This window comes from Sceloporus occidentalis, unplaced genomic scaffold (genome assembly GCF_023333645.1).
Source record: "Sceloporus occidentalis isolate IW3139 unplaced genomic scaffold, rSceOcc1.0.p SCAF_417, whole genome shotgun sequence".
In the NCBI taxonomy this organism is placed as follows: domain Eukaryota; kingdom Metazoa; phylum Chordata; class Lepidosauria; order Squamata; family Phrynosomatidae; genus Sceloporus; species Sceloporus occidentalis.
This window is the reverse complement of record NW_028317397.1, coordinates 85017-226914: the sequence shown is the minus strand read 5'-3', so window position 1 is coordinate 226914 and position 141898 is coordinate 85017. Positions and strand designations below refer to the sequence as shown.

Sequence of the window (141898 nt, the reverse complement as noted above, 5' to 3'; positions counted from 1 at the left end):
TGGCGCTTTTGGGGCAAGGGCCAAATGCTGCCAGCTCAGTCCTTGTGAACTCCCTGCAGCTAAGCAGCGGTTGTATTCTGCCCAGTACCAACCAATGGTGTGTCTACAAAGGATGGCACGCCAGCGCCATGGAGGCCCTTTGGGCAGCGCCAGATTCAGGGCTCCTGGGAAGGTCTCAGGGAAAGGAGGCCTGTTTAGGGGCATGGGGTGGGGCAAAGGTTGCCCCATAAGGATGGGAGGGGTAGTTGAAAGGAGAGGTGGGAATAGCCACTCAAACCTCTTCCTCAAGTGCAGAGAGACCCCAATGAGAGAAATCCTGGACTGATCCTGAGGATCTTCACCCTCTGGGCTTTATTCTGAGGCTGCAACGCCAGTCCGCTTGAGGCGGGAATTGCTCCACGTTCACACGCTGCTCCCTGTTTTGGGACGGAGAGCACCAAGGGCTCCTGCAGTCCCTGTAATCCGACCCATTCCTGCGCAGTGCAGAGCCCCCCAAACCCCTTTGGCTGCACTCCAGCTCCGGGGAGAGGAGACCCTTAGAAGCCGTGCTTTAATTGTCAGACTGAGTCAGTTAACATCCACGGCTTTGGACTCAAGCTGCCCTGCATTATTTTGAACTGGTTTCATGGGAGGCTCTCCTGAGTCCCTGCCAGACAGGGCAGCCTGCAAGACATGCAGGAGTCCCGCTGGTGACGGACGTCTACTCTTGGAAGCGTGACAGGCGGTGGCCGAAGCGATCCCTGGCCCAGCTGGCATGAGGCTGGCCTTGGGCCTCCCTTGGCGCGGGGGAGAGCTGGCCTGCCCCAGGGACCAAGAGGGGTCCAGGAGGGTCCCTCCTGGCCCAAGGCCCCAGTCCTTCAAAGGACGCCTCCAGTCCCCAATGGCCAGTCCAAGGCCACCCGCCTTCCCCCAAATCTTCTGCCTCTTTTGTGGCCCTCAGCCATCTGGCCCTGGCACCGGTTCCGTCCTGGGGCAGCGCAGGCTCTTCTGGCCCGGATGCAGCTGAGGGCCACTTCTTTACTCCAAGCCCCTGACCACTGGCTCCTCGGCTTCAGACGCTCTGCAGCACCTTTGCAGCCGCAGGGGATGATGGCCAAGGCCTGGCACATGGGACGCATGCCTTCATTGCATCCCACCTGGACTACTGTAACAAGCTTCACGCGGGGCTGAAAAAATCGGAATAGAGAAAAATTGGCCTAGGACTAACAGCTTCAATTTTTCCCTCCTGTATGGTTTTTAACACCTTGCCTGATGAAGAAGCCAGTGGAGCTTCAAAAGCTTGCAACATGTAATTGTGCATTTTGGTTGGCCCAATAAAGGTATTGTTTGGTGGATTTTTGATAGTCTACAGGCCCAAACAGACAACCCAAAAATGCCGGATTGGGGCCGCTGTGGAGCCGCATGCCACGGTGCCACAGCAACACCACACCATGCCCCCAACCCAGCATTTTCCCAGGGCAAAAAGAAGCAGCAGAAAGCTGCTCCCTTTTGTGCCAGGAAGAAGGTGCCTTTGCCGCTGCGGCAGAGGTTTTTCAGAGCTCTGGCGGTGTGACACATCTAAATGGCACGCTGCCGGAGCTCCAAAAGACTGCTGCCATGTGGGCAGTGGGGCGCCTTCACTGCATGTTCCCAGCGTCTTGAGGGGGTGCATCATGCGCGTGCCATGCCCCAAGCCACCGGGATGATACTGCATTTTGCTGGTCTGTTTCCCCCTAAGTTTAGTCATCTTGGCTTCCAGAAAAAGTTCTGGCTTGATCTGTTCTAGGACCCATTCATTTGTCTTTTTAGCCATCCATGGTATCCTCAGCACCCTCCTCCACATTTCCAATGAACTTATTTTCTTGCATCTGTCCATGGTGATGGAAAAAGTGTTTTTCATTTGTATATCTGTAGTCTTTATGGCAGTGATGGCAAACCCTTTAGAGACCCAGTGCCTAAACTGCAACCCACAACCTACTTATTCATCACAAAGTGCCATGTCCCTTTGGCTTTCTAATCATGAACTCTGGCGAACTCTGTGCACATGCGCCCACAGAGAGGGCTCTGAGTGCCATCTCTGGCACGCGTGGCATAGGTTCGCCATCACTGCTTTTTGGTCTCATCTAGTTCTTTCATGGCTGCCCTTCACATTCCTAGAATTCAGCCACCTAGCCCTCTTAGTCTGGAAAATCATTCTGCAAAGGGATCTTGCTGCACCTTTGGGACTCGGTGAAAGAAAGAAGTGGGTAGCATGAGCTTTCTGCACTCTGCATTGGGCAAACAGGCCGATAAATGGACATAGACATTAGGAATGGGAATACACAAAAACCAGTGGCAGAACTCTTCAGCCTCCCTGGGCATCCCATCTCAGGCCTCAGGACAGCGGTCATTGAACAAAGAAAAACTACAAAGGAAGATTGGAAAGAGAAACAGCAGAACTGGAGTATATTCACTTTTCCATGCTATTTAGCCCCATATCCTCTGGGGGGCGCCCTTGCCCCATTGATCACATCCCTCTCTGTTCCCTCTACACTGCTTTCCAATAGTCATTCCTAGGGTTAGCTACTCTCCTTTTCTTGCTGCCTTTGTCCCCCAAGGACCATTGTGAAAACTGTACTTGGTGCATCACCTCCATACCCACAAAGCTTTGAATCTGAACTGACATTCTCACACGTACAAACGACTTCTATGGGTTATTCACTCCAAAACATGCCTCTGAGGAAGGAGGCTCAACCTAGGGCTGCATCCACACTGGAGAAATAACCCGGTATTATTATTATTATTATTATTATTATTATTATTATTATTATTATTATTATTATCCTTTATTTATAAAGCGCTGTAAATTTACACAGCGCTGTACATACAACCTTTTTAATTGGACGGATCCCTGCCCTCGGGCTTACAATCTAAAAAGACACGACTCAGAGGGAGCGGTGGTGGGGAAGGGGCCTCTCTAGTAGGATAATACATATAAATACATAGCAATACAGGAAATGATTCAATAAAACAGGCAACAAAGAAACATCAAATAGCAAGTGACAGTTATGCAATGCCTGGGAATGCTGCCCTGAACAGGATGGTCTTCAACTCCGTTTTGAAGCTGGTTAAAGACGTGATGGCTCTTGTTCGCGGGGGAAGAAGGTTCCAGGAGTGAGGGGCAGCGAGTGAAAAGGGGCGAATCCGAGATGGGGCAGAGGAAATCCTGGGCTGGGACAGCAGACCTAGACTACCAGAACGGAGGGCCCTGGTGGGAAGGTGAGGAGAAAGAAGGTCTGATAAGTAAGGAGGGGCAGCCCATGGAGGGCTTTAAACATTGACAGCAGGAGCTTATACTGAATGCAGAAAGGGAGGGGGAGCCAGTGAAGGGATGCCAAGACAGGAGAGATGTGGTCAGAGCGGTGGGTGGAAGTGATAATGCGTGCAGCTGAATGCTGGACAGAGATTAAAGGACGGAGGTGAGAAAGAGGAAGCCCAGCCAGGAGGACGTTACAGTAATCCAGTCGTGAGATCACTAGGGCATGGACCAGGATCTTGGCAGTAGAGACAGAGAGATATGGTTGGATTTTGGCAATATTGTATAAGAAGAATCTACAAGCCTTGGCTGTGGTCTGGATCTGAGGGATCCACGACAGAGAAGAGTCAAAGATAAAACCAAGACTAAGGGCTTGCTGGACTGGTTGAATAGAAATGTTGTCCACAGAGACAGAAAAGGAGTGTTGAAGGTGGGCTTAGGAGGAAAGACAAGAAGCTCCGTCTTGGACATGTTGAGCTTCAAACGCCGATGGCGCATCCACTGCGAGACGGCTGTGAGGCAAGACGAAACTTGCTGTTCAAGCCTTGGAGAAAGGTCAGGGGCGGAAAGATACAGCTGGGTGTCATCGGCGTACAGATGGTAGGAAAAACCAAAAGAGCTAATGAGTTTTCCTAAGGACAGTGTGTAGAGAGAAAACAGAAGGGGACCCAGAACAGAGCCCTGGGGAACTCCAACAGAGAAGGGAACAGGAGAAGAAGTCTGACCACCTGCAACTACTGCAAAAGATCTGCCAGACAAGTAAGATCTAAACCAGTCGAGAACAGAGTCTGAGAACCCAAGGTCAGAGAGTATGTCAATTAGGAGACAGTGATCAACGATGTCAAAGGCTGCAGACAGATCAAGAAGGATGAGAACAGAGTAAAGGCCATTAGCCTTGGCCTGTAAAAGGTCATTCGAGATCTTGGTGAGAGCTGTCTCTGTGGAATGCCTTGGGCGGAAACCAGACTGAAAGGGATCAAGGATGCTTTAACTGCCTTGGGTCAAGGCTATGGAATTCTGGGAGTTGGAGTTTGTTGTGGGCCCAGGGTGCTCCGCTCCAGACCCCACAACATACTCCAACTCCCAGAATTCCATAGCCTTCAGCCAGGATGCTGAAAAGCGGTGCCAAACCGGGTTATTTCTCCAGTGTGGATGCAGCCTAGGAAAGCTCCTGCTGCCAACTTCTCTCTTTCAGTTGGTCTCAAAGGGGCTACAAGATGGACATCTGAGGGTCTGGAGCTGACCCCAGCTGGACACAGGGACTGCCCAGACCCACTGCCTTCCTCTCTCCCTACTGTACTTTTAAGCTGCCTAATGGTAAAAGCTCTCTGGGCGCTGTACAAAACACACACACATATATACACACATACCTAGCGTAAATCATAAACCATAACTCAAGGCAGCAGCTAATAAAACGGGGGAGTTTATCACATGGGAAGCAACCTGTGCAGAAACAGGATTTAAGTAGACACGCAAAAGCACAATTGATTTTCAGATGCATTGGGGTTAATGCAACATTAAACCGGCTAGAGAGTCGAGAAAACGCTATTCCTTTTTACTTTCGGTATTTTCTGGAAGTGAAATGAATCGCATTTTGTCCACTTTCTAGCCATGTTAATCTCACGTTAATGCACTTTAACAGTGCCGTCGTCTGAAAATCAATTGCGCTTTTGTGTGTCTTTCCTACTTTCTGACTGGGTTAATGTTGGGTTAACCCAGACGTTGTCTGATAACCCGCTTTTGTGGTTTTCCCCCCACTTTAAATCCCAGTTTTGCAAAGGATCCCTCCTGTGTGATAAACTACTGAGAGAAAACCTGAAGCAAGACTAAAAACCCTTTAGGAAGCCAGCCAAGGGGTGCTTGGATTGGAGTGCACTGAAAGCAAGCCCACTCTGGACAGTGCTGCACATGGGTTGATGTTGCAGGATAGCCCTGGGTAGCCCCACCTGCGTAGGCCTCTGCCCACTGCCCACTGCTGCCTACCCCCCCCCCCCACAGGAGCCACTGTCCAAATGGGGCCAGTCTAGGCTGGAGGACCAGAGTCTCCTCAAGAAACGCCACTGGGTTTCAGAGACCTACACTCAACAAAGCCATTTCCACGTTGGGGCCATGAGGCCCTTGCAGAGGATTGGGGCTGGAATGTGCCCTCTGGAACCCCCTGGATGGTCCCTGCTATCCATCCTGAATGCATCCTCAGAGGCCCTCTCCCTGGCTGGCTGTCAGGACTTCCCCCTCGCCTTGGCAAGAGCTTGGAGCCAGGCCGGGGTGAGGCACGGGGGGCATGGTGGGGAAGCCCTCAGGGCACACTCGGCATTTGCCTTGGGAAGGGGTCTCCCAGCCTCACCTATGGTCCGGCTCCCTGGTTCTGTAGGGAATGGTGCCCCCATCAAGGTGGGCTTCTTTCCCCCAGATGCGTCGCAGGTGGCAAGCGGATGCTGCAACCCTTTAGCCAGGTCCACAGAGGCCAAGGATCAGAGGGAAGCGCCAGAGCGGGAACCAAGGCTGAGCTTGACTGGACTAGCCTGATCATAGAGGGCCCTGCCTCCCCAGGAGGCTCCCCAGGCAACCTTCCTTTCCCCGCCTTCCCCACAGCAAGGAGGGAACTGTGGCCTTTTTGGGGGGGCGTCCCCTCTCTGCTAGGGAGAGGGACCAGGACCCCCACCCCTTGACCAAGGCCTGTGCCCATTGCCCAGAGAATAATAATAATAATAATAATAAGTTTATTTATATCCTGCTTTTCCAATTTTGATCAAAGCAGCGTACAAGTTTAAGTAAAAATACATCAAGATAAAAACAATTCAAACAGTATCTAAAAGGCCCACTGTGCCCCCATTGGTAAGACCCTTCCCATTTCAGGTGGGTTTATTCCTCTCATGGTGGTGGTCTTGTTGTAGAGGAAATGCCAGTGTTGCGCCTGGGCAGAGGGGCTTTTTCAGGGGTGGAAATCCTTACAAGGGCAGGCTCTTTTGGCTGGCATGGCGGTGGGCGGGGGCTCCCTGCAATTGGAGGCCCTTCTTTTTCTCTCCCAAAGGAGAGGGCAGGGACTGGCTGGAGGGCCCAGGTCTTGCGGTGCAACCACTTCTTGGGACCCCCACTTTTGAATACATTGAAGTTTATCACATGGGTCCTCAAACGGGCACATTGAGTTCCAAAACGGGGCGCACATGGAACGGGATGGGGCTAGGAATGCATTTTACAGCACAAGGGAACGCTGCCGCTGCCGCCGGGCATTCCTATATCATTTCCTATATTGCTATGTATTTTATATGTATTATCCTACTAGAGAGGCCCCTTCCCCACCACCTTTCCCTTCTCCCTTTGTGTCGTGTCTTTTTAGATTGTAAGCCTGAGGGCAGGGAACTGTCCAATTAAAAAGATTGTATGTACAGCGCTGTGTAAATTTACAGCGCTTTATAAATAAAGGTTAATAATAATAATAATAATAATAATAATTCCAATCGCGTCCTACATCCGTTCCAGAGGGCACAATTTCTGAGGGGCCCTTTCCATTGACATACTGGCCCTGGTCACCACCCTTGCGGGCCCCTTGCCTTTGCTTGTGCCACCTTCATGCGGTGGGGACCCACATGCCACAGGGATGCCAGGGTCAGTGGGGCGACCAACAATCTAAAACAGCGAAGCAGCACCATAAAGGATATAAATTGAAATCAGTAAAGAACAGTGGGGCGACCATATTTGCGGATTTGATTATTCACGGATTTGATGACGATGTTCTCTCTAGGAATATCTAGGTCCTCCAGTGCCTTGGAGGACCTAGAGATTATTCCTAGAGAGAATACTCTACTAGGCCTTTGTAGCTCCTCCAGTGCAACTCTATGATCAATTTCTGTTAGATGTTGACCACAGAGTTGCCCTGGAGGACCTAGAGATTCCTAGAGAGGCGTCCTCTCAGGGAAAAACATGGTGTTTTTCTTATTTGCAGTTTTTCACATTCATGGGGGTCTTGTGCCCCCAACCCTAGTGAATATGGAGGGACAAGTGTATAACAATCCTAGGTAAAGGTAAAGGTATTCCCTGTTGAGAAGGTTGTCCAGTTGTGACCCTGGTGGGCCAATGAGGAAGGACCGCACAGGATTTTGGAAAAACCTAAGGGTCTTACAGGAGAGGTCCATGCCCTCATGCCTGCATTGGGGGTGGGAAAGGGCCCCCCCCATATTCCTTCTCTGGGGCAGAAGACCATGTGCTGCCGCCTGACCCCTTGGGAAAAGCCTCCAGGAGAGGGGTTCCATGCCCAGTGGGCGAGGGGCGCCTCCTACTGCTGCATTTGCCAAATCTGGGCAGGAAAGAGAGGGAACCCAGTTGGCAACCCAGAGAGGCTGGCAGGGAGGTGGAGGCGGATGCTGTCTGGGGGAGGCGTTGCCATGGCAATGGGGATGTCAGAGCAGGGATGCCCAAAAGGAACCAAAGTGTGTGTGTGTGTGTGTGCGTGTGTGTATGTGTGTGTGTTGGGGGTCTGGCAGGGCAGGCAGGGACCAGTGGGCATTGATCCACAGAATCATAGAATGGTGCATTGTGCATGGTGCATGATCCATGGTGCATTAGCCTCTCTGGGGAAGGGACCCAGGGCCCAGATTGGATTGATGTCCAGCCAAGTGTGGCTTTGGGCTTTCTGGAAGCAGGAACTCCTCTCTCCCAAGGGGCTTCTGACCTCCCAGCTGTGAGTCCTCCCCCGCCTCCTGGTGCCATCTCTGTTTTGGTTGGAATGCAGGCTTGGCAGGGATGCCACTCTCTGCCAGAGGAGGAAAGGGCCTCCGAGGTGCATGTGTGTCAGAAGACTACATCCTGGTGTGCCACATCCCCCCCCCCCCAAGGAAGGGCAGGAGAGGAGAGGATGGAGGGCCCACTGTGTGGCCTGAACCCCCAGAAGAGGTGACCTCAGCTTCTCCGCTGGGCCACTTGGGTCTGTGCGGATCTATGATTCTGTGATTATATCCATGATTCTGTGATTGATGACATGATAGCCCTGTTTAAGTATCTGAAGGGATGTCATGTTGAGGAGGGAGCAAGCTTGCTTTCTGCTGCTCCAGAGAATAGGACACAATGGAGCAATGGAGGCAAGCTAAAGTAAAAGAGATTCCAGCTTAACATTAGGAGGAACTTCCTGTCAGTAAGAGCTGTTTGACAGTGGAACACATTCCCTTGGAGGTTTATTGGGATATAGCAACTTCACCTGCTGAGACCTTCCTCCCAGCCCCTGCTGCATTCCCTCTTTACCCAAAGAGAGCCCCCTTTGCCTTTTGTCCCGGAGAGGAAGGGCCTTTGCCATTGCCTGCTCTCCCTGGAGGACATGGCTTCCTTGCAGGCTGAGAAGAAACTCTTCCAGGAGGTATATAACCTACCCTTTTCTACCTTGTTTTTCTTGCAACATGAAGCTAGACCTGTGTGTTATGTCATACCACATTATTTTGTAAGTAAACTTGTTTTATTATTCACTTTAACCAAGTGCATTTGTGTTTTGACTGGGGACACGTGGGGCTGGGAGATAAAGTGGACCTACTTTCCCTGCTCACCCGGTTTCCGCTGTGTTTGCTCTGCTACGGAGATTAAACAAACTCTCCCACTTTCCTGAGTTTCTAGCCATTCTCAATAAAGTGATATTTCCAACTGTTTTGGTGGAGCCTCCTTCTTTGGAGGTCTTTAAACAGAGGCTGGATGGCCATCTATCACAGGGATGCTTTCATTGGGATTGCCTGCCTGGCAGCATGGGGTTGGATCGGATGGCCCTTTTTGGGGTCTCCTCCAATTCTATGGTTCTGTGATTCTATAATTCTAAGCTGAGCTGGTGGCGCCGATTGCGGGGGAACAGAGCAGAGGGAAAGGCACCGGTCAGAGGCCTTGGACCTGGACCCTGGACCCTGGGCAGGCGAGGCCCAAAAGGGACCCTCTGTGGGGCAAGGCGGCTGTGCGGAGTGGAGCGGACGGAGGAAGTGCCTCCTAATCCCACCTGATGCAGAGTCCTCAAGCCCAGGGCCAGGACGTTACATCAACAAGAACAGATTAACCCTTTTATTAGAGAACAGATCAATCCTTTTTTTAGAAATTAGTGATCTAATAAAGGCACAACAAATATCAGAGCCAAAGAAGGCTATTCCAAAGACAAGTGGTATAATACCTTAAACACCCCCCCACCACATGCATCCACCTCCTTCGTGGTGTGATGCTGGCCTCCTTTGTGGTCTTGCTCCAGGTGGGTCACAGGGCCCATGTGCGGGAGCCCACCCTATCTCCTCCCCACATGCCTGGCATTTTGGTGCACTGGTCCCTTGCAATGGAACTGGCACACATGGAGCCCAAGGAGGCTGCTATTTGGAGTGCCAGACATGCAAAGGTGGACTTGGCCCAGAGTGGCACCGGGTCCTGTCTAGGCTGGGGGTGGGAGAGGGATGTGGGGTCTCTCTCTCTGGCCCCTCTTGTCAGTCCAGTCCCTTTCTGCCCCTTCCCAGTTACCTTTCTCTTGCCTGGGCATCCTCTCACCCTCCCAGCCACCCCCAAAAGCAGGAGAGGAGGTGGAGGGGGGCTTTGCAGAAGGGCTGGCTCCATCAGGACAGCTTTCCCCATGCTGTTGCCTTCACAGGAGGCCTCTTCTCCAGCCAGGGACCCCTCCTCATCCCTGGTTGCCAGTGCTGCCCATTTGTTTGGTGCTGAGGAGGAGGAGGAGGAGGAAGGCCTGCCCCCTTTCTTTCTCTCCCTCTTTGCCAGTTTGGCCTGTGCCCAGCAAAGCAGGGGTGCCCACCTTGGCCCCCTCCCAAGTGATATTAATGCCGATTGGGGAAGCAATCCCAGGAGCAGCGCAATGGTGCCAACCGTGCTTCTCCGCTGGCACAAGAGGCTCACTCAGGTGAAAAGGCCCGTGGGGTGAGCAGCAGGGGCAGCCTCTATGAGGGCCGTACCACAGAAATCTCCCGCTCCTGAACTGTGCCACGCGGCCCTTGTGTGGAATGGCAAAGCTGTGCAAGTGAACCAAGGTACCAAAAGTGCAACTGAGTGCACTAGTGAATTCACAATCTCTCTCTCTCACCAGCTTCCAGAAGCTTCTCTGCTGTCTTTTTGGGGGAAGGACTGACAGTGTCCATCTCAAGGGCCTCAAGGGTCACTTCACTCGCCGCCAAAATGCCCGAGGATCAGGACAAACCCAGACAGTCTTTGGGTACAGTCTTTGGGGAGCGTTATTACATCTGGGTGAGCAGAATTAGCATCAAGGTAATAAGCTGATACAATTATAACAATCAAAATTGCAATAATCAGGATAATCAAAGAATGAGTCAGCGGCATCTTCATTTCTGGATATACATCCCTGTGTGACACTAATCAAAATAAGAGCATCAACACTGGTGGATAGATTCAGAATAATCAAAGGTAACGCTGACCTCAACTTGGAGGGGTTTTGTTTTCCAAGTGGGAAAGACAGAATCATAGAATCACAGAATCCTAGAGTTGGAAGAAAACCCCAAAAGGGCCCTGATCCAGTCCAGCCCCCTTCTGCCATGCAGGGACTCTCCATCAAAGCATCCCCATTGACAGATGGCCATCCAGATACAGACACACAGGTTCACTGTCCCCCAAGTTCCTCCCCCCCCAGCCCAGTGGGTCCATCGTCCGCTGGGGCAGCTCTGAGGGGGGCAATGGGATGAGGGACTAGCAGGGGCACCTTCCAGTCTTTGGGCACGTTTCAGAAGGGGACTTCCAATGGCTGAGCTCACACCTGGAGGCATCTCTGGGGCAAGTGACCTACAGTGATGTTCAGTTTGAGGTGCAGGGGGGTCCCCCCAAGGCCTTTTGAATGCCGAGGCTTTTTTCCTGCCCCGGCAGAGGAGAGCAGGAGCACCCAAAGCTCTGGGGGTGGCTGGGGGGAGTCCACACTCTTGCTTGGTCCTTTGGCTGGGGCTTTACTCGCTGGCTGGGCTCTGTTGCCTCTGGCCCTGAGCGCTATGGGTCAGAGGCAGGAGAGGGTCAGGCCCTACTGGGCTCCCTCCCCTGGGGCCCTTTCCCACTCAGCCCCTCAGAGACAAAGCCCCCTGACTGGCCCAAGGAAGCCTGCCTCACAGGGATCTTCTTGAGATACAATGGGCAAGAGCTGGCAGAGAGGGTGGGCTTCACATGATGGAGGGGCTGGACTCAGCCGGGCTGCAGGCTGTCCACACAACTGGAAGACTTTGCTGGGCCTGGCACTGGGGGGCTGTGCCTGAGAGCCCTGCCGGAATATCTTTTGAAGAGGTGTTACAGACTGAGCATGCAAGAAACTTGTTTTCTGCTGCTCCAGAGACAGAGGCAGGGTGAGGTGCCCCCCCCCAGGAGTGGGCCCTTGAGCAGCCCTTCCTGTGAGGGAAGGCCTTAGGAGGGTCTCTGCCCCACACCAGCCCCAGACTTCCAGGCTAGAAGGGATGGATGGATGGAGGGATGGATGGGTGGGTGGGTGGGGGTCCATAGGGGGGCTTAGAGCCCCAGGAGGCAGAGATCAGGGACGTAGCTAGGATTTTAGGAAGGGGGGGGGGGTCCAGACTAAGTGCCACCATTATAATGGGGCTTGGGTGCGGCGGTGCAGCAGCACACACCATTTTTCTAATGGAAAGGGGGGTCCAGACCCCAAGAACCCCCCCCCCCCTTGGCTACATCCCTGCAGAGATGGGGGACTGGAATTGGGAAGGTCAGGCCCTTGCCAAAAGGGAGACTCCAGTTTGCTCTGAATCACTGTTGGGCCACCTAATTCCCTCCTCACTTGCCAGGAAGAGGGGAGAAAGGAGCCCGCTTGGCCTTACAGGGAAACGACCCCCCCACAGAAAGAGAGGAAGGTTGGCATGGGCTCAGAGGGGTCAGGGAGGGAATTCCTTCCCATTGGGGCCCTAAGGAGGCTCCAAGGAGGAAAGCATGGGGTCAGGGTCCCTCTGCCTCTAAAGATTTGGGGCTCGGTGGCTCAGATGCCCCCCCCCAATAGTCTGGCCATGCCAATCCCTCAGCCAGGGCAATACAACCACAGGCGGGGGGGCAAATAGATGGATGTAGCGGGTGTGTGTGTGTGAGGAGCTCGGGAGAGGGAGGGGGTGGTCTGGTGGGCTTCAGGGTGAGAGTCCAGCCCTCCTGCCCATGGGCAACACCAATGCAGGGCTGGTGGTCCGAGGCTGCAGCCATCCTGGCAGTGGAAAGGTAGGGCAGCCACTCCCCTGGAGGTCTAGATCCCATGGTCTCCCTCCCCTGCCTGGGCCCCGGAGCTGCTGGATGCCAGTCAGAGGCATCATTCTCTCTCTTGGGCTCACTTTCCTCCCCATTGAATTTGGGCCATGCCACTTGTGGAGCCATTTTCATAGAATCATAGAGTTGGAAGAGACCCAAGGGCCATCCAGTCCAACCCCCTTCTTCTGCCATGGGGGAACTCTCAGTCAAAGCATCCCCATTGACAGATGGCCATACAGCCTCTGTTTAAGGACCTCTAAGGAAGGAGACTCCACTAAAGTCTCCGAGGAAGGAGTGTGTTCCACTGTTGAACAGCTTTTACTCTCAGGAATTTCCGCCTACTGTTGAGCTGGAATCTCTTTTCCTGGAGCTTACATTCATTGCTCTGGGTCCTGTTCTCTGGAGCAGCAGAAAACAAACTTGCTCCCTCCTCAATGTGACTTCCCTTCAGGTATTTAAACAAGGCTATCATATCACCTCTTAACCTTCTCTTCTCCAGGCTAAACATCCCCAGCTCCCTCAGCCTCTCCTCATAGGGCTTCACGGTTTCCAGGACCTTCACCATTTTAATCGCCCTCCTTTGGACACATGGCTCCAGTTTCTCAACGTCCTTTTTGAATTGTGGTGCCCAGATCTGGACAATTTTATCGATAGATTGGCTCCCTGATGTGGATGGATGGCCTCCCCCCCACCGCCACCATTTGCCCCTCCCCATTGGGTCTCCTTCTCTTCCTCCCTTCCCCCCTTTGATGGAAGACCCTCAGAGGCACCTGGATCGATGCCCCATCAGTGCCCATCAAATATTCATTCCTTATTAATGGACTCTAAGCCCCCTCCTCTCCTGCTCAAGAAGACTCCCAAGGAAAGCCAACAGGAATGGGCCCAAGGGGTGGTGGGCCCCTCTGGAGCCCCATGGATGGCGGGTGGACTGGGGAGGGCCCCATCCCATCCTGGTGAGCAGCTGGTGCGCTACTGGGAGTGCTGGGCGCAGGGCCTGCAACCCTGCCGGCCCGCAGGTCGCAGTCCAGCCAGAGGCATGGCACTTGGCATAACTGACACCTGGTGTGGATCATTCCTCCCAACAAAATGATTTCCAGAAACAATCATAACATGAAATGAAAAATGATGCACGGATGTTTTGGTTGGAATATTGCATCAATGCTTGTATTGGTGAGATTGGGAAAAGCTGTACTGATTATCTCTATGGGGATCATTTGGTCAGTGGAACTGGAAAGCGGTCCTGTTTCCTCCATCTCTACTGAAGGTGAAGAGTTTCATTATCATCATCCTGCTGACAATTTGTGCCAAATTTCAACGCTTCAGCTTTTGAACATGTGGGACATTTCATTTCCGACCCAGTCAAGGTAGAACAGGTGCCTTTGGGGGGGATTCCTGTGCCTGTGGGGGTATTCCAGAGGGACAGATCTCTGCCCCCCCCCCCCCAACATGCATTTATCCTGATGCCTCTGATCAGAGAAGCATCTGCCCTCCAGAGGGATCTCTCTCTCTGCCTCTTGGGTCCTTCTCTCATTTATGAAGAGGGCTGTTATTGACCTGTGGATAATTTGCATTTGGGAACAACCCAGCTTGACCTATATTTTAAACAGGGGAGGGCAGCAAGAGAGGGAGGCTTGTGCCAAAAGCATATGCAGGAAAGCCACAAGTCACCAGCAGAGTGCAACCACAACCACAGGCAGAAGGCTGGGCCCAGCTCTGTCCTGCGACAACAACAACGTGACGGGCATTGCCACTCCATTTCCCACTCATGGGGAATGAGGTCCTGTGACTGAGTTTGCTTTTGTGGGGACAGAATGGCACATGTGAAGCCATTGCCAGAGGAAGTGCATGGCACATGTGGTCTTGGTTGCGTATTTAGTGCAGTAGCATCACTAGAGTTGTTACCATCCTAAATGGTAATGCATGTGGTCACCCCCAGGTGGCCTGGCTGGCATCCCCCCTGCCCACCATCCCCAGCAGGTCAGTGGTCCAGCGGGAGTCAATTGGGCCACTGCAGTGGAATACAGAGGCTGCCCTCCTTGCCGCCAATGATGGGAGGTGGACCAGGACTCCCAGAGGGACTGTCTGTCTTCTGCCATTTTAATCTACTTGACATATTGGAAAGTCCAAAGGGAATCAAGGTGCCATTTGGCAAAGGGTGGGGGCTCCAGGGGTTCATCTGTTCATCTGCCTGGGACTGATCCCATGGGAAGATATAGACATGTGTGCTTAGTTCTTGGGAGCCCACAGCAAGGTCTGGAATGTTGGCAGGTAACTCAATGAAGGCAATGGAAGGTCCGGTCGCATAGAACCATAGAGCTGGAAGAGACCCCAAAGAGAGCCATCCAATCCAACCCCATTCTGCCATGCAGGAACTCACAGTCAAAGCATCCCTGACAGATGCCACATGGGACAGACCCACGGAGGCCACGAGGTCCTGAGCCACTCCCAACAGGGCAATCTCATCATGGATGTTGAACACCACACACAAGGATCATAAGTTGTGGGGGGACCAGTAGCACCCCAAGGCTCCCTGGCCAGTTCAGGAAGGGATATGGTTGAGGAGATGGAGGTCAAGAGCAGGTTCTCTCAATCATGGCAATAATCTTTGAGGACTCTTGGGGAACAGGAGAAGACCCAGCAGACTGAAGGAGGGCGAACGTTGTCCCCATCTTCAAAAAGGGGGAAAAGAGGATCCCAACAATTATCGTCCAGTTAGTCTGAGATCAATCCCAGGAAAGATTCTGGAGCAGATCATTAAACAAAGAGTCTGTGAACATCTAGAAGGCAATGCCATAATCACAAAAAGTCAACAGAGATTACAAACTGGGAATATGAGTCCTTTGCAGAGGGAGGGAAGGCCGGGAGAAAAGGCCAAAATGGGTGAATGTGCCTCTGCAGGCGTGAAGCCATTCCACTCTCCTCCTCTGCGAGTGCATCTACACTGTACAAATACTGCAATTTTTGACACCACTTCAAGTGGAATGCTGGGATGTGTAGTTTTACAAGTTCTTTAGCCATCACTGCCTCACAATGCTACAGATCCCAGGGAATCTGTAGGATGGAGCCATGGCGGTTAAAGTGGTCTCAAACTGCATTTTTTGTGTGCAGATGCCCCCCTTGTTTGACCTCTCCAGCCTCGTCTCTAAGAGCCAGAAAGGCCCCCCCCTCAAGACTTGCGCTTCCTTGGATCAGGGCCCCCTTTGCACCAGAGAGCCTAGGAGGAGGAGTGGGATTCCCTCCCAAAAACCGGGACCACCATTTTCATGCATCAGATGGCAAAAGGTTAAACGGTTGCACTAACTCCTCCTTAATTATTCCAAATAGAGATAATTATGTGAGTCATTTACATGAAATTAACTCCAAAGATGTGCCAGTATTCCCATTAATTGCCGAATATCTCCCTTTCCCCTAATTAATGACTGCGACTCCCAGGATATCATAACTTAATCTAGCAATAGAGAGCTCTTCATTTCAAAAAAACCTAGTGTCACTGCGGCGCTTGTGCCTTGAGAAGGGAGGAAGCGCACCCCTAGGCAAGGAACATGGCTCCTGAGACCGAAGAGGGTCTCCTCTGAGCAAGAACCACTTCGGCCCAGATAGAGAAGCAGTGGCAAAGCGGAGCCCTTCCTTCCACTCGATGCCCCTGACTCCCAAACCCTAGAACCATGGAGTTGGAAGAGAACCCAAGAAGGGCCATCCAGTCCAACCCCTTCTTCTGCCATGCAGGAACTCTCAATCAAAGCACCCCCATTTTGACAGATGGCCATCCAGCCCCTGGGGGCCTCTTCCCCAAACAGCCCTCCTGGACAGAGGTGGACTTTTGGAGGCCCTGCCTCTGGCCCCAGTTCCAGTGGGAATCCTGCTGCTGGGACCCTGGACCAAGTCACAGGCTGCAGACCTCTCTGAGCTCTGCAAAGCTTTGCACATGAAACATAAACAAAACATCGGTCAAAATACATGGGCCCAGAGGAGGCCAGGGACTGAGCCCACGCCTGACTTCCCCTGCTGCAGGAGCCCTTTGGCTTTTGCATCCGATCTGGAATGAGGAGTCCAGTGGAAGGTTCCAGAAACAGGGCTGCACCTGCAGGCGGACATTGCCTGGGGATGCACATCCCACGTATTTTTTGTGCAGCATTCCAGTCAACTCATTAACTGTAGATCCATGGCATAACCCCATGAGCATAAGTTATGCACCACCTCCTACATGCCAGGATCCTCCAGGAACTTGCTCACCCTGTTAAAAATGCAGAAGTCCAACGGCAGAAAAGGGGGGCGGGAATCCTGGCAGAAGCAAGGCCAAGCCTTTTGTCAGCCTAGGGCCTCCGTACAAAGTTACTGTATGATGGGAGTTGGAGGAGGGCAGGGGGTTAGGAAAAGCTGTCTTGGACCAGTGTGTGTGTGTGTGTGTTGTGTGCGGAGGTGATCCCCCAGTGTTTGTGTGGTGTTGTGTTTCCACCTTGAAATGGAGCCAAATGGAGTTTGGTCTCATCAGCATCCGGATGGGGATAGAATCCAAGAATCCTAGAGTTGGAAGGGACCCCAAGAAGAGCCATCCAGGCCAACCCCTGCCATGCAGGAACTCTCCGTCAAGGCATCCCCACGGACAGATGGCCATCCAGCTGAGATGAGAGCAAAGCAAAGCAAAGCAAAGGCTCCATCGTTGGAGTAGGTGGCCTTCCTAGTCCCTTTCCTGGAAGGAGGCCTCCAAGAGACCCCTCTCTGGCCATCCATCCATGCCCCAGGGCAAACTGGGCAGACTCCATCCACCTACCGCCCAGCCTCCCTCTTCTATACAGTGCAGCCCAGTCGGACTCCTCAAAACTGCTTCCTCTCTCCCTGACAAGGCAAATGCCCAGACTGGGGAATGGAGGGGCTGGTCCCCTTTGGCAAGGGGCTGTGGCCCCTTTTGGCCTCCCTCCCCAATTATCAGGGGATCTCCTTGCAGGCCAAGAGCCCTGAGATCTCTGTCTCCTTGGATGTCTCTTGGGTGAAGGTGCAAAGGAGGGGCAATGGTTCAAGGCCTCAAGCCGCCTTCATGTCTCTCAGCACCAGAACCCCTTTCTGGTCTTGGCAGCTAAGCAGGGTCCCGCCTGGTTAGTCCTTGAATGGGAGACTGGCAACAAATGCCAGGGGCCCTGGGCTCCACTGCCCTGGAAGGAACTGGCAAAAGCCCCCCTGAGGATTCCTTGCCTCAGGGCCATTCACACACAGTTGTTGTTTTAGCGTGACAACTGTGGGAATGCCCTCCTTACACACCCCAGGTTTGTCATTGGAACCACATCTGTGCGCATCTCTGCCAGTTCTGTTGCTCACAAGTGTCAGCCCTTGAATACAGATGGAGTCAACGAGGTTCAAGGCATTCAGGGGCTTATCCTGGGTCTGTTTGCATCGGTTCTTCACACAGCTGAGAGTCCAAATCTTTTAGGAAAACTCAGGAAAAACCCAACATCAATCATCCCACGTTGGGTGGGTTTTTTTTGGCAAACCCCCCCCCCCCCCAACTGAATCAGATGAAGATGTGGACAACAAAGATTTAAACCAGCTTCTACCTGGATTGTTTTCTCTAATCCTTAAGAAAACCCTCTGAAATCCATGGGGTCCCCACCGTGAGCCAAGAGGCGGCTGGAAGGCACAGAGACCCCCCAAAGCCTCCTCTTCTCCAGGGGAAAGTGCAGCTGCTCCCTGAGTCCTTTGGCCCTTCTCTGGACCCTCTATTCTTCTGGGCATCCTTCTGGCCTAGAAAGGGAGGCAGCCGGACTGGGGCTCTGGCTCCAGAGTGGGCTCTTTCTCTGGGGGCAGAGAGGCATGGAGGCTGTCCCCACAAGCCAAGCCCCGAGGAGGGAGAGTCCTTCAGCTCTCTGGCCCCCAAAATGGTGGGGATGGTCTAGCATGGTCAGGAAAGGGCCCAAAAGACCCAGAACTGGGGGAGAGAGGAGCACGGAGGGTGGGGGGAATTCTTGTCTTCCTTTCCTCCTTGAAAGGAGGGCCACAAAGAGGCCTGGCACAAGGAGAGGCTGGTGAGCCCCAGAAGCACCCCTGAGGTCTGTTGTTTTCCTACACACGGGACACAAAAGAAGCGGGAAGCACCCCTCCAACCCTGTTCTGCCATGCAGGAACTCTCAATCCAAGCCCTCCCTGGGACAGCCCCCCTGCTTAGAAACAGCCTCCAATGAGGAGGAGGAGCCTCTTCCTCTTCCTCCCTCCATTGGGGGCAGTGATTTCCACTGTTGCCCCTCCTCCCTCCCCAGGGGAAAGGCTGCTCTCCCTCCAAAGCAGGGGCTCTGCTCCGCATCCAAAGGACCTTTGCATGGGAGCCCCCCCCCCCCGTTTCAGCCCCAAAGCAAAGCAGAGCCCAACCCTCTTGGGGCCAGAGGGGAGGTCTGGGGGGGCTCTCATTTGGAGGGCCTGCGGGGGAGGGGGGCTGCAGTTGTGTGGAGAGGCAAGGACCCACAAGGCCCAGACAGAAGCATCCCCCCAGAGGTCTAGGCATGGAAAGAGGGGAGGGTTGAGGTGGGGGGGTGTTTGTGGGGGGGAGGCCATAGGCCAGCACTCCCCTGCCGCCTCCGCAGAGAGAAGCCTGGTCTGAGGGGGGAGTGAAGGGGGGGCCCTGGTGTCCTCCAAAGAGTCACGGGGGGGGGGCAGGAACTGGAGGAGGGAGGTTGGCCATTGAGACTGGGCTGCCATTGGAAGACAGCGCCCCTTTCCTGCGGGAGGGAGGGGGCCCACTGAAAAGGAGCCCCTCCCCTCCCGAAAGGCCCCGGGAGCTTTCCTTTTCCTCCCTCTTGGGGGGGGGGGGCAGGGAGGGGGCGCCGCCTGGCGGCCAAAGGCGGCAATGAGACCTTGGCCCAGCCCCTCCGCTACTGGGGGGGGGGGGCAGCCCGACCCCTTTCCCTGCCGGCGGAGCAGGGGGCGGGGAGTGTCCGGGGCCTTGCGGGGATGGGATTCCTCCGGGGGGGGGGCAGAGGAGACCCTTCGCCTGGCCCTCTGGGAGACAAGGCCTCCGATGGGAGGGGAGTGCGGGGGGGGCAAAGCTTTCCCAAGAAGGCGCCCCTGGGAGAGGGTCAGAGCTGTCCGGGGGGAAGGGGTTTCCGTGGCAGGGAGTCCGGGGGGGCAGCGGCGCCAGGGAAAGGAAGGGCCTCAGGCCCCAGTGCCCCCGCCCCAAAGGATAGAACATGGGGGGGGGGTTCGTGGTGCGGAAAAAAGCCCGGGAGGGGCCCTTTGAGGGACCCCTTCCCCTCGGGGCCCCTCCGTCTCAGCAGGTTCTGGTCGGGGGCTTCTCCGAGGGAGGGAGGAGGGAACGCCCCCCCCCGAAGCCGAGCCCGCTGCCTCTCCCCGGAGCCTAGGCCCAGGGCAAGGCGAAGGCCAAGGGCAGGCCTCCCGCTTCAGCACCAGGGAGAGCGCCCTCCGGCCGAGAGGAGCCCGCGTTGGCCTGCCAGCCTCCTGCCGGCCCTGGCTCTGCTGCTGCTGGCTCCAGCGGGGCCTTAGCTCCCTGTGAGCTGCCCGAGGGGCCTCCTCCGGGGAAGGGGCGGCCGGCCCCGGGCCCTGCCTTGAGGAGCCTCCGGGAGCCCGCCAGCAGACAGCCTCCTTTCCGTGGGCCTGGAAGCAGAGCGAGCCCCCGCGGAGGAGCCGGGCGCCTGTCCTTCTGTCCGGGGCCTTTGGGCACGCGCTCGGGGGGCGGCGCGCTCCCGGGGAGGGCGTGGCTGGGGCGGGGCCTACTCTCTCCCCTCCCCCTTCCCTCCCTCCCTCCCCCTCCGCCTGGTTCGCTCCGGTTCTGCGCTTCTGGTCCGGGCGGGGCTTCTGCGCCTCCGCCTCCGCCGTTGGAGCCAGCGAGCGAGCCAGCGAGCGAGCGAGCCAGCGCCGGCGCCAGGGACTGCGGAGGAGAGCGAGGAGGGGAGGCCGAGGAGGGGCCCTCCGGGAGCGGCGTTTCCCCGGCGATGGGCGGAGGAGGAGGAGGAGGACGCCGTCGGGGCGCCTGGGTCCTGGGCCGGGCGGCGGGGGCAGGGAGCGGCCCCGGGGAGCTCCCGCAGCAGCCCCGCCGGAGACGGAGGCCCAGGCAGCGCTGAGCAGCCCAAGCAGCAGCAGCAGCAGGATCGGGAGCCCAGGATCGGGCCCCGCTCGGCGGCAGAAGCGAAGAAGGAGAGGAGGGGGCGCCGCGTCAGGAGGAGCGCGCCGGCGTCGGGAGGCGGCGCTCGAGCTCCGCCGAGGACCTCCGGAGCCGGGGAGCCGAGGCTGAGGGCGGCCAGCCTCCCTCCCTCCTCCCTTTTCCCGGGAACCGGCGGCGGCGGGGGCGGCAAGGTGACCCTGGGCGGGCGCCTCCCTCCCTCCTTCCTTCCTTCCTTCGATGGGGGGCGGCGGGGCGGCGGCGGCGCGAGAGGGAGCCGCTGATCCGGAGAGCCCCCGGCCGGAGCCCCGCCGCCGCCGCCTCCTGCTGCTGCTCCTGGGCCGCCCTTCGCCCCTCCTAGGATGCGGCCAGGGCCCCTCCGCTGGGCCCGGATCCTGCCTCGCCATCGCCGCCTTCGGGGGCCGCTGCGGGGGCCGACGCCGACACCGCCGCTGCTGCTGAGGAAGAGGAGGAGGATCCGCCGGGCCTCTTCGCCGGCCTCTTGCCCGCCGCCCCCGCCGAGAAGGACGAGGAGGAGGAGGAGGAGGCAGGAGCCCCGGGCGGCCGGATTCCCCGGGCGGCGGCAGGTAGGAAGGAAGCCCCTCCCGCCCGCGCCCTCCGCATTGCAGCCCCGGCCCAGCCCCCCCCCCCGAGGGAAAAAGGGCTTTGGGGGGGCTTTGGGGATGGGCGGGGCCTCTCCCCCTCCCTCGCCCTCCCCTCCTGCATCCCCGGGGGGCGGGGGGTCTCCGAGGAGCTGTCCCTCCTTTCCGGGGGGGGGGCAGGGGCCTTGTCCTGGAGAGGGAGGGGGCCGAGGGAAGGAGGGGCAAGGCCAGCAAGGGGCTCTCTTGCATGGGGGGGGGGGTCCCCTGTGAGTCTGGGAGGGGGCTCCCCCGCGCCGCCCGCCCCACTCTCCCTCTTCTGAGGGGGGCTCTTCCTCCACGATGCCGTCCAAGTGGGGGGAGGGGGAGGGGAGGGCAGGGTGGGGGAGGGGCCCTGGGAAAGGGGGAGTGGTCTTTCCTGGCCCCTCCCCTCCCCGCTCAGTCTCCGCCCTCTCCCCCCCGAAGGCGGGGGGGTTGGGAAGGGCCCTCAGGCAGGAAAGCCCAGGCCCAGTGCCCCCCCCGCCCTCAAGATGGCCCTTGGGGGAGGGGGGCATGGCGCCTTTCTCTCAGGCGGAGGCAGCTCCCTTCCCATCGCGGGCGGGGGGGGCTCTTTGGCGCCCTGCGGCCGGGCCTCCCTCCCCCTCCCCTCCTCTTGGCTGCCCTTCAGCCCCAAACGGAGGCGGCTCCGGAGCGGAACAGGCGCCGAACGGGGGGGGCGCTCCATCACTCCCCCCTTTTGTCTCCTCCCCCCCGCTGCTTCTGCTTCTGCTCTACTCCCGCGTCCCTTTGTGGCTGGGGGGGGGGTTCTTTTGCACGGAGCAGGAGATGAGCCTGTGGGCCGTGAGTGGGCTCGTGCGAATGTGTGTCCGGGTGTAGACGCGAGTCAGCGGGGGAGAGAGGGCGGGGCCCCTTCCTCCCAGGGGTCTCTCTCTGGGGGTCGGGGGGGGGTCTGGCCCTTGCCTGCGGTGGCAGAGGGACAGCGGACTGGCACTTCTGGAGGCAGGCTCTTAAGGACAGCCCCCCCTAAATACATGGGGAGAGTGTTTGGGGGGGGGCTCGTGTGCAGACCCCTGACCCCTGCCCTTCCTCGCTTTCTCCTGCAGAGGGTCCAATGGGGCCAGAGTCCCCTGGGGCTGCCCTTCTCCTCGGTCTGCAGGTGCCCCCTCCCCTCCCTGGGCCGAGGGCCAGCCTGGACAAACGTGGGTCTCTCTGGGGAAGGTGCCCTCGACCAGGGAGCCCTGGCAGGGAAGGCCTGGCGCTCTTGCCTAGGAGCCCTTGGGCCCTGCATCCCCTTCAGGGGCCTTGCTCTCAGGAGGCCCAGCGACCCAAGTGCCAAAGAAGGGAAAGAAGACCAGTCCTAGGCCCACAGAGATGGAAGGGACCCCCAAAGGCCGTCCAGTCCAACCTGTCATGCCATGCAGGAATGCACCACCCGAGGCCTCCCTGGGAGAGAGGGCCCTCTTCAAAAACAGCCTCCAAAGAAGGGGACTCCGTCTCCCTCCATGGAGGCAGCAGCGCCTTCCGCTCTTACTGTCAGAGGAGGTTCTTCCTACTGTTTTAGGTGGGAGATACAAAGAGAAAAGGAGGAAAAATAACCATGTTGGTTGTGTCTTTTGGTAAGACTGACCAATGGCCCATTTGTACATTTCATCCATGCACCGTTCTTTCAAACATTGGAAGCATTGTGAAGTCAAAGGTTTTCATGGCCGGCGTCCGTAGTGTTTTGTGGGTCTTTCGGGGGGCTCTGTGAATGCCATGGTCTAGAAGAGTTTCTTCCTGATGTTGCGCCAGCAGCTGTAGCCCTGAAGACCCAGGAGCTTTCCAAAACCGGGTTTTGGCCTAGAGTGGCCTGGCGCAATGATGATGACGCCTTCCTCCCAGGATGCAGCTTTGGTGGGGCAACTCCAAGACACATGCGCCAAGGATTACATCTCTCAATGGGTTGGTCATTGAGAAAGTGGCAACCTATGAACCTGGAAGAGCAGTTCCTGATGTAAAAGACATAGAGATCATCTGTAGCTGTGTGAGTTGCAAATGTTTAAACTGGTGGCCATTGATCGGCCAGAGCGTGATGCCCTCTTGGCCTGGCGTTGGTGGGTTGGGGGCTTCCCAGGGGTTAGCAGGGCAGCGGGCAAGAGCTAACAGCCCAAGTTCCCCATTGTTCCCCAATGCCTGAGTTTCTGGAAACCCCATTTCTTGCTGCCTGCCCCCTTCACATCTCCTAGACCCGACCCCCGCTCCCTAAATGGGGCTCCTTTGGGGGGTTGTCCAGTTTTGGACACAGGAGGAACCCCCCCCCCCAGCGTAGCCCTTGGCCAGGGTTTCCTGACTGTCCAAAGTTTAAACCTTGATCTTAACCGAACTGTCATGCTTTGAAAAAATGCACTGAAATAATCCAAAGGCTCCCATTCCCATTTGCATGTATTTAAAAACCTGATTGTCAAATTACAAATGAGTTGCACATTTGTCATTTCCAAACTGGATCCGTAGGATGGCTGAGACTCATTTTTAGAGCAGTGGCTTCCATTTGCAATTATTATTAGAAGCATAGAATCTGAAAGTTGGGAGAGACCCCCCTCCCTCCCCCCCCCCCCATTCAGGAATGACAAACGTCACAGGCTCCTCTTCATGCGCTGCCTTGGATCCCATTCTGAGATAAAGTTGGGATTGCATGTTCAGCCATGGAGCCCAATGGATGGCCTTGGGCAAGTCACACTCTCTCAGCCTTGGGAAGGCAATGGACCCCCCCCCCCCCCGAACAAATCTTGCCAAGTAAACCCCATGATAGGTTCGCTTTAGGATAGCCGTAAGTCAGAAACAACTTGGAGTTACACAGCACATACATCCAATAAATAAATACATCCTGGACAGAAGTGACCAGTGGGGAGTCCAGTGGGGCTCTGTCCTGGGCCCAGGGCTGTTCAACATCTTTATCAATGACTTGGATGAAGGAATAGAAAGCATGCTTATTGAATTTCCAAATGACACCAAATTAGGTGGAACTTCAGGTGGAAAAATGATGTGCACAGATACAGGATTATGGGGGACACCTGGCTGAACAAGAGACTTATCCGTGTGAAAGGGATCTAGGAGTCCAAGTAGACCAGAAGTTGAACATGAGTCAACAGTGCGATGCAGCAGCTAACAAGGCCAATGCAATACTAGGCTGCATCAATAAAAGTATAGTGTCTAGATCAAGAGAGGTAATAGGGCCGCTCTAGTCTGCTTTGTTCAGGCCCCACCTGGAATAATCCTGTGTCCACTTCTGGGCAACAAACTGAAGCATATCCAGAGGAGGGAGACTAAAATGGTGAAGGGTCTAGAAACATGAAGCCCTTTGAGGAACGACTGAGGGAACTGGGGATGTTTAGCCTGAAGGAGAGACGGTTAAGAGGTAATATAATATAATATAATAGTAATGGAGCAGTTCTGCCTTTATGTTGTATGTCTAGGAACCTCTAGGTCCTCCATTTGTAGGCCTTTGTAGCTCCTCCAGTGCAACTCTATGGCCAGTGTCCAGCAGTTGCTTGTTCCTTGCCCTTGTCCTGCTGTTGTGTGAAGAAGACCTTACTCTGTTCTCTCCTGAATCTCCCCATCTCTTGATTCTGCCCCAGAAGGTGGCCTCCACTTGGGTCTTGGTAAAGGGAGTCTCCCATGCTCTGCTTCCACCAGAAAAGCCATGGTTTTAGAGAGCATCCTCCTATAGCAGTGATGGCGAACCTATGGCATGTGTGCCAGAGGTGGCACTCAGAGCCCTCAATGTGGGCACATGTGCCATTGCTCCAGCACAGAGTTTGCCAGAGTTTGTTACTGGAAAGCCAGAGGGACACTGCACTTTGCAATAAATAAATGGGTTTTGGGTTGCAATTTGGGCACTCGGCCTCTAAAAGGTTGACCATCACTGTCCTATAGGGTCAGGTTCATGTGTGTGTGTAGGTGTCTGTGTGTGTTCCTCAGTCATCAGCTTGTGGGGAGCTTGCTTCCCTTGCTTCCCCCCAACTACTCTCTCATATCTACAAGAGTGGGCAACTCTTGGGGACCCCCACAGGACCTTGTGGGGCACGGCTTGACTAGTTTTACCCCCATCAGGTAATGGGAGGGCAACGTTGCCATGTTTTGGTTCCCCTGGGCCATATACGGAGCCATACATACGGAGTGAGAAATGCCAGATGTCAAGTTCTGGGCAACACAATTCAAAAAGGATGTTCAGAAACTGGAGCCATGTGTCCAGAGGAGGGCACATAAAATGGTGAAGGGTCTGGAAGCCATGAAGCCTTATGAGGAGAGACTTAGGGAGCTGGGGATGCTTAGCCTGGAGAAGAGACGGTTAAGAGGGGATATGATAACCCTGTTTAAATACTTGAAGGGATGTCATAATGTGGATGGAGCAGGCTTGTTTTCTGCTGCTCCAGAGAACAGGACCCAATGGAGCAATGGATGCAAGATGCCTTGATTGCATCCCATTTGGACTACTGTGACACTCTGTTTGGAAACTTCCGCTGGTCCAGAATGCTGACCGGAGCCAGTTATTGGGAACATATAACTCCCTTGCTGACCTCAACATTAGGAAGAACCTCCTGAGAGTAAGAGCTGTTCAACAGTGGAAGATACTCTCTTCCCCTTCTTTGGAGGCCTTTAAACAGAGGCTGGATGGCCATCTGTCAATGGGGGTGCTTTGATTGAGAGTTCCTGCATGGCAGAAGAAGGGGGTTGGACTGGATCAGGGCCCTTCTTGGGGTCTCTTCCAACTTTATGATTCCATGACCCCCAGAAGACCTTGTGGGGCACAGCCTTGAAAGGAGCTTGACTGTTTTTGCCCCCATCAAGTAATGGGAGGGCAATGTTGCCATGTTTTGGTTCGCCTCCTGGGCCATATATATGGACTGAGAAATGCCAGATGTCCAAGGTGGGTTCAGGAAAGGGATAATAAGCACTGAGGATCATATTGCAACCATACAGTGGACAACCAAGTGCATCAAAGAATTTCAGATGAAAATCAGCCTGTGCTTTAGAGGTTTTAGCAAAGCCTTTGATTGTGTAGATAAAAGAAAACTATACATCACTCTTAAAGAAACAGGTGCAAAACAAGGTGATTGTCCTGATGCATAACCTGCGCTCTTGACCAGAGGCCGCTGGTAGGACAGAATATGGAGAAATGAAATGGTTTCCGTTGACAAGGCGGTCAGTCAAGGCTGTATTTTATCACCTGGTTTGTTGTAACTTGTACGCTGAACGTATCGTACGTAAAACAGGATTAAACTCGGATGAACAAGGCATGAAAACTGGAGCAAGGAACCCACTACTGCAGATGTACAGATGGCTCCATGCTGCCAGCAGAAAAAGCAAAGACTTGGAATGGGGAAAGTCAAGGACGAAAGCGCAAAGGCAGGTTTAGGGCTGAACATTCAGAAAACACAAAAATGATGACCACAGATGATTTACGTCACTTTTCAGCAGACAGTGAAGACACGGAATCAGTTCAACATTTTCCATACCTTGATAATTTAATCAGAACAGAGATGGCACTCAAGAATCAGAAGAAGGCTTGGACTTGGAAGGGCAGCTATGAAGGAACTAGACAAGATCCTGAAGTGTAAAGATATGCTAATATTAGGATTCTTCATACCATCGTGGTTCCCATTTCTCTGTAGGATTGTGAGAGCCAGACAGTGAGGAACGTCGATAGGAAGAGGATCGACCCGTTTGAAGTGTGGGGTTGGAGGAGAGTGCTGGCGACCCCACAGACCACTAGAAGGACCAGTTAATGGGGCCCAAGAACAAACCAGGCCTGGCTTCAAGATGAAGCCAAGATGAACCCTGGGGCCGCAGGGGTTAAATGCCTGTATTGCAGCCACAAGGTTGTGAGTTTGATCCCAGGTAGGGCTCCAAGGCTGACTTAGCCTTCGGTCCTTTCATGGGTCGGTAAAATGAGTCCCCAGCCTGTTGGGGGCAATTGGCTAACAATGAGTGCTTAGCGCTATGAATCAGTATAGCACTATGAATCAGTATAGCACTATGAATCAGTATAGCACTATGAAGCAGTATTGCACTATGAAGCAGTATAGCACTATGAAGCAGTATAGCACTATGAATCAGTATAGCACTATGAAGCAGTATAGCACTATGAAGCAGTATAGCACTATGAAGCAGTATAGCACTATGAAGCAGTACACCTGGCTGAACGAGAGACTTTTTCGCGTGAAAGGGATCTGGGAGTCCAAGTAGATCACAAGTTGAACATGAGTCAACAGTGCGATGCAGCAGCTAAAAAGACCAATGCAATTCTAGGCTGTATCAATAGAAGTATAGAGAAGTAATAGTGCCCCTCTATTCTTCTTTAGTCAGGCTCCACCTGGAATGATCCTGTGTCCAGTTCTGGGCAAAACAATTCAAAAAGGACATTGAGAAACTGGAGCCATGTGTCCAGAGGAGGCAGAGCAAAATGGTGAAGGGCCTGGAAACCATGAAGCAGGGAGCTGGGGATGTTTAGCCTGGAGAAGAGAAGGTTAAGAGGTGATATGAATGCCCTGTTTAAATATTTTAAGGGGTGTCACATCGAGGAGGGAACAAGCTTGTTTTCTGCTGCTCCAGAGAACAGGACCAGGAACAATGGATCCAAGCTGCAGGAAAAGAGATTCCATCTCTACATTAGGAGGAACTTCCTGAGAGTAAGGGCTGTTCAACAGTGGAACAAACTCCTTCCTTGGAGAATTTGGTAGAGTCCCCATCTTTGGAGGTCCTTAAACAGAGGCTGAATGGCCATCTGTCAATGGAGGTGCTTTGATTGAGAGTTCCTGCATGGCAGAAGAAGGTTATACTGGATGGCCCTTCTGGTCTCTTCAACTCTATGATTCTATGCAAGGCCTGAGCAGAGCGGTAGATGATCGAGGGACTTGGAGGTATCTCATTCTTAGGTCCCCATGGGTGAAGATTGAGGACAGTGAAGGACAACAACAACCTAGTCACTCTGTCTCCTGGGTCTAAAATGGGTCCCTGCCATGGGATGAAGTTGCCCTCCCTCCCCCCACAGCCTTAAGGTTCATTTGGGGGTGATTCCCCCAGAGGGATTATACAGGGAGTTGCTGTGAGGGGTCACCCCACTTTGTGGGTTCTGTCTGATGAGAACTTGGGTGATCCTCTGTACGCTCTCTCTCTCTCTCTCCCCCTCCCTTTGCCATGCCCTTGGTCAGTCTTGTCAATGGTCAGGGCTGGTGAAGCTTCCCCGCAGCTTCAGCCGGAGCCAGTGGTCAGCCAGCTGGCCTTGGGCAATAGGCCCTTGGTCTCCTTGGCTGAGGTTTGGGTCCAGGACACCCCCCCCCCCGCCATGGATACCAAAAACCGTGGGTTCTCAGGTCCTATTTAATACACTGGTATAGTATAATGGTGCCCCTTACAGAGAAAGGCAAAATCAAGGTTTGCTTTTTGGATTTTTTAAAAACACACACACATTTTGAATCTGTGGATTAAAAAATCCATGGATACTGAGTGCTGGCTGTGCCTCCTTTGGCCTCCTTTGTACCAAGCGGGCATGGCGCCGGCCACTTTCTAGCCCCACTGTCAGAGAGGCTGAACTGAGGGGCAGCTGGACGCATCCCCGGCCCCATCTTGTGTCTTCCAGGGATCCCGGGGCAGTTTCCGTCTGGAGGTGGCAGAGAGGCCCCCACCAGCCCCCCAGGTCTCCCCCTCCGTCTGCCTTGTCCTTCCTCTTCCTCCTCCTTGAGGCCTGGCTCCTTGGCTCCGGCCGCCCCTTTGGCCCTGGCATCCAGCCTCCCGTCCTGCAGAGGCTCAGACCGGTCAGGGAGCCTCTAGGCATGTCTCCTCCGGCTGCGATGGACGGGAAGCAATGCTGAAGCGCAAGCTTTGTCCTCGCTGGTTTCCGGCTTCTGATGTATTTAATAATAAATAATACGTTTTATTTAAAGAATGTTTTATTGATGGTCTTAATGTTTTTAGCGATAGGCTCCTCAAAATCCATTTTTCATCCCTCAGGCAATCTTCATGCGTAATCTCGGCTCATTCTTTCTTGTGGAGAGGATGGAGGGGAAGCACCCCAGCAGCAGGCGCAGCGGGGCCCGAGTGGCAGGATCCGGCACTCTGCACATGCTCAGGGGGCAGTGGGGCTGGCTGTGGGCCAGGGTCAAGCCAGTCTGTCCCCCCCATGGGCAGCGGAAACAGATCAGCCCAAGGCAAGGTTGGGCTTGCCCAGCATCAGCGCAAGTGGGGCGGCTTGTTGGAAGAGGACCCATAGGCCCCTCTGAGAGCCCTGGGAAGGGTGTTTCCCTATATACCATGCGCCCTTCCCTTATGTGGGGGGATCCGTTCCAGACCCCCCCCTCGCATAAGGGGAAAACCACGTATGCTCGCACTCCATTGTTTTCAATGGGGCCCATGTGTGCCGCGCAGCATGACATGCGCATCACAGGCACACGTGCCATTCATTAAACCGAAGTGCGACTATGAGGCTGTACTTTTTGCCCTGGATTCTGGAAGACACAAAAAGTAGCTGTGAAAAGCAGCTTCTTCTGAGAGTCCTGGAAGGGATGTCATAGGCATGGCTGTGTGAATGGGTGCATACCAAAATGGTGCCATGGGGTTGGGGTCATGGCGTCGAGCGTGCAGATGCTATGCTGAGACTCTGTCTACAGGCCGCGCTTTTCACTGGTCTGTACAGGGCCTACGTTGGGCGTGATCACAGTCTTTAATGGATCACTTTGTCTGACTTTGTCCCAGAGAAGCTGAGAAACAAACGCATATGTCTCATTCACATCCTTCAAAGCCATTTGAGGAGAAGTGCCAAAGAGCCAAGGGTCAATGGTGTGTCCAAGGGTTCAGAAAGGCCAGAAGTGTCAGCGCAGCGGAGAGGGTCGAGGGGGGTTGGGGGTCCTGTTAGGTCCTCTTGGGATGGACCAAGCTCTGGCCTTTCGCCACTCCACTTGGAGGAGGGGAGGATGGTTCCTTTTCCAATGAGAGTTAAAGTACCGGGCGTCTAGTGACCCATGGATAGGCCGACCCGTTTTCTGGATTTAGTTTTTGGACTAACATTTCTAGCCATATACAGAGTGCAAGTCTGGTGTTTTGTGTAGAACAAAGGATGTATGTCCTCCCCTATAATCTATGACCCCTCCCCAAGTCTTCTGGTCTTTTTAGGGGGGCATCCCCTGGTCGGGGGGGGGGAGACGTGGCCTTCTTGGTGGCTGCAGCCCTTGTTTGGACAGGCCTTTGGCCTTGGAGGACCAGAGGGTTGCAATTCGCTGTGCTGCATTTACTTTCCATTTAACACTTATTTAGTTTCAGTTGGTGGTCTCTTGCTTTTTAAGCGTTCATCTTATTTCTTATGGAGTTTATCGCCTGCCTTTCTTCCACCGAGGGACCCAGGGCAGCTGGCAAAAGTGTATGCTGTGTCTCTCTGCGTCTGTGCGCCTTCAGGCCACCCCTGGACCTGTGGCGACTGTCCCCATGGGCTTTTGCACAGGCAGCTTCTTTGGCCAGGGGTCCTCAGAGGGCTTTTGCTGGTTCCTTCCACAGCATTGCAAAAGTTACAATTAAACAACAATGCTGTTAAAAACAGCTTAAAATACAGTAGTTGGATACAAACAAGATAAAAAACCTTGCCACAGCATGTGGGCACAATTCCACCGAAACATTTAAAAACCAATCCAATGCCTGCTGAAGTAGGAATTGATTTAATTCTTTATATGTGTTTGCTGCCTTTTCCCCAGAAGGGACCCAAGGCACCCCAGCCGAGGGAAAAAACACACTTCAGAAATAAAAAGCATGAAATCACATACAAAAGGTGCAAAGGTTGAAAGCATGATTAAAACATAGCTGCTCCTGGTGATAGGTTAAAGAGCCGGCCTGAATGAAAGGGCTTTTGCTGCCAGGGAGCCGGGAGGGGCCAGCCCAGCCTCCCAGGGAAGGAAGGGCCTTGTCCCAGAGGAAGGAGGCCCTGGCTGAAGGCTCTCCTGTGTCCACAGCAGGAGGAATGCGCCCAGAGGAAGCCCTCTCCTGGGGCACATAGGGGTCTTGCAGGTTCATACGGGGAGATATGGTTTCTCAAACAGTCTGGACCCAAGGCGTGGAGGGCTTTATAGGTCACTTGGAATTGGGTCCTTGCATGTCCTTCCATTCCTCTTTCCTTGGGCAGCTCTGGGGGACTCTCACCCCAGAAGGTTGAACTGCATGGGCCTTTTTAGCTGTTGCATCACACCGTTGACTCATGTTCAGCTAGTGCTCTACTTGGATCCTAGATCCCTTTCACATGTATAACTCTTCTTAAGCCAGGTGTCCCCCATAATCCTATATCTGTGCATTTCATTTTCCATCCTAAGTGCAGTACAGTACCTTACATTTTTCTGTGTTGAATTTGATTTTGTTAGCTTTGGCCCAGCTTTCTAATCTATTCAGGTCAATTTGACCCGGTCTTCTGGGCTATCAGCTAAGCCTCCTAATTTGGTGTCATCTGCAAATTTGATAAGTATGCCCCCATTTCTGTCATCCAGGTCATTGATAAAGATGTTGAATAGCCCTGGGCCCAGGACAGAGTCCCACTGGACACCCCAGTGGTCACTTCTCTCCAGGATGAAAAGGAGCCATTGCTGAGCACCCTTTGGGTTTGGCCGGTCAAACAATTCCAAATCAATGCAACAGTTGCCTTGTCTACCCACATTTTACAAGCTTGTTTGCAAGAATGTCATGGGGAACCTTGTCAAAGGCCTTTCTGAAATCCAGATATACTATTTCCACAGCATTCCCTTCATCTACCAAGCTAGTAATTTTATCAAAGAAGGATATAAGGTTTGTCTGGCATGACTTCTTTCTCTGAAACCCATGTTGACTTTCTGTGATGATGGCATTGTTTACAGACTCTCTGTTTAATGCTCTGCTATAATCTTTCCAGGTACAGCCAGCCGTTCTTATACACGGATTTTTTATCCATGGATTCAAGCATCCAGGGTTTGAAAATGTTCAAAAAAGTATAAATTTCAAATATCAAACCTTGATTTTCCATTTTTCTTTATAAGGGACACCATTTTGTATCTCATTATATTTAATGGGACTTGAGCATCCACGGATTTTGTTATCTATGGGGGATCCTGGAACCAGGCCCCAGCGTAGAACAAGGGCCCACTGTATTGGTGTCAGACTAACCGGGGCGATAATTGTTGGGATCTGAAGACAAAGGCTTTCATGGCCGGCATCCATGGTTTTTTGTGGGCTTTCCAGGCTCTGCGAATGCCATGTTCTAGAAGAGTTTATTCCTGACGTTTTGCCAGCCTCTGTGGCTGGCATCTTCAGAGAATGCTTGCCTGGAAAGGACTTGGGTATATATACACTTTTGGTTGAGAGGCAGTGAATTCCCTGTTAATCTGTGTCTAGTTCTGTTGTTGAAATGGGGGTCTATTTAATTACTGGTCCATTATCTGCTGGGAAAACCCCTGACTCTGGGTGGTCTTCATTTGCATTTTGCTGGGTCTTAATTTTGCTGTTTTTCAGGACTGGGAGCCAAACTTTTCTCACTTTCAGGGTTTCTTCTTTCCTGTTGAAGTTGTCCAGGTAATTGTGGATTTCGATGGCTTCCTTGTGTATCCTGAACTGATAGTTGTTGGCATGGTCCAGAATTTCAATGCTTTCAAACAGCATTTTATGCTACGGCTGATGTTTCTAGCTGACCCAGTCTGCAGTGTCTCCTCTGTTCCTTGATTTGTGTTTGAACACTGCATTTTGTGGTCCCTATGAAGACTTGCCCACAGCTGCACCACATGCGGTCAATCCCTGCGGCCGCAGAGGGTTTCTCCTGGCATAAAATGCTCTTTGAAAACACTGAAATGCCACCATTCTCTTCCATGCCAGCCTTCTCTGAAGATGCCAGCCACAGATGCTAGTGAAACATCAGGAATAACCTCTTCTAGAACATGGCCACAGAGCCAGAAAAACCCACAAAGAACTATGAATGCCAGCCGTGAAAGATCCCAACAATTATTGCCCACTTAGTCTGACTTTTAGAGTAGATCATGAAACAGGGAGTCTGTGAACATCTAGAAGGTAATGCCATAATGCCATGCCTCCAAGCCTTGAAGGAAATCTGTGTGTGTGTATGTGAGAGGGGGGCTTTGTGTGTCTCTCCCTGAGCCTTTTGGGGGCACCTTGGGGCTACTTGGCCAGTTCTGACTTGCAGAAAGAGCATGGAAAGTCTTTCCTGCTGGTGTTGGGATGGCAGCGGCTTGTTGGACCAAAGATCCAGGAGCTTCTGGGGAGAAGTGGGGTGAGGGACCCTCAGGGCCCTTGCATTGGATGGTGCTGATGGTGGTGGAGGAGTCTCCTTCTCTGGAGGCGGTTCTTAAGAAGAGGCTGGACAGCCATCTGTCCCAGGGAGGAGGGCTTGGATGGGGTATTCCTGCATGGCAGAGGAAGGGCCCTGGATACACCGGTTTACAAATCAAATCCAAGGTGTATCGTTTTCACTCAATCCCGAATTAACTCTAGAACAGTTCTAGATTAACCCACAATTGTTCCCACTGCGATTCGAATCTGATTTGAATCATAACATTTAACCCGGATCAGAAGCCTATAAACCGGAGTAAAAAAATACTAGGGTCTACCCTAGCATTATCCCTTGATCCGAGATAGGAATCGCTGTATTTAAATGGGGACGTTTCGGCGTCTGATTCGGGTTCCACAGGATGGGAGGAGCAGTGCTCAAGGGGCTGGCCTGGGGGTGTCACCCTCTTTGGTTTCTTTCTGCATTGCCGGCACCATTTCCTTCCATTCGCATAATAGCCTTTCCTCCGGTGGATTGCAGACTCCCCTCTGCTCCTCTTTCATAGACCGATGTGGGAGGAGAGCCATTGAACGCCATTTTAAACTGTTCTTTCTTTTTCACCTCTGCCTGAGCAGCAGATGGGCTTTGGAGGACAGCCCAGAGATCAATGGGGCGGCCAAAGCGAATTTGGGGAACCGAGGCTCTTTCCAGAGGAACTATGGGGTGGCTCCCAAGACAGCCCTGGGAGCAATCTTCCCCAAAGATTCTCTCCCCATGGGACAGGCAAAGCGAATCTGGGGAACCGAGGCTCTTTCCAGAGGAACTATGGGATGGCTCCCAAGACAGCCCTGGGAGCAATCTTCCCCAAAGATTCTCTCCCCATGGGACAGGCAAAGCGAATTTGGGGAACAGAGGCTCTTTCCAGAGGAACTATGGGATGGCTCCCAAGACAGCCCTGGGAGCAATCTCCCCCAAAGATTCTCTCCCCATGGGACAGACAAAGCGAATTTGGGGAACAGAGGCTCTTTCCAGAGGAACTAAGGGATGGCTCCCAAGACAGCCCTGGGAGCAATCTTCCCCAAAGATTCTCTCCCCATGGGACAGGCAAAGCGAATTTGGGGAACGGAGGCTCTTTCCAGAGGAACTAAGGGATGGCTCCCAAGACAGCCCTGGGAGCAATCTCCCCCAAAGATTCTCTCCCCATGGGACAGGCAAAGCGAATTTGGGGAACCAAGGCTCTTTCCAGAGGAACTATGGGATGGCTCCCAAGACAGCCCTGGGAGCAATCTCCCCAAAGATTCTCTCCCCATGGGACAGGCAAAATGAATTTGGGGAACAGAGGCTCTTTCCAGAGGAACTAAGGGATGGCTCCCAAGACAGCCCTGGGAGCAATCTTCCCCAAAGATTCTCTCCCCATGGGACAGGCAAAATGAATTTGGGGAACCGAGGCTCTTTCCAGAGGAACTATGGGATGGCTCCCAAGACAGCCCTGGGAGCAATCTCCCCCAAAGATTCTCTCCCCATGGGACAGGCAAAGCGAATTTGGGGAACCAAGGCTCTTTCCAGAGGAACTATGGGATGGCTCCCAAGACAGCCCTGGGAGCAATCTTCCCCAAAGATTCTCTCCCCATGGGACAGGCAAAGCGAATTTGGGGAACAGAGGCTCTTTCCAGAGGAACTATGGGATGGCTCCCAAGACAGCCCTGGGAGCAATCTTCCCCAAAGATTCTCTCCCCATGGGACAGGCAAAGCGAATTTGGGGAACCGAGGCTCTTTCTAGAGGAACTATGGGATGGCTCCCAAGACAGCCCTGGGAGCAATCTTCCCCAAAGATTCTCTCCCCATGGGACAGGCAAAGCGAATTTGGGGAACAGAGGCTCTTTCCAGAGGAACTATGGGATGGCTCCCAAGACAGCCCTGGGAGCAATCTTCCCCAAAGATTCTCTCCCCATGGGACAGGCAAAGCGAATTTGGGGAACCGAGGCTCTTTCCAGAGGAACTATGGGATGGTTGTGTTTGTTGTGTTTGTGAGACATTTATCCTCCTCTGCCAGAGAGTGCTGGTGCCATAATAAACTACCATTCCCAGGATTCCCTAGCACTGGGTTATGGCAGCAGTTAATATGGGGAGACACAGAAGAGGACGAATAAGTGCCTCCTGATTGGCTCTTTAAAAAAAAAACAACCCCAAAATTTATAACGAATTAAAAACGGCCAGGTAGTGGGGACGCAGGTACAGGCGACATCGGTGTATGTTACTCCGAATTAATGTGACGTCGTGATGACGTTGCTTTGATTGACAGCCAAAACAAGTGAATGTGAACGAAAAAATTCACAAAATTGATGTAAATATACACCGATTCAATCAAGAATGGGAATGAATCCGGGTCAATTACAGCGAATCAAAATACAATGTTACGTAAATGGGAACACTACAAATAAAGCAATTTGAAAAGCGAGATAACACTCGCTTTATTTTGAGTCGCTTTAAAATGAACCGCTGTATTCAAAATCGTTTCAAATCGCAAGTGGGACCACCCCCTATTTCCCCTTATTTACCTTTTCCCTCTTTACATTCAGGATTGGGCAGAGAGGGGGTCAGAGAGCCCTCTTGTGTATTGCCCCCCCTTTCTTTTTATTTCTGCCTTTGTTTTCTGAATGTATATTATTATTCTTTCCATGGAGCTGCCCGTTTCAGCCAGATCGGGGTCTGCGACAACCGCATGCCTTGGCCCCAATCCGGCCTTTCCAGAGCGCAAAAAGGAACAGCAAAAAGTGGTTCCCTTTTGCACCCTGGAAACAGCGCCATAGCCGTGTTTACGTGGCTTGGCAGCATTCCTTTGGCACTGGTTGCATGAATGCAGTGACGGAGAAGTGCCATGATGCCACACGCTGTGCGGAGCGCTGCACGGTGTCATGGCGCCCAGGGGGGCAGAGTCAGGGCACGCGTCATGTGGACGCAATGCCCGAACTCCACCCCCAGACGGGCCAGTGACTGGGCAGGCGGTGGGGGTCTCCTTCTCCGGACATCTACTGCTGGAAAAGGCTTCTCTATCTGGGGATCCTGCACTGACCGGGAAGCTGGACCCATGACCCTTCCAACTCTGTGGTTCTGTGGTGCCTCATAGCTTAGTTTGTCTGTTGGGGGGAAATTGCAAAACGGATCTTTGGGAGAAAGGAGGGCAAAGGAGTGCCCCCACCCCACTGAAAGACCTGGGGGTCTCCAGCTCTCCCCCATCAGTCAGCCTTGGACTCCAAGGCACTGCAGCTGGTGGTTTGGGTTGGGCCCTGGGATGGGGGGCATCCCAAAGGACCCCCCTCTTTCCACTCAGATGTGGGTCAAGCGTGGGCTGTTTAGTCAGAGCAGAGCAGGATGCCAGGGATACACAGAGAGGAGAGGGGCTTTCCCTTTGGCTTCCCGATTCTGGGACCCCCTTCAGCTGGAAGCCTCACAAGTCCTGGGATCCAGGCAAGAGCCCTCATCTCCACTTGTAAAAGGCCTTTTCCCTGTCTTTCACCTCTGAAGGGCTGCCTTCATGTTTGTAGACGGTGGCCTGAGCTTGCTTTGTTTGTTTTTCTGCTTCAGAGGGTAGGACCCCCAAAGCAACGGATTCAAGCAACAAGAAAGGAGATTCAAACGAAATGCTAGGAAGAGCATTCCAGCAGGAGCTAGGATTCAAAGACAAAGCCATCTTAGTCTGGAAAATCAGTTTGCAAAGGGATCTTGTAGCACCGTAGTCTCAAAGACCCTATGAAAGCCCTTTGCATAGTGGCAGGAGCTGTTCAGTGAGGGATAGACTTCCTTGGGAATTGGATACCCACCTCCCAGGAATGCTTTAGCTGTGGGTTCATGCCTTGGCCTTTGGTGTCCCCTGAGACTCATGGGGTTCTCCTTGGGGAGGGCAGTGGATGATGGCCCTTGAGGTTCCTTCCTATGGTTCTGTCGGCTGCATGGAGCCCTGCCCCAGTTGGCAGAGGATTTGTGCCGTGGCTTGAGACTGTTTGTGTATGTGAGAAAGGGGTGGAGGGTGGCATGGTAATGGAGGCCCCCCAGAACCCGGGCCTTGCAATTCCTCTGGCTGGCTGCCCCCCAAGAGCCGAGGGCTTAATCCTCGGGGGGGGATCTACTGTCTGGGCGGCTGTGGTCCAGGATGCATTTTGGGATCTCTGGATGCATTTTGGAAGAAGCCTTCAAGTGGACGTTCAGATGGGCCAGGAGGTCCTCCTTGACCTCTGTCTGCAAGGCCTCCCTGAGCAAACAGCGTCAGTTCATACAGGAAGGTGGGTTTGGAGAACTGCCTGGGTCCAAGGCGTCCCCTCCGTCTCTCCGTTCTTCCTGGGACCCCGTTTTCTGCTCAGGAAATGGCAATGCCCAGGGACACATCTCCTTTCTTAAGGGAGGGAGCCTGTATTTAGCTTTGTTCTGTGCTATGATTCTCCTTTTGGGGCTTTCCAGATCGTCCATCACCTGGATGTGGTCCATCCAGCCCCACAATCTCCCCGATGGGCTCCCAGCCCCAAAGGCCAAGGAGAGCCCCTCCACAGTGTGCCCCAGAGCCTCTCTTGCTTGGAGGGGAGGTCTGGGCCCCCAAGGGGTTTGCTGGGCTCCCCGGGACCATGAGTCTTTCTTCAGCCGATGGGCCTTTGCTATTTGGAGAGCGAGCCAGAACCTCTGGGCCAAGAGGCCATCAGTGGGGTGCCCCCCAACCCCCATGAAAAGAGGGTGCAAAAGGCCAGGCAGCCCTGAGGCCTGTTGTGTAAGTGTGTGTGTGTGTGTGTGTGTGTGTGTGTGTGTGTGTACATTGCCTTTGAGGCTCATCAAAAGGACTCTCTGGTTGCAAACCAGCTCCTCTTCTTCCTTCTCCTCCTCCTCCTCCTCCATTTGTGTGTTTGTGGTTGTCTTTCCTTTCTCCCTGGCTAAAAAGGGCGTCCTGCTCCAAAGCTCTCTCTGTCTCCCTCTTTGAACAAAGGACAAGAGCAGAGAAAGTCCTTCGGGGGGGGGGGGGGGGGCTGGGATTAATTACGATAAGTCTAATTATAGTGAGATTCAATCGGAGCAGGTTTTCAGTGGTAATTAAGTACGAGGGGCCAGCCTCTCTCTCTCATAGACTCATAGAATCCTAGAGTTGGAAGAGGCCACAAGGGCCCTGATCCAGTCCAACCCCCTTCTGCCATGCAGGAAATCCAAATCAAAGCTTCCCTGACAGATGGCCATACAGCCTCTGCTTAAAGACCTCCAAGGAAGGAGACTACACCACAATCTCCGAGGAATGAGTGTGTCCCACTGTCAAACAGCCCTTACTCTCAGGAAGTCCCTCCTAATGTTGAGCTGGAATCTCTTTTCCTGCAGCTTGTCTCTCTCTTTGTCTGAAGGGGGTTCAGTCTGGCTCAGATCTCTCTGTGGCTGCTGGGGTTTGGGGTTCAGGCCGTGAGGAGGGGGCCCTTGATGCCTCTGCCTCCCCGCCCCTCAGAGGCAAGGCTGCCCACCCTTTCCTTGTGGGGGGCCATAGGGACACCCCGAGGGCAGGAGCCCTCACTGGTGGTGTGGGACTGGGCTGGGCTGGGGCTTGATGGGGCCACATCAGGCCTGATGTGGAAGAAGGAGCGGAGGGAAGACACCTGTGGCTTTTTCCTCTGGACCTGATCCACCGCCCAGGGTGCCCCAAATGGGTTACAGATGCCCTTCCTCCTCCCCTCCCCTCCACACCCCTTGCCCCCGTCCCTTAAAGGGGGGCAGTTGTTGTCCCGCTCCTCACTTTCCCATCTGCTTCTCCTTGCAGAGCCTCCCTCCGCCTGGCTGCCTTCCCTCCCTTGGCTCCTCTGGGATCCTGACTGCCCCATTGCCAAGGGGGCACCCCAAGAGTGTCTCTGTCTCTGGCATCTCCCATTCGGCTCTTAAAGAGAGGCTGGGTGGCCCTGTCCAAGGGAGGCATCCCTAGGGTTGGGGTCACCCGGTGCGGTCACTCAGGCAGTCCCAATCTCCCCATTGACCTCCTCCTCTTCCTATTTCCCACCATACAGAATCCTTAGTAATGCTTTGTTTTGCACTCATGTGCCTCATGAACCGTCATTCCCATATACCACTAATAATAGTTGTGACATGAACTGCCCTCGAGTCGATCTGGGCCCATGGCGGCCCTCTCCAAGGCCCTCTGTCCTCCATTAATTGTAATTCTGCTCAGCTCCTGCAAACGCAGACTCAAAGTGACTTCTCTAACAGAGTCCATCATCCAGCTTTCTACTCTGCCTTTCCTAGCATTACTGTGTTTTCCAGTGATTCATGCCTTCTCTTGATGTGTCCAAAGTACAACAACCGGAGTTTTGTCGTCTTGGCTTCCAGGGAGATTTCTTATTAAATAATAGTAAGAAAAGCGTTGTGAAGTCGAAGGCTTTCATGGCCGGCATCCATAGTCTTTTGTGGGTTTTCAGGGGGCTCAGTAGCCATGTTCTAGAAGAGCTTATTCCTGATGTTTTGCCAGCAGCATCTCTGGCTTTGGCATCTTCAGAGAGTTTTTATAAGGGAAGATGCCAGCGACAGATGCTGCTGGCGAAACGTCAGGAATAAGCTCTTCTAGAACATGGCCAGAGAGCCCCCCGAAAACCACAAAAAACTACTAAAAGCTTTATTGATATCCCGCTTCTCTGTTACAAAGACAACCGGAGCAGCTTATCAAGGAGGATGAAGAAGAGCAGCATGGACAGACTTCTGGGACAGAGCAGGGGAGCCTGAGAGTCCCACCCGAGGGAACAGTCGCTGCTAAGCCTCGGAGGAGGCGTGTGGTCGTAGTGGGGGACTCCTTGCTGAGGGGTACAGAAGCAGTGATTTGTAGGCCTGACAAGATGTCTCGAGAGGTGTGTTGTCTTCCAGGTGCAAAGATCCGTGATGTGACAGAGAGGCTGACAAGACTGGTCAAGCCTACTGACCAATACCCCTTCCTTTTGGTCCACGTGGGAACTAATGATACTGCAAGACACAGCATTCAGAACATCAAAAGGGATTACGAGGCGCTTGGTAGGAAGCTGAAAGGAATGGATGTACAGGTTGTCATCTCGTCTCTTCTGCCAGTTGAAGGGCATGGTCCAGGAAGGGAGAGGAAAATAGCGGATGTGAACAACTGGCTCCGCAGATGGTGCCGCCGAGAAGGATTTGGATTCTTCGATCATGGGCTGCAGTTCCATGAGGAGGGACTTCTTGCAACGGACGGGTTGCATCTCACGCCAGTTGGAAGAAATGTTTTTGCCAACAGTCTCAAGAACTTGATCAGGAGAGCTTTAAACTGAGTTCCGAGGGGAAGGGAGACAATATTAAGGAAGGCGAAAGGGATGGCGAAAATAGTCAAACTGACATAGAGGAAACAAGGCAAACAGTGCAAGGACCCAGCAGTGGGAGGCAAAAAAACTTGCACACGCAGCAAGTAAAAGGGAACCATGGTCTGCGATGTCTCTACACTAATGCACAGAGCATGGGAAATAAGCAAGATGAACTCGAACTCCTAGTACAACAAAGCAAATATGATATAATAGGCATCACTGAAACCTGGTGGGATGAGTCTCATGATTGGAATGTGGAAATAGAGGGGTATAACCTTATTAAGAGAAATAGGCCAAACAGGAAAGGAGGAGGAATAGCACTATATGTCAGAGATATTTACACCAGTGAAGAGATCCTGGACATCAATCATGGAAGCCAGGTGGAGAGCCTCTGGATAAGAATCAAAGGGGAGGGAAACAACAAGGGTGTTATGGTGGGAGTCTACTACAGACCCCCAAGTCAGACTGAGGAATTGGATGATATCTTTCTAGAACAGATGACCACACAGTCAGATAAGAGAGATGTAGTAGTGATGGGCGACTTCAACTATCCTGATATTTGCTGGAAGTCAAACTCAGCCAAATCCTCAAGGTCTAGCAAATTCCTCACTTGCCTGGAAGACAATTTCATGGTCCAAAAGGTGGAAGAGGCAACAAGGGGGTCAGCTATTTTAGATCTGATCCTAACCAACAAGGATGACTTGGTTAATGGGGTGCAAGTGGTGGGATCATTAGGTGGAAGTGACCATGTTCTCCTGGAGTTTGTAATACAGTGGAAAGGAGAAGCCAGGCAGAGTCAGACACGCATCCTAGACTTTAGGAGAGCGGATTTCAGTAAACTTAGAGAAGTATTGAGGGCGATTCCATGGTCAGAAATACTAAAAGATAAAGGTGTTCAGGACGGATGGGACTTTCTCAAAAGGGAGATACTGAAGGCACAATTTCAAACAGTTCCAGTGAGAAAGAAAAACGGGAGGTGTCTCAAGAAACCAGGATGGATGACGAAGGAACTTTCAACGGAGATGAGTTTGAAACGGAAGATGTATAAGAAATGGAAAAAGGGGGGAATCACGAAAAAGGAATTCAAAGAAATAGCAGGCATTTGTGGGGTAAAGTCAGAAAAGCTAAAGCGCAGAATGAACTCAGGCTTGCTAGAGAGGTTAAGAACAATAAAAAGGGCTTTTATGGATATGTCCGCAGCAAGAGGAAGAAGAAGGAAACAATAGGGCCACTGCGTGGAGAAGATGGCAAAATGCTAACAGGAGATAGAGAAAAGGCAGAATTACTCAAGACCTTCTTTGCCTCAGTCTTCTCAGAAAAGGCAAAGGGGCTCAACCTGAGGATAATGGAGCAGAGGACAGAATAAGTAAAGAGATAGTAGAGGAACACCTTGTTAATCTAAATGAATTTAAGTCTCCGGGACCAGATGAACTCCATCCAAGGGTATTAAAAGAACTGGCAAAAGTAATATCGGAGCCATTGGCAATCATATTTGAAAACTCCTGGAGAACAGGAGAGATCCCAGCCGACTGGAGGAGGGCAAACGTTGTCCCCATCTTCAAAAAGGGGAAAAAAGAGGATCCCAACAATTATCGTCCAGTTAGTCTGACATCAGTTCTAGGAAAGATTCTGGAGCAGATCATTAAACAGAGAGTCTGTGAACATCTAGAAGGCAATGCCATAACCACAAAAAGTCAACATGGGTTTCAGAGAAAGAAGTCATGCCAGACAAACCTTATCTCTTCCTTTGATAAAATTACCAGCTTGTTAGATGAAGGGAATGCTGTGGATATAGTATATCTTGATTTCACTAAGGCCTTTGACAAGGTTTCCCATGACATTCTTGCAAACAAGCTTGTAAAATGTGGGCTAGACAAAGGAACTGTTACATGGATCTGTAATTGGTTGACCGGCCGAACCCAAAGGATGGTCAGCCATGGCTCCTTTTCATCCTGGAGAGAAGTGACCAGTGGGATGTCCAGTGGGGCTCTGTCCTGGGCCCAGTGCTATTCAACATCTTTATCAATGACCTGGATGACAGAATTGGGAGCATACTTATCAAATTTGCAGATGACACCAAATTAGGGGGAATAGCTAATACCCCAGAGGACAGGATCAAGATTCAAAATGACCTGAATAGACTAGAAAGCTGGGCCACAGCTAACAAAATGAAATTCAACACAGAGAAATGTAAGGTATTGCACTTAGGGCGGAAAAATAAAATGCACAAATATAGGATGGGTGACACCTGGCTGAATGAAACTACGTGTGAAAGGGATCTGGGAGTCCAAGTAGACCACAAGTTGAACATGAGTGAACAGTGTGATGCGGCAGCTAAAAAGGCCAATGCTATTTTAGGCTGCATCAATAGAAGTATAGTGTCTAGATCAAGGGAAGTAATAGTGCCACTGTATTCTGCTCTGGTCAGGCCCCACCTGGAATATTGTGTCCAGTTCTGGGCGCCACAATTCAGAAAGGACATTGAGAAACTGGAGCGTGTCCAAAGGAGGGCGACAAAAATGGTGAAGGGTCTGGAAACCATGAAGCCCTATGAGGAACGACTCAGGGAGCTGGGGATGTTTAGCCTGGAGAAAAGAAGGTTAAGAGGTGATATGATAGCCCTGTTTAAATATTTGAAGGGATGTCATATCGAGGAGGGAGCAAGCTTGTTTTCTGCTGCTCCAGAGACTAGGACCCGGAACAATGGATGGAAGCTACAGGAAAAGAGATTCCACCTGAACATTAGGAGGAACTTCCTGACAGTAAGGGCTGTTCGGCAGTGGAATGCACTCCTTCCTCGGAGGGTGATAGAGTCTCCTTCCTTGGAGGTCTTTAAACAGAGGCTGGATGGCCATCTGTCAGGGATGCTTTGATTTGGATTTCCTGCATGGCAGAATGGGGTTGGACTGGATCAGGGCCCTTGCGGTCTCTTCCAACTCTGTCATTCTATGATTCTATGATTCTATGAGCTTACAGTTTAATCTCCTTAATCTTCTTCTGATTTCCTGGCTGCAGTCTCCATGGCTATCAATGCTTGATCCCAGAGATGGGAATTCTTTGACTATTTCTATTTCTTCGTTGTCAATTCAAATTTGTGTAGACCTTCCATGATCATTATTTTTGTTTTCTTTATGTTCAACATTAACCCTGACTTTGCACTTTTTTTATCTTCCTTAGTAGTTTTTCAAAGTCTGTGATGATTTCTGCAAGTATTACGGTATCATCTGCGTATCTTAGATGGTTGACGTTCCTTCCTTCTGTTTCCACTCCTCCTTCTTCTGAGTCCAAGCCTGCTTTTCTTATAATAGGTTCTGCATATAAGTTGAACAGATAAGGTGAGAGGATACAGCATTATCTGAGCCCTTCCCAATTGGGAACCGTTCTGTTTCTCCGTATTCTCTCCTGACAGTGGCCTCTTCCAACTCTATGATTCTATGATTCTATGATTCTTGTCCTGAGTGCAGATTCCTCATTAGGATTATCAGATGTGTTGGCACTCCCATCTTGTCTCTAAGGGTGCTCCATAGCCTTTCATGATCTATGCAGACAAAGGCCTTGCTATAGTCTTTAAGCACATGCTGATTTTCTTTAGGAATTCCTTGGTGCGCTCCATTATCCATCACATGTTTGCAATGTGGACCCTAGTGCCTCTTCCTTTCCTGAACCCCTCTTGAACCTCTGGGATTTCTCTCTCTATGGATGGATGGAGTCTATGTTGCAGAATTTTGAGCATAGTTCTGCTTGCATGGGATAATAATGTTATGGTCCTATAGTTGCTGTAGCCCTTTGTGTCTCCTTTTGTTGTGCATGGAGATGTATATTGATCGTTTCCAGTCTGTCGGCCATCGTTTTGTCTTCCATGTCCCTTGACATATCTTGGCTAGCACTATAGCTGGCTCTGTCATGCAGCAGCTCAACTGGAATAGCACTGTTCCTGGTGGCCTGTTTTTTGCCATTTCTCTTATTTCAGCTTCTACCTCGTGTTTAAAATTTGGGGTTCATCTTCGTTTGGCTCTTCATTCCATGTGTCTTTAATTTCGTCATCACTTTTATATAGCTCTTCTGTGTATTTCGTCCATCGTCTTTTTATTCCTTCCTGGTCTTGAATTGTGCTAGTTTTATTGTCATAGACTAAGTGTCCCAGTCCTTGCTTTGATTTCCCTGTCAGAGCCATAGGCATATGATGATATGATGCTATGATGACGTGATGGTAAGATGACACGGTGATATAGCGCTAGGATAAATGCTGGTTTATTGAAGGGGGAATAAGAGCCCTGTGGGAAGCCGAGTTTGGGAAACCATGGGAGGAGGGGGCAAATGGCCAGAGGCAGAGGGATTTCTGGCTTTATGACCCTGCTGTTTCTGCCAGCTGAAGGCTCTCCTTCCTTAAGTATGATTGAATGATAATGCAGGAAAGGAAAGAGGAGGAAACATGAAAGGTCACTTTGATCTGGATCAAAGGCTTGGGATCATAGTTGGGGAGGGGGCCTGGATGATGGGAACTATTAACTATGATCCAGGGGGGAAATTTTCTGTTCCGACACAAACCCTGGACAGAGGAACCTCTGTCTCTGTTTGTGGGATAAAACCTTTTGTTTTAATCACATTAAGATGTTCTCTTGCTTATTGAGAACTGAAGGGCTATACAGACTGGCACATGCTCAAAGCCCTCACCATGCTGCTCAGATGCCATTATGGTGCAGACCCATTGACACGGCGCGTGCCATGAGGACGCTGTGCTGCCCTTTTTGGGGCTTCCTTTTGCTCTCTCCAGAGTCCGTGGCGTGTGGTTGCTGCGGCCTCCATCTGGGGCACAAAGGGGCACAGTTGACCCACCATTATGTACAGCCCCTGAGTCCGCTGATCCTGACACCCTCTTTCTATATGGCTTAGTAGGAGGAGAAGGGAGAGATGGCACCCCAAGTCTTCCTCGGTCAAGAGTGCCAAGGACCCCTGCCTATGGAGGGGCCACATGGAGGAGGAGCAGGGAAGCCCCCCCATTGCCTCTCCTCCGTGGGGGGATTGGGGGTCTCTACATAGAGAGAGAGAGACATAGATAGTGGACCTTGTTGGATCCATCTCTGTGGTCCTGAGGTGCCCAGAGTGGCTGCGCTGGTAGCTGCTGGGTTGCTCTGGAGCTCAACCTGTTAATTGGCGTTAATTGGTGACAGCGATCATGACAGCGGTGGAACTGCCAGGGCCGTCGTCCGTGGCGTGCGTGTCCTGCTTCCTGGCTTCATTTGGTGACGGGGCCGATCCGGCCTTCCAATGAGTTTATTAAAACACTCTTCTGTTTACTTGATTCATTTTTCATGTCTCTGGGATGAATTGAACCCAACCCAAAAAATAAATTAAAGTAAGTGCGCATAAATCACTTTTGCCTGCTTGCCTTCTGCCCAAACGTCTTCCTCTGCTAGAAGCGCCTGCCCTTTCCAAAAGTCTTGGCCGCTCGCTCATCTCGCACTGCAGATGCTCCTGGGGATGATGGGAGCCTCGCTTTCCCCAGAGAGACCCCAGTCGCCGCTTCTCAAGGCTGGAGGGGCTGCATGGCATCTCAGAGTCTCTTGGTGTTATGCCTCTGCCCAGATGACTGATGGAGAGCTGTGCATGGAAAATACTGCGGTGTTCCTTGAGAAAACGCAAAGGAGCTCCTGGCACAATTAATGCAGAGTGCCAGTGGGTTCCCCAAAGAGAGCCAGGCCCCCCCCCATCGCTTGAAGGAAGGTCTCCTTGGAGGCTGAGGGGCTTTTGGGGAAGGTCTTCCACCCCAAAGGGGGCAGGAGGGGCTGACAAGGAGTCTAGGGGTCTCAAAACTATGGAGCGGCCCAGGCAGCTGCCGGCCTGGTCCCCTTCCTCTGGTCACCTGCTCTGGGTTTCTTGGTCCACCCATGACTGCCTCCTTGCCAGGGAGAGGATCTTTCCATACCGGCTTTGTACCAAAGTGGTCTTCAAAACTGTGGCCAGGTTTGGACTCTTTGCATACTTTATCAATGACCTGGATGACAGAATTGGGAGCATACTCATCAAATTTGCAGATGACACCAAATTAGGAGGAATAGCTAATACCCCAGAGGACAGGATCAAGATTCAAAATGACCTGAATAGACTAGAAAGCTGGGCCAAAGCTAACAAAATGAAATTCAACACGGAGAAATGTAAGGTATTGCACTTAGGGCGGAAAAATAAAATGCACAGATATAGGATGGGTGACACCTGGCTGAATGAAACTACGTGTGAAAGGGATCTGGGAGTCCAAGTAGACCACAAGTTGAACATGAGTGAACAGTGTGATGCGGCAGCTAAAAAGGCCAATGCTATTTTAGGCTGCATCAATAGAAGTATAGTGTCTAGATCAAGGGAAGTAATAGTGCCACTGTATTCTGCTTTGGTCAGGCCCCACCTAGAATATTGTGTCCAGTTCTGGGCGCCACAATTCAGAAAGGACATTGAGAAACTGGAGCGTGTCCAAAGGAGGGCGACAAAAATGGTGAAGGGTCTGGAAACCATGCCCTATGAGGAACGACTTAGGGAGCTGGGGATGTTTAGCCTGGAGAAAAGAAGGTTAAGAGGTGATATGATAGCGCTGTTTAAATATTTGAAGGGATGTCATATCGAGGAGGGAGCAAGCTTGTTTTCTGCTGCTCCAGAGAACAGGACCCGGAACAATGGATGCAAGCTACAGGAAAAGAGATTCCACCTGAACATTAGGAGGAACTTCCTGACAGTAAGGGCTGTTCGACAGTGGAATGCACTTCCTCGGAGGGTGATAGAGTCTCCTTCCTTGGAGGTCTTTAAACAGAGGCTGGATGGCCATCTGTCAGGGATGCTTTGAATTGGATTTCCTGCATGGCAGGGGGTTGGACTGGATGGCCCTGGTGGTCTCTTCCAACTCTATGATTCTATGATTCTATGATTCTTGGCAATCAGCTGCTGGTCTGCAGAAAGGGAGTCTCCTGCTTAGGGTCCCAAGTATCCTATTGCTAGAAGAGACCCCGGGTGGGGGCCAACCATCCCACCCCACTCCTGCCCTATGGGAAGACCCGATGGCAGTGCCCAGTGGCTGGGAGGCCTTACGTGCTGCACATCGACATCTCCTGCACTTGCGTGTGCATTTGGCCACTGGGCCATGTTTCTAGGAGACTGTGACTGAAATGCCACTCCAGCCTCAAAGCAGACCCCTTGAACTGATGGGATCTCTGCTCCCTGTTCAGTAAACCTTTTAAATGTGGGTCTCCTTTAGGGGAGACTAACCTGCAGGACTCAGGCCTTTGCATAGATTCCCGCCCCCCACATGTGCCCCCTCTGTCACATCCAGGGTCACTTCGGAAATGCAAAAGTAAAACCAACAGAATGTTATTCAGAAACCAAAGAATTAGGACTGAGACTTGAGCGGTTCAACAATGTAATGAAAGCGCATCGCAGCCCAGACTTTGAGGGATCTGACACCCCACTCAGCCATCGGCCAGAAGACATTTCGCGAGGCCAGTCCAGGCCCTGAGCCTCTGCGGAGAGGTTTCTCCTTCCCTCCCTCTGGCCTCCTCATGCGCCAGGAACATCCTTGCATGTGGGAAGAAAGTCAGGGAAGCTGAAGCCCAGAAGGAGCTCAGGATCACTAGAAAAGTTAACAAGAATAATAATAAAAAGGGAGCGTTGTTTTGTCGGTGTTTGGAGCAAGAGGAAGAACAAGGAAAGCGTAGGGCCACAGTGCAGCAAAGGCCTTCTTTGCCACTGTCTTTTCCCAAAAGGAAAACAATGCTGCAACTGGGGAGAACAAAATAAATCACCCGGCTCCTCTAAAGGAATAGAAGGCTTTAGAAACAGATGAGATGCATCCAAGAGAACTAAAGGAACTTGCAGGTGAAATCTCAGAGCTGCTGATAATAACCTGTGGATTCTTGGGGAGACGAGACAGGTTCCAGCAGATTCGGGGAGGGAAAGTGTTTCAGATTTGGTATATCTTGATTTCAGCAAGGCTTTTGACAACATGATATTCTTGCAGGCAGAACTGTGAGCTGGGCAGCGTTACAGTCAGGTGCATCTGTAGTTGGTTGACCGGCCGAACCCAAAGGGTGCTCAGCCATGGCTCCTCTGCTTCTTCCTCCTGGAGAGAAGTGACCAGTGGGGTGTCCAGTGGGGCTCTGCCCTGGGCCCAGTTTGGATAACAGAATTGGGGGCATACTTATCAGATTTGGAGATGACACCAAACTAGGAGGAGTCGCACACAGAATCAAAGCCCTGGACTGGACCTCGGGGGCCATCGCTCTGCTGTCCTCCGCCGCGTGATGACAGCTCCCCTGATATTTAAGGATTGCTGGCTCTTCGGTCACCTCTTGGGCTTCCTCAGGCTAGAAGGACCTTTGGCCGTCTTGGTCACCCTCCTGGGGACACGTGTCCAGATGCAGCTTGCCAAGATCCTTCTTAAAGGATTTACTTTTTCCAAGAGAGTAATTAACATTTTTAGGTGGAGGTGATCCCTGAGAAGCGTTTGCCTGCGGGCGACTCTGAGGAGGGGGCAGATGGAGGGGGAACGGATGGCCCTGGGGGGGTCTCTTCCAAGTCTTTGGTTCTGGCCACTTAGCCCAAAAAACCCACAAAAAACCATTTGGTTCTGTGCTTCTACGGAACGGGACACAGCTTTTATCTATTGATTCTGAGATGTTGACGCGTCACATCTGAAAATATTTACAGGCATTCATTCCAATAAATGTCATTTCCAGGAAACACTGATTTTTAAAATACATAATACTTTCACAAGCCATGCTAATGGCTCTTCATTAAGCCCCAATCTCCCTCCCTCCCTCCCTCCCTCCATGTTGCCATGCAGCTCCTTTTTGCTAGTGGGGGCCATTCCCAGTTTTCCTGTGCTTGCAGAGCATATACAATCTAGAATAATAGAATCCTAGAGTTGGAAGAGACCCCAAGAAGGGCCCTGATTGAGTCTAACCCCCTTCTTCTGCCCTGCAGGAACTCTCTATCAAAGCCTCCCCATTGACGGATGGCCGACCAGCCTCTGCTTAAAGACAGCCTCCAAAGAAGGAGACTCCACCAAACTCCATTGAGGGAGTGTGTTCCTCTGTCGAACAGCCTTTACTGTCAGGAAGTTCCTCCAAATGTTGAGGTGGGCATGTCTTGGCTGGTGGTGCCCAATGGCAGCTGGGTTTGACGGCCCCCTCCCACCTGTGGCTCTTTTCAGGCCGGCTTTGCCTTTGCCCCCAAGTCGGTGGGGGGGCCAAACCTTGAGCCTGAATGGGGCTGCTTACCTCAGGGCCACAGCATTTCCTCTGGGGATGGTGGACTCACGGATGGTGGGTTCACACAACCTCCATGCTTCCTGCTAATTCTTTTTAAAATGTGCTGTGTTGAGAAATTGGAGCCATGTGTCCAAAGGAGGGCAACTAAAATGCTGAAGGGTCTGGAAACCATGGAGCCCTAGGAAGAATGACTTAAGGATCTGGGGATGTTTAGCCTGGAGAAAAGAAGGTTAAGAGGTGATAAGATAGCCCTGTTTGAATATTTGAAGGGATGCCATATTGAGGAGGGAGCAAGCTTGTCTTCTGCTGCTCCAGAGAACAGGACCCAGAGCAATGAATGTATGCTCCAGGAAAAGAGATTCCAGCTGAACATTAGGAAGAACTCTCTGAGAGTAAGGGCTGTTTGACCGTGGAACACACTCCCTCGATGGAGGATTGTGGAGTCTCCTTCTCTGAAGAATTTTAAACAGAGACTGGAAGGCCATCTGTCAATGGGGATGCTTTGATTGAGAGTTCCTGCATGGCAGAATGGGGTTCGACTGGATCAGGGCCCTTCTTGGGGTCTCTTCCAACTTTATGATTCTAACAACCCATTGGGACCACCAGTTTCTCCCAGTATTGCCCTGGGGTCCCAATACACAGCCTCTCTTCACTGGAGGTGGCCAACTGGAGTCAGGGGATACTCTGGTATCAGGGACTCTTCCAAATGTAGGATTCTTCAATAATAGTCTAATTGATTCAAAGGGTCTATTCTAGTTGGATCCAACCCACACGTTTCTGGCTTTTCAGGGTCTTCAGTGTCCCTTTTGGTTCCCTGGGATGAGTGAAAAGGCCCAAGGGGCCCATAGACAAACTTTCTAGTAGATACACCATTGGTTGCAATGTTGCCAATATTAAGCACAAAAGTGGCGCCGTGCAACCAGCGTGTAATGATGAGAGCATAGATTTGCACCATGCAAGCCCTGTGTTGGGTCTGGGCCTGGGTTCATCCCTTCCTAGCATCAGTAGCCACAGTGCAACAGGCCTTGCATTTCTCTCCAAGGAGGGAGGACCTGGTTCCCTTTTTGGGAGACTTGGAAGAATCATGATGCCAGGTTTCCAAACAGGGACAGCGGGGCTTCCCGAAGTTAAGAGTCCTGCTCCATGTCTGGTTTGCATCAGGAATCCTTGGCTTCTTGTGTCTTTTGTGACAGGGCCGCCCATCTGCATTGGTCATGAGGACACGCTTTCCCGGCTTTTCGGCGCACGTTCTTTTGGGCGCAAACTGGACTGGGGCAGTCGTTTGCATCCTGCTGTGTGTGGGGTTGGCTGTGACCTTTGTGCAATGACTCCCCATCAGCAATGGGGCATGTGTGGGGTGTACATTTGTACATGTGCATGCGTGAGTGCATAAGGGGCCTCTCCCAGAGTGCATTATTTCAAGTCAGCTCTTTAGCATCTTTTCCGCAGGGGCTGGGAAGGGTTTTTGTGTTGGTTGGCTGTGTAATTGTGACAGTTTTATGCTGATGGTGCAGTAGCACTCCACCCAGAGCCTGCTATTTTGGGCTTCTGTGTCTCTTGGGGAAGGGAAGGGCTCTCGTGGGACTGAGCAAAGAAGCATCCCAGCCTTGGTCCTCCATCCCAGAGAATGTCTGAGAGCATCGGCTGCCCTGCCAGCGGTAGCGTGGCCCTGGGGCTGGAGGCTCTGCCTGTGGGTCCCTTGCAGCCCTCTCTGGCCAAACTCAGCCCCCCCCCCCGCCCAGTGGACCCATGAAAGAGTCATTTTGAGGAGAGAGGGAGACCCCCCCCCCCGTGCCAACCATGGGGCTGTGTGTTCTTCTGGCTGCGTGAAGCGTATTCAGGTGGGGGGGGGGCACCGACATCCGGGTCACCAAGGTTGCATTATGGGAATGAAAGAAAAAAAAGGGGGGGGGAACAAGCTAGCTGTGAAAATGCATAAAAGATTCATAGGCCGCAGCAAATTAATATCAAACCAGCGGAGTGTGCTGGTATCTGGAATTAACGCTGTTATGCTAATCACTAATCTGAATTCAAATTAGACAACTTGAAAGCACAGAGACATTAATAGCATGTTAAATCAGATGGGCGCCAACCTGATCATTTCCCAGGAGAGCCAGGAGGTCCAGGCTGGAGAGGAGGGGGGGTCATTGCCTCTGTCCCACTGACACCCCCCCTCCATGGGTGACCATGATGAGAATGATGATGATGATCATTGCCCCCTCCCTCCTACATGGAGTGACCTGGGAACCTTCTCTCATAGAAATAAGCCCTTCATTCTTTCATTCCTGCAAAAGCTTTGAAAGAGCGCAGGAGACTATTGCCATCCTAGGCGGCATCAACAGTTGTGCATAATGTCTAGATCAGGGGAAGTCAGTCCCACTCTCTTCTGCTTTGGCCAGGCTTCACCTGCTGGAATCGTCCTGTGTCCAGTTCTGGGCCCCACAATTGATGTTCAGAATAATAATAATAATAATAATAATAATAATAATAATTTATTTGTATCCCGCCCCTCTGAGAACAATCGGGGTGGCTAGCAAAGTTAAAAATACAGAACATATAAAATCCCTAATACCCTCCCCTCCTTAAAAAAGTATTAAATCCAATACAGTATTTAAAAAGGCACAAAGCAAAAAATACACACACAAACATACAAGTTAAAAACTGACCAAAAAGTCAGCAACATCACACCCGCAAACAATCAGTGGGAGCAGCAGTATCTTATTCCCAGGCGTTCTTCTAAGGCCGGGTTCTCTGTTCTGGGAAGGCCTGCCGGAAGAGACCCGTCTTAACAGCCTTTTTGACGCTGTCTAAGGATGTAAGCAGACGGATCTCATCCGGAGGCCCTTCCACAGTCTGGGGGCGACGATGGAAATGCCCTTTGGGAGGCAGCCGAGAGCCTAGATGTTTGTGGCTGAAGTAGGCCTCTCCCAGAGGAGCGGAGTGCGCGGGGAGGACTGTAGGGGAGAAGGTGTTCCCGGAGAGAGCTTGGACCCAAGCCATTTAGGGCTTTAAAGGTGATAACCAACACCTTGTACTGGGCCCGGAAGCTAATGGGCAGCCAGGGGAGGGACTTTGGTGGATAACACGCGCTCCTGACTGTCGCATTTACCTGGTTCGACATCAGAAGCGACGAGTCAAGGAACACCCCCAGACTGCGAACGCAGTCCTTGACGGAGAGTGTGACCCCGTCCAGGACCGGAGGTTGCAACCTAATTCTTGGTTTCGGGGCCTCTACCATGAGCACTTCCTCCTTTTAATAATGATAATAATAATAAATTATTTATATCCCGTCCCTTTGAGGTCAATCGGGGCGGCTAACAGTTATAAAATACAACACATTATACATCAATATCTACTTCCCTCCCCCCTTAAAAAGTTATTAAATCAATTATAATTAAAACCAACAAATTAAAACAACATCAACACATGCACATTATTACAAGACAAAACAGTAAACTGCAGTAGCATTCTACTTAAATTTCCAGGGAGGACCTTGGAGACTCTCAAGAGAAGAGGGTTCCTGAGGCCGAGGTTATCTATCCCGGAAAGGCCTGCCGGAAGAGACCCGTCTTGACAGCCTTTTTGACGCTGTCTAAGGATGTAAGCAGACGGATCTCAACCGGCAGGTCCTTCCATAGTCTGGGGGCGACAACAGAAAAAGCCCTCTGGGAGGTAGCTGAAAGCTTAGCTCTTTGAGGCTGCAGCAAATTCCTCCCAGAGGAGCGGAGTCTGCGGGGAGGATTATATGGGAGGAGGCGGTCCCTGAGAGAGTTTGGACCCAAGCCATTTAGGGCTTTAAAGGTGATAACCAACACCTTGTACTGGGCCCGGAAACTAATAGGCAGCCAGTGGAGGGACTTTAATACCGGAGTAATATGGTCCCTCCTCAATGGTCCTGACACTACTCTGGCCGCCATGTTCTGCACCAATTGCAGTTTCTGAATCAAGCACAAGGGTAGCCCCATGTAGAGCGCATTACAGAAACCTAGACGTGAGGTTACCAGCGCGTGTACAACAGTCTCGAGATCCCTTACTTCTAGAAAAGGGCGCAGCTGGCGTATCAGCCGAAGCTGATAACAGGCGCTCTTGACTGTCACATTTACCTGGAGCCCTGGTGGCGCAGTGGTTCAATGCCTGTACTGCAGCCATTCACTCAAAACCACAAGGTTGCGAGTTCAAGACCAGCAAAAGGGCCCAAGCTCGACTCAGGCTTGCATCCTTCCGAGGAGGGAGCTAAAATGAGGACCCAGACTGTTGGGGGCAAATTAGCTTACTTGCTAATTAGCTTACTTGCTGTTCACCACTATGATCTTTGGAATAGTGGTATATAAATAAAACAAATTATTATTATTATTTACCTGACTTGTCATCAGGAGCGACGAGTCAAGGAGCCCCCCCAGACTGCGAACGCAGTCACTGGAGGAGAGCGTGACCCCATCCAGGACTGGGGATTGCAACCCAATTCTTGGTTTCAGGGCCGGTACTGTGAGCACCTCCGTCTTGTCCAGATTCAGCCTCAGTCTGTTTTTCCTCATCCAGCCCATTACTGCTTGAAGACATTCATTGAGAGGAGACGCCATCAGAATTCGAGGCCAATGAACGAGACATGGAGAAATAGATCTGGGTGTCATCAGTGTACTGATAACACCCAGCTCCATAACTCCGAATGCTCTCGCCCAGCGGCTTCATATAGATGTTAAATAGCATTGGGGACAGTATAGCACCCTGTGGAACCCCACAGGTGAGCTCCCTTTTACTGGAGCAGCTGTCCCCGAGCATCACCCTCTGGGACCTGCCCGAGAGGAAGGACCGGAACCTCTGCAATGCAGTGCCCCCGATACCTAACCCCCTCAGGCGGTCCAAGAGGATGTCGTGTTCTATCATGTCGAAAGCTGCTGAGAGGTCTAGGAGCACCAACAGGGCCACACTACCCCTGTCGATGCTCAGACGCAGATCGTTGGTCAAGGCAACCATGGCAGTCTCAACCCCAAAGCCTGTCCTGAAGCCAGTTTGAAATGGGTCTAGATAATCGGTTTCATCCAAGACAGCTTGGAGCTGAAGAGCAACCACCCTCTCGATTACCTTGCTCAAGAATGGTAGCAAGGAGACTGCCCTATAGTTGTTCATATCCAGGGGGTCCAGGGAAGGTTTTTTCAGAAGCGGCCTAACAGCCGCTTCCTTTAAGCAAGATGGAATATAACCTTCCCTGAAGGATGCACCGATGATGTTCGTAAGGAACTGTCTCAATGCATCCCTCCCCCGGACGGCCAGCCATGATGGGCAAGGGGCGAGAGGGCAAGCTGTTTTCCTCACTCTACCAAGGAGCGACTTTGAGAAGGGAAGGTCAAGGGGGGACATGATGCTCATCTTTAAATATTTGGAGGGATGTCATGTTGAGGGTGGAGCACGCTTGTTTTCTGCTGCTCCAGGGAGTCAGACACAGAGCAGTGGATTCAATCTGCAGGAAAAGAGATGGTTGTTGTTGTTAGCTGCCGTCTCGACCCATGGCAACCCTGCAGAGGAGGCATCCCCAAGGCCCCCTGTCCTCCGTTGCTCTGCTCAGGTCCTGCAGATTCATGCTCCTTCATGGAGTCCATCCTCCGTCTGGCATGCGCCCTTCCTCTCTTTCTGATTCCCTCCACCTTTCCTAGCTTTATCGTCTTTTCCAGCGAGTCCTTTCTTCTCATGATGTGTCCAAAGTGGGACAGCCTCAGTTTGGTCATCTTGGCTTCTTCCAGGGAGACTTCAGGACCCGTTTGTTTGTCCTTTTTGCTGTCCACGAGATCCTCAGCACTCTTCCCCAGAACCACGTCTCAGATGTGTTGAGACTTTAATTAACACTGGAATCGATGCTATCTGTGTGGATTATATCAGTTCAGTTGCAGTGTCACCTGTTCGGGTGATTTATTCTTCCAAGGCTGCATCCACACTGGAGAAATAACCCGGTTTGGCACTGCTTGAACTGCTCTGCTCCGCTCTGGGCCCCACAACAAACTCCAACTCCCAGAATCCCATAGCCTTGAGCCAGGGCATTAAAGTGGTGCCAAACCGGGTTATTTCTCCAGTGTGGATGCAGCCTTAGTTTCTCCCATTGCAGCTTCTGCCTCACTTTGCAGAATTTGGGGTTCGTCTTTGTATGTTCCTTCATTCCGTGTGTCATTCACATCTTCATCTCTTTTGTATAGCTCTTCTGTTCTATTGCAACCAAGGAGAGGAAAAGTGTGTGTGTCCCAGTGAAAAAATGCAGACGCCATGGGAAAAAGCAGCAATGTGTGCTCTACCTATTTTCATATGGCTCCCAAAGCTTATTGTACTGCTTTCAATGCAGCTTCATGATCATTTTCTAATTCTGAGGATTGTCTTACATTGTGTGCTCTTCACATGCGCAGCTGCTGGCCTTTCGAGTGAAAGGAAAAGACCCTCCTCCTTACAAGCGTTTAGCTGTCAATGAGAAAAGGGATGGCTGGAGAGGGGCTTCTCTCCCAGGTTTCCACTTCTTCTTCTTCTTCTTTGCAGCCAAACCAGACAGTTCTTCCTTGGGGCTGGTGGGGAAGAAGGGAGAAATGGGTTTGGGGGGTCCGAATTTCTCCTTCCTTCCCCAGCCTTTGCGTCTCTAGACTGAAAAGGAGGGATTGTGGCAGAAGACCAGAATCTTGTTTTATAAAGAGCAGGGAGACCTGGAGATTGGAAAGGAAACATGTCTATTTTCGCTGCAGCTGTCTCAGAAGGAAATACATCCAAATCTCTGGGGCCCCGATTCCAACATGAACCAAGCTTTTTATAGTAACTACAAATCACATTTCATTTGGGTGACATATCAAATACACATATATACCTCTTTACATTCACTGGATGTTCAAATATTGCACCTAACATACGTCTCTATCCCTCGTTGGTTATCTATATGTTTGGTTTCATTGTTCTCAAACTGTCCCTTGCGGTGCTTCCTTTTATTGGGGTTAAAATCTTAAGTTAAGAGCCATTTCCAAATTGTTTTACATTCCAAGGCAGAGGATTTGACACGACCTGAACAATCCCATCATCCTGGCAACCTTTGCGCTCAGTCCTATAATTGTCAACTCCTGAGCGTAGTAAAATCTACTTCAGGATGAGGTTATGTTCCTCCCCGAAATAAGAGCGCTGCCCCCCCCCATGAAATTTCCCTTTAGGCTCCCATTGCCTAGCATTGCAGTAATTAAAACCCCAAACCCTGAACTGAACCTTTAGAAAGAGTGGGGCAGGCGATGCTCCCCAGGGAAGGCAGGGGCAGCCAAGGGGCCTGGCATTGGCTGCAATGCTACAGATTCAGGGAATGACATCCTTGGGGGGGGGGTGATGGCTGTGCTCCCCGCTTCTTCCCCAAAGGATCACCTGCTTCCTTTGCTGATGGATGCCTTGCTGCCCCGGCGTCTGTCCAGGGGTCTCACTAGGGCTCTCTCTGGTGGGGTGGCACATCGGGGGGCACTCTAAGGGGGGTGATGCCATTGCTCCCCAGACTTTGAAGGCGTGGGGTGGGAGAGGCTCAGAGAATCAGAGAATCCTAGAGCTGGAAGAGACCCCAAGGGCCATCCAGCCCCCTTTTTCTGCCATGCAGGAACTGTCCATCAAAGCATCTCTGACAGGTGGTTATCCAGCCTCTGTTTAAAGAGCTCCAAAGAAGGAGACTCCACCACAATCTCCATTGAGGAAGGAGTGTGTTCCACTGTGAAACAGCCCTTACTCTCAGGAAGTTGCTCCTAACGTTGAGCTGGAATCAGGGCCGGCTCATCCATACAGGAGAACTAGGCAGCTGCCCAGGAAGGCAAGGTTTAGGGGCGGCATGGAGGCTTTTTGGGTATAATTTTTTGGCTTTTTGACTAATTCTCAATACTATTGGAACCTAAGTTTTATGTCACATTTAGCTTTAAGAGACAAAACTGCGGAAATCAAGGGGTGAAAATAATTATGAGGGGCGACAGGGGTGCCAAAATATTTCTCTCCTGGGGTGGCCAAATACCTAGAGCCAGACCTGGCTGGACTCTCTTTTCCTGAAGCTTGCATCCATTGCTCCATTATGTCCTATTCTCTGGAGCAGCAGAAAACAAGCTTGCTCCCTCCTCAATGTGACGCCCCTTTCAGTATTTAAACAGGGCTTTCATATCCCCTCGTAACCTTTTCTTCTCCAGGCTAAACATCCCCAGCAATTCCCCAAGTCTCTCCTCATAGGGCTTTATCGTTTCCAGACCCTTCCTACCATTCTGGTGGCCCTCCTTTGGACACAGTTCCAGCTTCTCAACATCCTTCTTGAATTTTGGAGCCCAGAACTGGACACAGGGTTATTCCAGGTGAGGCCTGACCAAAGCAGAATAGGGTAGCACTATTGCTTCCCTTGATCTGGACTGGATACTATACTTCTATTGATGCAGCCTAAAATTGCATTGGCCTTGTTAGCTGCCGCATCGCACTGTTGACTCATGTTCAACTTGTGGTCTACTTGGACTCCTAGATCCCTTTCACATATACTGTTGTCAAGCCAAAAAACCATCCAAAGGTAGCTGTGTTGGGCACATAGTAATTCCAGTAACAACAAAAATCCACCAAACAGTGACACTTTTATTGGGCCAACCAAAATGCACAATATACATATTGCAAGCTTTCGAAGCTTCACTGGCTTCTTCATCAGCAATGGGTTACAAAGAGGAGGGAAAAACTGAAGGTGTTATTCATAGCCCTGCATTTTGCTCTTTCTGTCCTTCATTAAGATGGCAGATGGAGGGGCAAATCTTTCAGGCTGGCACCTCCTTCTTCTGGTGGCTGGCAACTGGGAGATTCTCAAAGTCCAGGAAATTTAGCACTAACATCTATTTGCAACACAAAAAGATACTTCCTTTGGAATCCAGAATGCTTCCCTCCTTCCTGAGGCTGCAGGACCCTGGATTTCTCAGGAAGCCTTCATTCTTTCCTATCAGGAAACTTCAGGTGGTTTTGAGGCCAAACATGCCAATCCCGGCCAAATTTAAGAAGAAAACAACGTTGGAGGTCAGGCGTTAATTTGGGTGACCATGGCAGACAGACCCTGCGGTCCCCACAGCTGGCTCCTGGCATCTCTGTCCTTTGGTTGGTTGCCTTTCCTGTTTTTCTGCCAGAAGGGTTCCTTAACGCAGTGCATGCGCTATGATCTCCTCTGGATGTGATGATTTGCACATTGCAGACTCTCAGATCTGCCGGTTTCTCCTATGGCTTTTCTTTAACCTTTTGTAATTTCATACAGCTTTGGGAGAATGGTGGGGGGATATGGAGTCCAGAGACAGAGGGTTGGGAGACCCCCAGCCTTGACTCTCTCCCCCCCCCCCCCAGCCTTCACCTTCGGGGTGGGGAGGATGGGGGACCCTGTGATCCCTGCCAGCCCCAGTTGGAGGCATCCCTCCTCCATCCACCCCGCTTTCCCCATTTTTACTGAGGAGGCTGAACCTGGGTCTGCCTAGCCCCTCTTGGCCCCTCTTGGCCCCTCTTGGCCCCTCTTGGGAGGGCTGCCGCCAAGGACAGTCAGCTCAGCCTTGTGGAAGCTGTGTGTGAACAGCCATTGCATGTAGTTGGGAACATTTGCATGATGCACAGTGATGTGCCTTGCAGATGCAAGTGTGCATGTGATTGTATGTCCCACTGTACAATGGGGCTTGAGCAGAATTGTGGGTTTTAGCGCATATGCTGCTGAGGTTAAAAAAGGCTCTTAGAATCATAGAATGGTAGAATTGGAAAGAGACAAGGGTCCTGATCCAGTCTGACCCCCTTCTGCCCTGCGGGAACTCTCAGTCAAAGCATCCCCGTTGACAAATGCCCATCCATTGGTTTCTGTCCAGTTGCAGCTGCGGAGATCACAGAGTGGTACCAAGCCCTTGCCTTCCAGGGAACCTGTGCTTGGCAGGACCCTCCCTTGGCAAAGACCCCCAGAGATTGGGTCAGTCCCGCAATAGCCTCCCTTTCAGAAGTTGGGGGCGAGAGGAAGCCAGAGGAGGGCTGAGCGTCTGGAGCAGGGCTTCTGTGAGGGAAAGACAGGGAGTCCATGAGGAGAGATGGCAGCTGGGGAAAAGTAAAGATTTAATTCCCCGCAGCTGTAGATGCAGCCATCCTTTGCAGAGGTTCCCTGAGACCTGAAAATGATTTCAAGGATTCCTCTGGGGCAAAAAGTATGCAAAGGGATCTTGTAGCTCCTTCGAGACTAATTGAAAGAACGAAGTTGGTAGACTTGGTCTGCTTCCTCAAAAAACTAGAGCGTCTGGGTTCAAAAATGAATTGGAGGAAATAGGCTGAAATCTATGCAAAGCTCATGCTACTAACCTCTTCCAGTTAGTCCCAGAGGTGCTACATGAACCCTTTGCATGCTTTTTGCCTTGGAGGAATCCTGGAAATCTATGGTCTGGTTCTCCAGACTCACATGGCTATACCTTTGGATCCCAGGCAGAAAGGGTGAGAAGGGCTGGACTAGACTCAAGCTCAGATCAAAAACAGCCAACCCAAGAGAGAGAGAGGAAGGCTGCTGGAGAACAAAAACGAGGCCCCAGGACTGTTGAGGACCGTTCCCCAGGAAGGAGGGCCCTTGTATGGGGGGAGTCGGAAGATATAGGTGCAAAGTCTCCCCTGAGAGAGCTGGGGGGGCTTGTGCCCCCTCCCCCCCTTCCTGCCCCAGTTGCCCCACTTCTCTTAGGAGCCCTGGCGCCTGGCCCAGCTTCTTTCCTGCCTCGCCTGAACTGGCCTCATCCCCATACATTTCAATGCAGCTGCCTTTGGCGGTCATTCCTCCATCTGGCCCAACACACCTCTGTCTGTCAAGTGTGACCGATGGCGCTGGACCCCCCAATAAATAAATAAGCAAATAAATAAATAAGTGGCTCCATCCCAGAGGGTCCCGTTGCCGTGTGGGGTTGGATCCCCCAGGATCATCACTTGGAGGCAAAAATCATTGTGCAAATCAGTTGGGTCTCTTCTGGTGTCCCCAGACTCTTTATCAGCATTAGGAGGAACAGTAAGGGCTGTTTGACAGTGGAACATACCCCTTCCTTGGAGATTTTGATGGAGTCTCCTTCCTAGGAGGTCTTTAAGCAGAAGCTAGATGGCTGTTGGGGGTACTTTGATTGAGAGTTCCTGCATGGCAGAAGAAGGGGGTTGGATTGGATCAAGGTCCTTGCGGTCTCTTCCAACTCTATGATTTTATGATTCTAGATGGCCTTTGGGGTCTCTTCCAACTCTACCATTCTATGATTCTGTGATCTACTGGGGATCAGAATAGGGAGATCAGGGAGCCTGTCCTTCTCCCACTCATCTGTCTCCACTACACTTCTGCCCCATCTGGGCCCAGGAATCGGAGGGTGGCGTGGGTATTTGGCAGTTCCTCAAGGGTGGGTTGGCACAAGGAACAGCCTTTGGTGCTTTGGTTGGAACGAGCAAGCAGCGGGGTCACTTGTAGAATCATAGAGGCCATCCAGTCCAACCCCCTTCTTCTGCCATTCAGGAACTCTCCATCAAAGGATACCCATTGACAGATGGCCATCCAGCCTCTGCTTCAAGACCTCCAAGGAAGGAGACTCCATCACTCTCCATTGAGGGAGTGTGTTCCACTGTCGAACAGCCCTTACTGTCAGGAACTTCCTCCTAATGTTGAGCTGGAATCTCTTTTCCTGCAGCTTCCATCCATTGTTCCAGGTCCCATTCTCTGGAGCAGCAGAAAAGAAGCTTGCTCCCTCCTCAATATGACATCCCTTCAAATACTTAAACAGGGCTATCATATCACCTCTTAACCTCCTCTTCTCCAGGCTAAACATCCCCAGCAGTTCCCTAAGTCATTCCTCATAGGGCTTCATGGTTTCCAGATCCTTCACCATTTTAGTCACTCTCCTTTGGACATCCTCCAGTTTCTCACCATCCTTTTTGAACTGCAGCCACCCTCTTGATGAAGGCCAAGACTCCCTCTTTTTAATTTTGATTTTGATTTTAACCTGCATTAATGGAAGCATAGTTTCCAAGCCTAGGGAGGTAAGAGCCCCGCTCCAGACTTTGGAGAGCCGACATCAATAGGCCGAGAGACACTCAGCCAGAGACACTCAAAGGGAAGGGAGTTCAGGATGGATGGGAGCTTCTTAGAAGCAAGACATTGATGGCACCATTGCAGACAATTTCAAGGAGGAAGAAAAGCAGGAGGTGCCTGACAAAACCAGGGTAGGTGTCCTGTATAAAGACCTTCCAGATGAGATGAGATTCAACAAGAAAGGGAAGAAGGGGGAAACCACTGTAGAGGAATGCTGTACCAGCATCCATCCAGTGTGTGCAGGGAGAAAGTCAGAAAAGCTAAAGTGCAGAGCAAGCTTAGGCTTGCAAGAGAGGTTAGAAACAACTTCAAAGGGGTTTTAAAAGAGACGTCTGTAGCAGAAGGAAGGAAGAGGAAATGGTAGGATGGTTGCTTGGAGATGGCGGTGAACTGCTAACAGGGGCCAGAGAAAAGGCAGAAGTGCAGGTTCTCTCTGGGGGAAATGGGACCATAGCCTAGCAAGGAGGCAATGAGGTGGTAAGGGAAATGCCAGCCCCTCAGGATGAATGGAGGCCTCCAGGCCCAGATGAGCCGCATCCATGGGTATCCTTGGGACTCATGGTGAGGAGTTATAGGAAGGTAGATTTCCATTGAAGGTTAGAAGGAACCTCTTGAGAGTGAGACCAAATGCCTGGAGAGGAGTGGGTCTTCCAAAAGAGTCTGGATGGCTCTCTGTTGCTGGAGATGCTCTACTTGGAGGCCCTACTGAGCACAGAGGTGGACTCCATGACCTCTGGGGACCCCTTCTGATGCTGTGCCTCTAGGATATGGCTCTATGAGAGTTGGCCAAAGCCAAGGATTTGGGCTTGGAAGAGGAGGGATCACAGCAAAGTTAAAATTACAGTTACAATATTGCAGCATTAGTTACTGCACAATTAAAACCACAGTTAAAAGCATAAAAACATAAGAAGACCAAAGCATAAGAACATGAAAACATAAACATCAGTCAATCACGGGGTCAGCTGCTCTCCTTCCATACTAGTGGTCTTCATAGGAGGTCAGGAGGGTATGTGTGGCGAAAGAGCTCTGTCTTTACTGCCTTCTTGAAGGTTTCTAAAGATGTAATAAGGTGGGTCTCCTCTGGGAGTCCATTCCAAAGTCTGGGGGCAGCTATGCTGAATGCCTTTAGGGAAGTAGAAACATGTTTGGATGCTGGTATCTCCAAGAAATTCTTCCCACTTGTTCTAAGAGTGTGGGGTGGATTGTATCAGGAGATGCGTTCCCGTAAGTAACCCAGACCCAAGCCATGTAGGGCTTTAAAGGTAATGACTAACACCTTGTTCTGCGCCTGGAAGCTAATTGGGAGCCAGTGTAGATCTTTCAAGATAAGTATTATATGGTCAAGTCTCGAAGAACTAGTGACCTTGATACAAGGGTAGCCCCATGTAGAGCGCATTGCAGAAGTCGAGACGGGAGATTACCAGAGCATGTACTACAGCTTCCAGGTCCTTTCGGTTGAGGTAGGGTCGAAGTTGGTACCAAGCACTTCTGGCCGTCGCATCCACTTGAGATGACAAACGTAGAGACGGATCCAGAAGTACTCCCAACCTGCGAACTTCATCCTTCAAGGGAAGTGTGGGGGACAAATTTCCCTCCCCGGACCTGAGGAACCTATGGCAAGTACCTCCGTTTTCTCTGGATTCAGCCTGAGTTTGTTTTTCCTCATCCAACCCATTACTGACTCAAGGCAGGGGTTCAGAGGGGAGATGCCATCCCCAGTCACTGCAATAGTTGGGGACATAGAGAAGCATGTTTGGGTGTCATCAGCGTACTGATAACCCCCATGTCTCTGGATGATCTCTCCCAGTGGTTTCATGTAAATGTTAAATAGCATGGGGGACAGAATGGCGCCTTGAGGGACGCCAGATGTTAGCTCCTTTCTGGAAGAGTGACTGTCCCCCAGCCCTGGCTACGAAGGAGGACGCCATTCACCTCGTTAACCTACAATTAACCGGTGCATCAGCCCTTCTGCCTCTGCCTCTGCCTCCATTGCTTCAGCAGCAGAGCTGGCCTTTCCTTCTAGGAAGACCTTTCCAGGGAAGAACATGCTACACATGCCTGGCTTTCCTCTTGCTGAAAGGCCCCTTAGGGTCCTTTACTGGGAGAAAAGCAAGATATAAATTACACACACAAATCCATCAGTGATGCCTTTATTGGTCGACCGAAATGCACAATATGCCTGTGTATTTTGGCTTGCCAATAAAGGCATCACTAATGGATTTGTGTTTGTGAAGTCGAAGGCTTTCAGGGCCGGCATCCATCGGTTTTTGTGGGTTTTTTGGGCTCTGTGGCCATGTTCTAGAAAATGTTCTTCCTGGCGTTTCGCAAGCAGCATCTGTGGCTTTGCCATCTTCAGAGAATGCAAAAGCCCGAAAAACCCACAAAAACCCATGATTTGTGTTTGTATTTGTCAAATGGCCAACACAGCTACCCCTGAATGTTTTAAGGTATAAATTAGTTACATAAATAAATAAGAAAGGGAGGGGTCTTCAGCTCAGGTCCCCTCCTCCCCAAAAACTGTGCCTCCGAAGTACAAATCCCAGGCACATCTGTGCCAGAGGAGGGTCCAGAGTGGCCTGGAGGGGGTGTGTGTGTGAAGGAGTTTGGGCAGGGGTCCCCTCCGTCCCAGTCGGCACCTTGACTTGTGACTCCCATTTATCTGGAGATGGACGTCCTGGAGGAGGCCCTTCCCTCGCCACCTGCAGCCATCGCTCAGCCAGAGGACGGAGAGCAAGGTGTCTGTTCTTCCTAAATACTGCTATATTATGTCTACTTTTGGGCCCAATAATTCAAAAAGGATGTGGATACGTTGGATCCATGTGTCCAGAGGATGGTCTCCAAAATGGCAAAGGGTCTGGAAACTATAAAGCCCTATAAGGACAGACTTAGGGAGCTGGGGATGTTTAGCCTGGAGAAGAGACGGTTAAGAGGTGATAGAATAGCCCTGTTTGAATATTTGAAGGGATGCAATATCGAGGAGGGAACAAGCTTGTTTTCTGCTGCTCCAGAGATTAGAATAAGGAGCAATGGATGCAAGCTACAGGAAAATAGGTTCCTCCTCAACATTAGGAGGAACTTGTAGGTTTGGCAACCAAGCCCTATGAGAAGCAACTTAGGAAGAAGAGAAGGTTAAGAGGTGATAGGAGAGCCCTGTTTAAGTATTTGAAGAGGAGTCACACTGAGGATGGGTCAAGCTTGTTTTCTGCTGCTCCAGAGAATAGGACCCAATGGAGCAATGAATGCAAGCTCCAGGAGAAGAGATTCCAGCTCAACATTAGGAGGAACCTCCCCGCGGTTATCCAGCGTATCAGGCACAGTTGCGCGAATGGTTTTCACACTACGTTGCGCACAAACCGCTTAGAATCCAACAAGAAAGTGACATAAAACAGGAAATAAGCGTCTTCTGGAAAATATTGGAAATTCATTTCCATTTCATTCATGCATTTGCTTGGGTTTTTTTGGTGCAATTGCTGTAGTGTGAAAGCTACTTGCGGTTTATGCACGGGATTCTCCCTGTTTTTGTGTTTGTTGCCAGATTTCCCATGGGTGAGTTTACTTCCAGTGCCGCAGAATAAGTAAAATAAGAACCCACCCTTCTTTGTGGCCAGGTCTCTTAAAACAGACGGCAGATGCAAGGCCAGAGAGAGAGAGAGAGAGAGAGAGAGAAGCTGCCCTCTTTCAGGCATTTTGGGCTTCAGCTCCCAGAATGCCAGGCTATCGGCCAACATGGCTGATGCTTCCGGGAGCTGAGGTCCAAAATCCCTCAAAGGGGACAGCTTGGGGATCACTTCAGCCTTCCCTCCAAGCCAGGGCTCTTAAAGGAACAGCTGCTGAGGGAAGGCAGGGGCTGCAGTCTATATGTGAAAATCATTTGCACGTTTGATCGCTTCTTTGGGATGCACACGCTTTTATCATTATTGGGATGGAGGCACATTTGGCCCCGTTGTGTGAAAACCATTTGTGCATTTGCGCGCAAGTGCAGATTTATCTCAGATTCTGCACAGGATAACAGCACTTTGCTTGTGAAAACCATCTGGTCTGATCATTTTCAACCTACAATTTTTTCCTGTGTGTTAAACTCCTAAGATCTGTTTGACAGAGGAACACACTCCTTCCTTGGAGATTTTGTTGGAGTCTCCTTCTTTGGAGGCTGTCTTTAAACAGAGGCTGGATGGCCATCTGTCAATGGGGGTGCTTTGATTGAGAGTTCCTGCATGGCAGAAGAAGGGGGCTGGACTGGGTCAGGGCCCTTCTTGGGGTCTCTTCCAACTCTATGATTCTTTTATTCTAAAACCCCACATGTTCCTGTCCCTGAACACCCCTTTCCTCCTGGATTGTGCCGGTCAAGTAGCAAAAGCTGCCCTGAGAGCCGTCATATAAAAACCAGAGGGGCTGCTATCATGTGGAAGAGCTTGTTTTCTGCTGCCCAGGAGACAGGCCATGAATTCAAATTACTCTTAGGAGTAGCTTCCTGAGTGTGAGAGCCATTTGAGCATGGATGGGGCAGACTCCCTCCCTGAGAAAGTGGTGGGCTCTCCTCAGCCTTGGTGGTCTTTGAACAAGGTGGGTCTGTGTGTGTGTGTGTGGGGGGGGGTTTGGAGGACGTCCACCTCGCATGGAGGGTGCTTGGGCTGTGGACTTCCTGAGGTGGCTTCAGGGGGATGGACTAGATCGCCCTTGGGGTCCCTCTGGCTCCGCAATGCTCTGAGCCATATTCCAAAGGGCTCTGAGGCTCTCGGGTGCCAAGGAGGCCACTGGTTCCTCCAGGCTTCCACCCGGAGCCACACTGGGGCCTTGGAGGAGGGCAGAGGGGCCCTTTGCCAATCCCGCTGACCCCATCCCTGTCCCAGGACACTGGTTCTGGTGGCTCCAGGAGCCATGTGGAAGCGCACCTTCTTGATTTCCATTGTCTGTAGAGATCCTGTTGGGGAGGATGGTGAGTGGCAAGAAGAAAAGGGCCCCAAAAGCCTTCCATTCTGGGGCCAAATCCCTCTGCATCTCCCCCTTCCTCCATTGGAGACACACTGAGGGTGCCAACTGCTCACTTGGCCACCAGGAAAGGCTGGTCTCTGCCCAGCTCCTCCGCAACCATGTCATGCCTTGGCTTGCGCAGAAAGTGGGGGGACAGCCAAGGCTGGGACCCCACAACAAGGGGCCCTCTCCTGGGCTCTCTGTCCCCCACCCTTTGACAGGACCCCAGGAACAAGGTTGGGGGGAATGGTGGCCCTGGAGAGAGTGTTTTCCCCCCTGGGACCCCCAGAGGAGACCAGGATGGCCATGCCACGGGGCTTCAGCTTCAGGGTGCTCACCTCTCATTGATGTGTGTATGTGTATGTATGTATGTGTGTGTGTGTGTGTGTGTGTGTGTGTGTGTATGCACACACACACATCTTAAAAACATCTAGGGGTAGTCGTGTTGGCCATATAGCAAATCTAATAACGTCCAAACTATGATACCTTTATTGAGCCAACCAAAATGCACAATTACATGTTGCAGGCTTTCAAAGTCACACTGGCTTCTTCATTGTGCTGGATTCCAAGGAAACATCTTCCTTGAATTGCAAATGGACAACACACCTTCCAAAACGGGCAGCCTGCCCGTGCCTGGTTTTCCGCCGGAGGGAAGCCCCAGCCACCAAACGGTGAGGCTTCCTGCTGGCAGAAAAAGAACCTGCAAAAAGCAGGTTCTTTCTATGCTGCGGTGGCGGCATAGCGAGTGCGCCACTGGCTACAGTGTTCCTGCTACAGAGAGGAGGAGGAGAGAGGAGGAAGCCCACAGTCCTGTTCCAGTAATTTCCTAGGACCTTTCAGTATGGAGACTGACGGAACCACGGCAGTCACCTGCAGCACTTGTGGGATGTTTCTCTTCTTGCCTACAGAAGTGGAGAACTTCACATGCCCCAAGTGCAAGTTGGTAGCACTCTTGGAGGAGAAAGTCCAGCAGCTGGAGTCCAGAGTAGCTACACTTCAGCATATTAGGGAACAAGAGGATTTCCTGGACTCAATAGAACTAACCATCTTGGATGAGTACCACGTAGAGGAAGATGCTAGAGCCGAGGAGGTCACTTCACATACACAGGAGGAAGATAGCTGGAGGAATATCACAAAGAGAAGTAAGCCAAGAAGGGATTGTTCGGGGAGCTTGCAGCTAGAGAATCGATTCGAAGCTCTTTCCCTTATCAAGGAGGATGAAGAAGAGCAGCATGGACAGGCTTCAGGGACAGAACAGGGGAGCCTGAGAGTCCCACCCGAGGGAACAGTCGCTGCTAAGCCTCGGAGGAGGCGTGTGGTCGTAGTGGGGGACTCCTTGCTGAGGGGTACAGAAGCAGTGATTTGTAGGCCTGAAAAGAGTCTCGAGAGGTGTGTTGTCTCCCAGGGGCAAAGATCCATGATGTGAGAGAGAGGCTGACAAGACTGGTCAAGCCTACTGACCAATAGCCCTCCCTTTTGGTCCACGTGGGAACCAATGATACTGCAAGACACAGCCTGCAGAACATCAAAAGGGATTACGAGGCGCTTGGTAGGAAGCTGAAAGGAATGGATGTACAACAGGGGTCGGCAACCTGCGGCCCGTGGGCCGGATCTGGCCCGCCAAGGCCTTCCTACCGGCCCCTGCGCAGTCCTGCCGCCGATTGCCACCGATTTCCCCCATTTTCGCGCTGTTCCGGCCGCCATTTTGTTTTTCAAAATGGCGGCCGAAGTCTTGCGTGACCTCAGGATGGCAAAGGTCACGCGAGACTTCGGCCGCCATTTTGAAAAACAAAATGGCGGTGCCCATCTAGGAGGCCCGGTGCAGCCCCTGGAGCACTCCAACAGGGCTCCAGGGGCTGCAGCAGGCCTGCAGCAGGCTCCACCTCGCCCTCCGCCCTCCTCCTCCTCCTCCCTAAGAGCAGGGAAAGGAGGAGGAGGAGGCGAGGGAGAAAGGGAGCCAGAGCAGCAGCTGCAGCCACAGCAAGGCGAGAGGTTGGTTCATTGGGGAGGGGGTTGGCTAGGTGTTCTTTCTGCAAAATCCCCTCTGAGCACCTTGTGGCTTTTCTGGGTTGGAACTGTGTGCATGCTTGCTGCAGTTTATTTTCAATTGCATTTTAGTAATTTCCTTGCTTGTAACTTTATTAGTATTATTATTATTACTACTTGCCCTGGGTGTTCTTTCTGCAAAATGCCCTCTCAATGAGAAAGAGGAGGAGGAGGAGGAGGAGGAGGAGAAAGAGGGGGAGGAGGTGGAAAGGTGAGTCGTTTCAGGTCTGCCTTGGGTTTTTTCCATTAATTTTTACAAATATATAACACTTATTTTTGTTTTTTTATTTCAGTATTTTTATTATTGCTTTTTATTTCATTTCATTATTTTTATTATTTATGAAGGTGAGACAGTGTGACTTTCCAAAGTGCTGTAACAAAGGTCTGCTGTAACAATGATAGTGGTGGTGGTGATGATGATGATGATGATGATGATGATGCTTCGGTGGAAGCTCCACCCCCAGTGTGTGGCTCCGCCCCTGGAGGGTGGAAGCTCCACCCTGGCATGTGACTCCGCCCCCAGAAGGTGGAAGCTCCACCCCCGGCATGTGGCTCCGCCCCTGGAGGGTGGAAGCTCCGCCCCTGGAGGGTGGAAGCTCCACCCCCGGCTTCAGCCCCCCAGTTGTCTGAGGGACAGCAACCTGGCCCCCGACTCAAAAAAGTTGCCTACCCCTGATGTACAGGTTGTCATCTCGTCTCTTCTGCCAGTTGAAGGGCATGGTCCAGGAAGGGAGAGGAAAATAGCGGATGTGAACAACTGGCTCCGCAGATGGTGCCGCCGAGAAGGATTTGGATTCTTCGATCATGGGCTGCAGTTCCATGAGGAGGGACTTCTTGCAACGGACGGGTTGCATCTCACGCCAGTTGGAAGAAATGTTTTTGCCAACAGTCTCAAGAACTTGATCAGGAGAGCTTTAAACTGAGTTCCGAGGGGAAGGGAGACAATATTAAGGAAGGCGAAAGGGATGGCGAAAATAGTCAAACTGACATAGAGGAAACAAGGCAAACAGTGCAAGGACCCAGCAGTGGGAGGCAAAAAATCTTGCACAGGCAGCAAGTAAAAGGGAACCATGGTCTGCGATGTCTCTACACTAATGCACAGAGCATGGGAAATAAGCAAGATGAACTCGAACTCCTAGTACAGCAAAGCAAATATGATATAATAGGCATCACTGAAACCTGGTGGGATGAGTCTCATGATTGGAATGTGGAAATAGAGGGGTATAACCTTATTAAGAGAAATAGGCCAAACAGGAAAGGAGGAGGAATAGCACTATATGTCAGAGATATTTACACCAGTGAAGAGATCCTGGACATCAATCATGGAAGCCAGGTGGAGAGCATCTGGATAAGAATCAAAGGGGAGGGAAACAACAAGGGTGTTACGGTGGGAGTCTACTACAGACCCCCAAGTCAGACTGAGGAATTGGATGATATCTTTCTAGAACAGATGACCATACACTCAGAAAGGAGAGATGTAGTAGTGATGGGCGACTTCAACTATCCTGATATTTGCTGGAAGTCAAACTCAGCCAAATCCTCAAGGTCTAGCAAATTCCTCACTTGCCTGGAAGACTATTTCATGGTCCAAAAGGTGGAAGAGGCAACAAGGGGGTCAGCTATTTTAGATCTGATCCTAACCAACAAGGATGACTTGGTTAATGGGGTGCAAGTGGTGGGATCCTTAGGTGGAAGCGACCATGTTCTCCTGGAGTTTGTAATACAGTGGAAAGGAGAGGTTAAGAACAACAACAAAAATGGCTTTTTTGGATATGTCCACAGCAAAAGGAAGAAGAAGGAAACGGTAGGTTCACTGAATGGAGAAGATGGCAAAATGCTAACAGAAGACAGAGAAAAGGCAGAATTACTCAACACCTTCTTTGCCTCAGTCTTCTCAGAAAAGGCAAAGGGGCTCAACCTGAGGATAATGCAGCAGAGGACAGAATAAGTAAAGAGATAGTAGAGGAATACCTGGTTAATCTAAATGAATGTAAGTCTCCAGGACCAGATGAACTCCATCCAAGGGTATTAAAAGAACTGGCAAAAGTAATATCGGAGCCATTGGCAATCATATTTGAAAACTCCTGGAGAACAGGAGAGATCCCAGCAGACTGGAGGAGGGCAAACGTTGTCCCCATCTTCAAAAAGGGGAAGAAGAGGATCCCAACAATTATCGTCCAGTTAGTCTGACATCAATCCCAGGAAAGATTCTGGAGCAGATCATTAAACAGAGAGTCTGTGAACATCTAGAAGGCAATGCCATCATCACAGAAAGTCAACATGGGTTTCAGAGAAAGAAGTCATGCCAGACAAATCTAATCTCTTTCTTTGATAAAATGACCATCTTGTTAGATGAAGGGAATGCTGTGGATATAGTATATCTTGATTTCAGTAAGGCCTTTGACAAGGTTTCCCATGACATTCTTGCAAACAAGCTTGTAAAATGTAGGCTAGACAAGGTAACTGTTACATGGATTTGTAAATGGTTGACCGGCCGAATCCAAAGGATGGTCAGCCATGGCTCCTTTTCATCCTGGAGAGAAGTGACCAGTGGGGTGTCCAGTGGGGCTCTGTCCTGGGCCCAGTGCTATTCAACATCTTTATCAATGACCTGGATGACAGAATTGGGAGCATACTTATCAAATTTGCAGATGGCATCAAATTACGCGGAGTAGCTAATACTCCCGAGGACAGGATCAACATTCAAAATGATTTGAATAGACTAGAAAGCTGGGCCAAAGCTAACAGAATGAAATTCAACACAGAGAAATGTAAAGTACTGTTCTTAGGGAGGGAAAATGAAATGAACAGATATAGGATTATGGGGGACACCTGGCCTAAGGAGACTTCTACATGTGAAACTTGGGATCTAGGAGTCCAAGTAGACCACAAGTTGAACATGAACCAACAGTGCGATGCGGCAGCTAACAAGGCCAATGCGATTTTAGGCTGCATCAATAGAAGTATAGTCTCTAGATCAAGGGAAGTAATAGTGCCACTGTATTCTGCTCTGGTCAGGCCGCACCTGGAATAATATTGTGTCCAGCTATGGGCACCACAATTTAAAAAGGATGTGGAGAAACTGGAGCATGTCCAAAGGAGGGTGACTAAAAGGGTCTGGAAACCATGCCCTATGAGGAACGACTTAAGGAGCTGGAGATGTTTAGCGTAGAGAAGAGAAGGTTAAGAGGTGATATGAGAGCCCTGTTTAAATACTTGAAGGGATGTCATATTGAGGAGGGAGCAAGCTTGTTTTCTGCTGCTCCAGAGAACAGGATCAGGAATAATGGATCCAAGCTTCAGGAAAAGAGATTCCAGCTCAACATTAGGAGGAACTTCCTGAGAGTAAGGGCTGTTCGACAGAGGAACACACTCCTTCCTCGGAGTGTAATGGAGTCTCCTTCCTTGGAGGTCTTTAAGCAGAGGCTGGATGGCCATCTGTCAATGGGGATGCTTTGATTGAGAGTTCCTGCATGGCAGAATGGGATTGGACTGGATCAGGGCCCTTGCGGTCTCTTCCAACTTTATCATTCTATGATTCTATGATTCTATGATCCCTGAGAGATGTCCATCCAGCCTCTGTTTAAAGACCTCCAAGGAAGGAGATGCCACTACCCTCCGAGGAAGGAGTGTGTTCCTCTGTCGAACAGCCCTTACTCTCAGGAAGTTCCTCCTAATGTTGAGATGGAATCTCTTTTCCTGGACCTTGCCTCCATTGCTCCATTGTGTCCTATTCTCTGGAGCAGCAGAAAACAAGCTTGCTCCCTCTTCAATATGACATCCCTTCAAATACTTAAACAGGGCTATCATCATATCACCTCTTAACCATCTCATTCCAGGCCAAACATTCCCAGCTCCCTAGTCTCTCCTCATAGGGCTTTATTTCAGATGTAGAAGTTCGTCCTAATATTAAGGTGGAATCTCTTTCGCATCCATTGTTCCATTATGTCCTATTCTCTGGAGCAGCAGAAAACAAGCTTGCTCCCTCCTCAGAATGGATGCAAGCTCCAGGAAAAGAGATTCCAGCTCAACATTAGGAGGAACTTCCTGAGAGTAAGGGCTGTCCGACAGTGGAACAAACTCCTTCCTCGGAGGGTAGTGGAGTCTCCCTCTTTGGAGGTCTTTAAGCAGAGGCTGGAAGGACATCTGTCAGGGGTGCTTTGATATGGATTTCCTGCATGGCAGAAGGGGGTTGGACTGGATGGCCCTTGCGGTCTCTTCCAACTCTATGATTCTATGATTCTAAGTGCTGCATGATGCCATGCAGATGCCACACGGCACTTGCATAACAATGGTGGTGCCTGTCTGTACAGGGCACCACCATTTTGACGCCCTTGTCACGTGTGAGGGGCGAGGGGCATCTAGCAGTGCCTCCCCGAGGCACCCCTCGCACATGACGAAGGCGTCCTTTTCGGCCCGTCTGGACTGGGCCTAAATTTCCTTGAATTTGAAAATCTGCCAGTGACTGCATGGCCCAAAAAGGGGGAGATGCCAACCTCGAGATAGACCTCCCTTCTATCTGAACTAAGACCAGAAACAGCAAAATGCAGACCTAGGACTATCATCTTCAATTTCTTTCTCCTGTTTGCATGATGAAGAAGAAGCCAGTGTGACCTGGAAAGCTTGCAACATGTCATTGTGCGTTTTGGTTGGCCCGATAAAGGCATCATTGCTTGGATGTTATTGGATTATATTATTATTATTATTGTTATTGTTATTATTATTTCAAGTTTTTTAAGGTCACCTGGAAGGCTGGCACAGGTTTTTCTGGGGGTGGGCCACTTCCTCAGCCCCAGCCTAAGCCTGTGACTTAGAGACCTGCAGCCTCCTCCCAGTCATTTGCCCTGTAGTTCCCAGGGCTTTCCTGACTAAGGGTGGGGATGATGGGAGATGTAGCCCAAAGGCTCTGGGGGTCCCAAGGTGGGAGGGGGCCATTTTCCATGGGGCATGTGAGCGCAGCCCCAAACGATTCTATGAAATGGAGTCGGGGGGGGGGGACTGGAGTGAGGGGCTAAACACACATAAAATGGTCTGATTTTTCTTTTTAAGACGTTTATTCTATTTCCTAAAAATCCCTTTAAAAGCTGCCAGCCAGCCCCATGGGCTCTAAGGCTCAGAAGCCATTAGTTCTCCAGTGCGCAACTGTTTGTTGTGTGTGTGTGTGTGTGTGTTTCAGAGAGGGCCAGAGGTTTTGCTGCCTTCGGTGGCCAAATTCTGCCCCTCCCAAGAGACCCATATTTCCAGCTGACACACGTGACTGACCCAAAAAGCACCAGCCCTAATCCTCAGAAATGTGCTTAAGCATCACCTTGGACATGTTTGCTTACTGCCAGAATTAATGCGCGCGCGCGCACACACACCCAAAAGGGCTTCTCCTGGGGACACATTTGTCCTCATGGAAGATATTCTCAGGGGAATGATTTATCCTAAAAATGGCACAGTTTGGAGGGGATGGCAGTAGCCCCATTTGCCCTCTTCCCTGCTCTTCTAGTCCAGCAGGACCTTTTGCAAACAGGAGCAGGTTTAGCTGGAAGAGTTGGCTGACCGTCTCTCCGGCCAAGGTGTGCTCCCCTTGCGCTCGACCTCTGGTTCAACTGGGGCCATGCTGGAAGAGACCCCCCTCCCGGCTGCCTGTAGGACATGCATGGGCATTCGGGGGCATCTGTGTGGGTGAGCCCTGGGTCTCTGGTAGAGATGGGCAAGGAGATCGGAGGAAGGAGCAGCAGTGGCATCTGCAGCCGTGAGGCTTTTTGGTGGGTCTGGGGGGCACTGCCACTTGCATGTGGGGGCAGCATTGAGACAGCAGGGGCAGCTGGTGCTTTGGGGGGAGTGTGGGGCTGCTGGCGCTTGTGGGGTGAAGGGGGGGCCTCCTAGGATACAGGAGGACACTGGATAAGGGGCGCATAAAAGCCAGAGAACATTTTGCAATGCTTTATACCCTGTTTCTGCCGACGATGGTCTGCAATTTTAGGCTGCATCAATAGAAATATACTCCCAGATCAAGGGAAGTAATAGTGCCACTCTATTCTGCTTGGGTCAGGCCTCACCTGGAATAATCCTGTGTCCAGTTGTGGGCAAAACAATTCAAGACAGATGTGGAGAAACTGGAGCCATGTATATTTATAATATATATTTATTTATTTATACCCAGCTCTTCAGCCAAAAGGCAATTAGAGCAGCTTACCAATTGTTAATTAGACATATGTCCAAAGGAGGGCCACCAAAATGGTGAAGGGTCTTGAAACCATGAAGCCCTATGAGGAATGACTATGGGAGCTGGAGATGTTTAGCCTGGAGAAGAGACGGTTAAGAGGTGATATGAATGCCCTGTTTAAATACTTGAAGGGGTGTCGCATCGAGGAGGGAGCAAGCTTGTTTTCTGCTGCTCCAGAGAACAGGACTCGGAACAATGGATGCAAGCTCCAGGAAAAGAGATTCCAGCTCAACATTAGGAGGAACTTCCTGAGAGTCAGGGATGTTTGACAGTGGAACCCACTCCTTCCTTGGTGATTTTGGTGGAGTCTCTTTCCTTGGAGGCCTGTAAACAGAGGCTGGATGGCCGTGTGTCAGGGATGCTTTGAATGTGATTTCCTGCATGGCAGAATGGGGTGGGACTAGATGTTAGGTACTGTACTTAGGGTGGAAAAACAAATGCATAGATATAGGATGGGAAACACCTGGCTTAAGGAGACTTATACATGTGAAGGGATCTGGGGCAGTTGACAGACCGCCCTTTTGGGGTGGCCTGTTCCCGCCCCTTTCCCCACCAGATCGGGGCCTCAGCTGCCACAGCGGCAGCATCTGAGGCCCTGATCCGCCGCTTTCCAGGCCACAGGGAAGCGGCAAAAGGCCGCTTCCCTGCAGCCTGGAAAGGGGTGTCCTTGGGGCTTCTTGCCCCAAGGACACCCAACAGTGGCGGGGACAAAGTGAAAGGGGCTGCTCAGTCCCTTTCTCATTTGTGCCACTGGTGCAGCCATGTAAAGGCTGTGCCAGCGACTCAAACCTGGAAGGAGCTCCGTTTTGGAGCTCCTTCTGGCGCCACAGAAAGGGTGCCCCAGGCACCCTCGCGTGGCACCAGGATGTCACTTCCATGCCTCTCCATTCGGAGGCGGCGTGGTCGTGACGTCCCAATGGCAGCGCCCATGTAGAATGGGCGCCGCCATTTTGTACGTACTCGGTACGTACTAGGGTTAAGGCGTCCTGAAAGGATGCCCTTTCCTAACCGTAGTATGTACCTAGTATTTACTTTTTGCCCGTCTGTAGCGCGCCTGGGAGTCCTAATAGACCACAAATTGAACATGACTCAACAGTGCGATGCGGCAGCTAACAAAGCCAGTGTGATTCTAGGCTGCATCAATAGAAGTATACTGTCTAGATCAAGGGAAGTCATAGTGCCACTCTATTTTGCTTTGGTCAGTCCTCACCTGGAATAATCCTGTGTCCAGTTCTGGGCACCAGAGTTCAAAAAGGACGTTGAGAAGCTGGAGTGTGTGCAAAGGAGTGCGACTAAAATCGTGAAGGGTCTGGAAACTATGAAACCCTATGAGGAATGACTTAGGGATATGTTGGGGATTTTTAGCCTGGAGAAGAGAAGGTTAAGAGGTGATATGATAGCCCTGTTTAAATACTTTAAAGAGGTATCACATTGAGGAGGGAACAAGCTTGTTTTCATAGAATCATAGAATCATAGAGTTGGAAGAGACCACTAGGGCCATCCAGTCCAACCCCCTGCCATGCAGGAAATCCAATTCAAAGCATCCCTGACAGATGGCCATCCAGCCTCTGTTTAAAGACCTCCAAGGAAGGAGACTCTATCACCCTCCGAGGGAGTGCATTCCACTGTCGAACAGCCCTTACTGTCAGGAAGTTCCTCCTAATGTCGAGGTGGAATCTCTTTTCCTGTAGCTTGCATCCATTGTTCTGGGTCCTGTTCTCTGGAGCAGCAGAAAACAAGCTTGCTCCCTCCTCAATATGACATCCTTTCAAATATTTAAACAGGGCTATCATATCACCTCTTAACCTTCTTTTCTCCAGGCTAAACATCCCCAGCTCCCTTAGTCGTTCCTCATAGGGCATGGTTTCCAGACCCTTCACCATTTTTGTTGCCCTCCTTTGGACACGCTCCAGTTTCTCAATGTCCTTTTTGAACTGTGGGCCCAGAACTGGACACAATATTCTAGGTGGGGCCTGACCAAAGCAGAATACAGTGGCACTATTACTTCTCTTGATCTAGACACTATACTTCTATTGATGCAGCCTAAAATAGCATTGGCCTTTTTAGCTGCCGCATCACACTGTTCACTCATGTTCAACTTGTGGTCTACTTGGACTCCTAGATCCCTTTCACACGTAGTTTCATTCAGCCAGGTGTCACCCATCCTATATCTGTGCATTTCATTTTTCCGCCCTAAGTGCAATACCTTACATTTCTCTGTGTTGAATTTCATTTTGTTAGCTTTGGCCCAGCTTTCTAGTCTATTCAGGTCATTTTGAATCTTGATCCTGTCCTCTGGGGTATTAGCTATTCCCCCTAATTTGGTGTCATCTGCAAATTTGATAAGTATGCTCCCAATTCTGTCATCCAGGTCATTGATAAAGATGTTGAATAGCACTGGGCCCAGGACAGAGCCCCACTGGACATCCCACTGGTCACTTCTCTCCAGGATGAAAAGGAGCCATGGCTGACCATCCTTTGGGTTCGGCCGGTCAACCAATTACAGATCCATTTAACAGTTCCTTTGTCTAGCCCACATTTTACAAGCTTGTTTGCAAGAATGTCATGGGAAACCTTGTCAAAGGCCTTAGTGAAATCAAGATATACTATATCCACAGCATTCCCTTCATCTAACAAGCTGGTAATTTTATCAAAGGAAGAGATAAGGTTTGTCTGGCATGACTTCTTTCTCTGAAACCCATGTTGACTTTTTGTGGTTATGGCATTGCCTTCTAGATGTTCACAGACTCTCTGTTTAATGATCTGCTCCAGAATCTTTCCTGGGATTGATCTCAGACTAACTGGACGATAATTGTTGGGATCCTCTTTTTTCCCCTTTTTGAAGATGGGGACAACGTTTGCCCTCCTCCGTTCTGCTGGGACTTCTCCTCTTCTCCAGGAGTCCTCAAAGACTATTATTGCCAATGGCTCCGATATTACATTTGCCAGTTCTTTTAATACCCTTGGATGGAGTTCATCTGGTCCCGGAGACTTAAATTCATTTAGATTAACAAGGTGTTCCTCTACTATCTCTTTACTTATTCTGTCCTCTGCTCCATTATCCTCAGGTTGAGCACCCTTTGCCTTTTCTGAGAAGACTGAGGCAAAGAAGGTCTTGAGTAATTCTGCCTTTTCTCTGTCTTCTGTTAGCATTTTGCCATCTTCTCCACGCAGTGGCCCTATTGTTTCCTTCTTCTTCCTTTTGCTGCGGACATATCCATAAAAGCCCTTTTTATTGTTCTTAACCTCTCTAGCAAGCCTGAGTTCATTCTGCGCTTTAGCTTTTCTGACTTTACCCCACAAATGCCTGCTATTTCTTTGAATTCCTTTTTCGTGATTCCCCCCTTTTTCCATTTCTTATACATCTTCCGTTTCAAACTCATCTCCGTTGAAAGTTCCTTCGTCATCCATCCTGGTTTCTTGAGACACCTCCCGTTTTTCTTTCTCACTGGAACTGTTTGAAATTGTGCCTTCAGTATCTCCCTTTTGAGAAAGTCCCATCCGTCCTGAACACCTTTATCTTTTAGTATTTCTGACCATGGAATCGCCCTCAATACTTCTCTAAGTTTACTGAAATCCGCTCTCCTAAAGTCTAGGATGCGTGTCTGACTCTGCCTGGCTTCTCCTTTCCACTGTATTACAAACTCCAGGAGAACATGGTCACTTCCACCTAATGATCCCACCACTTGCACCCCATTAACCAAGTCATCCTTGTTGGTTAGGATCAGATCTAAAATAGCTGACCCCCTTGTTGCCTCTTCCACCTTTTGGACCATGAAATTGTCTTCCAGGCAAGTGAGGAATTTGCTAGACCTTGAGGATTTGGCTGAGTTTGACTTCCAGCAAATATCAGGATAGTTGAAGTCGCCCATCACTACTACATCTCTCTTTTCTGACTGTGTGGTCATCTGTTCTAGAAAGATATCATCCAATTCCTCAGTCTGACTTGGGAGTCTGTAGTAGACTCCCACCATAACATCCTTGTTGTTTCCCTCCCCTTTGATTCTTATCCAGATGCTCTCCACCTGGCTTCCATGATTGATGTCCAGGATCTCTTCACTGGTGTAAATATCTCTGACATATAGTGCTATTCCTCCTCCTTTCCTGTTTGGCCTATCTCTCTTAATAAGGTTATACCCCTCTATTTCCACATTCCAATCATGAGACTCATCCCACCAGGTTTCAGTGATGCCTATTATATCATATTTGCTTTGTTGTACTAGGAGTTCGAGTTCATCTTGCTTATTTCCCATGCTCTGTGCATTAGTGTAGAGACATCGCAGACCATGGTTCCCTTTTTCTGCTGCTCCAGAGAACAGTACCCTGATAAATGGATGCAAGGTCCAGGAAAAGAGATTCCACTGAAACATTATGGTGAACCTCCTGAGAGTAAGAGCTTTTTGACAGTGGAACACACTCCTTCCTCAGAAATTTTGATGGAGTCGCTTTCCTTGGAGGTCTTTAAACTGAAGCTGGTTGGCCCTCTTTAGGAGATGCTTTGATTGAGATTTCCTGCATGGCAGAATGGGGTTGGACTGGATGGCCCTTGAGGTTTCTTCCAACTCTATGATTCTATGATTCTAGATGGCCCTTGGGGTCTCTTCCAACTCTATGCTTCTATGTTAAGAGCACAGAGGAGTCCAGAGCCAGAAACTGGCTGCAAATCAGTTCCTTCCCATAAGACAGATTTTGGAAGGAGAGCAAGCAGAGGGATGGGATGGGCGCTCTTGCCCTCCCTGGGCACAAATCTCCCTGGCATTACCTGCACCTGATCTTTGGGAGGAGAGTGTTTGGGAAATGGGGAGGATCAGCTGAGAGAGGGAGCCAGGGGGCAGGAGGGGGTCATCCGAGGCCCAGTGGCATCACACATTGATTGTGTTACACAACCCTTGTGCGGAACAGCAATGTTGTGCAGCTGCTTGTGAATCAAGAGAGACTTTATGCAGTTGTAGGTGCCACCAAAACATGCGGTTTGCCTCTAGGCACAATGTGCCCAATCAATGAGTGATGCACAACTCCCACACCATGCACAGGCAATGGCCTGGCACATGAAGCCAAACTAAGAGCAGACACAAAAGTGTCCAGCTGCTTCTGTAAGGGACTTGTGGCACCTGTGTAAGGCAATAGCCTAGTCTTTTGCAATAGCATCTCTTGAGAGTGTGTGTGGATTGTGAGTGTGTATGGGTATGTGTGTGTTGGAGTTGTGTTCAAACCTCTGAGTTTGCATCAGGACACCGCCTGCATTCATGGTCGCCAGATTTAGGACCTGCCCTGGACTTCCTGGCCTTTGGGGACCACAGCTGCCTAATCTCTAGGAATAGGCTGGCATTTGGGGTGGTCAACATGGACCCACATTTGCAGTTTAGGCCCAAGGATTTAAGGTAAGAGCTGGCAAAACTGCCTCTGAGTGAGATTCCTTGCCTAACAAAATCCCATGAAACTCATGGGGCAGCCATAAGTCGGCAGGTGGCTTGAGGGCACAGGCAGACATCCAAATGCAAGATGGACAGGGCACTATGGGGGCATCTGACTGGGAAGAAGGGGTGGACTGGGGCTCAGGACAGCATTGACTGACAGAGTAATTTGACTGACAGAGTAATTTGGATATTGAGTCTGTTTTGTTCTCTCTCCACTTGGAGAGCATCCTTTACATCTGTCTGTGGAGGAATCACCCTGGGAATTCTGCATGTAGTTCTGATCTGCTCTTATCAATCAGTCTGTCTAATCTATTAGTATCATTTTCCAATATTGCTGGGAAATAGGGCAGAAAAGGGCAGCCAGAAGGATGATGGAGGGAGCAAAGCAGTTCCTCATGGAGGGGTGGGAGGAGGAAGGAAGGACGGGGGCGGGGCTGGCATTTGGCCTGGCGAGGGGCCTGGGGGGGCTGAGGGTTTCCCCCTGGCAGTAGAGCTTGGCATTTGCCCCATGAAGTGGATGCAGATTCAGGGACAGTTTCTCACGCAGAGCGCTGCTAGCATATGGGGCTCCCTGCATGGCCGCCTGGCGGTGGGAGGCAAAGGCATATCGAGGCCATGATGCGCAACTCTGGCATTTTCTGTGGGAAGAGGACATTCTGAAAATAGTTTCACTCTTCAAAAATAACCCAAGAAAAGGGCAGGTTTTGGGGACATGAGGGGAGTGAGGGAAGCCACCGATTTGGGGCTGACTTGGGGCCTGGTGCAAAGCGCGGATGCGGCGTTGGGACTGGCGCAATCACTTTTTTAGGGAAGGAGCCATGGGTTGGAGGGAGGTGGTGACCTGCTCTGTCCTTTCTTCCTTTTCTTGCCTTGTGTGTCCGCTTGTATCCCAGGCTCCCTGTGTAATGCAGCACCCTCTGCTCTCTTGTCTTGCAGGATCTGGGCCGTGCTCTACAATGGAAAAACTGCTCCTGTGCCTGTTGCTCATTGGCTCAGTGGTGAAGGCGCAGATCTGTCCAAAGCGGTGTGTCTGCCAGATCCTGTCCCCCAACCTTGCCACGCTTTGTGCAAAGAAAGGGCTGCTCTTTGTCCCGCCCAACATTGACCGGCGAACGGTCGAGCTGCGCCTGGCGGACAATTTCGTCACCAGCATCAAGCGGAAGGACTTTGCCAACATGACCAGCCTGGTGGACCTGACGCTCTCCAGGAATACCATCAGCTTCATCACACCCCATGCCTTTGCTGACCTGCGCAACCTGCGGGCTCTGCACCTGAACAGCAACCGGCTGACCAAAATCACCCATGACATGCTGAGCGGCCTCTCCAACTTGCATCACCTCATCCTGAACAACAACCAGCTGACCCTGATCTCTTCCACAGCCTTCGACGATGTCCTGGCCCTGGAGGAGCTGGACCTGTCCTACAACAACCTGGAGACCATCCCCTGGGATACCGTGGAGAAGATGGTCAGCCTGCACACCCTCAGCCTGGACCACAACATGATTGACAGCATCCCCAAGGGGACCTTCTCCCACCTCCACAAGATGACCCGGCTGGACGTCACCTCCAACAAGCTCCAGAAACTCCCGCCGGACCCGCTCTTCCAGCGGGCCCAGGTCCTGGCCACTTCGGGCATCATCAACCCCTCTACCTTCGCTCTGAGCTTTGGGGGGAACCCCCTGCATTGCAACTGCGAGCTCCTCTGGCTGCGGCGGCTCTCCAGGGAGGACGACCTGGAGACCTGCGCCTCGCCGCCCCTCCTCTCCGGCCGCTACTTTTGGTCAGTCCCTGAGGAGGAGTTCTTGTGCGAGCCGCCGCTCATCACCCGGCACACGCATGAGCTGCGGGTGCTGGAGGGTCAGCGGGCCACTCTGCGGTGCAAGGCCCGGGGGGACCCAGAGCCCACCATCCACTGGATTTCCCCCGAGAGCAAGCTGGTCTCCAATGCCACCCGCTCGCTGGTCTACGACAACGGGACGCTGGACATCCACATCACCACCATGAAGGACACGGGCAACTTCACCTGCATTGCTTCCAACCCGGCTGGAGAGGCCACTCAATCGGTGTTTCTTCACATTATCAAGCTGCCGCACATCGTGAACAGCACGAACCACATCCATGAGCCGGATCCCGGCTCCTCGGACATCTCGACGTCCACTAAATCTGGCTCCAATGCCAGCAGCAGCAGCAACAGCGGTAGCAGCAATGGGGAGACCAAAGTCAGCCAGGACAAGAGGGTGGTAGTAGCTGAGGCCACTGCCTCCACTGCCTTGCTTAGGTTCAATTTCCAGAGGAACATCCCTGGGATACGGATGTTCCAGATTCAGTACAACGGGACGTACGATGACTCGCTTGTATACAGGTGGGGACCCCAAACCTCGTTCCTCTTCAAACAACGGACCCCGCAATGTGGCCAAGGCAACGCCTGATGGCGTTCCATTTGTGGTGTGGAGGGGGGGGGGGTTAGGGGTGGCTTGGTTCCTCTTGGGAACGGCCCCCATCATTCACATCTTGCTTCCCTTAAAAACGTTGGCAGTCTCCAGGTGTGAGGACTGGTGATTGCTCAGGGCTGGCAAGCACCTCCTCTGTGAATGGTGGTGGTGGGCAATTGGGTAGGTGGGTCTGGGGAGCATTTTGGCTTAGCGACTGGGAGCGTATGGCACCCCTCCTTTGTTGCTGCTGCCTGCCGCCCTGAGGAAACACAGCAGACAATGGACCCGGGTGGCATAGGAGGGCCCAGAGTTGGCTCTCAGGCACCTCTGATTTCCAGGGCCAGAGCGAGGGTGGGCAAGAGTGCCCTGCCCAGTCGGCAGAGTGTCCAGTGTGAGCTGGGTGCCCTTAAGAGAGGCTCTTTCCCACTCTGTGAAGTCTGGTGGTTTCTTCAAAGGAGGAGTCTGGGGCATTTGTGCCAGCCAAGACCCTCTGGCAGCTCTGAGCACTCGATGGGTCCAGAAGATGCTCTGGGAGCAAGAAGAGTAGGTGGGTTGGTGGGCAAATGGGGGGAACAGCTGCGTGGTACCATGAGAAGCATCCACCTGCCATGGTCCTCCTCCTTGCCAAGGCTGTGGGGTGCTTCTTGGAGGGGCAAGGTGGGCGATCAGCAGCCAACAGGTCTGTGTGTGTGTGTGTGTGTGTGTGTGTTTTGGGGCAGGGGAGATTATTATGGGCCCCCCTCCTTCCCAGGGATGCTCTTCTGGCACCATCTTGACACTAGCGTTAAGCATTTTTAAAACATGTACTCTTCCAAGGTTTTGGGAAGTAGGGACATAAAATGAAACCCAAATGCAGCCCAGCTGCCCAGTCTCGGGTTCCAGGGCCACTGTAAACATTTGTAGCCCACCATCAAGGTGGCCGGCAAATGTGGTTGTTGGCCTGGAATTTGCAGTTGTGCTTATTTTGGAATAATCTGTGCTGACCTTTAATCCATCAAGGTAATCTGGTTAGCAAAAGGATTGGAAAGTCAACCCAGCAAGAGGCTATTAACACCTTCCGTGGGGCAGCGGGTGGCATGGGGGGCCACATGCGGAGAAATCACGTCCACACATTATCCCCTCAAGTGCATAAATCCCATCCCACGTAACCTGAGTTGTGTGGACAAGGCATTGGATTTGCTAAATGGATTTGTTCAGAAGGCTGCTAATGGAGAGCCAGACTTTCTGTGATTTATCATATGTCTGCCGCTTAAATATCCCCCCCCCCTCTCTCACACACAGGGGATTTTATAAATACATTAGCAGAATGGTTGCGCTTCTGCCTCCATCAGTTGCTCAAAATTAACGAGTCCCAAAAAAGGGGGTCCTGTTTTGTGTATTTGTGACTGATTTCTTTGTCTTTTAAGAACAAGGTGCAACAGAACAAGTGGGATTAAGAAAGGGTTGGATCTTCATGGCTGTGTGTGTGTGTGTGTGTGTGTGTGTATGTGTGTGTGTGCATGCACACTGAGGTGGCAGTCCTTGGATGTATGACCCCCTTCTTGGCCTGGAAAATTGGGCCCCCTTAAGATGGGATGCGGGGCTTCTCTGAGGAGGGGGCTCCTGGCAAACAGGGGCAGCCAGCAGAGAAGAGGCTTTGGCTGAGACCTCGATGGCCTGAGTGGGGGGCAACAGTGTGGCACAGTCAGCTCCATGGCCCCTGCCCTGGACACTGCCAGGGTGCTCCAGCTTTTAAGGGCTGGGAAGGGGCAGCTGGGCAGCAGGGTCTGGATGGCCATCTGTCAGTGGGGATGCTTTGATTAAGAGTTCCTGCATGGCAGAAGGGGGTTGGACTGGATGGCTCTTCCAACTCTATGACTCTATGATTTGTCCCCTGCCAACCGCCATGGGTCTCTAGAGAGTGTTAGAGGAGCAACTGCTGCTGCTGTTTCTGTTTCTCTCTCTCTAGCAAACTGTAGAAGAAGGAGAGGTGGTGCCCAGTGCCCAGTGCCCTACATCCCCTCCACCGTCACAGGGGCCCCACACGGCTGGACAGCTGCCCAGGGGGGAATTGAGGAAGGCCATAGAAACCTTCTGGGTATCTTTGGGCAAGTCACACTCTTTCAGTCTCAGGGGAAGGCAGTGGAAGGAAACCCCCTCTGAAATATCCCGCCAAGAAAAAAACCTGGTGATAAATCCACTTTAAGGTGACCACAAGTCGGCAGAAGGCACACGACAACGACAGCCAAGGAGCCAGAGAACAGCCCTTTGGGCCAGAGAGTCCTCCTCCTCCTCCTCCTCCTCCTCCTCCTCCTCCGAAGTGTCAGGTGGACCAATCTGCAAATTTAAGACGTAAAGTTAAACCCAGGAGGAGTGGCATTGAGGGCAGTCCATTGTCTGATAGATCTGGGACCAAAAAGCGTCCCTTCTCTGGCCCAAAGAAAGGGGTCTGGAGGTGGGCTCCAAGGCCTTGACCTGTGGGAAGCTGCAAGGCTTGTTGGCCTCTTTGGGGAGGTGTTGGCGGGGGGCACGCAGAGGTGGGAGCCCACTATCTTCTCCCTTATAGGTTTTCTGGCAGCTGCAGAGGTCTGAGGGCCAGTTGTCTTCACCTGCATTTGGTGTGTGTGTGTGTGTGTGTGTTTTTGCATGCACTGCCAATACTACTACAACTCAAAGCAACCCTCAGAAGCAGCTGTAAATCCACACGTATGTTTTGTTTAATGTTAAAGCACTCTGTGTGTGTCTGGGGGGGGGGGGGTACAGTTCAATAAAAATATGAATTGCTCCAGGAGGCAGTGTGTGTAGGGGATGGTGGTGGAAGGGAAATCCAGGGAGCCTGAAGGGGTGGTGGGCGCAGAAACTGCCCTGGGGAAGGAGATGGGTTTTGCCAATGCAGGCACTCAAGGTGTGGGGGGTAGGCAGTGGTGGTTGGCATCCTGCCATGTGGCTTCAGTGGGGCTCCGGGGATCATGGCATTGGCTTATCTCATGCAGCCTCTTCTCTCCCCCCTCCAGAATGATCCCCCCCACAAGCAAGACTTTCCTGGTCAACAACCTGGCAGCCGGGACTATGTATGACCTCTGCGTCCTGGCCATCTATGATGACGGCATCACCTCCCTGACGGCCACCCGGGTGGTGGGCTGCATCCAGTTCACGACCGAGCAGGACTACGTCCGCTGCCACTTCATGCAGTCCCAGTTCCTGGGTGGGACCATGATCATCATCATCGGGGGCATCATCGTGGCCTCTGTCCTTGTCTTCATCATCATCCTCATGATCCGGTACAAGGTGTGCAACAACGGCGGCGGTGGTGGTGGGCACCACAAGTCCACCAAGGTCAGCAATGTCTACTCCCAGACCAACGGAGCCCAGGCCCAGGGATGTGGCGCGGCCTCCGGGGGCCCATCTGGGTCCAAAATGGGGCATGAGGAGGGGCTGCAGTGCTGCAAGGTCAGCAGTGAGGGTGCGGCGGGGCCACTGCCGCCCTCCTCAGACTCCTGCTCCTCTGGCCAGGACTCCTCGGCTGCTGCTGCTGCTACCTCTGCGTCGTTGCCTCACGTGTGGACTCCGGGCCCTTCCGCTTCCCAAAAGCTGAAGCGCAAGCCCATGCCAAAGCCCGGCAGTGACCTGTCAGCGCCGGTGCCACTTTGTGAAGGTGCCGCCATTGCCGCCTCTGCCGGCCTGGAATCCCAGAACACTAACCGGAACAACTCCACTGCCCTGCAGCTGGCCAGTCGGGCCCCGGACTGCGCCAGGGCCCCCCCTCTGTACAAAAGGGCACAAGCCAAGCCAAGTAAGTTCCTCACTTTACCGGCCGACCCGTCCCGGGCAAAGCGCCGGTACTCCCTGAACGGAGAGTTAATGGAATACCGTTGTTATATTAACTCTTCCACACACCCGGGTGGATTTTGGTCTAAGCGGAGCTTGTCCATGAACGGGATGCTAATGCAGAGAGACGGTTCTGATGTGGATAGTGGCAAAGCGACTTTCTCGAGTTCAGAGTGGATATTGGAGAGCACTGTGTGATCCGCTGTGGTGTGTGCTGGTTTCTTTTTTCTAATTACAAAGGGGGGAAAATATGGAGACCACCCCATTTCCCGCCCTCAATCCCTTTCCAAACATTGCCTGGGAACTCCTTTCCGGCGGAGCGGTTGGGCGTTTTCCACCCTTCGTGCGTTTCGTGCAGCGCTGTGCACAAGCCACTGAGCACTTCCACCTTTTTCTGTTTGGGTTTTTATTTTAATTAATATTACAAGTGAAGGCAGATCGTTTCAAAGAGCTCGTTATTTTAAGGAATAAAATGGCGAAGGGAAAAAAGCATGACAACAACACCAGTGCCTTCCCCTGCCCTTGGCCTGGCATTCTGGTCCCACGCCAGCCAAGCGACTGGGAACAAGGGAGAGCGATGCGTTGGCAGCAAAGGAAGGGGCTTGTGCTGCCTTCCTCCTCGCTATCGACAGACCGCTTGAGGGATCGATCGATCGATCAGTGCACAGAAAAAGAGGAGAGCAGAGGGTCTTTCTGAAGGGCGGTCTGGGGGTCTTTCCCTTTCCCTTCCCCGGTGACAATGGTGTTGCCTTTGTTTTCCAGGCAAATGCTGTACAAAACCAACAACTCTGTGTTGTTCTGTTGTGTAAAATAAAATATTCCATCAATACACTCAGCTGGTGTGGTGAGGGGCTGGTCCCCCTTTGACTTGTCCTCAGGCCCAGGAGCCCTGGGGCCCCCACTGCTTTTTGGGCCCCTCTATGAGGGGCAGGGGCAGCTGGGCACGGCTGGGCCAGGGACCCTTGCCCTGCTCCTTCTCCGTGTTGCTCTGTCTATTGCCAGCTGGGGAAGGGGTCCTCTGGCAAGCTGGCTGCCCAGGCCCAGACCCCTTTTTCTCTCCCATGGTTTGGTGGCCGTGGGGAATGCCTTCTCTGGGGAATGTCTTTGTGTGGTGGCTGCAGCAATGGTCACTTTCAGGCTTTAAAGGCTTTGCCCCGACTTCCGGTTCTGGGGAGGTTTGGCGGCGGTGCTTGGTGCTCCGGCCGGCTTTCCTCCGCCATTGTTGGGGCATCCAAGGCTGGCCACAACGGGGGAGGAAGCCTTCTTGGAGCTCAGCTGGCAACCTCGGTCTGAGATGTTGTGGCTTTTGGAGGTGGTTCTTGGTCCTTTTCCCAGGGGTTTTGGGTGGGGACTCTGCCCAGTGCAGCCAAGCAAAAGCAATTAAAGGCCATGCACACGGAGCACTGCTGAAACATCACTGACCGCTTACCCAAAGAGAGCGCTTTGGGCCAGTTTTGAATTTCTTTCTGGACACTGCTGTCCTGGATTGATTGATCTTCTTTTCTGGGAGGGCACCAAGACTGCCTCTGCCCCCCGCTGTTGCCGGCTGTTTTTCTGGATGGAGTCGAAGTGTTGCTTGCGTTTCTCCATATTCTGTTCATTTTTGTGTTGTGTTTATAAGAGGAGAGCGATGCGCACACCAGCAAAAGAGGAGCTTAGAATAAGCCCCAGAGCAAAGAGATGCGACTAAAATGGCGATTCCAAACATTGGTAAACAGACATGTCTATTGTCTGCCCAAGTGAACGTTAGCGGTTTTTAAAATTTATTTAGTGTATTCATTTATGTCCTGCCTTTCTACCAATCATGGGACTTGAGGAGGCTAGCAACACATTTTGTTAAAATATAGATTAAAACTACACAAAGTCATTAATAAAAATATAGAATCCTAGAGTTGGAAGAGACCCCAAGAAGGGCCCCCCAGTCCAACCCCCTTCTTCTGCCATGCAGGAACACTCAGTCAAAGCATCCCCATTGACAGGTGGCCATCCAGCCTCTGCTTAAAGGCCTCCAAGGAAGGAGACTCCACCACAATCTCCATTGAGGAAGGATTGTGTTCCACTGTCAAACAGCCCTTACTCTCAGGGAGTCCCTCCTAATGTTGAGGAGGTATCTCTTTTCCTGGAGCTTGCATCCATTGTTCCATGTTCTAGTCTTTGGAGCATCAGAAAACAAGCTTGCTCCCTCCTCAATATGACATCCCTTCAAATACTGAAACAGGGCTGTCCTATCACCTCATAACCTTCCCTTTTCCAGGCTAAACATCCCCAGCTCCCTAAATCTTTCCTCATAGGGCTTCATGGTTTCCAGGCCTTTCACCATTTTGGTGGTCCTCCTTTAGACATGCTCCAGTTTCTCAACATCCTTTTTGGAGTTTGGTGCCCAGAACTGTACACAAATCTGAGTTATTTATAAAATTAAAACATTAAACTTGAAAATTCATTCAAAGACCATATAGAAATCTTAAAAACAGCACGCCACCCGGGTCAGTTTGAAAAAGCCCGAAAGGGCAAAAGTGTTTTGAGCTGAAGGTGGAAGGGGAGCAGGGACGGAGCAGTCCGGTCTCTCTGGGGAGGGAGTCCCAAAGTCCGGCAGGGGCAGCCACCGAGGAGCCCCCATCGTCGCCTCCCTTCTTCCCACCAAGGGACCCTGAGAGGGCAGTGGGGCAGGCAGGCAGGAGGAGGGGGCCTCTCTGGCCGATCTTAATGCTCCAATGGCTCAAAGGGGCCTGGTGGCGCAGGGGTTAAAATGCCGGTCAGGGCCTGCTGGGCCTTGCCTCTTTCTGTAGGTCAGTAAAATGAGTACCCAGCTTGTTGGGGGCAGTTGGGTAACACATTGTAAACGGAGTGCTAAGCACTAGAAAGCGGTATATAAATGTAAGTGCGACTGCTATATTTGTTTTTGTCAACCACCCTGGAGTCAGTCTCGACCCCTGCGGACGAGGCATCTCCAAGACCCCTGTCCTTTGTTGCTCTGCTCAGGTCCTGCACATTCAGAACAGTGACCTCCTTAACAGAGTTCATCATCCATCTAGCATGCGGCCTTCCTCTCTTTCTGCTTCACCTTTCCTAGAGTTATTGTTCTTTCCAGTGAGTTGTGCCTTACTCTAGTCATCCTGGCTGCCATACGGTCCTTCAAATCGCCTGGGCCTGAGCTGTATAGGGCTTTGTAGGTCCAAACCAGCACTTGGAATTGTGCCCAGAAACAGACTGGCAGCCGCTGGGGCTGTTGCAGCGATGGAGTTGCGTTCCCGCTGCATTGATCCCCAGTTAGCAATCTGGCTGCAACTCTTGGGCAGTTCCAAAAGAAACGGGAAAGCAGATTGAGGAGCCATAAAATGGGACAAGATCCTTCATTCCCTGATTGACTGGCTTCCTCTCCTCCCTTGTGAGGCTGGCATAAGGGAGGACCTCAGAGAGGGAGCCAGTGGGCCAGTAGCAACTCCTTCCTCGCTTGCCTCAGCGGCCGGGATCCTCACGTGCCTCTCCTCCCTTTTGCAGCCCACTCCTTTGACCAGAACAAGGCGAATCTCACGTGGGGCTCCTATAAGCCACCAGCCCACCTGGCCGTGCCCCAGAGGTGGATGCCACCCCCAAACGCACCCATGTTGCCACCCAAAGCTACCCTCAGGCAAAGCCGCCTTCTCTTGCCTCCATGCAGGAGCCTCACCCAGCTTCTCCAGGGGGGAGCATCCTTCTTCCCAGAGGCCACAGGAGAAAAGGCCCTGGCCTGCCTTTCCCCATAACTCAGGGGCAGAGGGGAGTAGCACGCTTCTTGCCGGCCTCCTGGAATGAGATTATGGCAAGCAGCAAAGAGCTTTGTGGAAGAACCATCAAAGTCTTTAGGCAGTTTTCTCCAGCATAAGCCATGCTAGACTGAAGAGGGGCATCGTGGCTTGAACCCCTTTGGCTTGTCCCAATGGGAGGAGGCCAAAGACCCAGCTGCTGAGCCAACTGTGAGCCAGCCCCATTGATTCATTGGGTTTGCCTTAGCAATACATAAATACAATATTGGCATTAAATAAGTGACTGAATGAATAACTGGGGAGTAATAGGGGGGCACTAAGACCATGGAGAGGCCGATCTCCCCAAGAAGAGGGTGCAACTGAGGGGTCAGTGGTGGGCACCAGGATGCCCTGCCCCAGGGCAATGGCGGCGCTTGGACATCGCGTGGGGCTTGTCTGGGCGCTTGGTGGCTCTCAGCTCTGGGCACGGCCGGCTTCCACTGTTGTTGCCCAATGGTGCCGTCGAAGGGCAGGTTCCAAGGAGGCCACCCTTCTGTGGAGCCCCATCTCCACCTCTGCCTTCTCTTGCAAAAAGGCGTTTATGTCTCCAGCTGAGGGTCAGAATTTGGGTGCCTGGCTTCAAGTGGGAGGAAATGGTGGAGGGTGGAAGAGTCCCCTCACTGTCCCTCGCCTTTCCTGGGGTTTTTTGCTGTGCTTTTGTTTTGCATAGCAGCGCAGCTCAGGCCAAACCCCAAACTTCACCTTCTCCCCAAAGAAGCATGGGAGGAAGCTCTGGTCTTGCCATTTGGATGGAGGAGAGCAGGGCAGCTGCAGAGGACTGGGCTCCTCTCCCCTCTTGCTTGTCTTAAGACTCCTTTCTCTCTTCTCTCCCCACCCCCAAAGAATCTGTGTTTGCTGTGCTAACATTTGTATGCGCCAAACCTCTCCCTGCATCTATTGGGTCTTTAGAGCTGTCCTACGTCCTCCATCCCCCGTCCTCCCTTCCATGGAGTCATCATAAGTGGCTGTGCTTCCAACTGGAAGAGGCTCTTAAGCAGAATGCAGGAGCATTACTAGGAGCTGCAAGGAAAGGGGCTGGACCAAAACAGGTGACCCTTCAGGTGGAGGGTCAGGCTGCCTTCTGGAAAGCTGGGCCAAAGCTAACAAAATGAAATTCAACACAGAGAAATGTAAGGTACTGCACCTAGGGAGGAAAAATGAAATGCACAGATATAGGATTATGGGGGACACCTGGCTGAAGGAGAGACTTATACGTGTGGAAGGGATCTGGGAGTCCAAGTAGACCACAAGTTGAACATGAGCCAACAGTGCGATGCGGCAGCTAAAAAGGCCAATGCGATCCTGGGCTGCATCAATAGAAGTATAGTGTCTAAATCAAGGAAAGTCATAGTGCCACTCTATTCTGTTTTAGTACCTGGAATACTGTGTCCAGTTCTGGGCACCACAATTAAAAAAGGACATTGAGAAACTGGAGTGTGTCCAAAGGAGGGCCACCAAAATTGTGAAGGGCCTGGAAACCATGCCTTATGAGGAACGACTAAGTGATATGTTAGGGATGTTTAGCTTGGAGAAGAGAAGGTTAAGATGGGATATGATAGCCCTATTTAAATATTTGAAGGGATGTCATATTGAGGAGGGAGCAAGCTTGTTTTCTGCTGCTCCAGAGAACAGGACCCAGAACAATGGATGCAAGCAACAGGAAAGAGATTCCACCTCAACATTAGGAAGAACTTCCTGACAGTAAGGGCTGTTCGACAGTGGAATGCACTCCCTCAGTGGAGTGTAATGGAGTCTCCTTCTTGGGAGGTCTTTAAGCAGAGACAAGCTGGCCATCCATCATAGAGAGTGCTTTGATTGTGAGTTCCTGCATGGCAGAAGGGGATTGGACTGGACCAGGCCCTTGGGGTCTCTTCCAGCTCTACGATGAGGAAAAACTCAGGGAGCTGGGGATGTTTAGTCTGGAGAAGAGAAGGTTAAGAGGTGATATGTCATATTGAGGAGGGAGGAAGCTTGTTTTCTGCTGCTCCAGAGACTAGGACCTAGTGGAGCAATGGATGCAAGCTGCAGGAAAAGAGATTCCACCTCAACATCAGGAGGAACTTCCTGAGAGTAAGGGCTGTTCGACCGTGGAACAGACTCCTTCCTCGGAGTGTAGTGGAGTCTCCCTCCTTGGAGGTCTTCAAGCAGAGGATGGATGGCTATCTGTAAGGGATGCTTTGAGTGGGATTTCCTGCATGGCAGAATGGGGTTGGACTGGATCAGGGCCCTTGCGGTCTCTTCCAACTCTATCATTCTATGATGCTATGATTCTATGATTCTAGGAGAGACTGAAGGTCCTGGGAAGGATGCAGCCCAACTGCCTGGAGATGGCAAGAATGCTGGGCAGGTAGCTGTCAGCATGCCTTGGGGAACTCCTGGAGGCCTCTCCCATCGTTGAAAGGCGCCTGGACCCCTTCAGGACTTGCAAACAAGGCAGGTAGACCTGAACAGCCCAGGACACTGAGTCCCTTCGGCAGCAAGTACATGAGAGCCTTTCTCTTCCATATTGCCTGATCTACTCCCGAGGAACCCTTGGCCTGGAAACACTGAGCCTGGGCTGCTGCCATGAGTAACACCAACCCAAGCTCCTCTCCTGAAGCCGGCAGTCTTCAACATTTTTATCAGTGGTTTTTTTGGGCTCTGTGGCCATGTTCTGGAAGAGTTTATTCCTGGCGTTCGCCAGCGTTCAGAAGATGCTGGTGAAACATTGGGAATAAACTCTTCCAGAACATGGCCACAGAGCCTGAAACCGCCCCCCCAACAAACAATGGATGCCGGCCACGAAAGCCTTTGACTTCACATTTTTATCAGTGATTTAAATGACAGGGTGAGGTGGGGATCCTTATCACGTTTGCAGATTATACAGCACTGGGAAGGGCAGCTAACACATCGAGAAATAGGAATGAGATTCATAGTGACCTAGATCAGCTGGAAATTAATACAAAGAAATTCAGCAGAGACAAATGCAAAATTCTACTTCCAGATCTCAAAACCCAAAGGCACAGGAGGATACTTGGCTCAGCAGTACTATATGCGAAGAAGACGACGTTAGGATTACTGTTGATCATAAACTGAACATGAGCCGGCAGCATGATGCTCTAGCAGAGAAGGGGAAGGCTATTTTAGTCTGCATTTATGGAAGCATAGTTTCCAAATCAAGGGAAGCTTGATTTGATTGTCCCCCTTTGACAAGGTTTCTCATGACATTCTTGCAAACAAGCTTGTAAAAAGTGGGCTAGACAAGGCAACTGCTACATGGATTTGTTTTTGGTTGACCAGCCGAACCCAAAGGATGGTCAGCCATGGCTCCTCTTCTTCATCCTGGAGAGAAGTGACCAGTGGGGTGTCCAGTGGGGCTCTGTCCTGGGCCCATGGCTATTCAACATCTTTATCCGTGACCTGGATGACAAAATTGGGAGCATGCTTATCAAATTTGCAGATGACACCAAATTAGGAGGACTAGCTAATACTCCAGAGGACAGAATCAAGATTAAAAATGACCTGAATAGACTAGAAAGCTGGGCCAAAGGTAAGAGAATGAAATTCAACACAAGTACTGCACTTAGGGTTGAAAAATGAAATGCACAGATATAGGATTATGGAGACACTTGGCTTAAGGACATTTATTTGTGTGAAAGGGATCTAGGAGTGCAAGTGGACCACAAGTTGAACATGAGTCAACAGTGTGATGTGGCAGCTAACAAGGCCAATGCGATTTCAGGCTGCATCAACAGAAGTATAGTGTTACTTCAAGGGAAGTAATAGTGCTCCTCTATTCTGCTTTGGTCAGGCCTGTTTTCCAGTTCTGGCATCAAAATTCAAAAAGGATGTTGACCAGTTGGAGTGTGTGTCCAAAGGAGAGCCACCAAAATGGTGAAGGGCCTGGAAACCATGAAGCCCTACGAGGAGAGACTTAGGGAACTGCTGGGGATGTTTAGCCTGGAGAAGAGGAGGTTAAGAGGTGATATGAGAGCCCTGTTTAAATACTTGAAGGGATGTCACATTGAGGAGGGAGCAAGCTTGTTTTCTGCTGCTCCAGAGAATAGGAGATAGAGTAATGGATTCAAACTACAGGAAAAGAGTTCCTACATCAGAGGAACCTCCTAACAGTAAGAGCTGTTGCAAAATGGAAGACGCTCCTTCAGAGTGTGGTGGGGTCTCCTTTTTGGAGGTTTTTAAACAAGGGGCTGGATGGCCATCTGTCCCAGGGAGTGCTTTGATGGTGAGTTCCTGCATGGCAGAATAAAGGGTTTAGACTGGATCAGGGCCCTTCTTGTAGTCTCTTCCAACTCCATGATTGTATGATCTTTTTATCCTATCACTCTACTGTTATTGCTCTTGTGCTGCAGATCCTGCACTGAGCAATGGATTGAACACAGTGGCCCATAAGGCCCCTTCCGGCTCTCTGATCCTCTGACTCTATGAAAGGGGTTTCCTTATGGAACTGCCCTGCTTTTAATAACCTTTCCTATTATTATTTTTCAAAACATGTTTTTAAATTGTGTCTAATATTACTGATAGCATAATTAATATTTAATGATTATCTTTTGCTTGCTTTTATCCATACTGGAATTCAGTTGAGGGTGGGGTAGGAAGCAGGAGATCAATAAACTGAATGGAGGACTGGATGACAACCTGGCAGGTCCCTGAACTGGGAGGTCTGCTTTGGTCTGGTCTGGTCTGATCGGGCTGGAAATCCAGCCACTGTGGCCCTCTGGAGCCCCCTGGAAACTGCCGGGGGGGGGGTGAGGGAGACCCTTCCCATCCTGGGTCACTTAGGCAAAAAATGAAATGAAATGAAATGCCTAGATGTAGGATGGGGGACACCTGGCTTCAGGAGACCTCTACCTGTGAAAGGGATCTGGGAGTCCAAATAGACCACAAGTTGAACATGAGTGAAGAGTGTGATGCAGCAGCTAAAAAGGCCAATGCGATTCTAGGCTACATCAATAGAAGTACAGTGTCTAGATCGAGGGAGATAATAATGCCACTCTATTCTGGCAGTACTGGAATAGTACTCAGGTCTAATTCTGGACAAAACATTTCAAAAAGGATGCTGAGAAGCTGAAGCGTGTCCAGAGGAGGACCACCGAAATAGTGGAAGGTCTGGAAACCCCCCAAGCCCTCTGAGGAGCAGCATAAGATGCTGGGGATGTTTATCCTGGAGAAAAGAAGGTTAAGAGGGGATATGATGATAGCCCTGTTTAAATACTTGAAGGAGTGTCGCATTGAGGAGGGAGCAAGCTTGTTTTCTGCTGCTCCAGAGAATAGCACCCAGAATGATGGATTCAAGTGACAGGAAAAGAGATTCCATTGAAACATTAGGTGGAACTTCTAGATCTGGAAACCAAGCCTTATGAGAAACAACTTAGGGAGAAGGTTAAAAGGTGATAGGAGAGCCCTGTTTAAGTATTTGAAGGGGTGTCTTATTGAGGATGGAGCAAGCTTGTTTTCTGCTGCTCCAGAAACTAGATCCCAGAGCAATGGATGCAAGCTCCAGGAAAAGAGATATCCCACCTTAACTTTAGGAAGAACTTCCTGATAGCAAGAACTGTTTGAGAGTGGAAGATGCTGCTGCTTTGGGATGGCGGTGCCTTCCTTGGAGGCTGTTTTTAAACAGCGGCTGGACGTCCATCTGTCCCAGGGAGGGCATGGCAGAAGGCAGCTGGACCGCATGGTCTCTTGGGGGCTCCTCCATCTCTATGGCACAATGCTTGCACAGCAGGTCTTGCAACCATGCACATATTTCAATAACTCTCCTGTTGAGAGGCAAATGCCTGGTGCTTCCCCTAGTGCCACACTTTATTCTTTTCTGCCATGGGGAAGAACAAGGTCCATGTGGGCCTGGTATCCCTCTGCACCCACTGGCCGGCAATGCCACCTGGGACCCTAACTAGAAACAGATAGAGAAACAGCATGGCTGTGTGACTCCTCCATGTTCCTGCAAACACCTGTTGGCTGCCCAAGGGCTGCCCATGTGGCGGTCCCACTCTTTCTCTGCAAAGTAGGATGGGACCAGGGTGCCAGGCTTCTGTTTCTGGGCCAAGGTCTGTCCATCACAGGCCAAGCCTTGCGTGCTCCAAAGGGCCAGTTACCCCCAGGCTTCCTCTTCCTATTTCCAACCCACCTGGACCCTAAAGCAGGATCCTCTACCGCCACCCCCACAGTTCTCACCCACAATTCAAGAAGGATGTGGACAAGCTGCATTGGTGCTCAGTTTGCTCCCCAAACCTCAGATCCCAGGACTCAATAGGAGAGGGGCATGGCAGTTAAAGTGATAAAGTTATCCATCAGCATCAGTCCCAAGGCAGGGCCCTGCGGTCCACTTGAGTTCTCTTTCCATTTGGAAGCACAGCCACAATTGATGTCCCCTTGAATACAGTTTCCCAACCAATTATAGGTTCATCTGGTGGTTTTTCCATGTATTCCATATTTAGTCAATTTGCTAATATCAAAATATCATGTAGGCTCTTATCAAAAGCTTTGCTGAAATCTAGATAAATGACATCCACAGCATTCCCACTGTCTACTAAACGATTGACTCGATCATAAAAAGCTATAAGATTAATTTGGCAGGATTTGTTCTTTTTGTCGTCGTCGTTGAAATCTAGGATGACTTCTCCCAATCACAGCATTGCCATCAAGATACAAGACACAGGCCCTTGGCATCCGCTGAGATTTGGTTCAAGCACCCTTTGTAGATACCAAAATCAGTGGATGCTCCAGGCCCATTATATACAAAGGGGCAGTAAAATGCTGTTCCTCATACAGAATGGCAAAATCAAGGTTTGCTTTTTGGAATACACACGCGCGCACACACACACACACACACACACACACACACACAAATATATTCATTCAAACTGTGGATAGTTGAATATGTGGACAAGAAATCCGTGGAAATGGAGGACTGATAGTACTTGCAGTCTGACTCCTGCATAATCTGTTCTGATATTTTTTCCTGGTATTGAGGTCAGACCAAGTGTCCTGCAGCCCCTTAGTTCCTCCTTTTTTCAGGAGAGGAACAATGTTTGCTCATCCCAGTTCCTTCTCCTTAATATCCCACCGGTGCTGGGTGTCTCTTTCCTTTAGCCTCTCTAGCTAATGGCATTCTGCCCAGGATTTCTGGAACGTCTTGGCTTGGAAGCCAGAAATCCAGGTCCCCAAGCAAGTGGTGAGTCTGTGTGGCCTGTGGGCTCGGGCCGGAGCTGATCTGTTGCCCCTCGTTCTGTTCTTGGCACTGTTTGGTGGCAGCCCTTGTGCTCCTTGGTGCCACCACATGGTCTTCTCAAGAGCGCAGGGAAGGCCTTGTTGGCAGCAACCACCCCTCCCTGGCAAGTGGCCTTCTCTGGCGCCTGGCCACTGGGCCACGGAGAGGCTGCCCTGGAGTGGCCAGACCTCTTTCCACCCGGCTGGTGGCCACTCTCCTCTCCTTGTGGCAAGAAGTCTCTTTTGATGCATCTGTCCTGAGTCTGCCCTCTCTCTCTCTGTGTTTTAGGGGGGGCTGAAAGTTACCCCCCAATCTGGCTTCCCTATAGTGGGAGAAAGGTGGGATATAAGAAAATAAAATATTAAAACAACAACAACAACAACAATAATTCCACCTTCCTTTCATCTCAACCTGGAGTTTGGGAGGGCTGGGCCCTGTGCTGAATTTTGTTTGGTGACCATGGTGGCCAGTGGGGTGACCCATGGAGATGGACCTCTTGGCTTGCAAGACTGGTTGGTTGGGAGGGGGCACAGGAAGGCAGATGGGCAGAGGTCTCCTTATAGTTCTCTTTGTTTCTGTTTCCACCACACAGAAGCCGGTTGTAGCCCGAAGAGCACTTGCCCATCTCCTCTGCCCCATGAAACCAGGGCTTCTCACGTTTGCACGCGACAAAAGTCTCTCCGGTTCCAATTTGGCGAGGAGCGGTAGGACCAGATTCTGCTCCGCCAGCAGGGACTTCACCCCTGGTGCCTCCGTCCGGCTGCATCAAGAGCCCACCGAGGGCAGAGAGGACATTGGAAGGACCCCACCTGGTTGCCCCTCGAAGCCCCCTCTTCCCCTACATCTCCTGCCCTGCCCTTCGGCCCCAAATCCTGCCCAGGCCTCTCTGGGCCTCCCTCCAGCCTCCAGCCACAGAGAGGGGAGGAGCTGGGGAGGTTGACCGCTGTCCTTGGCATCCATCCTTCCTGGTGGTGATGATGGTGGTGAAAGTCACCGACTGTCCAGTGCGCCATTGCATCATGCCACTCCGCAGAAATAAATGTTTTCATACGAGAGTTTGCTTCTCCTCTTGATTGACCAGGTGCCATAGATGCCCTGTGTCCATGTGGGATACACACCCGATCAGTGGTGTCCATGTGGCTGGGAGAAGGTGTTGTGGGTCCAGTCTTAATTGGGGGAGGGCATGGCCTTTGGGGGTCTGGGAGCCATGCCAGGGGGTCTGCGGGTCCCTTGGGGGCATCCACAGATGTTTTCATAGGAGAATTTGCTGCTCCTCTTGCCTGTGCCCATGTGGGGTCCACAGATCAATTGGTGGCCTCCATGCAGCTGGGAGAAGGTGTTGGGGTGCCTGTCTCAATTGGGGTCTGGGGGCCATGCCAGGGGTCCTTGGGGGTCCTTTGAGGGCATACACACCCACCTCCCTCAGTGATCAGGCGGTGCCCAGGTGGAGATGCATGCCTTTCCTGCCCCTGAATGGTTGTCACCCAAAGATGGCTGCTTCCTACCAGACTCCCTTGGGCTGCCCAGCAGAGGTCAAGAGGCCAAAAAGTGGCAGGAATGGCCACAGAGGGTCTCTCCCCCTTCTCTCTCTGTATTGCGGGGCCTTCAGGGGCCACATGGGGCCCAGTTCCCAAGGCTGTGGGTTGTGCAACCTTGGGTGGGGAGACCCCCTTCCCCTGGCTGTATCCCTCCCTTTGTGGGGAGGCACTTGTGGGTGCAGGAGGCAGTGAGGTGGCCCAGAGGTTCCCCAGGGGGGTCATCAGGTAAGTGGGCAAAGCACGGCCCTCCAGATGTGGTCAGACTGTAACTCCCAGCAGCCCTTGCCCAGCAGAGCCTCTGTTGAAGGGGAATGGGAGTTGCAGTCCAGTGGCACCTGAAGGGGGTACACTTGGCTCCCTTGTAGGTGCCCCAAGGGTGGGATGCATGGTACCTGGCTCTCCTCCTCCTGGGTGTTGCTTCTCCCAGGTGCCCATTGACCCCAAGAGGAATTGGTCCAAGTGCTCCATTGGGCAGCTGCCAAGCGCTGGGGAGGGATGGAGGGAGTGCCAGGCCCCTTGGGTTCCTGGGGAAAGTGATAATTGCAGTTAGGACTGAGTCTGAAAGAGGCTCTCTTTGCAACATCTGGAAGGACTGAGGGATGGATGCCCCTGTTGCTGCTGCTGCTGCCTCTTCCCACAAAGGGGTCACAGGGGTGGGGAGTGGGCTGCAAGGCCCCTTAGGCACTGTGTGCCATGGGTCTGGCCAAGCAACACTCAGAAGGTGTATGGAAGGGGTACAGCTCTCATTGGGGCCCCTCCTTGATGCCACATTCATGCCAAAGAGGAGCACATCCTCCTCCCCCCCACTTTCTCCCACTGAAGGGCACCTTCTCCTTGTGTGTAAGGGGGACTGGGCCCTTTCTGCTTTGCTGTCTGTAGGGTGAGCAGCCAACAGCCAAAGGGGGTCAGGGCAGATGTTGTGGGGGGCAGGCAGTTTTTTTTGCGGGGGGGGTCTCCTTCCTTACAGGAGTTGCCTGCTGCTGCTGCTGCTGCTGCTGCTGCTGCTTCCATATATAGCAACTCCCTGGGGAAGCCTGGCATCTGTCTTGCATCTTCCACGGGGCCCTTTTCGCCATCATTTTATGCATGAGCAGATTTATATCCCACCCTTCTCAAGGTGCCAGGGGCAAATTAAAAAATTAGGAGCAATTGACAAGCCATTTAAAAAGAAAACTATCGTTTAAAGCAAATAAGCAAGCATATGCCAAGACGCAGCTGGAGGTGTGTGTGAGAACGCCAGGGGAGCACAGGGCATTTTCTGTGGAAAGCATGCCCTACTCTTGCCCTCCTGCCAGGGACCTGGGTTGTCTGGCTCCATGGTCACCTGTCCATCCGTCCGTCCATCTGTCTGACCCATGCAGGGTCCAAAGCCACCGAGAACCGACACGCCACTTTTTTCCACATCAGAGTCACCTTCTTCACCAGCGATGTACAACTGTCCAAGGCTGGGCACCTACACAGGATGTCCTTACTAAAGAAACACTTGCTTTCCAAGAATGTTAGGCATCTCCTTGCGAGGCGCTTCTGCAGTGATTCCAAAGTGAACCCTCATTTTGATAAAACTGGAAAAAAAGTGACTTCAGAGAACTGGATTCCAGGCTCCCTTCGGTTGCACTGCGATTTGGTCTGGTCTGGAAAAGCACTCTGATGCCACCCCCGCTTGGCCCCTGCGTCCTGCTCCGTCATTCCCCTCCTCCTCCTTCATGCCATCTCGCCCCCTCTGCCACCCTGAAAACCATCCCATCATTCCCATCATCCCCTGCCTTCTCCTGCATCCCAATCCTGGCCCCAGGATCCATCCCATCATCCCCCGATTGCTCCTGCATTCCCATCTCACCCTCTCTGCCAAACTGCCATCTATCCCATCATCCCCTAACTGCTTCTTCACCCTGATGAAGGATGTCAGCTAAGGAGGGGGCAGGGAAGGAGGGCAGCGTCCAGAGCCCCACTGAGCATGTGCAAGGATGCCGATTGTGTGGTAATACAATGTGCACTCACTCCGCTTTGCTTGAATTCATATCCCATGACTTGGTTGGAATACAACTGACTCCACTTCCCCCTCAATTCGGAAGGGCAACAGAAAGGCAACCAGGTGTGGTAAAACATCACATTTTTACCTTAATTTGCATTGCTAGGCAGGAGTGACTCCGGATCTGGTGTGGAAAAACATCACACTTTGCATTGCTAGAACAGGAGTGACTGCGGATCTGGTGTGAAAAAACATCACGCTTTGCATTGCTAGAACAGGAGTGACTCTGGATCTGGTGTGAAAAAACATCACGCTTTGCATTGCTAGAACAGGAGTGACTGCGATTCTGGTGTAGAAAAACATCACGCTTTGCATTGCTAGAACAGGAGTGACTCTGGATCTGGTGTGGAAAAACATCACGCTTTGTATTGCTAGAACAGGAGTGACTGCGATTCTGGTGTGAAAAAACATCACGCTTTGCATTGCTAGAACAGGAGTGACTGCGATTCTGGTGTGGAAAAACATCACGCTTTGTATTGCTAGAACAGGAGTGACTGCGATTCTGGTGTAGAAAAACATCACGCTTTGCATTGCTAGAACAGGAGTGACTCTGGATCTGGTGTAGAAAAACATCACGCTTTGCATTGCTAGAACAGGAGTGACTCCGGATCTGGTGTGGAAAAACATCACGCTTTGTATTGCTAGAACAGGAGTGACTCTGGATCTGGTGTGGAAAAACATCACGCTTTGTATTGCTAGAACAGGAGTGACTGCGATTCTGGTGTAGAAAAACATCACGCTTTGCATTGCTAGAACAGGAGTGACTCTGGATCTGGTGTGGAAAAACATCACGCTTTGCATTGCTAGAACAGGAGTGACTCTGGATCTGGTGTGGAAAAACATCACGCTTTGTATTGCTAGAACAGGAGTGACTCCGGATCTGGTGTGGAAAAACATCACGCTTTGTATTGCTAGAACAGGAGTGACTGCGATTCTGGTGTGGAAAAACATCACGCTTTGCATTGCTAGAACAGGAGTGACTCTGGATCTGGTGTGGAAAAACATCACGCTTTGCATTGCTAGAACAGGAGTGACTCTGGATCTGGTGTGAAAAAACATCACGCTTTGCATTGCTAGAACAGGAGTGACTCCGGATCTGACCTGCAAACCCCCCAAGTGGGATAAGGTCCCATGACACCACTCTGGTCCCAAAAAAATCTTTTCTTTGCCAACATGGGCTGCGTCTGCACTGCAGGGGAAAAAATCCAAGTTGACAATACTTTAACTGCCGTGGCTCAATGCTATGGAATTCTGGGAACTGTGGTCTTGTGAGACAATTAGCTTTCACTGTCAGAGAGCTCTGGTGTTCCCAGCAAACTACAAATCTACATTGAGCCATGGCAGTTAAAGTGGTGTCAAACTGGATTTTTTCTGCAGGGCAAATGCAGCCATGGTTTCCTCTGAGGCTGAGAAAGTGTAACTTGCCCACAGTCACCCTGTGGGTTTCCCTGGCCAAGCAAGGATTTGAACCCTGGTCTCCTGGAACCCTGGTCCACTGCACCAGGCTGAGCTCCTTGTCCCCTGGCTATAAGGCAACTCAGTCCAGAGGCCTGGTGCTCTAGTGGCCCTGGTCAGCCCTCCTCTGGCCATGCTCCCTCCCCGGCGGCCCCTAGGGACTTATTCAGTGACCAACAGCTGGACACCTGCCCCACCTTTACAGTGTGAACCTATGGCTGTGTACCTATGGCTGTGGCTATGGCTGTGAACAGTAGCCCACTCCTATTACATTCTGGGGGGCAGACGGCCAACGGTGTTGTTTGGCATCCAGTGCAATCTGGCCAGAGCCCTGTGAGTGCCTCATGCGGAGATGCCCCTACAGAAGTGGTTGGACATTTTTGTGGGACATGGAGCTTCTCTGTTCAGCTCAAGACTCTGAGAACAGAGTTCTAGTCCAGTCCTCAAACTAGTGGCACTATTGCACATGCTCCTGCACTCTGCATGGCTGCACAAGCCATTGTAATGGCTGGACATGGTTGCACCTGCAGTTGGCACACTGAGTTGCACATGCACATTGTTGTTGTTGATAACCTCCTTTGACTCAATCTCAAACCATGGTGACCCTGTGGATGCGATGTCTCCAAGACCACCTGTCCTCTCTGTTCTGATCCTGCAAATTCAGGCCCATGATCTTGATCAAGATCATCCATGGTGATCCTGTGGATGAGACGTCTCCAAGGCCCCCTGTCCTCTCCCTCTCCGCTCAGGTCCTGCAACTCCATGCCCATGGCCTCCTTCATCGAGTCTGTCCATCTGGCCATTGGTCTTCCTCTCTTTCTGCTGCCCTCCACCTTTCCTAGCATTGCTGTCTTTTCTAGCCAGTCCTGCCTTCTCCTGCTGTGGCCAAAGTACAACAGCCTCAGTTTGGCCACCTTGGCCTCCAGGGAGAGTTTGCTCCCTTGCCTTTTGCTCCCTTGCCTTGTGCAATGTCCCTTTGCTGCCTTGAGAGCATTGCTTCCCGGCCTTTGACTGCCTCCGTTCCTCAGAAACATGCAATAATGTGAGGCTCCAAAATCAGATGAAACCAGTGGAGTTTTTATTCCCAAAGTGCTGGTGGATCGAAGGCTGTTAGTATTGCAGCTGGACTGCTGTTGCTCAACCAGATGGATTCTCATTTCTGAGGTGTTTTAATTGCACCTTCATTTTATTTTTAATGCTTTGCTTCAGTGGGGTTTTATTCTTAGCGCCTGCCTTGCGGTCCATTTCCCCCCGTGTTTCCTTTTCCCCTTTTGACAGAGATGGATTGTGGATCTATTGAATGCATTTTCACAATAGGCCAAGATTTCCCCATTTTTGCAGATGTAGAGAGTGCGCCTCAGCCTCAGTTGCCCCTTGCAAGAAAACCGTGCTGATGCCAGTGACTTGGACCTGGGCATTCTGGGTTGCAGTCCGAAGTCTCCAGCCAGTTCCAGAGTGGACAGGCTTTAGCCTCTCTCAGAGTGGAGCAACTTCTGAAGCGATGGTCCTCTTGACCCAAGGAGCCTCCAGGGGTGCGGCTGGGCCTCATACAGGGAGGCTGGGCGCATCCTCCTTTCCAGGATGTGTCCTACATTTCAGCCTTCGGTCCAGGAGGAATTCTGAGCATGACTAAGAAGCTGGATGCTTTGATCTGGATTTCCTGCATGGCAGAATGGGGTTGGACTGGATGGCCCTTGCGGTCTCTTCCAACTCTATGATTCTATGATTCTATGAATTTACATGTATATGTGTGTTTTTAGCTTTTCTTTGGTCATGCCCACCCCATTTTTCTTGCATGTCCTACATTTTGGGGTGCCTTGTCATCCATTGAGGTTAGGACATCTGGTCACCTTGGCCTCAGACCAGGAGGAAAAAAAGCATTTCTGTGTCCTGGAATAGAATGGGAAGGGATCCCCAAAGGCCATCCAGTCCACCCACTCAAGCACCCTCAATAAGCGGAGGGGGGATTTGGGGAGGACCCCCACCCAAGGCAAGCCATGAGACACGGGAGCCTGTGGCTCTGTGTCTGTGTTATTCCATGTCTTTATTAACAGTTTGCACAAAAGAATAGAGGAGATGCTTATCAAATTTGCAGATGATCACAGCAAATTAGGAGGAGCAGCTAATACTCCAGAGGAGAGGATCAAAATTCAAAATGACCTGAACCAATTAGAAAGCTGGGCCAAAGCTTACAAAATGAAATTCAATACGGAAAAATGTAAAGTACTGCACTTAGGGCGGAAAAATGAAATGCATGGATATAGGATGGGAGACACCTGGTTTGAGGAGACTTGTATGTGTGAAAGGGATCTGGGAGTCCAAGTAAACCACAAGTTGATCATGAGTCAATAGTGCGATGTGGCAGCTAACAAGGCCAATGTGATTCTATGCTGCATCAATGGAAGTATAGTCTCCAGATCAAGGGAAGTGAGAGTGGACCTCTATTCTGCTTTGGTCAGACCTCACTTGCAATAATCCTGGGTCCAGTTCTGGGGACAAAAGTTCAAAGAGGATGTTGAGAAGCTGAAGCCATGTGTCCAAAGGAGGGCCACCAAAATGGTGAAGGGCCTGGAAACCATGAAGCCCTATGAGGAATGCCTTAGGGAACTGGGGATGTTTAGCCTGAAGGAGAGACAGCTAAGAGGTAATATAATAGCCATGTTTAAGTATTTCAAAGGATGTCATATTGAGGATGGAGCAAGCTTGTTTTCTGCTGCTCCAGAGAATAGGGCACAATGGAGCAATGGATGCAAGCTACAGGAAAGAGATTCTACCTCAACATTCGGAGGAACTTCCTGAGAGTAAGGGCTGTTCGACAGAGGAACACTTACTTGGAAAAAGTCTTCTTCTTTGGAGGCTGTTTTTAAACAGAGGCTGGATGGCCACCTGTCAGGGATGCTTTGATTGAGAGTTCCTGCATGGCAGAAGGGGGTTGGACTGGGTGGCCCTTGCGGTCTCTTCCAACTCTATGATTCTATGATTTCTTGGCAAGGCTGTGGGTTCCAGCTGGATCAGAGGACCCTTGAGAATCCTTCCAGCTCCATGAGCTTGCGAGTCTTCGCAGCTGCAGCCTTGCTTTCTGCAGGAAGGGATGGATTCTGATGGGGTCCTCTGGATCCCAGAAGGGCTGCCAGGTCTCAGAAATGGGCTGAGTGTGTTTCCCACTCTTCCAGAGGGTCAGGACTGGACCAGTATGGATGCAGATGGCAAGGAAGGAGAGCCTGTCTAGATCTGATGAAGAACCTCCTGGTGTTGTTTTGCAGAAGAAGAGGCTCACACAGAGGGAGGTGCAATTAGCACCATCATCATCATCATCATCATCATCATCATCATCATCATCATCATCATCATCATCTGCTTCTGCTTCTTCCTTGTGGGCATTTTAAAGAAAGCTGTGTGGCATCACTCAGGGGGACTTTGGCTGAGGGTTTCCTTTACTGGAATCAGTGGGGTTCAACTGGATGGCCTTTGGGGGTACTGTCATACCCTTGGGTTCGATGGTTTGGTGTGCAATCTGTGCCCAGCGGATCCTGACTGAAGTACTCCAGATCTACTTGGCTGAGATTGTGTTTGCAAGCAGTTAGTATATGTATAGATGGCTACAACCTGTATTTGGTTGTCAGGAATAAACTGTATCTGTGTACACACAGAGAGAGACACACACAGAGTGTGCAAACATTAGGGTCTCTCTGTTTCCTGGCAGGGGTTCCTGCTTCCATTGCAGGGCCAAGGATGCCTACTCAGAAGCAACCGTTGCCGGAATTGGCATGTTGTTGTCCTGGCAAAGGCAAAGAGTGATGGCAGCTACCAAGCCATGGCAGCCACGATGACTGGGCTGGTTGTGTAGTTCAGATTTTGGGCCTCTGAAAACCAGGACAGGAAAATGCAAGTTGTGCCAGGAGGGCCTCCCTTCCTCCCATGCAAAGATTTGGTGGCATGGCAGCAGGAAAGATGGGCATGCGCAGGCCGGGTGTGGGAGTGTGGTGGGCTGGCAGTCTTCTGGGTTCTGGAGAGGACGAGGAGGCAGATGATGGATGATGAAAGGCTCGTGCCTGAAATAGACACAGTGCAGACTTGCTGAGAGCCGAAGATCCAAGGGTGCAAAAACAAGCTCATACCTTTACGCCGCTGGGGTTGTGCGGTGGTTGTGCAACACTGACTTGTTAGTGAGCTGTGACATTGCACAACCAACTCCACAAGCAAATGTGCATGCATCGCTACACCTGTGGAAGGTATCCAGGGGAAAATAAGATGGTTAAAGGTCTGGTCCCAGAGAATGGGAAGAAGGGGGCTGGGTATTATGGCCAGCTTGGAGAAGGTCGAGAGGTGACCTGAAGGAACTATCCTTGACTACCTGGAAGGAGGCCATGCAGAAGATGGAGGGAGCTTGTTTTCTGCTCCTCCAGAGACTAGAACAAGAACCAATGGATTTATAGATTTTCCACCCAAACATGGAACAGGCTGACAAACTCTCCTTCTTTGGAGGTCTTTGCATGGAGGTCGGAGGGGCATCTCTCATCAGGACTGCTTTAGCTTTGTATTGCTGAGCTGGAAGAGGGTTGGATTAGATGACCTTTGGGTTTCTTGCACAGAGTTCCCTCTGTCTGCAGCCTGTCCTCATCTCCTGGACAGAATGGCCAGAGGTCCTAACAACCGCAAAGGAAAACAAGGCACTGCAAACTAGGATGTTCCAGGAAAAAAAAGTAGGCCATGGCCAAATAAAACCTAAACACCAATATGAATGTAAATTCAGGCTTCGTAGACATGCTCAAAAGCATGGAGGGCATTTGGGAATTCCTCCTGGATATAAGGCTGAAATCATAGAATCATAGAATCAGAGAATCGTAGAGTTGGAAGAGACCACAAGGGCCATCCAGTCCAACCCCATTCTGCCATGCAGGAAATCCAAATCAAAGCATCCCCAACTGATGGCCATCCAGCCTCTGCTTAAAGACCTCCAACGAAGGAGACTCCATTACACTCCGAGGAAGAAGTGTGTTCCACTGTCGAACAGCCCTGACTCTCAGGAAGTCCCTCCTAATGTTGAGGTGGAATCTCTTTTCCTGCAGCTTGCATCCATTGTTCTGTGTTTTAGTCTGGAGCAGCAGAAAACAAGCTTGCTCCCTCCTCAAAATGGCATCCCTTCAAATATTTAAACAGGGCTATCATATCACCTCTTAACCTTCTTTTCTCCAGGCTAAACATCCCCAGCTCCCTAAGTCGTTCCTCATAGGGCTTCATGGTTTCCAGACCCTTCACCATTTCTGTCGCCCTCCTTTGGACACATGGCGCCAGTTTCTCAATGTCCTTTTTGAATTGTGGTGCCCAGAACTGGACACAATATTCCAGGTTGGGCCTGACCAAAGCAGAATATAGTGGCACTATTATTTCTCTTGATCTAGACACTATACTTTTATTGATGCAGCCTAAAATCGCATTGGCCTTTTTAGCTGCCGCATCACACTGTTCACTCATGTTCAACTTGTGGTCTTCTTGGACTCCCAGATCCCTTTCACATGTAGTTTCATTCAGCCAGGTGTCTCTCATAATCCTATATCTGTGCATTTCATTTTTCCGCCCTAAGTGCAATACCTTACATTTCTCTGTGTTGAATTTCATTTTGTTAGCTTTGGCCCAGCTTTCTCGTCTATTCAGGTCATTTTGAATCTTGATCCTGTCCTCTGGGGTATTAGCTATTCCCCCTAATTTGGTGTCATCTGCAAATTTGATAAGGATGCTCCCAATTCTGTCATCCAGGTCATTGATAAAGATTTTGAATAGCACTGGGCCCAGGACAGAGCCCCACTGGACACCCCACTGGTCACCTCTCTCCAGGATGAAAAGGAGCCATTGTTGAGCAGCCTTTGCATTCGGTCGGTCAGTCATTTACAAATCCATGTAACAGTTACTTTGTCTAGTCCACATTTTACAAGCTTTTACAAATATAGGACATGGCCTGGAAAGGAGGACATCTATTCACTCTACTCCTGGGAGATGTTTGCTTTCCTCCTCCCTGCAATGTCCAGACGCTGCCAGTCCCTTTGGCCAATGTGGTGAGGTGCTTCGGGTGTTGGACTGCTCCTTCAAAATCCCCCCCAAAAGCCCTTTATTGGCAGCATAACGTAAAGGTCTGAGTGTTGGACTAGGGCTCTTGGAGACCCAGGCTCAAATCCTGCTTGGCCACAGAAACCCACTGGATCACCTGCACTAGTCATGCTCTCTGCGGCCAGCAGATCTTGCCACAAAAAACCCAGAACAGGCTTGCCTTTGGGCAGCAGCCCTTCCTGGGAAGCAGCTTGAAGGCAAGCACCAGCTCAAGCGTGTGGCCTCATGTTCTCGCCCTGCAAAGTGTTCCCTCCTGCGCAATCCTTCCTGGGTGCAGCTCTGTTCTTCAGGGGATCGGGGCAGTTGCATTAAGCCTTGCAAAGTGGGAGCACAGCGCTGGGTCTTTGGTGGAGGGAAAGGGCCCTGAGTGGTAGTGCCATGGCTTCCTGCCGCCCCTCTGGGGTCCCACCTGCCGGACACCTTGCCCAACATCTAATGCAGACTCTGGGCATCGAGTTCCATTCCAGGGAGGACTGAGATGCCTCCCCTGTGAGCAGCATGTGAGGCATGGGAGGGGGTCCCTGGGGGAGGAAATCAAAGCCCCCCAAGAGACTCTCTCTCCCCCCTCAAATGCCTTTTGCCATTTCCTTTTGGCAGCTCACAGGTGAGGCACCTGGCATGGAGCTCAGTGCCCAGAGTCTGCAGTGGATGGGCAAGGTGCCAGGCAGGTGGGACCCTGGAGGGACAGCAGGAAGCCATGGCACTGCAGCTCAGGGCCCTGCCACTCCCCCAAAGACCCAACATTGTGCTCCCATTTTCCCTGCCATGCTCCCATCATCTATCCTATGGAATCTGGGGCTTGGCCTTTTAATTCAGGAGTGGCATTTGGAATGGGCAGTCAGAGAGCTGCCCGAGGGAGACACTGCCATGATGCCCTGCAAGACCCCTGTGACCCCCAAGGAAGGGGAGGGTTGTGCATGAGGCAGATCTGCCTCCTTCCAGTTCTTCTTTGCAGGGCGAGGGGCATTTCTGGCCCTTGAGACCCCCAAGGCAGCGAGGGTCCTGTCTCTCTTCTCCCAAAAGCAGGCTGGCTTCCCCCGTCCCTCATCACTGGAGGTTGGACTGGGCAGTTCTTGTGGTCTTTTCCAATGCTGTGATCATCCTCACTTGGTCTCCTTCTGTCCTAAAATGCAGAATGAGTCTAGAAGGAGGCCCTGGAGGCTGGGATTGCAGGGAAATGCCTCTGTGCAAAGTGCCTGTTTGCGAGGGAACCTCCTTTTGCTTCTCAGCTATGGCTACTTTGTGCAATGCCAGCAAAACGTGGAAGCAGAGTGTGTGTGTGTGTGTGTGTGTGTGTGTGTGTGTGTGTTGGGGAAGGAGCCAGCTTTGCTTCCCAGCCACTTAATGAAGGAAGAATCCCCCCCCCCCCCCCAGAAAAGGCAGCTGTGGGTTGTGTATGTGTGTTGCTGTGGGGAACGGGAATGGGGAAGGCCATGATCCGCATAGGGAGCCAAACATGGGCTGGACCACACAACCCCAGCACACTGCACAACTAAACCAGTCAGGAAATGTAGAACTTGGGGGGCAGGAGGAAGGGGGAAAAGTGTGCCCCCAGGAGCAATTTCTTTTTACAAAAATATGTTTTTTATTCTCTCTCTCTCTCTCTCTCTCTTCCTATCTATCATCTATCTATCTATCTATCTATCTATCTATCTATCTATCTATCTATCTATCTATCTATCTATCATCTAATCTATCTATCTATCTACCCAGTATATGCATCCATATACCCTTGAAGGGGGCCTGGGGAGCATTTCCACCATTGCTTTGCTTCAGAGGCCAATTTAGGTCCACAAGACTTTTATTGAAACAGGAAGAAAATGTTTAGCCCGGAGAAGAGAAGGTTAAGAGGTGACCTGAGAGCCCTCTTTAAATACTTGAAGGGATGTCACAGTGAGGAGGGAGCGAGCTTGTTTTCTGCTGCTCCAGAGAACAGGACACATAATAATAATCACTGTCAGGAGGTTCCTCCTAATGTTGAGCTGGAATCTCTTTTCCTGCAGTTTGCATCCATTGTTCCGGAGTCTGAGTCTCTGGAGCAGCAGAAAACAAGCCTGCTCCCTCCTCAATATGACATCCCTTCAAATATTTAAACAGGGCTATCAAATCACCCCTCCATCTTCTCTTCTCCAGGCTAAACACCCCCAGATTCCTAAGTCTCTCCTCAGAAGGCTTCATGGTTTCCAGACCCTTCACCATTTTGGTGGCCCTCCTTTGGACACGCTCCGGTTTCTCAACCTCCCTTGAATTGTGGGGCCCAGGGAATGGATGGAGCCCTTGGAAGAAGGCATTTTGCATCAAAGGCCTTTGCTTTGAGAGCAACCGAAAGACACTAGCCAACCCTTCATGCCCTACAGACCCACGGGGTTCTCCTGGCCAAGGGTAAGGGTGGGGAAGACAACCGTTCTCCAAGATGAAGGGCACCAAATGCCCAGCAACTGGGAGCAGATGGAGCAGGAGCAGGCGGTCAGCCTGGCATGGCTGTCTCTGTCCATCTGAGGATCTTGGCCTGTGCTTCCCCAAAACCTCCCTCCTCTCTCATGAACTGGGATTTCCAAAGGCCTTTGCAGGCCCAACCCCATCCATCTGGGGTTTCCCCAAAGAGGGTTTTTGGGAACTGGTCCCTTCTAGGCACCATCTCTGGCTCCGCTCTCCCTTCTCGTTTGCAGTTGCAGCCCTTTTGGAAGCCACTGTCCAGGGAGCTGGATGGCTATCTGTCAATGGGGTGCTTTGATGGTGAATTCCTGCATGGCAGAATAGGATTGAACTGGATGGCCCTTTCGGGGGTCTCTTCCAGCTCTATGATTCTATGACTCTATGACCTGAGCCACTGTCCCATATCTCTCAAAGCAGGGTGAGCACAAAGGGCTGGAGGAGAGACCTCAGCGCCTCATACAAGAGAGAGAGGCTTGCACACGTTTGTAATTGCTAAGGGATGCAAAATGTTGGAGAGGCAGTCGCTCTGTGACCGGAGCCGGTGGATCCTTCCTCCATTGAGTCTTGTCCTGCTTTGCAAGACCTGAGCTGCCAGAGAGATCAGCCCTCTCCAGCCATTCCTCTGGGGCAGAAATGGGGCCGGTGGGACCCTGTGGGTCTCCTGGGCTTGGCCTTTGGGAGCCATCATGGGGCAGAAGGAGGCCGGATGGGAGGCTGAGCTGAGTCTTTGAGGGGGACTCTGTGCCAGCTCACATCTCTGCCTTTAAAAAATGCTCAAGGGATGCCAAATGCCATCTGGCCTCTGTGACTCATTATTTTTCATCCCTCAGCTCTGAAGCTTTGTCCCTCTTTTGTCACCTTTCTGGAGCAGAAAGAGCTTTCAACATTTTCTACTGCAAAAGTGGCTTCTCCTGGCCTCCCTGCAGCTCCTGAATTATTCCTTCAGAACTCTTCTTCCAAGACCGGCATCTAAGATGATGCTGACACAACCGCACCCCCCCCGCCCCTTCTTGAGCTTGCCTAATATTAGCTTTCATTATGAGTTTCCATATCTTCTCAGCCATCTCCGTCTTCCATATTGCAGTTCTCAATGGGCTCAGACAGTGTTTGCACTGTTCCAGTCTTCTTGATTTCCTTCCTCCTTTTGCTGCCTCTTGAACCCTCTGATTGCCATCCGGAGGACGGAAGAGCTGCCTGTATCTCTCCACCTGGAATAACACTGAGTCCAGTTCTGGGCCCCACAATTCAAAAAGGATGTTGAGAAACTGGAGCCATGTGTCCAAAGGAGGGCCACAAAAACGGTGAAGGGCCTGGAAACCATGAAGCCCTATGAGGAACGCCTTAGGGAATTGGGGATGTTTAGCCTGAAGGAGAGACAGCTAAGAGGTAATATAATAGCCATGTTTAAGTATTTCAAAGGATGTCATATTGAGGATGGAGCAAGCTTGTTTTCTGCTGCTCCAGAGAATAGGGCACAATGGAGCAATGGATGCAAACTGCAGGAGTGTCATCTTGAGGAACTTTGTTAGGAGGGGCTTCCTGGCAGCAAGGGCTGTTCAACAGTGGAAGATGTTCCCTCAATGGAGTCTGATGGAGTCTCCTTTTTGGAGGTCTTTCAGCAGAGGCTGGATGGACATCTGTCTGGGTATGTTTTGATGGAGAGTTCCTGCATGGCAGAAGAAGGGGGTTGGACTGGATCAGGGCCCTTCTTGGGGTCTCTTCCAACTCTAGGATTCTATGAGATATTGGGATCTCCCGGCTGTTGGGTCGCAGGCAGCACATGTTTCTCCTTCCAGCCTCAAAGGACGAACCTCCTTGCAACAGAAAGTGTCCCAGGAATCCTCTTGCATGCTCCTCTAAGGTTAAGCTCCACCTTGGCAGAGAAGCCCTCTTGCAGCACATGGAAACCTGGCCATGCCAGAGGTTTATCCAAAATGGCATGGAAGTGAGTTGCGGCCGCCAGGCATAACTGAACCCTCTCACCCCGAGAGAGAAGTGTTAGGTTACCAGCGCCTGGCTGAACTGTCCACCTTCTCCCTTCAAAAAATCACAAGCTCTGGCCCTCTCTCCAAACCCATTTCTGCTGAAACAGCCTCAGCTTTGGCTCTGGAGGAAGGGCCCTGGAGACCGAGGCAAAGCAGGCAGCCTTTGAATCCCTCCCTTCTCACAGCTACAAGCCCAGAAACATTTCTAAGTGGAAACTGTAGGCTTTGATTTCTCTAAAGACCCGTTTTAAAGTTTCTGTAATTAGAAATGCTGCCATTCAGTGCTGACAGGTAAATAATAACAATTGAGCAGCGATAGGAAAAAGTGGCCCGAATTCTCCAAATGGGCGCCACGGAGGCTCTCACGCGCGCACACCCCCTTCCCAACCCACGCCTTCCCTCAAAGCAAGCAGAGGGACCGGCCCACTGACCTGTTGTCATTTCTAGAGGATCCTATCGTGTTTTCTAGCGGAGGGATGGATGTGGGTCCGGCTGTGGAAATGGCGGAGAAAGAGCGGGAAAAGCCTCCATGGCTAGCACCTTCTTTCTTTGCTATTCTGGGGTGGGGGCTCCTAGCCCACCTGGGATTTCTTTTCTGCCCCCTTTTAGCCTCAGGGTCCAGACCAGAAGTACCCCCAGAACCCCTCTCTTATTTTTCTTTCCCCCATTGATCAGACGGGGAAAACTGGAAGGCTAACCGTAGGTTGATCCGGAGCCATCCAAGACTTTCAAATGACGTCGCACGCAAACAGAATGCAATCTAAACGCAATTGTGGGACGTCCCAGGAATAGCTGAATTTGGAAAACTGCCAAATTTATAAATCCTGTTCCACTGCGAATTAGCAGTCAATTCGCATTTGTGTTAGTACGAAATGTTACTCCATTTCGGCCGTGGGATTCCCCCCGTTAGAAACAAACTACAGTTCCCATGATCCTCTGTTGTGATTTTGCTTCCGGTAATTTTGCTGAGAGGAATGCCACTGTTTTAAAAGGAGGAAAAAATGGAGATTGCAAAGAATCTGCATGGTCGAAATTGTGAATGGATGAAATAATGCGGAATAAGAAATAAGAAATGGAGGACCGTACGAATGGGAATTGTGTAAAATGTTTACGATGCGATTCCGTGCTCCCTGTGCATGCGCAGAGACACTGATTCGAAATCAAGAAGCTTATGGGTATGTACTCATGGGATACGTACGTTCGCATTAGCACTGCTTTCCCTTTCAGATGGACGCTGTGTTCGTCTTTGCGTGTGATAAGCTGCTACGTAATTTCATGCCTTTCCGCATTGGCCCCACTTTCTTCTTCTTTCGGGAGGGTGATATGTTCCTCCGTGTGAAAAAGCCCTGAGGGATCTTAGCAAACTGCCTCCCCTTTTATGTCTCTGTCTGGGGATCTCAGCAGGTTTGCCTCAGAAAGCCCTCTCCCCTTTTCTTGCCCTAAACATTATTTCCGGATGGATTATGGCAGGACCCTTCCCTTTTCTGTGGTTCTTAGGAAGCCCCTATTTGGAATTTCGACTTGAGAATCTGATGCTGCAAACGGAGAACAACGGCTCTCCCAGACTCTGCGGCCTAGATGTCCAGATATCTTGGTGATGTCTGGATGAGTTATGGCAGCCTCCCAGGAAAGCCTTCTTTGCCTCTGTGATTTGATATGAAAGTGGACGCTGGCAACACTGTGGATCCAAAGGTGCATGCAGATCTGCAATGCACAGTGTGCATCCCTGTGCCTTGTGCACAATTGGCATATGCATCAGTGTGTAATGGCAAACAGTGCACGAGCCCAGCCATGCACAATGGAACTATATGCTCAGTTATGCCCGAACTGAACATGGACGTTGTGCATGAGACAGAAATGCCCAACTGCTTGGGTGGGAGAACTAATGTGCATGTATGGAGAGGGATCTTGAAACTCCTTTGAGACTAAGGGGCTCAACAGATGGCCCCAAAGGGGCGGCCTCCAGCTGCCCTTTCTCCTAGCCAGATTGGGGCTGAGCCAACCTCACGCCACAGCCCTGAGCCATCCTTTCGAGGGCGCAAAAAGGAGGCGCAAAAAGCAGTTCCCTTTTGCGCCCTTGAAAGGGCACCATAGCTGAGGTGGCCTCCTTCAGTGCTGCTTCATCTGGACGTAGCGGTGGAGGAGCGCCTTGACGCCACATGGCATCTGGAGTAGTGCGCAGTATCAGGGTGCACTGAGGGGGTGGAGTTGGGCATGCATCGGGAGGACACTATGCCCCGACTCTGACCCCAGGCCGGCCTTTCAGGCCAATCTATAAAGGGCCTAACCAAAAGAAAGAAGCTGGAAGCATGAACTTTTGTAGACGTGAGTCTATTTCCTCAGATGCATTTCTGCACATGGGACAGCAAGTTGGTTCTGGCCTCAGTTGCATTTTGAGGCACTGGCAGTAACTTCTTGAGCCCCCTCCTCCCCATTTAGAATCAGCGTTGCAGCATCGCATAACAACCGAAAACCATCTGTCCAATCCTGAGGCCTTCTTTGCAGCCTTCCTATGAGTTTACAACTGCTAGAGACAGGCCATCAGACACACAAAGAGTCAGAGGCGATGGACAGGAGGACAGGCGCTCTCTTGCCCGGGTCCAGCTCTGTGGGCCAGCCCTGTCCACCTGCAGAGGGAAGCCGGCCAGAGGGCCCCAGAGTCGCCCACGAATGGGCATTTGCCCAGAGAGAAGGAGCGTCCATCTGTTTGCAGGAGCAGCAAGGTCTGCCAAGTGAGGAGAGACAAATTAAGTTGACCTTCAAGGGCCGAAAAGGGCAGGCTTGTCGTGAGTGGAAAAGGAGGCCCTCAAAGGAACTTCCCCAATGCACACAAAAGGTCTGGAAGAGAAAGTCCAAGTTGGGAAGAAGGAGAAGACAGGCTGTGAAGAAGAACACACTGGATGAACATGGACACATAGCCCAACAAACCCACAAAAAACTATGGATGCCAGCCATGAAAGCCTTCGACTTCACACCGGATGAGGTCCTACGCAGGGTTGCATTTGGATTGCATGAACCTCTGCATGCGGAGCTACCCACGAATTGTCCCATGCAAACTCCTGGAGCTAAAAGGCCATTTCTGGGGGCAATGCTTTGGCATTTGTGACCCCCCCTCTCTCATAATGCCTTTCCAAATGATCTCAAATATGTGGAAGTGTGCTAGTGTAAAATTCACAGTCTGATTTTTGATAGTTGTCTGGGCCTGTGATGTCCCATCTGAAGGGTTCTGCAGCTCTGCTAGAAAAAGCAATCTGCCTTTGGGGACGCCTGGCAGGCTGAGTGAGGAGAGCCAGAAAACGATTCCCTAACCAATATGTTGCTTGAGATCCTATGTGAAAGAGAGGATCATAGAATCACAGAGTTGGAAGAAACCCCAAGAAGGGCTCTGATCCAGTCCAACCCCTTTATTCTGCCATGCAGGAACTCTCAGTCAAAGCATCCCCATTGACAGATGGCCATCCAGCCTCTGCTTAAAGACAGCCTCCAAGGAAGGAGACTCCAACATAATCTTGAAGGAAGGAGTGTGTTCCACTGTCCAACAGTGTTTACTCTCAGGAAGTTTCTCCTAATGTTGAGCTGGAATCTCTTTTCCTGGAGCTTCCATCCATTGCTCCATTGGGTCCTAATTTCTGCAGTAGCAGAAACAAAGCTTGCTCCATTCTCATCATGGCATCTCTTCAAATACTTAAACAGGGCTATCATACCACCTCTTAACCTTCTCTTCTCCAGGGTAAACATCCCCAGCTCTGTAACCTGTTCCTCTTAGGGTTTTATGGTTTCTAGGCCCGTCACCATTTTAGTTGCCCTCCTCTGGACACATGGCTCCATTTTCTCAACCTCCTTTTTGAATTGTGTTGCCCAGAACTGGAGACAGGATTATTCCAGGGGAGGCCTGACCAGAGCAGGATGCAAAGCAGATGGAAAAGGAGCAGTGCAAGATGACATTGTTGTTGTGATGGATTCAGATTTTGCCAAGAAGGCAGATCCAGGTTCCAAATGGGAGGCAAGGAACAGGGAACTCAAAAACGGTCTTTGCTCCCAGATATTGTCCTGTTTGCTGATGTTGATGATGCAAAGGCCCAAATTATAACAAATACAGATAAAAGCACTTGCTAATTTATTCCTGAATTTTCTTTCTCTCCTGCCTTTCTCCTGACAAGGTGGTTTACAGCAAGGTTAAAACCAGATGGAGTTAAAAACACAATGATCGCAAAACCTAAAACGCAATTTTAAAAGATTTCATATTAATACAGCATTAATGTAAGAAGTAAAAAATCATTAAAAGCATAACAATGAAAAAACATCCCAGTGGTAAAACCGTTTTGGAGACAGAAGGGAAGAGGGAAAGTCTTGCGTCCCTTAAGGAAGGCAACCAGGGAGGCCTAGAGAATCCATGTATTCTTCATTATTTGTCTGTTACCGTTTGGGGCTTAGAATAAACCAAAACAAACGTTTATTTTAAAAGCCATTTTAGGATCCAACTGTGAAATGAAAGTCATTGTTCTCATACTGGATTAGAAAACTTTCTATTACTGTGGCTTGCGGTGGCTGGTTGCCCTTCCCATCCCTAAAAGGGGGCTCATTTGTGGGATGGAAACTGGTGGAGGTGACTGGGGGCTGCATTGGTGGAACCAGCCTCACCCAGAAAGGCACCCACCGGGTGTCAGAATCCACCTTCAGTCAGTCATTCAGGGTGTATTCTGCCATGAGGTTTGTAGAGATAGATTAGATAGATAGATAGATAGATAGATAGATAGATAGATAGATAGGGAGATAGATAGATAAACCCACACAAGGTCCAAGATGTGCTGAATTGGCCTGAGCCCAAAACGCGCAAGCAGGTGCAGAGGTTCCTGGGATTTGCAAATTTCTATAGACAATTTATCCCTGATTTTGCTCAAGTGGCTCTGCCTGTTACTAATCTGTTGAAAACCTCTACCAGGGAAGGGAGAAAGAGGAGAGGGCAGAGTCTCCCTGGAACTGAAAAACCCAAGCCCTCCACAAAGATTCATTGGACCCAGGAGTGCACAAAGGCGTTTGAGGCTTTGAAGCAGTTGTTTAGCTCAGAGCCAATCCTGAAGCACCCCGACCCCGAACAGCCTTTCATAGTGCAGGTGGACGCCTCTGATGCCGCAGTGGGGGCAGTGTTGTTGCAGAGGGACGAGGGGGGCCATCTCAGACCTTGTGCCTACTCGTCCAAGAAGTTTGATTCGACGCAAGTTAATTGGCTATGCTGGGAATGGGAATCTTATGCCATTAAGTGGGCTTTAGAAACTTGGAGGCAATTTCTGGAGGGGGCCTCCCACCCCTTCGAAGTGTGGACGGATCACCGGAACTTAGAGGCATTGCAGACTCTCAGGCAGTTGAGCCCAAAACAGTGTCGATGGGCTAAAGAATTTTTTAAATTCAATTTTGTTATAAAATTCATTCCAGGGAGGGAGAATGTATTGGCCAATGGCCTTTCCCGGATGCACGGGCCTGGGGAGAAGAAGGAGTTGGAGAAACAGGCGCTGTTCACAACACAACAACTGGGGCTAGGGGTGACCACACGAAGCCAGACTAAAAGGGAACAAGAGGTAGCATCCCAAGGCTTAGACCCCCTGTTACAAGAGATCATTCATGCATACGAAGGGGATCAAGGATTTAATAACTTGAGGAGTGAATTACAGCAGATGGAACATGGATTGTGGGGCAAGGACAATAAAATATATGTGCCAGAGGGCTTAAGGGCTAAGGTAATGGCAGCCTGCCATGATGTTAAAGCGGAGGCTCGCCAAGGACTTGCCAAGGACTTCATGCACCCATTTTGGGTAACCTCACCCCTAATTTGCAAGAGAAACTGCAAGAGAAATGTAGAGAGCAGAACAAAGAACTCTATGTAACATTTGTCGACCTCACCAAAGCCTTTGACACGGTGAGTAGAAAAGGTCTGTGGCAGCAGATCCTGGAACGACTAGGATGCCCCCCCAAATTCCTCCAAATGATCATCCTGCTACACGAAGGCCAGCAAGGTCAAGTCAGATATGGCGATGCTCTCTCGGAGCCCTTTCTAATCACTAATGGTGTAAAACAAGGTTGTGTTCTCGCTCCAACTCTATTTACAATCTTCTTCAGCATGATGCTCCAAAGGGCTACGGCAGATCTCAAAGAAGAAGACGATGGCATTTATATACGCTACCGTACTGATGGTAGCCTGTTTAACTTAAGCCGCCTGAGGGCCCGCACTAAGACTCTCAACTATCTAGTCCGTGAGCTGCTTTTTGCTGACGATGCTGCCCTCGTTGCCCATACGGAAGCAGCTCCGCAGTGCCTAACATCTTGTTTTGCAACAGCTGCAGAGCCCTTTGGGCTGGAAGTCAGTCTGAAGAAAAGGGAAATTCTCTACCAGCCTCACCTCAGGAAGAAGACTACCATCCCCACATCACTGTAGGCACATCTGTGCTTAAGTCCGTCCAGCAGTTCACCTACCTGGGAAGCATCATCTCCTCAGACGCCAAGATTGATAAAGAGATCTATCACAGACTGGCAAAGGCACATAGCGCATTCGGAAGGCTTCACAAAAGAGTCTGGAGTAACAAACACTTGAGGCAAAGCACAAAAATCAGTGTGTATAGAGCCATTGTATTGTCTATTCTCCTCTATGGGTCTGAAACATGGGTCACCTATCGCCAACACCTACGACTCCTTGAACGCTTTCATCAGCACTGTTTACGCACAATTCTAAACATACACTGGACTGACTATGTGACGAATGTTGCTGTCCTTGAGCAAGCAGGGATCACCAGCATTGAGGCCATGCTATTGAGGATGCAACTGCGCTGGGCAGGACACGTTTCTAGGATGAAGGACTATCGCCTCCCCAAAATAGTATTCTATGGTGAACTCGCCACGGGTCAAGAGCGTAAGAGGGGCGCCCCAAAGAAGAGATACAAGGACTCCCTGGAACAACATCTCAGGCTTGGCCAGATTGATCACCAACCATGGTCCTCCCTGGCCTCGCATCGGGAGGCATGGAGACGCACTATCCACAATGCTGCAGCCTTTTTCGAAAGCTCACGGCAGATGAGTCTCGAAGAGAAACGACAACGCAGAAAGAACCACAACCTGGAAACATCACCCAAGGAGACTTTCTGCTGTGCTTTCTGCAACCGGACCTGTTTGTCCCGGATTGGCCTTTTTAGTCACCAACATGCTTGTAGAAAGTGCAGGATGAGTCCTTCCTGAATCTTCGTTCGCGAAGCAAAGCCAGAGAGAGAGAGAGAGAATTTGGTGTCATCTGCAAATTTGATAAACATGCCCTCTGTTCCTTCATCTAAGTTGTTGATAAAGATGTTGAATACCCCTGGGCCCAGGACAGAGCCCCACTGGACACCCCACTGGTCACCTCTCTCCAGGATGAAAAGGAGCCATGGCTGACCATCCTTTGGATTCGGCCGGTCAACCAGTTACAAATCCATCTAACAGTTGCCTTGTCTAGTCCACATTTTAGAAGCGTGTTTGCAAGAATGTCATGGGAAACCCTGTCAAAGGCCTTCCTGAAATCAAGATATACTATATCCACAGCATTCCCTTCATCTACCAAGATGGTCATTTTATCAAAGAAAGAGATTAGATTTGTCTGGCATGACTTCTTTCTCTGAAACCCATGTTGACTTTTTGTGATTATGGCATTGCCTTCTAGATGTTCACAGACTCTCTGTTTAATGATCTGCTCCAGAATCTTTCCTGGGATTGATGTCAGACTAACTGGACGATAATTGTTGGGATCCCCTTTCCCCTCCTTTTGAAGATGGGGACAACGTTTGCCCTCCTCCAGTCTGCTGGAGAAGGCCCCTGGAGCTTGGTGGACCATCCTTCCAGGGCGGTCTTTTCCACAGCTGCCTTCCCGAATGGCGTGGGGAGGACTGAGGTGGCCATCGTCCTGCTGCCCCTGGAGGCCTGGGCTGGGGACCCTCTGCTTTGGGGTCAGTGGGGACCTGGGCCAAAGCGGCAGGGCAGCAAGAGCTGCAGAGGGCTGGCTGGTGGGGCTCCCAGGGGTCCCTCCCAATCCCCCCTTTTCTGTGGTGAGGACCTTGCCTTCCGCTTGCAGGAGGAGCAGCCATGGACGCAACTGATCGGCCATACTCCTCTGACCAAAGGTTGGGGAAAGCAACTACTTTTGGACTAGAACTCCCAAAACTCACCAGCCAACATGGTCAACAACTTTCTGAAGCTCATCTCATGGCATCCAGAAGCAATGGCACCCTTCATGGCACTTTCCTTCCCTCCCCAAATTTCTCACTTGAAACTCCCAATGGGCCTTTAGAAACACAGTGCGCAGACGTCCAAAGAAAGGAGGCAAACAAGGAGACGAAGGGAAGGCAAAGGCAGCAGACAGAAGAGGAACGCCAGCTGCGAATGCATTTGATTTCTTTACACTCGGCAAAGCTAGAAATTTGGGGGATGAAGACAAATTCCCTGGGAGGGGGCAGGATTCTTATTTTGGGGGCAATCTCTTGTTTTGCTCCCTCTCGCAGCCGCGCCCCGTGCCACCCGCTTTCTAGGGTGCCCTTGCCAGGAGCCTGGCGTGTGGCTGAGTCCTCTCCTCATCCTCCTCTTTGCACAAACGGCTTTTATTGTTGTCTTTAATAAATGTTCACATTTTTACGGTGCTCCAACGGCTCGCTGGAGACTGCGCTGAGCCTGCGTGCGGAACAAGAAAAAACGGGATTAGTAAGTAAAACCCAAACTATGATTCAGCATCTCTGTCTCCTGAAATTGCAAACAAGCAATAAGGACAATAAAAATGCAGCTGGCAGCAGAGTCCCTCCGTCCTCAAGGAAAGAAGGGAGGGAGGGAAAGACGGAAGGAAGGAACGAAGAAAAGAAGGAGAGAAGGCCTGGCAGAGGGTGCCACCAAGTCACCCTCCTCTTAATGTCAGCACCAGAGATTGCCCAGGATTTGGACGGTTGCTGTCATTTGTGAAAGGGGTCAACAGCTCTTTCAGCAGAGTGGGTTAAGCCATTTTTCTTTTAATATACAAAGTTATACTTGGCCCCATTCCCACTACGTTTTAAACCGGTTCGCAAATCGGTTTGAAGCGGTTTAAATGACCCTGGTTCGCGCTTGAACAGAATCGCTGAAGCGGTCCGGAGAGGGGAGTCATACGCTGGACCCATTTAACCCACATCTTTTTGACGCTGATTTTTTTCTGTGTCATTTTGGATAAATCGATTTGGCGCAAGAGTGAACCAGATGTGGATCGGAATTGATTTTAAGAATCGATTTCAATAACTGAATTCACGACTTGATTCAGTGTCAGTGTGACTGAGATGTGGATCGGAATTGATTTACTATGACATGATAAGGGGTCTCTGGGTGGGGAAGTGGGAATTAACAACCTGCGTGCGCCTGCCCTTCGACGCATGTACGGAAGTACGCAAATGCGATTGCAGTGATGGACAGAGAAAAAAGTCCTGCTAAAAATGCTCCAGATTGAACTGATTCATTTGCCAAAGTGAACCACAAGCGGGTTCCTTGGAGAGACTTCTGCAGGAAACGGTTTAAACTGAATTGGTTCCTTCGTCAATGTGAACCACAAGTGGGCTATTTTGTTTTATTTTGCAGCAAGAAAATGCAATCGGGGCAAATGTAGTGCGACCCACATGCCGCTACCGAACCGATCCATCGACTCGGATCACAAAGCGATTTATTTGTAGGTGGGAATGAGGCCCTTGTCGGTTGTATAACTGTATAATTCGGTTCCACTGTTGTCCTCCTGCAATGGAAGGAGAAAGGAGGACTTGGAGGAAGATGCTTCTGCCCTCAAGAGCTGTTCTGCAGAGGAAGGGGCTGCCTGGGAAGGCAGTGGGCCCTCCTTGGCTGGAGGCCTTTTGGCAACCAAGGTTGGATGGCAGAAGGGGGTTCTTGGAGGTCCCTTCCGGCTCCCCCTTGGCCCAAACCTGATAGTCCCCCACCCTCCTTCTTTCGGAGGGGTTCATGCCTGTCACCCTTTAGTGTGAATGGACCTTTTTAAAGGGAGGAATGTATCACTGTCCCGAAAGAAGAAGAATGGGGGGTGGGGGGGGGGGTCCAAAAATGCCAGAAATTATGTAGTGGCTTATCACATGCCCAAACACAGCGTCCATCCAAAAGAGAAAGCAGTGCGAATGCAAATGGATTTATCACATGAGTACATACCCATTGGCTTCTCGATTTCGAATTAGAATCATTGCACATGCGCAGGGAGGACAGGATCCCACGGCCGACAGCAAGCGCCACGGCCAAACTGGAGATGCATTTCATACGAACACAAATGTGAATTGACTGTGAATTAGCAATGGAAAAGGATTTATACATTCAACATTTTCCCAAATCCTGCTATTCTTGGGATGTCTCACCATTGCATTTGAGTTGCCTTCTGTTTGCGTGCGGCGGCATTTGAAAACCTTTTGCGAAATTACGCAAAATGTTTTATGACTCCGGATTAACCTTTGGTTAGCCTTCCAATTTCCTGAGTGTCATAAAGTCCTGTCAACCTTTAGTATGAATGTCTCCAGCATTTGGGGATGCAGAAGAAATGAATTTCAGTGCAAGGGTCAAAGGGACCGGAACGCAGAAGGAGAGCTGCTGGCTCAGGATCGGTTCCATCTCCATTCGGTGGATTGGGCCCACCTCTGCCGCTGGCCTTCCTCCACCTCCTCCTCCTCTTTTTGCCCCATGGGACTCTCCCTGCTTTTGCCAAACCCACTGGCTGGTGATGGGGTCATTTGTGGGGTCCCAAATCCCCCAGACCCTCAAATGGCACCCCTTTCCCGACACATGTCCAGCCTAAGCATCCCAGGGGAAAAGGGTCTGGGGGCATTGGGAGAAGGAGCCCAGAAAGGGGGCTTTTGCAGGAGTGGGTGCAGGGGGAGCCAGCGTGAAGAAGAAAAATGTTCTCTAAAGAGCCACCGAAAGCACCGAAAGGGAGGGAGATCTCTGAGAACTGGTCCTCAATTAAAGAACGGTGATTTAACAAGCCATTAAAGTTGGGAAAGGAATCCTTAGCAAAAAAGACTGGAAAAGTGGTGCAAAAACAGGCAAAAGTCAGTGGCGGCATAAATCCTAATAGCAAGCGAAATGCAGTAGGTCTTTCTGCCTGAGAGGGAACTGGAGGAGGGAGAAGGGCCAGGAAAGGAGAGGAAAAGGAAGGGCCCCAAATGCCTTCTCTTGAGCGCCCAGCTCTGGCCAGCTCTGGCCACAGCTCTGCAGAAGCATATACTGTAATAATGCCTTCGGATTGGCTTACTTCGCTTATAGATGGTTTTGTGGCTTCATAGCCTTAAGATGGTTTTGAATTCAAATTGGCTTTTGCCTGTATGCCACCCAGAGCTCTTCTGGTGAAAGAAAGCAGATCATGGTTTTAACCAACAAACCAGCCAACCAACCAATCAGTCAATGCAAGCCAAGAACATGGCTTGGTAGTTGGGAGGCATCCGTGGCCATCTGCACATGGCTCCAGCCTCCTCTGGGCCCCCGGCTGTTGCCACCTGCACTCTCTGGAAGGGACCCCAAAGGGCTATCAACAGGGAGAAATGGAAGATACTGCATTTAGGCAAATGAAACGCACAGATATAGGATGGAGGACACCTGGCTGAAGGAGACATATATGTGTGAAAGGGATCTAGGAGCCCTAGTAGACCACAAGTTGAACATGAGTCAAGAGTGCGACGTGGCAGCTAAAAACGCCAATGCGATTCTAGGCTGCATCGATGGAAGTATAGTGTCCAGATCGAGGGAAGGCATAGTGCCACTCTATTCTGCTCTGGTCAGGCCTCATCTGGAATAATACTGTGTCCATAAAGCCTTATGAAGAACATCTTAGGCAGCTGGGTACATTTAGCCTGGAGAAGAGAAGGTTAAGAAGCGCTATGATAGCCCTATATAAGTATTTGAAGGGATGTCACATTGAGCATGGAGCAAGCTTGTTTTCTGATGCTCCAGAGAATAAGAAATGGAGCAATGGATGCAAGTTTCAGGAAAAGAGATTGCAGCTCAGCATTAGGAGGAACTTGCTGACGATAAGAGCTGTTTGACACAGGAACACACTCCCTCAATGGAGTTTGGTGGAGTCTTCTTCCTTGGAGGTCTTTAAACAGAGGCTCGATAGCCATCTGTCAATGGGAATGCTTTGATTGAGAGTTCCTGCATGGCAGAATGGAGTTTGGACTGGATGGTCCTTCTTGGGGCCTCTTACAACTCTATGATTCTATGACTCTATGTGGCCCCATGGAGAGTACATGGGGGGAGTCTGGCTGTGAGGGCCCCCATGCTTGGCAGTTATGACATGTTCTAATGAAGCCTCCTTGGCCTTTCTGCTATATTCCTCTTGATGTGGTGGCCAACATCCTAGATCCGCATTGCCCATAATACACCTCTGCGTGTGGAGTCATTACCTGTAGGTTTAGCTATGCAGTGCATTCACTGAGTGCCAGTGTTGCACAAGTGAACCAAGGTACCAGGTGTACCTATGAATGCACAACCTAACACGCATGCCCAGCCATGTGCAATGGCACCGCATGTGCAAGTCCCACATCCTAGGAACAGAATGCCAATGTGCGTATGGGACAAAAATGGCCCACCACTTCCCCCTCTGGGAGGGTGGGGGCAACCTCCTCCCCCCGGCTGGTTTGCACTGTGGCTTCAGCGCCTGGATGTCTCTTGCAGGGGAGGAAACAGGGAAAGGTTTCCCAATTGGAAACCAGAACACCAAACCAACTGAGCAGTTTGCCAAAGGGAAGCTGCTCTCATACAGTCATAGAATCATAGCATCATGGAGTTGGAAGGTACCCCAAGAAAGGCCATCCAGTCCAAGCCCCTTCTTCTGCCATGCAGGAACTCTCAGTCAAAGCACCCCCATTGACAGATGGCCATCCAGCCTCTCTTTAAAGACTTCCAAAGAAGGAGACTCCACCAAAATTTCCGAGGGAAAGCATTCCACAATCAAACAGCCCTTACTGCCAGGAGGTGCAATCTCCTTTCCTGAACCTTGCAGCCATTGCCCTGTTTCCTATTCTCTGGAGCAACAGAAAACAAGATTGCTCCAGCCTCAGTGTGACACCAATGTTTCAACATCATTCTTGAATTGTGGTGCCCAGAACTGGACTCAGGATTATTCCAGGTGGAGCCTGACCAGAGCAGAATAGAGTGGCACTGTTACTTCCCTTGATCGAGACACTAGACTTCTGTTGATGCAGCCTAAAATCGCATTGGGGCAGTTTTGGGGGCGGAGGGACGCCGCACAGTTTGGCTGCTGCAGTGTCCCTCCGCAGGAAAACCAGCCGCCTCCCGCCTGTCCTTTCGGGGCGGCATGTACTGGGCCTATGCTTCTATTGATGCAGCCTAGAATCACACTGTTGACTCATGTTCAACTTGTGGTCTACTTGGACTCCTAGATCCCTTTCACACATATAAGTCTCCTCAAACCAGGTGTCCCCCATGATCCTATATCTATGCATTTTGTTTTTTTGCCCTAAGTGCAGTACCTTACATTTCTCCATTTTGAATTTCATTTTGTTAGCTTTGGCCCAACTTTCTAATCTATGTTTTGAACTTTGATCCTGTCCTGTGAGGTATTAAGCTCTAAGCAGAAGCAACTTTGCAAGAGCTGGTCCTTGCTGGAGGAAGGGACTCCTCTGAGTAATGCCTGAATTTCAGGAGCAGGTTGCTAGTAGATCCTGGGGACCCCCAGGCGCCAAACTGGAGGGGTCCCTTTCAGGCTCCTTGGGGGTGGCAGCACAAGGCCTCTTGGGATTCCTGTCTCTGTCCTGCAACCCACATGTGGCCTTCCATGGAGCCTCCTGTTTGTGGAAGAGAGACCTCCACCACGTCTCTCTCTGCTTGGGAAAGCACTGGTTTGTATGGGCCTCCCTCACAGGGCTGTTGTTGTGATGATCTGGCTAATGAACCCTGCTCCCTATCTGGCATAACTGGAGGTGGGGCCCATTCTGTTTGGCTAAGTGACTAATTACAATTTCCATATTTAATGCTCATCAGCAAAGCATTGAATGCCCACGGCGCACGTGTTCCGCTCTGGGCTGGATGGGCTCCTTTGGCATCGGGAGGCAGCTGCTCACCCTCCCAGGAAACAGCAGCATCCTTTGCAAGGACAACAGGCACACACTCCCCTGAAAGGGGATGCCTGGAGGACCAGAGGGCCTATCATCTCCACCAGCATCACCAGTAGCAACTCACACTTTTGCTTCCCCCAAGCCAGTGGGACAAGAATGGGGTGCGTGCCACTGGCGTGCAATAGCAACACTGTGTGCTGAGTGTGCATCTCTAGGGCAAATTTCCTTCTGACGCCCATGAGCATGATGCCACCATAGCTTTACTCACTGCTTTGAGGACCGTGGATCATTCCCTGCTGGGATGGCAGCCGTTTCCTGCCATTGACACAGAGCAATGCTCACAACACACACACACACACACACACACACACACACACACACACCTGCACATACCAGCCCACACAAAGTATGTTCACAGTGCGCATGTTGACTCTGGGTTTAGGTTAATTTAATCCTAAATTGCCTGCTGCCCATTAAAAAAAAGGAAAAGAAAGGAAGCAGAGAAACTCACTTCAAGCTCAGGTGTGAAGCCAGATAGCTAGCCTTCACATAACCATTCTGGATCCTTCTGCCCCCATTTGCCCCATGGTCCTCCTGTTGCCCTTCAGCCCCCCTGGAACTTCTGCAAAGCCAACCCCAGGAGCCAACTTACGGGATTCCCAGCTGCATCTGTGGCCCCTGGACCCCTGGGCCATACGTAGGAAACGCACAAGCCCACAGAATCATAGAGCTGGAAGAGACCCCCAAAAGGGCCCTGGTCCAGTCCAACCCCCTTCTTCTGCCATGCAGGAACTCTCCATCAAAGCGCCTCCATTGACAGATGGCCATCCAGCCTCTCCTTAAAGACCTCCAGAGAAGGAGACTCCACCAAACTCCAAGGAAGGAGTATATTCCACTGTCAAACAGCCCTTTCTGTCAGGACGTTCCTCCTCACGTTCTGGGCACCACATTCAAAAAGGACATTGAGAAACTGGAGCCATGTGTCCAAAGGAGGGGGACTAAAATGGTGAAGGGTCTGAAAACCATGCCCTATGAGGAACGACTCAGGGAGCTGGGGATGTTTAGCCTGGAGAAGAGAAGGTTAAGAGGTGATATGATAGCCCTGTTTAAATATTTGAAAGGATGTCATATTGAGGAGGGAGCAAGCTTGTTTTCTGCTGCTCCAGAGAACAGAACACAGTGGAATAATGGATGCAAGCTGCAGGAGAAGAGATTCCAGCTCAACATTAGGAGGAACCTCCTGACAGTAAGGGCTGTTTGACAGTGGAACACACTCCTTCCTCGGAGTGTAGTGGAGTCTCCTTCCTTGGAGGTCTTCAAACAGAGGCTGTATGGCCATCTGTCAATGGGGATGCTTTGATTTGGATTTCCTGCATGGCAGAATGGGGTTGGGCTGGATCAGGGCCCTTGCAGTCTCTTCCAACTCTATCATTCTATGATTCTATTCTATGATTCTATCCTAATGTTGAGGTGGAATCTCTTTCCCTGGAGCTTGCATCCATTGTTCCGGGTCCTATTCTCTGGAGCAGCAGAAAACAAGCTTGCTCCATCCTCAATATGTTACCCTTTCAAGTATTTAAACAGGGCTATCATATCACTTCTGAACCTTCTCTTCTCCAGGCTAAACATAGAACCATAGATTCATATTGTTGGAAGAGACCCCAAAGGCCCTCCAGTCCAACCCCCTTCTGCCATGACCACCTCCTGGGAACCTTGAAACTGATCCAGCCTCATGGGTCTCCTCCATTCTTGGGTTCAGTGGGAAACAAACAGGGGGTCCGGGTGGCCTTCTCTCCCTGTAGAGCCAGGACAAAGGGGTGCAAAAGGAAGTGATCACTGCTTGGCTCATGGCCATCTGTCAATGGGGATGCTTTGAAGGAGAGTTCCTGCATGGCAGAAGGGGGTTGGACTGGATCAGGGCCCTTGGGGTCTCTTCTAACTCTAGGATTCTATGATCCTATGAAGAGGAGGAGGAGGAGGAGGAGGAAGAAGAAGAGGAGATGATGCTGTTGGAGGAGGTGGCTGCTAGCTGGAGGTGTGTGGCTCCCATCCTGAGGAGGGTCATTGGATCCCCATCCCTGTTTCGGATCCCTTCCTCTGCAGAGGTTGCTCCCCTCCCCTTCCCTCTTCGTCCTGCCCTTCTGCTCTGCCAACTCTTCCAGCTTTGCAGAACTGCACAGACTGCCAATTTCTGGCTTATTTCGCTTCGAACAAATATTACATCTAATTTTCCACTGTAATCCATTTAATTGCTGGAAGAATTGAAACAGCTGGCTGGCAAGCCTTCTAAATGCAAAGCCTCCCTGTCTCTTGCTGTCAGTAATGGCTCACGTTCCTCCAAGGAGGAGGAGGGAGGAGAGGGGGGATGCCAGGCGGCGCTGGTATTGGCAGATGCCCCTTGGTCCAAAAAGAAGCCCTGGCGCAGGTGAGGGTCGTCTCCATCCATGTCTGGCCCATCGTCATCATCATGGTGGGCCACACAGGAGAGAGGGTCAGTGCAGAGATAATGGCCAAACTCTGGTCGGTGTCATATGTGTGTGTAAGACTTTTTATGCGTGCCATTGTGCTGTTTTTGGCCTTTGCACAATGGCTGTATTAAGTTCATGCTGGCATAAACAGAGTTGCAGAAGCATAAAGACGAATGAAGTTGTGTGTCGCTGGGTGGTCACGCACCTCTTCATCAGCGCCTTCAGTGTCTTGCTTGAACCCCTGAGATTGCAGAAGCATCCCTGCACATTACTATCCCAAAAAGCTGGGCCAAAGATAACAAAATGAAATTCAATTCAGAGAAATGTAAGGTATGCGCTTAGGGTGAAAAAGCGAAATGCACAGATATAGGATGGGGGAGACCTGGCTTAAGGAGACTTATATGTATGAAAGGGATCTAGGAGTCCAAGTTGACCACAAGTTGGACTTGAATCAACAGTGTGATGCGGCAGCTAACAAGGCCAATGCGATTCTAGGTATCCACAAGAACAAGTGGATATCAGTCAGAGTGAATGTTTGCAGCGCAGGAAATAAAGCCATGGGTGAAGCATGAATGAAGGGCTGACTTCTCCCAAAGCTGTTGTTCTTTTTTCCTGAGCAGGCAGTTATCCAAATTCTTTAGTGTATCATCACCATCAACATCATCGTCAAAATCCTCCTCCTCCTCCTCCTCCTCATCATCATCACCAAGACCAAGACCAAGACCACCATCATCTTTATTTAATCAAACATCCTTTTGTACATCTTTAACTGGTTGTTTTTAATCCCTGTCCCCCGTTTTGTTCCTGGTTTTAATGGTTTAAAAGCTGCCTTGGGTCCCTTGCAAGGGGAAAGGTGCGTTAAATAGATTAAACAAACGAAGGCATTAAATGCATCCTGCCCTTCCCATTTGCTCCAAAACCCAGCTTACAAAGTGAAACAAATGCAATATAACTGGGGGAAAATGCACATGATTAACAAGAAAACAGAATTAAACCATTAACAACACACTGAAAACATACAATTAAAATGTGAAGAAGCCGTTGGAAGGGTGCTAATGATCAGGAGGCACCTGGCTCTTGAAGGGCCTTCCTTTAAAGAGAGAGGGAGGGAAGGAGGCTTCCCTTGGAGAAGGCAGAAGGGGGCAGGCCTGGCCTTTCCGGACCCTGAGGGGGGGCTGCCCCAGAGAAGGCCCCGTCCAGCCCCTTCCTCCTTTCCTCCCTCCCTCGGCCGCTGCCCTTGGGGGCGGGGGGGGGGTCAATGGCATTGAGAAGGCTACGAAAGTGCATGCTCCCCATTTCTTTCTTTCAGTCAGTCTCAAAGGTGACGGTGAAGGCTTCCATGGCTGGCATCCATAGTTGTTTGTGGATTTTTTGGGCTCTGTGGCCATGTTCTAGAAGAGTTTATTCCTCCAAGGTCTCTCTACGACATGCAGAGACTTATGCTGCACAACCTCTGCCCTGGTTCTGTGTCCTTCTTTCCTTTCCGTTGGGAGCCCAGTTCATCTGGTGGCCTTTTCCCCCGCCTTCCATTGCCTTGTTTTACCTCCGTTCCCAGTATGGCCACCCTGGGGTTCCATTTCAGCGCAGAATGGACTCTTGCTGCTTGGTCTTGGACCCTTTCTGGGTGACAAGGCGCCAAGGCCCAGAAGGAGCTGAGCAAGGTCCCCTCCAGATCACTGCTGCTGGGAAGACCTCTCTCTTTTGCTCTCAGTCCTGCCTGACTGCCTCCCGATGCCTTTGCGCTGAACTCCCTGCTTGCCCTTGCTTGGACTCTCTTTCTCTCTCTCTGTATGTGTGTGTGTGTGTGTGTCTGTGTGTGACCTTCTCTCTCTTGCTGGCAGCTGGGGCCTTGCACTTTTCTTGCAAAGCCAGAGTATCAGCCTGGGCACTTGTGCCCTGGAAGTGCCAGCCCTCCACTGCCGCTGCCTCTCGCTGCATAAGTTCCTGCTCCCAGGTGAAAGTAGGCCGAAGGGATGCATCCATCCAGGTCATCGCTGGGGCTGCTGTCAAGTCTCTCTGCCAGAGACATGATTGGGAATGACAGCCGGCGAGGCTGAGAAGGTGCCCTCTTGGCCCTCTCTGCCCCTCGCCTCGCTGGACATGGCTCTTCCTCCTCCTCCGCAGTCAGCCTCTCCTGGCATGGTGCTGTCATGGCAGTGGCCACACCTGCTGACCACCAGCCACTGCCCACTGGCACCATGGCCACCGCCACAGATGCTGGGGCAAGGCAGGTGTTTCTGGGCTGCCATGAGTGTCATCATCCATCAAAGGAGTCACAGGCAGAACATGCAAAGTGGTGAGGAAGCACAACCTGCAAATGGTTTACAAACCGACAAAGAAAATCCAGCCAATGCTTGGCTCAGCCAAGGACCAGAGAGACCCTCTCACAGCCGCAGGAAGAGTTTAGCGCATACCATGCAGCTGCGAACAAGTCTCCATAGGGACCCCCAAACGCAGTGTGCAAACAAGGATCAAGGAACACAAGAGACACTGCAGACTGGGCCAGCCGGAAAAATCATCAGGAGCAGAATACATTATAAACCATCCTGGGCATAAAATGCTGTTTGAGAACACTGAAGTTCTGGACCATGCCAACCACTTCCATGTCAGGATGCACAGGGGAGCCATTGAGATCCACAAACACCTGGACAATTTCAACATGAAAGAGGAAACCCTGAAAGTGAACAAAATTTGGCTGCCAGTCCTGAAAGATAGCAAGATAAAGACTGAACAAATGCAAATGCGAAACCTCCCAGCAGACAATGAGCAAGAATCCAGCAGACATCAATCCTCTTGTGCAGACCCTCCATCCTGAGGCCTGCCATTAGCAACAAAAACAACATACATGCAAATTCATTCCTGCCTTCCCAGGTCACACATTTTATATATATATATATATCCAAGTCCTTTCCAGGCAAGCATTCTCTGAAGATGCCAAAGCCACAGATGCTGCTTGTGAAACTTTTCTGGAACATGGCCACAGAGTCTGAAACTATTGTCACCATCGTCTCCTCCTCCTCCTCCTGTTACTCTTTGGGAAACATAGAAACATATAATCATAGCGTTGGAAGAGACCCCAAGAAGGGCCCTGATTCAGTCCAACCCCATTCTGCCATGCAGGAACTCTCAATCAAAGCATCCCCATTGACAGATGGCCATCCAGCCTCTGTTTAAAGACCTCCAAAGAAAGAGACTCCACCATAATCGCCAAAGAAATGTGTTCCACTGTCGGACAGCCCTTATTCTCTGGAAGTTCCTCCTAATGTTGAGGCGGAATCTCTTTTCCTGGAGCTTGCATTCATTGCTCCAGGTTCTGTTCTCTGGAGCAGCAGAAAACAAGCTTGTTCCCTCTTCGATATGACATCCCTTCTAATAATAATAATAATAATAATAATAATAATAATAATAGAGTTTATTTATATTTCCTGCCTCTCCAAAGATTGAGACGGGATTACAACAATTAATTAATACAAGGTGACACAAATAATACAGAATACTAATACAATCAATAAAACACTAATATTGAATTTACCAATTCTTATTAGTTCTCTAAAATCAGTTTATCAGTAGTCATTGATCACAGTCGAGAGTGGGATATTGTCATCTGGTTTTATATAGAGTCGGATGGGTAAGCCAGCCGGAAGAGATGCGTTTTGAGTGCCTTCTTGAAGGCCTCTAAGGTAGTAATGCAACGGATCTCTTCTGGTACGCCATTCCATAACTTTGGGATCGCTGCTGTAAGTGCCTTGTGGGAAGTTGTCATTAACCTAGTACCCTGATGTCCTGAGAGTGCGGGGCGGATTGTGTAGGGACAGGCGTTCCCATAAGTAACTCGGGCCCAAGCCATGTAGGGCTTTAAAGGTAATAACCAACGCCTTGTATTGCGCCCATAAGATAACTGGCAGCCAGTGAAGAGATTTCAGAATTGGTGTGATATGGTCAGACCTAGATGTTCCGGTGACCAATCTGGCTGCCGCATTTTGGACCAATTGAAGCTTCGGAACTTGGTACAAGGGTAGCCCCAAGTAGAGCTCATTGCAGAAATCTAACCGAGAGATTACCAGTGCGAGTACCACTGCTTCAATGTCCTTTCGGTCCAGACAGGGACGCAGTTGGCGTATCAACCGAAGCTGGTACCACCAAGCGCTCCTGACCATCGCATCCACTTGAGATGATAACTGCAGAGACGGGTCCAGGAATACTGCCAAACTGTGAACTCCGTCCTTCAGGGGAAGTGTGGCCCCGTCCAGGACAGGATGACTACCGTATTTTCCGGCATATAAGATGACCCCCAACTTTTCCATTTAAAATATAGAGTTTTGGATATACTCACCGTATTAGACTAACCCTCTTCCAACACACACCAAATAAAAATAGAAAAACATCAGATTTGATTTCAATATGGTAATTTTAATTCAAATGACATGCAGGTGCTTAGCAGGAAACCTTGTTGTATACAAAGCCTGCTTGGACTGGTCAGCTCTCTCTCTCTCTGTGTCTCCCTGCCTGCCCAGCCCTCCCTGCCTCCAAGACTATCAGAGCGGGAGCTACTTTCATACGATCATCGTCGCATACGGTGGGGATGCAGCCGCGGCCGTTTTTGAGCTTCCCCCACCATCTGCGGCGACTGCAGATTCTCCATTCCAGCCCTATAAGACAATCCCCGACTTTTGAGAAGATTTTCCTGGGTTAAAAAGTAGTCTTACACGCCAGAAAATACAGTAATTTCCTTCCCAGGACCCCAGGGACCTATCGCTAGTACCTCCATTTTCTCTGGGTTCAGCCTGAGTTTGTTTTCCCTCCTCCATCCCATTACTGACCCAAGGCAGGCATCCAGAGGAGAGATGCCATCCCTAGTCACTGCAACAGTTGGAGACATAGTGAAATAGATTTGGGTGTCATCAGTGTACTGATAACACCGCGCTCCATGTCTCTGGATGATCTCTCCCAGAGGCTTCATGTAAATGTTAAATAGCATGGGAGACAGGATGGCGCCTTGAGAGACACCCAATATGAGCTCCCTTTTAGCCAAACAACTTTCCCCAAGCGACACCATCTGGAATCTGCCCAAGATGTCGGACCTGAACCACTGCAATTCAGTGCCCCCAATGCCTAGCTCCCTCAGGCATTCCAGAAGGATACCGTGCTCAATGGTATCGAAGGCCGCTGAGAGGTCCAAGAGCCCCAACAGGGTCACACTTTCCCCATCGATGCTCAGACAGAGATCATCGACTAAGGTGACCATGGCAGTCTCAACTTCGTATCCCGCCCTGAAGCCAGTTTGAAATGGGTCTAGATAATCAGTTTCATCCAAGAGAACCTGGAGCTGGACGTCGGCTGTCCTCTTGATCACTTTGCCCAAGAATGGTAAAAGGGAGACTGGTCCGTAGTTACTCCTCACCCGGGAATCTAGGGAGGGTTTTTCTAAAAGCGGTCTGACAACTGCCTACTTTAATTTCGATGGTAGTTTTCCCTCCCTGAGGGATGCATTAATTAGAGATTGCAGTAATATTTTTGTTGCATCCCCTCCCTGGGCGGTCAACCAGGATGGGCAAGGATCGAGGGGCATGTCGTCTTCCTGGCACTTCCAAGAATCTTGTCCACTGCCTCGGTATTTACAAACTCTAACCAGGTCCACAGAGTCACTGGGCATCTCTCTTTCCATCTCTGCCATAATTCCCGCGTCCAGATCGGCCCTTCTCTGAGAGATTTTCTCCATGAAAAGGTTGTTAAAAGCATCACAGCAGGCTCTAGTTGGTTGCAATAATAAGTAGAGGGTGGGAGGCAGTTGCGTTAGCTCTTTGGCCACCCTTAGCAGCTCTGCTGGACAAGGCTCTGCGGACGCAATACGTGGAGCATAGAAAGAGTTCTTTGCTGCATCTATTGCCACTCCGTAAGAAGCCAATTAGTTCTCAAGGAGTGTCTTGTCAGATAAATGTTGATGTTGGATGGCTGAGAGAGTAGAAGGGGGCCAAGTGCTTCCAGGGCAGATGAAACTCTTGCCAGTCATCCCTCCATATTTGCGGCTTTGATTATCCACGGATTTCATTGATATGTTCTCTCTAGGACTGTCTCGGAGGTCCTCCAGTGCAACTCTGTGGTCAACTTTAACTAAAAGTTGCACTGAAAGACCATTTGTGGCTACTCCAGAGCCATTCTATGGTCAGTGTATGCTGGACATTGACCACAGAGTTGCCCTGGAGGACCTAGAGATTATTCCCAGAGGTGTCCTCTCAGGGAAAAACATGGTGTTTTTGTTATCTGCGGTTTTTCCATATTCACGGGGGTCTTGTTCCCCTAACCCTAGCGAATACGGAGGGACAGCTGTACACACACACACACACAGATGCATATATATGCATTGAAATGCAGTGCTTACATTGGCCCATGGATAAGCCAACTCAGGCTTTTTGGGTCAATTTTTAACCCAAATTTCTAGACTTCTGCATGAGTCAATAGAGTAGGAAGAAAAGCAGACGGCATGCTTCTTAAGGAGGTTTCCTTTTGGCTGCAAGGGAGGGCATGCTTCTCCGACAAGAGCAAAGAGATAATGGAGTTCCCTTTCAAGGGGCAAAAGGTGGGGTGCACTCTTGGAAATGAGGAGGGGGCTGTTCGTACGCAACGAAACTACCAAAGACGTGCATTTATATTCCTAGAAGGGCTCAGCATGCCAGGTTACTCTATATCCCAACAAGGGATATGTTGGATGCCATGTAGGAAAGCGTGGTCGAAGCCCTCCCTGAGACAGATGGACACTTGGCCTCTGCTTCAAAAGCACAAAAGAGGTTTTGCTCTTTCCGGCCAAAGAGAGAGAATACACTAGGCTTTTATTATACATGATAACGGCTGCAAGAGGCCTTCCCTCGACTGAAGAATGGAGTGTAAAAATCAGGGGGACAATGGACACCGGCATTTTGACCCCTTCGGTCAGAGGGAAAACAGAAGCAGAAGCTGAAGAGGAATGGAGAAGTGTGAAGAACGATTGGGAACTTTTGGAGAAGGTTTATCAAAAGGGGAGCAGAGAGAGAGAGAGAAAGAAAGAGGGACAGCGTATAAAAGAGTCTGTTTTCTCCCTCTTTCTTACATGATCTATGGTTATATGGAACAAATATCTTTAGTTCAATGAAAAGGAGGAAACAGTGAAAAGAACTTGAAAGATATCAGGACTTTTAAAAAATGTATTAATCAATTACTTTGACGTGTAATGGATCCTAATTGCTTGGAGACCTGGATTTCAGTCCTCTGAACAGAAAATCTGGATTTTCTCTTTGAAAAAGGATGGTTATAAGGTACTAGGAAGCTATTATTATAGAACGGAGAGATATATCTGTGTGTGTGCGTGTGTGTAGGATATAGTTTTTGATGTGTATATATATATATATATATATATATATATGTTTGTCGGTGTTATATGTTAATAATAATAATAATAATAATAATAATAGTATTAATTCCTAACCCGCTTCTCCCGGTGTTGGATCAAGGCGGGTAACAGCATATAAAAGAGAAGACACTAAAATCAAAGGCACAGTAACAGTAGATAAAAGTGCACTGGACTCCAGAGTCCCCCCCAAATTAACATTAAAAGCAATTCCCAAACAAAGGGCAACAAAATCAGTCAAGAACGAATCAGTCCGAAGAGAACAATTTAAGCAAATGGAGAGTGAGATTAGGGGATCAATTGGGCAAGGTCTGCCAGAAGAGATCCCTTTTTATTGCCTTCTTCTTAAAGGCCTCCAAAGATGTTATAAGGCGGATCTCCTCCGGCCGGTCCTTCCAGAAAGCGTCCGCTGGGAAGGGGATACCAGTCTGGTTTTCTTGGACTCAAGAGATTCTTCCCAGAGGAAGCCCAGAGAGCGCAGGAAGGATTGTATGGAGGAGGCCTTCCCTCAGGTACGCTGGATCCAAGCCATGCAGGGCTTTCGAGGCCATGGCCAACACCTGATACTCTGCCCGGAAGCTAATAGGCAGCCAGGGAAGGGAGGTTAAGATGGGGTAACAGGATCAAATTTAGTGCCCCCGATTCCTAACCCTCTCAGGCGCTCCAGAAGGATACCAGGTTCATGGTGTCGAAGGCCGCTGAGAGGTCCAAGAGCACCAACAGGGCCACGCTTCCTGTGTCCAGACACAGACCCAGATCATCGGCCAAGGTCTGGATATTAAAAACAACAACAGCCCAAAATCCTAGCAACAAAACACACCACTTTAAGCAAACCCCTACCCAGAAAGCACTTTACTCCAGAGTAGCTTTCTTTATGGGAGCAGCTGGATAGGATGGGGATGATGAAGGACTCTGTGAAGGACTCCGTGCGCAGTCTGGGGGTGCTCAGGTGAATGCGACGGTCAAGAGCACCTGTCATCAGCTTCGGCTTATTCGCCAGCTGCGTCCATACCTGGCCCAGAGGGACCTTGAAACGGTGGTACACGCTCTGGTAACCTTGAGACTGGATTTCTGCAATGCACTCTACATGGGGCAACCCTTATACCAAACCCGGAAGCTACAAATGGTACAAAACATGGCAGCCAGGCTGGTCACTGGTACTTCCAGGGCCAGCCACATTACACCGGTGCTAAAAGATCTGCATTGGCTGCCGATTCGCTTCCGGGCGCAATATAAGGTGTTGGTGATGACCTATAAAGCCCTAAATGGCTTGGGCCCAGGATACCTGAAGGACTGCCTCTCCCCATACATTTCGTCCCGCACCCTCAGAACATCTGGGCAGCAACTACTTAGGGTTCCTGGGGCTAGGCTTGTCTCCACTACCAGGAAGACATTTTCCATCGCCGCCCCGGCCCTTTGGAACACACTGCCCATAGAGCTCCGCTCAGCTACCTCCCTGGCCCAATTCAAAAAGGATTTGAAGACCTTCCTTTTTGGTAACGCATTCCCCAATTAAGATGTCCTATGGACCTCCTTCCTCTTCACTGGCAAGAGGACTGGCTAACTCGGGGCTTTTCTGTTTTTATTGTAATAATACTGATGTTTTTAATGTATTGTTTTTTAAATGCTGTAAACCGCCCTGATCTGTGGAAGGGCGGTATATAAATAAAAATTTCATTATTTATTTTGATGATGATGATGATGATGATGATGATGAAGAGGGTGAGGTGAGAAATCCCATGTAAAATCTCTGCCTTCAGTTCAACGTTGCCTGAGCGCAGGCGCACGCGCAGCAGTTGGCACATTGCTCATGGGGTTGTGCATAGAGCATGGCACAAAGCAAACTGAGCCTGGACATTTGGATGGGTTAGGTGGCACAGGGGGTGAGATGAAGATGCAGGAGCAGACAGGGGATGATGGGTTAGGTGGCACAGGGGGAGATGGGGATGCAGGAGCAGTCAGGGGATGATGGGTTAGGTGGCACAGGGGGTGAGATGGGGATGCAGCAGTCAGGGGATGATGGGTTAGGTGGCACAGGGGGAGATGGGGATGCAGGAGCAGTCAGGGGATGATGGGTTAGGTGGCACAGGGGGAGATGGGGATGTAGGAGCAGTCAGGGGATGATGGGTTAGGTGGCACAGGGGGAGATGGGGATGCAGGAGCAGTCAGGGGATGATGGGTTAGGTGGCACAGGGAGGAGATGGAGATGCAGGAGCAGTCAGGAGATTAAGAGTCAGGCAATGAGAGTGCTGGCGTGCCAGAGGGCCTGGAACCCAGGGCTTGTGGCCAAAATCCATCTTCTGGATTGCTCAGAGGCTGCCTTTGGGACCAGGGCCTGACAAGCATTAAGACACCGAATGCTGTAGCACTGAATTCCTCAAATGCGAAGCTTAATTCTGCCGGCCCTGAAGGAAGGAGGGAGGGAGGGAGGGGAGTGCAGCAAAACAATGGTCTCTTAATGGACATCATGCAACTGGTTGTTAAACCGGCGCAGTTAAATGGAGATTGGCACCATTCCCAGGCACACCTGTTCATTATGGCAGGTGGATGCATTTCTAGGATGCTCCATGTGTCAGGTGTCTCACGTCATCATCGTCATCATCATCATCATCACCATCCCATCCATCTTTTGCTTGGTGCCCCTGCCCAGGTTTTGTCCTTCCTCACCTGCTTTCTCTTTCTCCTTTTGTGCTGAAATGACATTGTACTCCTCCTCTCCCTCCAGGAAGATGGAGTCTGTGGGGCTCAGGACTCTGGCGCATCACACACTGGTGACCCCCGTGATGCTCCCCACCACCATCATCATCAGCCCACCTTCGGTGGCAACATCTGCCTCTTGGAGGGTGCAAGAGGAAGGAGGCTCCCCTCCCCAGCCTCCTATGCCTCCCTCCACAATTGGAGTTCAGTGTTGGAAAAAAGTTGGGGGAGGCCATAGAAGCATAGAACCATAGAGTTGGAAGAGACGCCAAGAAGGGCCCTGATCCAGCCCAGCCCCTTCTTCTGCCATGCAGGAACTCTCAAAGCATCCCTGACAGAGGGCCTGACAGAGGGCCATCCAGCCTCTGCTTAAAGACAGCCTCCAAAGGAGACATCGCCACTTTCTAAGGGAGTATATTCTACTGCCAAACAGCCCTTTAGGAGCAGCTTCCTGACAGTAAGAGCTTTTTGACAGTGGACCAAGTTCCTTTGGAGGATGGTGGAGACCGATGGCCATCTGTCAATGGGGATGCTTTGACGGAGAGTTCCTGCATGGCAGAAGAAGGGACTTGGGCTGGATCAGGGCCTCTGTTTTGAGGTCTCTTCCAACTCTATTTTTCCTTGGTCAGGCCTCACCTGGAATAATCCTGTGTCCAGTTCTGGGCACCACAGTTCAAAAAGGATATGGAGAAACTGGAGCCATGTGTCCAGAGGAGGGTGACTAAAATGGTGGAAGCCCTATGAGGAATGATTCAGGGAGCTGGGGAGGTTTAGCCTGGAAAAGAGAAAGCTAAGAGGTGATATGAGAGCCCTGTTTCAATATTTGAAGGGATGTCCTTTCGAGGAGGGAGCAAGCTTGTTTTCTGCTGCTCCAGAGAACAGGACACAGTAGAGTAATGGATGCAAGCTGCAGGAACAGAGATTCCAGCTCAACAAGAGGAGGATCTCTCTGACAGTAAAGAGCTGCTTGAGAGGTATGTATGCGGTGGGCAGTCATTGGCCTCTTCCTTTGGACCCCAAACGGCTGGGTGAAGGTGCCAGGGCCTTTGCCTGCTGCCCCTCTTTCTCCTTTGGGACCTGCAAACAAGCAAGGAAGGAGAAGGAGGGCAGGGAGGAAGGAAGGGGCCCTCCATGAGCACCGCTGCTTTTAACCTCCCCAGTTCACAGCTCCAGAGCTACTTGCAGATACTTTTGTTATGCCAACATTCCCCCCCAAATAGCTCTTCCGCAATGAGGGCACCTTCCATCTTCCCCCGATTGCTTCCCCCTTTACCCCTTTTGGGAAGAGGTTGTGAGGGTGTGGGGGGCGGTGGGTTGCTTGAGGGGGCAGGGGCTCCAGCCAGGCCCTTTCCCCTGATTCTCTCACAAAATCCCAATGAAGGATATTCAGGCCCCATTCCCACTGGAGGATTTGCCCTGGAAGGAACTGGGCAGATTCGGGGGGCCCCTCCCAAATCTCTCCGTAAGCAAGTGCCCACTACAAATCAGGGGCATTTTAACCCGAATGCCCTCTTAGAGAAACCGGGTTTAACATGAAGGTGCCTGGCTGTCAATCAAATTTAGTTCCGCGATGGTCGTAGGTGACGTTTGCAGCACTCATTGGGGCATCGGAAGTGTGCTTCCCCCCTCCTTTTTTAAAGAGCCAGGTGCCAGAATGTGCAGATTCTGCAAATTAAAAACCTCTTGTGTGTGTGTGTGTGTTGTGGGCATTTGGGTCAGTGCAGGTTATGATCTTCCCTTGGCCCCATTTTCAACCCCAAAATGCACACTAATGCCATCTCTGCATCCTGT

At 50.9% G+C, this 141898-nt stretch overlaps 1 protein-coding gene across 4 annotated transcripts; it reads left to right on the top strand.

The window, feature by feature from the left end:
- The first annotated feature begins 20926 nt into the window (after positions 1 to 20926).
- Positions 20927 to 98738, top strand: LOC149272797 (leucine-rich repeat and fibronectin type-III domain-containing protein 5-like). 4 transcript variants are annotated; one of them, XM_089506713.1, is made up of 4 exons: positions 21066 to 21151; positions 81629 to 83054; positions 86118 to 86896; positions 98516 to 98738. In XM_089506713.1, the coding sequence occupies exons 2-4, from the start codon at positions 81649 to 81651 to the stop codon at positions 98629 to 98631; spliced, it is 2301 nt and encodes a 766-aa protein (XP_089362839.1). In that variant the 5' UTR covers positions 21066 to 21151; positions 81629 to 81648; the 3' UTR covers positions 98632 to 98738. The 4 variants fall into 4 exon arrangements, with proteins under 4 accessions (XP_089362840.1, XP_089362839.1, XP_089362838.1 ...); XM_089506712.1 differs by having other exon boundaries at positions 86118 to 87138; positions 98516 to 98605; XM_089506714.1 differs by lacking the exon at positions 98516 to 98738 and having other exon boundaries at positions 20927 to 21151; positions 86118 to 87815.
- The last annotated feature ends 43160 nt before the right edge of the window (positions 98739 to 141898 follow it).

Bases quoted from the DNA above. Each gene is read 5' to 3' on its own strand.
- LOC149272797 (XM_089506712.1), top strand. From the start codon at position 81,649: ATGGAAAAACTGCTCCTGTGCCTGTTGCTCATTGGCTCAGTGGTGAAG. The intron at 83,055-86,117 runs GTGGGGACCCCA...TCCCCCCTCCAG, and splicing joins GATGACTCGCTTGTATACAG to AATGATCCCCCCCACAAGCA.